The sequence below is a fragment of the Pelobates fuscus genome, chromosome 8 (genome assembly GCF_036172605.1).
Source record: "Pelobates fuscus isolate aPelFus1 chromosome 8, aPelFus1.pri, whole genome shotgun sequence".
NCBI lineage: Eukaryota > Metazoa > Chordata > Amphibia > Anura > Pelobatidae > Pelobates > Pelobates fuscus.
In genome coordinates, this window is record NC_086324.1 from 2,641,216 (window position 1) to 2,785,394 (window position 144,179).

The following is a 144,179-nucleotide window of genomic DNA, read 5'->3' on the forward strand; positions in this document are numbered from 1 at the left end:
CCTTGCCCCCTCTCAACCATCCGCCCCTCCGTCTCTCGCCTTGAGCAGTTCCTGCTCATCTGCCCACAGTCAGGTGTCTGTCAAGGACATGTTTGAGTGTAAGAAGCCAATGTCACAAAGTCACCCCCTTGCCCGGCGTCTGACAGCTGGCTTGACTGAACTCTTAACCCGCCAGCTTTTACCATACAAGCTGGTGGAGTCTGAGGCGTTCAAAACATTTGTAGCTATAGGGACACCGCAGTGGAAGGTACCCGACCGAAATTTCTTTGCACAAAAGGCAATCCCCAACCTGTACTTGATTGTGCAAAAGGAAGTAATGGCATGTCTGGCACACAGTGTTGGGGCAAGGGTCCATCTGACCACTGATACCTTGTCTGCAAAGCATGGTCAGGGCAGGTATATCACCTACACTGCGCATTGGGTAAACCTGCTGACGGCTGCCAAGCATGGAATGCGTGGCTCTGCAGAGGAGTTGGTGACACCGCCACGACTTGCAGGCAGGCCTGCTGCCACCTCCTCTACTCCTCCTACTCCATCCTCTTCCATAACCTCCTCGGCTGAGTCCTCTTCTGCTGCTGCGTCTTGCTCCACATCAATGGCACCCCCACAGCTCCACAGGTACTGTTCCACATCCCGGATACGACAGTGTCACGCCGTCTTGGGGTTGACTTGCCTGAAAGCAGAGAGTCACACCGGACCAGCACTCCTGTCCGCCCTGAACGCACAGGTGGATCAGTGGCTGACTCCGCACCAACTGGAGATCGGCAAAGTGGTTTGTGACAACGGAAGAAATTTGTTGGCGGCATTGCATTTGGGCAAGTTGACACATGTGCCGTGCATGGCACATGTGTGTAATCTGATCGTACAACGCTTTGTGCATAAGTACCCAGGCTTACAGGACGTCCTTAAGCAGGCCAGGAAGGTGTGTGGTCATTTCAGGTGTTCCTACACGGCCATGGCGCACTTTTCCAATATCCAGCGGCGAAACAACATGCCAGTGAGGCGCTTGATTTGCGACAGCCCGACACGTTGGAATTCAACACTCCTAATGTTCGACCGCCTGCTCCAACAAGAAAAAGCCGTTAACGAGTATTTGTATGACCGGGGTGCTAGGACAGCCTCTGGGGAGCTGGGAATTTTTTTGCCATGTTACTGGACGCTCATGCGCAATGCCTGTAGGCTCATGCGTCCTTTTGAGGAGGTGACAAACCTAGTCAGTCGCACCGAAGGCACCATCAGCGACATCATACCATTTGTTTTCTTCCTGGAGCGTGCCCTGCGAAGAGTGCTGGATCAGGCCGTAGATGAGCGTGAAGAGGAAGAGTTGTGGTCACCATCACCACCAGAAACAGCCTTATCAGCATCGCTTGCTGGACCTGCGGCAATGCTGGAAGAGGATTGTGAGGAAGAGGAGTCAGAGGAGGAATGTGGCTTTGAGGAGGAGGAGGAAGACCAACCACAACAGGCATCCCAGGGTGCTCGTTGTCACCTATCTGGTACCCGTGGTGTTGTACGTGGCTGGGGGGAAGAACATACCTTCAGAGAGATCACTGAGGACGAGGAACAGGACATGAGTAGCTTTGCATCCAACCTTGTGCAAATGGGGTCTTTCATGCTGTCGTGCCTGTTGAGGGACCCTCGTATAAAAAGGCTGAAGGAGAACGACCTGTACTGGGTGTCCACGCTACTAGACCCCCGGTATAAGCAGAAAGTGCCTGAAATGTTACCGAATTGCGGCAAGTCGGAAAGGATGCAGCAGTTCCAAAATCAATTGCTTTACACAGCGTATAAGGGTGATGTCACAGCACAACGGGAATCTAACAGGGGAAGAGGTGAAAGTAATCCTCCTCCTCCCACGACCACGCCGGCAAGGACAGGACACTTTACAGATGTGTTGTTGATGGAGGACATGCAGAGCTTTTTAAGTCCTACGCATCGCTACAGCCCTTTGGGGTCCACCCTCAGAGAACGACTCGACCGACAGGTAGCAGACTACCTCGCCTTAACTGCAGATATCGACACTCTGAGGAGCGATGAACCCCTTGACTACTGGGTGTGCAGGCTTGACCTGTGGCCTGAGCTATCCCAATTTGCGATAGAACTTCTGGCCTGCCCCGCTTCAAGTGTCCTGTCAGAAAGGACCTTCAGTGCAACAGAGAAGTCGCCTAGGTCCAAAAAGTCTCGATTACCTCACCTTTATTAAGATGAATGAGGGATGGATGCCGAAGGGACTGACAGTGGGCGATACATTTGACTAAAAAAGGCCTGATGAGGGGGACTACTTAACACACCACTCCTATCTGGTGGCACATTAGAGTGCACGCGCAGTGCCCCAAATTTGAAGTAGGAGGACCGACCAAGCATGTTTTTCCATCTCCCACTTCCTAAAATCGATCCTTATATACATGTCCCCTGATAGGGAGTTCCAGTTTGTGAAGGATTCGGTGGAGAAAGTCCTTGTCAGGACTAGAGTTCTGCTACATGTTAAAAACTTTGTATATTAAAAATAAATAAGGAAAAACAATATGCTCTCTAGAAAACTCCTGATGGTGAGATCTCACCATTTCTGTAGGGCCCAAAATCGTCCATAAAGTCCTTTGATATGAATCTTGTAGTTTGTGGGAAATGTCTGTGGGCTTGCCGCTGTGGTTGCACTCTGCTGCGGTATCCCCCAGATGAGTGGTTCTGTGGCTGGTTCAGTTTAGGCAATGCTGGGGTTGTGCTCTCGGGACCTCTGCCATCCTTTCCTTCCAAAGCCATCCTGAATATTACAATGTAACAGTTGTGAAAACTTTGTATTTGGCGTTCAGTTCGTAATCACAGGGAGCAAATGGAAAGATTTGCAGATGTTTCCAAATGAAATATGTGATTTTCTTGCTGTCTTCCAACGCTGGACGATCAGGCAGCTTCATGAAACTCCATGGGAGAACAAACGTGTCCCAGCATCCTTTGCAAGCTAGGCTGGAATGCTCGCACATTGATTGAGGCATTGAATGACATTTGGGCAAAATAAAGATTATTATATTTTAAAATATTGCGTTATATTAACCAGAGTAGAAAAAGAGAATTTAAAATGTGTCTAACCCAGCGCGGTTTGGCTGCTCTGACATATCATTTGAATTCTGACAGATGTCACGTTAGTAAATAACTCTGTGTGAGTTTGTATACTGGGAGCGTTTAACATTGCAGGTCACTTAGCAACGCCGTCTGTAACTGATTTCCAACCCAATAATAGGAATCAAATATCCACAAACACAGAGAAAGGTTATTAAAAGGAGGAACAAGACAATTTCATTCACAGTCTCAGATGTTGAATAATTGCGTGATTTGTGGTAAATAATATGAAGCATGTGTTGTGAATATTTTAATATTTCATCATTTTATTCTATTTTAATGTGTTGCTTTTATCCCACAAGATGTATATTGCTGATAAATCATTTCTAACCACCAGGCATCCTTGTTCTGTTGAGAAATTAAAATATAATCTGATGTTACAATAAATTTTGCATGTATTTTTTAATTGAACCATTATATCTGTTTGCTGAAACAACATTTGAATCTTTATTTAATATGCTAATTATTGTTTTAATAATTCCTAGAAGTCAAGTCGCCTTTCCTCTATTTGGTTGGATTGTTCTAAGGTTGACCTACGTCAAGTTAAGAGTTATCGCATAATCCCTCCTGTTAAACATTTTCACCATACGCAGATTCCATTCAAAAGTTATAGAAATCCGTGGTATCTAACATTTAGAATTCAGCTAAATCTATTATTCCTGACCCTCGTAGTGACAATAGGTTCAAGCAGTACAAGACTTTGGACAGATTGGTAGAGGGTCAGATGGTGAATCGTGAGCATAAAGGGAGACTTTATCCCCTATATGTAGTCAAATACAAGCGTTACACGACTTGCCAGAAAGTAAGCAGTTTCCATTATAGCTCCTGAGAATTCTGACGTGCGCACACTCTATTTAATTTGATGGATATAAAAGAAATACAATATTTTTTTTCTTCTGGAGTTTCCTACACTTTAATTAGATTTAGAGCCACTCTTCTCAAAAGAGAAAGATCAAAAATGGTGATACAAGGCCCTAGCTGGCATTTCACTATTTACCAGCAGAAGCTTTTAAATGATTTCATATTGTGAGAAATGCTTTTATGTTGTCATTTTTTTTAAATATTGATTTTTATACATTGTATATATATATATATATTTTATAAATTAATATGTTGGAAAAAAATATTTGAAAATATTGGGGGCACGTTGAGATTCCAAATTCCGAGAATGGTAATTTTACCAGCAAAGATCAGATGAAACCAAAACATCTTATTGGTGTCTGAAATGCTGTGACGAGACATGTAATAGCGCCATTTCAGCCCTAGGAACGGGGGTACAGGATAACATGTTCCGTGCGTGTCCTTCCACCAATCTGGTGACGACTGCTACCATACGCCATCCGAGGGAGAGACTCTGCTCAGAATTCCTATTCCTGTACCATTATATCCGCACTGCCATTCTTCCTTTGTGAAGAACTACATTATTTTTCCAAATTAAACATATTGTTACATTTCCGTCCTCCGTAGTCAGTGACTAAGGATAAGCAACGGTGTGACATGGTATAACCCTACAGTAAATATGATACGAAATACCATCCAATAGAACTTAAAAAGGTGGAAATTCTACATTCTGGAGAGTTGTCAGATTTTTAGGAAATCTCTTCCCAGACCCTCTTTGGTGCCATACATGATATTAGAAACTCAGTATAACCAATGGCTATTGCTGAACATGGACATGCAGGACTCAGGCTGTCCGTAAAGGAGCGTTGGATAGTAAGGACAAACAGAGGCGTAACTAGCAACCACAGGACCCCGGTGCGAAAATTGCCCTTGCCCCCCCACCCCCATATTTATACATCCACTGACACACATGCAGATACACACATACATACAGAGACACATACACAAACCCACAGACACACACAAACAAACGCATAAACACATTGTAGCGGATTGGTACCGGCTGTCCTACAACATGTATGGGGATAATTGTATTTGGTCATATTGCTAGTTTAATGTGTGTGAACATGCATAGAAATCATTGTATCCGGGTATATTGGCAGTTGAATGTGTGTAAAGTACTGTATTCCTCTGGTTGTTCGGTAGAATCATTCGAATGAAACAAGGGAATGAAACTACCGAACAACCAGACCACCCTGTGTAAAGTGTGCCTTCAATTACCGTTTGCAACAATGTTGCAAACGGGTAATTACCTATTCATGCAGTGTGGTCTTTGTCCTCTGGGTGGCCGCCATTCGGGATACGAACACGTGGTGGCGGCCATCTTAAACTACCGAACAGCGGTGTTTTGCCGTCGAGTGTCTGGAACTAAAATCGGACACTTGACTAGGCAAACACCGCTGAGACCTCCATACTTCCAGAAATTCGTATAGAAACTACCGAATGACCCGCCGTTCGGTAGAAAGAAACTCACGAACTAGGGGATTCATGCGAATTCCCCTTAGTCTCTATAACCCAGGCAATTCGTCTGTTTCATTCCCTTTTCTGTGACCGACCGCAGGGCCAAAATGCATGGAACTGTTTTCGGATACTTTACCCATGCGGTCGGTCAAATCTTTGGAACCCCATATCTTACGAACCGTTTATCCGAATGGGCTGATTTTAAAATATGTTGTTCCTCCAGACTAGGGCTATCTGGAGATATTGGATTTGTGGATGTACCCCAAGTATTTAGGGTACATCCAAAACTTGGGTAAAACTATGTACATGATAAGGGGATTATGATGCTAGAGGAGGGGAGGAGATCTGTGGGAGGTTACTACTTAGAGATTGGATAATGTCTTAAGTGATAGAACCTCCTCCCTTGCATGGGAGAGGGCTTTATAAGGAACTGTGGAATAAAGCTTGTCAGTTCTACTCCTGAAACTGTGTGTCGTCCAGTTATTGGGATTGCGATGGGGATATTGCTGTATTACTCTACCTGCTAGAAACCTTGCCTGTGGACTTATCATCACCTTGTTCCTGAGCCTCACTGGGATCTCTAGTGGAGAATAGCTGTGAAAGATCGGCTCTCCACTACACACATACATATAGACACACATACATATATACAGACACACACACACATACATACAGACCCACATAATACACAAAATCCCTCCCCGCACCCTGATTCCTCTCCAGAAACTGTCATCAAAACAAAACACTAAGCCCTCAATGAACACTATCCTAGCACCCTACTTTTCTAGCCTACCCTTACCTTTTGTGTCTCTATACCCCCACTCCCTCTAGCAGAGGCTGCTCTCTAATTAGGCAATTTAGGCAGCTGCTTGCTGGGGCCTCACAGTCGCCTAAATCGCCTCAGGGCAGACTGAACTGTTGGATCTTCAGTCCATGACCAAGGACCCGTCAGTGAGAGGGGGCCCGGCGGCTTGCCCAATATGCCGCTGGGTGCGGGACCCCTCCACATGGTCTGCCCATAGAGAGAGCCGAGGATCCGATCTCCAGCTCCACTGAGTGCAGAGCTGCAGATCACGTAATGTGGTTCTCGCGACCTCACAGAGCAGGTTACCACTACAACACTCTGCCGCAGGTTACCACGACAACACTCTGACAAGAGCTAGCGAGAATGAGGTCTGCAGCTCTCGCAGGGGTGGGGGAGGAGCTGCACACACTCTGCCCCGACACTGTCACACACATTGCCCCTCCCACACTGACTCCCATACACCCTTCCCCCCACTCTGACTCCCACACACTCTGTCCCAATCATTGCCCCCCTACACTGTCTCCCACAAAATGCCCCCCCACTGTCACACACCCTGCTCCCCCACACTCTGCCCCTCCTCAGGAAGACCAAAGCCAGTGGTCGAAACGCGTTGTGCTTATCCAGTTTTTATTTTCAATAAAATATTTATTTATATTTTATTTTGGTTCCTGATTTTATCCAGACAGAATTTGATTCCTGTTCCTGGGGGACCATTCCAACTACAGTATCGTTGGTGGAGTATTCTACATGCTTCTACAGTAGTGAGCCAACTTATATGGCTCTCTAAAGTGTGAGTGCTCCCAATTATTTTTATACTAGACATTAGTTTTATGCATATTGCCCTATGATAGTTGTTTATATTACAGATTATCTAATCAGCTATCCATTGGGTGCGCAAACCACCTCTTGTATCCAATTGTTCCCATGTAAGGGTGACTAAAACACTGGTTTGGTTTGAGACACACTGGTATTTATAAATTTTTTCATATTCATATACTGTTTAGCGCCACTTACCCAATTATTTGTGCTTATAAAATGTTTTGTCACCCTTCTGTTTCCAACCTTTTAGGTAAAGGAGAGTGACTTTCCCTGGGTTCAGTGGCTGGCTCCAGCTGATTGGAGTCAGAGTTCCCACTCTGACTCCCTCTGTAACAGCTTACCTAAGGTGGGAGTCCAGTAGGCAGAGATATATGCTCACCCTTGCAATTAAACACAGGCCAAGGTGGTCAGGTAAGAATTCACCTGGCCTGTGAGTCTGTGCAGGTTAATGCTCCAAGTCGCAGTACAGGTAAGGACACAAGCAGGAGAATCGTCGAGGGTAAGCCAGAAGTCAGTATACACAAGGGTAAGCCAAAGTCAGAGGATGCCAGAAGTCAGCATACACGAGGGTAAGCCAAAGTCAGAGGATGCCAGAAGTCAGCATACACGAGGGTAAGCCAAAGTCAGAGGATGCCAGAAGTCAGCATACACGAGGGTAAGCCAAAGTCAGAGGATGCCAGAAGTCAGCATACACGATAAAAAAGCCAAGGTCAGGAACCAACTGGAGAACACTGGATCTCGAATACAAACACAGGAACCAGAGTCAATGAGCTGACAAATTTCCCAGAGCGAGGCACTGTTTATATACTAAGCTGATTAACATCTGCCTCAGGTGGGCTAGATAGACCGGAGCAGCCATGGGTAAAGTCCAGCCCCCAGTGCTGGAGACAAGGCGAGGATAAACATAGGCCGAAAAAAAGAACTGGAGAGAGGCTCCGAGGCAAGATAGCAGGATATGGCACTTCAGTCGTGTATTTGTGTGAAGTGTTACTTTGTTTGTGAATGTAGTCATGTATTTGTGTGGAGTATCACTTTGTGTGTGAATGTAGTTATGAATTTGTGTGTAGTATCACTTTGCGTGTGAGTGTAGACGTGTATTTGTGTGGAGTATAACTTTGTGTGTGAATGTAGTGGTGCCTGGGTTAATATTGAATATGTGTGTGCATGCGCATGCTTGCATGTAAATGTGAATTTGTGTCAAAGTGTATGTATGTGCACATGAATGTAGTTGTATTAGTGTGCAGTATTGGTGTAAGTGGTTGTTGGTACTTTCCTAAATCACAACTCCTTCAAAGCCCTTTTGCAAACTCCACATTTGATTTATTCTCTTAAAGTGGTACATACCACTAAGTTATCTGCAGTTGAGTTCCCATTTATATTGGAAAATGATTATTACAGTTATTAATGCAAGCATGTACATGTGAAGTATCTGTATGTGTGTAATTGTGTGGGTGTTTTGTGTGTATATATATATATGCAGAACTTTAAATACATCACATATCCACTTATTGCTGCCTCTTTGCATGTCACTTTCTCTCCCCCATGTGCTCGTAACCAAGTTTTCCGACCTCTGCCCAATAAATATCACATTTGTCTCTCTAGTCAACTACTTTCATTTCACTTCTCTTGCCTTCCAAATGGTACAACTGGTTCCTTCCCTCCCCAACAATACCTCCAGCTCCCCATCCATAGCTCCAGCTCCTGTCCCTCCCCAACCAAACATCCAGGTCCCCAGCAATACCTTCAGCTCCCCAGCCATACACCCAGCTCTTGTCTCTCCCCAGCCATACCTACAGTTTTCTAGTTATACCTCCACCTCCCCAGCCATACCTCCAGCTCCCTAACCTAACATCCAGCTCCCCAGCCAAACCTCCAGCTCCCCAGCCATACCTCAAACTCCCCAGCCATGCCTCCAGCTCCCCAGCCATACCCCCAGCTCCTGCCTCTCCCCAGCCATACATCCAGTTTTCCAGCCATACCTCAAACTCCCCAGCCATGCCTCCAGCTCCCCAGCCATACCTCCAGCTCCCTAGCCATGCCACCAGCTCCCATTTTACCCAGTCATACCTCCAGCTTCCCAGCCATCCCTTAAACTCCCCAGCCATCCCTCTATCTCCTCGGCCAAACCTCCAGCTCCCCAGCCATACCTCCAGCTCCTCAGCTAAACCTCTAGCTCTCTAGCATATCTCCAGCTCCTAAGTCATTCCTCCAGCTCCCCAGTCATACCTCCAGCTCCTGTCCCTCCCCAGCCATACCTCCAGCTCTCCAGCTATATCTCCAGCTCCCCAGCCATACATCCAGCTCTACAGCCAAATCTTCAGCTCCCCAACCCAAGCTCCAACTCCCCAGCCATAGCTCCAGCTCCCTAGCCGAACCTCCAGCTCCTGTCCCTCCCTAGCCATACCTCCAGCTCCCCAGCTATACGTTCAACTCCCCAGTCATACATCCAGCTCCCCAGCCATACCAACCGGCTCCCATCTTCTCCAGCCATACATCCAGCTTCTCAACCATACCTCCAGCTCCTGTCCCTCCCAAGCCATACCTCCAGTTCTTCAGCCATACCACCGGCTTCCACCTTCCCCAGCCATACATCCAGCTCCCCAGCTATTCCACCAGCTCCCCAACCAATGCTTCAGCACCCTAACCAAACCTCCAGCTCTCCAGCCATACCTCTAGCTCCTGTCCCTCCCAAGTTATACCTCCAGTTTCCCAGCCATACCACTAGCTACCCAGCGATACCTCCAGCTCTTGTCCCTCCCCTGCCACACCTCCAGCTACCCAGTCATACCTCCAGCTCTATAGCCAAATCTTCAGTTCCCCAACCCCAGCTCCAACTCCCCAGCCATACATCCAGGTCCCCAGCCATACCTCTAGCTCCTGTCCCTCCCAAGTAATACCTCCAGTTCCCCAGCCATACCACCAGCTACCCAGCGATACCTCCAGCTCTTGTCCCTTCAGAGCCACACCTCCAGCTATACCTCCAGCTCTACAGCCAAATCTTCAGCTCCCCAACCCAAGCTCCAACTTCCAAGCCATACATCCAGCTCCACAGCCATGACTCTAGCTCCTGTCCCTCCGAAGCCATACGTCCAGTTCCCCGGTCATACATGCAGCTCCCCAGCCATACCTCCAGTTCGTGTTCCACCCAAGCCATACCTGCAGTTCCCCAGCCATACCATGGCTTCCATCTTCCCCAGCCATACATCCAGCTCCCCAGCCAAACCCCCAGCTCCTGTCCCTCCCAAGCCATACCTCCAGCTCCTGTCCCTTCTAAGCCATACCTCCAAGTTCCCCAGCCATACCACCAGCTTACATCTTCCCCAGCCATACCTCCAGCTCCCGTCCCACACCATCAATACCTCTGGCTCATGTCCCTCCACAGCCATACCTCCAGATCTTAAGCTTTAAATTTTATAAGACTACATCAAATGACCTGTTTCAGCAAACAAATATGGGGAATCAGTTCCACCATATGACCATATTGTGTTATGTCCACTACTATGTCACAGTACCCCAATATTAGTGTGGTTAATATACTAATTCCAATGTTGGAGAGAAAAAAAAGTGCTAGTGGTGAATGAGCATCTGTTGTAAGAGCATTGTTAGTATATAATGCAAAATGAATGTGATGAAAAACACAATACAAAAAAATGATGTGTCAAAGCTAAACAATTAAAGTCATAGTGCTTTGATGTGTGTGTGGCAGAATTACCGTCAGTGCAGCCGGTGCGGCCGCACCAGGTCCCACATACTTTGGGGGCCCATTGGGTTGCCCATGCACTTAGAACCTACAGGTCCTAAGTTGCTGAACAGGGGCCCGGTCGGATGACGCATCCCCTTAATAGCGCGACCAGCAGTATTGGCGATGCTGGGAAGAAGTGAAAGCAGGTCACCTCCTCCCAGCTTCATACAGAGAGCGCCTCAAGGGAGGGAGGAGGCGGAGTCACAGGTAGCAGGGCAGGAGAAGAGGGAGATAGCTGCTACAGTGTGTATCTCTGTGTCAGTGTGTGTGTGTGTGTGTCACAGTGTGTATCTCTGTGTGTATCTCTGTGTCAGTGTGTGTGTGTGTGTCACATTGTGTATCTCTGTGTCAGTGTGTGTGTGTGTGTCACATTGTGTATCTCTGTGTCAGTGTGTGTGTGTGTATCCATCACAGTGTGTATCTCTGTGTCAATATGTGTGTATGTGTCTATGCATGTCAATGTGTGTATCTGTGTGTCACAGTGTGTATCTCTGTGTCAGTGTGTGTGTGTGTGTGCATCACAGTGTGTATCTCTGTGTCAGTGTGTGTGTGTTTGTATCACAGTGTGTATCTCTGTGTCAGTGTGTGTGTGTGTGTGTGTATCCATCACAGTGTGTATCTCTGTGTCAATATGTGTGTATGTGTCTATGCATGTCAATGTGTGTATCTGTGTGTCACAGTGTGTATCTCTGTGTCAGTGTGTGTGTGTGTGTATCACAGTGTGTATCTCTGTGTCAGTGTGTGTGTGTTTGTATCACAGTGTGTATCTCTGTGTCAGTGTGTGTGTGTGTATCACAGTGTGTATCTCTGTATCAGTGTGTGTGTGTGTGTGTGTGTGTGTGTGTATCTATCACAGTGTGTATCTCTGTGTCAGTATGTGTGTATGTGTCTATGCATGTCAATGTGTGTATCTGTGTGTCACAGTGTGTATCTCTGTGTCAGTGTGTGTGTGTTTCGGCTGTATATAAAATTTGATTTGTGCGTATGTGTCAGTGTCTTTATATGTGTGTATCTGTGTGTTAATGTCTATGTATATCTTTGTAAGTATATATGTTGGAGTTGTATGACAGATGAGGATCTATCTTTTGTCCTTTACTATCTAAAAACATCCTCAGATTTATACTTTCCTGTGGTCAACTCCAAAGGGGCATGTGAAGCTGGGGGCAAGGAGCTCAACTCAAAAGGAATGTGGTCTGGATTCCAAATATACATAGTAAAGAAGAAAAAGGAATTGGGGGCACACCAGGAACATGCATTTCTTAGCAATGGTGCGGCCGTAGAGAGCAACATTTATACAAAATACAGATTAAGGAATATGAAGAATCAGTTCCATCATATGGCCATATTATATTGGGTTACTGTGACGTAGCGTGGGCTTAACACGATATGGCCGTATTGGAGAACATAGCATTGTGGGAACTATTCTGCTTACATACATTAGAGCCCTAATCCTAGCTCTGACACTTAACCATTTCAATATCAATGACATATACAGTTTAATCAACATTACTTAATGTCCATTGACAATCAAGTTTATTTTTAAAATTGACAGGCTTTGTTTACAATGAACAAATCAAACAAAAGCAATTGAAATAGCTCAACACAACGAATGCTTCAAGTGGTTTCCCCTAATTCATCTGAAAATGTAACTTTAAATTCAATGACTTCTCTAGTCTCAAAATGATTCAACCCCCTGAATAGAATCCCTCACAACAGCACAAATATGCAAAACGGGTGTTCTCTCAAGCACACCTGATGCAAGTAATCAAGGACATCATTAGTTGCACCAGCTGTGTTTGAGCTGGAACACATGAAATACCTGAAGGGGTTTGTTGAGTGTCACGTTTGACTGCATGTTAGGAATATGGCTACGTCAAATGAATAACCCACAAAGTTAAGAGAAGAGATCATCACTCTTCACAAACAAGGAACAGAATACAAAAAAGATAGTGAAAGCACTGACTGTTATATAGTTTGCAAGCTCAAAGTTTAAGGAACAGTGGTTACACTACCTGGACGTGGCAGAAAAAAAAAAAGCTATTAATGACTGCAGCCAGCTTACTGAGAAGGCAGGTTGTGAAAAATCCCTGCAGCAAGACTTGGTGGCAACAGGCACTGAGGTTTCAGTGAACCCAGTAAGGCACGTACTAAACGCCATGTTTATGCCAGAACTCCAAGACATACACCACTACAGACCCAAAAGCACAAGAAATGTCAGCTCCAATATACTCAAAATCATTTAAATAAGTAAATACGTTTTGGGATTCTGTTCTGTGGAGCAATGAAAGAAAATTGGAACGTTTTGGCCAAATGGATCAGCGATATGTCTGGAGGAAGAAGAATGAAGCAGATGCTGAAAAGAAACGCTTTGCCTACAGTTAAGCATGGTGGTGGCTTGTTGGGGCTGCTTTGCATCCTCTGGCACTGGGAACATGCAGCGTGTGGAAGGCAAGATGGATTCATTGAAGTATAAGGAAATCCTAGGAGAAAACGACATGCTGTCTGAGGTAGCTGAAGCTTGGGCGTCATTGGACCTTTCAAGAAGACAATGATCCCAAGCATACCTCAAATTCTACCAAGGCTTGGTTGCAGGAGAAGTCCTGTAAAGTTCTACAGTGGCCATCACAGTCACCTGACTTGACATTGAAAATCTCTGGTGGGATATTAAGAAGGTAGTTACAGGACGCAAACCCAAGAATATTACTGAACTGGAGGCCATTGTACATGAGCAGTGGGCTAAGATTCCTCAGAATGCTGCCAGAAGCTGGTGTCTGGCAATGCATCTCAATTGCAGCAGGTCATAACAGCAAAAGGGTGCTCTACTAAGTAGTAAAGATGCTTGCCATGAATGGGGTTGAATCATTTTGAGACTGGAGAAGTCGTCATAAGTTGCATTTTCAGTTAAATTTGGGGAAACCACTTGAAGCATTTGTTGCGTTGAGCTATTTCAATAGTTTTTGATTGATTTGTTCATTGCAATCAGCTGGAAGTCTATACATTTTGACAATAAACCTAATTTTTAATGGGTGTTGAATCATTTTGATTACAGCTGTATACACCAACAGAGATCTTCATACTCCAATAGTGAATACACAATGGCCATCCTTGTATAAGAAATGAGTTTGTTAAAATTGTAGCTCTGTTCACAAAATATACCCTTCCAATGCATGGCTGAGCCGCACACTGCGCCCCCTCAGAACAATCACAACGGCACCAGCCGGCTCCATGGATTCCGCTTCATTATTGTCTATCTTCAAGTTTACTTTTTTTTATTTGCAATAATTTCATGTTGACATAATTCATTGTATTCATTGTAAGTAAACTATTGTGTGCATACTGAGTAATATAAATGTTTAACCCTTTCCTTTGCAATGTGCAGGTGATATGTCTGGCCCGCAAAGGGTTAAACATAGATATTATAAATAAAATAATTTAGCTGAAATGTGTTATCTCCCTATTGTATCTTAGAGCTATGGTAGGGGCTGTGAGAAGTGTTAGCTGTAACCTCCTTGTTCAATGTTTTCAGCAATACGTTGCATTATTTGTTTTTGTTACACTTTGCACAGTCATTGTGTTTACATTGTGTTACATTTTTTGTCTTTGTAAACTATGCTCGTCTTAGGAAGATGTGTAGCTGCTTCACACAATCAATCATACACCAGGCAGCACAACATTAAGAGTTTAATTAATATCTTTCCACAGCTGTCACGCGGTGTGCTGTATTGCTCTTTGTAATAACCCACTGGGTGTACTCAACACAGAGTGAGGTGAATTAACCGAGAATTTAACCCGAATTGCAAAGGCAGCAATGCTGAGCTCGACAGTTTTTATTTCCTCTTGTTAAATTCTCCACAACCCCCAGTGCAGTAAATAAACCTCCTTACCCTCCCCCAATCCCAAATCGCACCCCTTAATAACAGGCAGAGAAGAATGTGATCAATATTGGTATTTTATTATAAAATAACTTATAGACAGTCTGTGTCCTGACAGCAGCCCACACTATATTGGGGTACACATTCCTCTACATAATAAAATCTTTGGCTTGAAAGGACAGCTCAGTACCTCTGTTTGCAAAAGGGAATTTGGGGGTGCTCTGAAACATGGGTGGCACATCCACACTAAAAGTTATACAGACGGATGGACAGCCCCCTGAAATAAACCAAGGTACAAACACCTGTGTCCTTACCTGATAGCAAGTCTATATAGGGACAGGGTCTGGCTGTATATATAGATATCTGGGTTGTCCACACACTAAGTCGCCCCAGTCCATCACTGATAACCTTTCCACCTAATTGTGGGGTCCAAGAAGAGGATGCACCAGACCCCCAGGCAGCCCCCACATTCACTCTCATCTTTGTCCTGAACACCACTAGTTGAGTGGTTGCACAGTCATCAGGAGTGGGCCCCTAGGCAGCCCCTCATTCACTCTCATCCATATCCTGCACAGCAGTAATTGAGTGGTTGTAGAGTCTCTGGAACAGGACCCCCCGCTTGCCCCTCACTCTTGTCCTTGTTCTGCACAGTAGTAGTTGAGTGGTTACAAAGTCTCTGGGAGACAAACCCCAACTTGCCCCTCACTCACTCTCTTCCTTGTCCTGTATAGTAGTGGTGGAGTGGTTATAGAGTCCTTGGGCCATAAGATGTAAGGCCAGTCCATTCTTTAAACCCGAGGCTTTCTTTATCTTTGCCCTTTTGTTCTGAAACCAGATCTTGATTTGAGACTCATTGAGGTTGAGTTCTTGTGCCAGACTTTGCCGCCTTTGCTCAGTGATATAACGGTTCGCCTGGAACTCATTCTTCAGTCTTTGCAGCTGCTCCGCAGTGAACGCAGTGCGGGGTCTCTTGTCTTCCTTTTCATTCTTCTTCTTCTTCAGCTTCCTTGTCCGGGGTCCTGGTGAAAAGAAACACAGGAATTACTGAGTGACTATATAGGAAACACATAGTTAGTGTATTTCATGTGGAAATGTTATTTTGTTTTAGCTATTTTTATAGAGTCAACACATTAACCAGCTCTTAACAGTTTTAATGTGGAATTACCATATCCCCAACAATCCCTCGCTAACAAACCTAATAAACGTACCCCTTTATCTCAACCCCTGAGTCTCTTCTCCTCTTTATCTCCTACTCGCTCCTCCACTACCTCCTGAACCACTACTACTCCTTTATCTCCTACTCTCTCCTCCACTACCCCTGAATCACTACTACTCCTTTATCTCCTACTCGCTCCTCCACTACCCACTGAACCACTACTACTCCTTTATCTCCTACTCGCTCCTCCACTACCCACTGAACCACTACTACTCCTTTATCTCCTACTCTCTCCTCCACTACCCCTGAACCACTACTACTCCTTTATCTCCTACTCGCTCCTCCACTACCCACTGAACCACTACTACTCCTTTATCTCCTACTCTCTCCTCCACTACCCCTGAACCACTACTACTCCTTTATCTCCTACTCGCTCCTCCACTACCCACTGAACCACTACTACTCCTTTATCTCCTACTCTCTCCTCCACTACCCCTGAACCACTACTACTCCTTTATCTCCTACTCGCTCCTCCACTACCCCTGAACCACTACTACTCCTTTATCTCCTACTCGCTCCTCCACTACCCCTGAACCACTACTACTCCTTTATCTCCTACTCTCTCCTCCACTACCCCTGAACCACTACTACTCCTTTATCTCCTACTCGCTCCTCCACTACCCCTGAACCACTACTAATACTTTATCTCCTACTTGCTCCTCCACTACCCTTGAACCACTACTAATACTTTATCTCCTACTCGCTCCTCCACTACCCTTGAACCACTACTACTCCTTTATCTCCTACTCGCTCCTCCACTACCCCCTGAACTACTACTACTCCTTTATCTCCTACTCGCTCCTCCACTACCTCCTGAACCACTACTAATACATTATCTCCTACTTTCTCCTCCACTACGCCCTGAACCACTACTACTCCTTTATCTCCTACTCACTCCTCCACTACCCCGTGAACCACTACTACTCCTTTATCTCCTACTCACTCCTCCACTACCCCCTGAACCACTACTAATCCTTTATCTTCTACTTTCTCCTCCACTACCCCTGAACCACTACTACTCCTTTATCTCCTACTCTCTCCTCCAATACCCCTGAACCACTACTACTCCTTTACTTCCTACTCACTCCTCCACTACCTCCTGAACCAATCCTTTATCGCCTACCCGCTCCTCCACTACCCCCTGAACCACTACTACTACTTTATCTCCCACTCGCTCCTCCACTACCCACTGAACCACTACTACTCCTTTATCTCCTACTCTCTCCTCCACTACCTCCTGAACCACTACTACTCCTTTATCTCCTACCTGCTCCTCCACTACCCCCTGAACCACTACTACTACTTTATCTCCCACTCGCTCCTCCACTACCCCTGAACCACTACTACTCCTTTATCTCCTACCTGCTCCTCCACTACCCCCTGAACCACTACTATTACTTTATCTCCTACTCGCTCCTCCACTACCCCCTGAATCACTACTACTCCTTTATCTCCTACTCGCTCCTCCACTACCTCCTGAACCACTACTACTCCTTTATCTCCTACCTGCTCCTCCACTACCCCTGAACCACTACTACTCCTTTATCTCCTACTCGCTCCTCCACTACCCCTGAACCACTACTACTCCTTTATCTCCTACTCGCTCCTCCACTACCCCCTAAACCACTACTACTCCTTTATCTCCTACTCACTCCTCCACTACCCCTGAACCACTACTTCTCCTTTATCTCCTACCTGCTCCTCCACTACCCCCTGAACCACTACTACTACTTTATCTCCCACTCGCTCCTCCACTACCCTGAACCACTACTTCTCCTTTATCTCCTACCTGCTCCTCCACTACCCCCTGAACCGATACTACTCCTTTATCTCCTACTCTCTCCTCCACTACCCCTGAACCACTACTACTCCTTTATCTCCTACCGGCTCCTCCACTACCCCCTAAACCACTACTACTCCTTTATCTCCTACTCTCTCCTCCACTACCCCCTGAACCACTACTACTCCTTTATCTCCTACTCACTCCTCCACTACCCCTGAACCACTACTACTCCTTTATCTCCTACTCTCTCCTCTACTACCCCCTGAACCACTACTACTCCTTTATCTCCTACTCGCTCCTCCACTACCCCTGAACCACTACTACTCCTTTATCTCCTACCCGCTCCTCCACTACCCCCTAAACCACTACTACTCCTTTATCTCCTACTCTCTCCTCCACTACCCCCTGAACCACTACTACTCCTTTATCTCCTACTCACTCCTCCACTACCCCCTGAACCACTACTACTCCTTTATCTCCTACCCGCTCCTCCACTACCCCCTAAACCACTACTACTCCTTTATCTCCTACTCTCTCCTCCACTACCCCCTGAACCACTACTACTCCTTTATCTCCTACTCTCTCCTCCACTACCCCCTGAACCACTACTACTCCTTTATCTCCTACTCTCTCCTCCACTACCCCTGAACCACTACTACTCCTTTATCTCCTACCGGCTCCTCCACTACCCCCTAAACCACTACTACTCCTTTATCTCCTACTCTCTCCTCCACTACCCCCTGAACCACTACTACTCCTTTATCTCCTACTCACTCCTCCACTACCCCTGAACCACTACTACTCCTTTATCTCCTACTCTCTCCTCTACTACCCCCTGAACCACTACTACTCCTTTATCTCCTACTCGCTCCTCCACTACCCCTGAACCACTACTACTCCTTTATCTCCAACCCGCTCCTCCACTACCCCCTAAACCACTACTACTCCTTTATCTCCTACTCACTCCTCCACTACCCCTGAACCACTACTTCTCCTTTATCTCCTACCTGCTCCTCCACTACCCCCTGAACCACTACTACTACTTTATCTCCCACTCGCTCCTCCACTACCCACTGAACCACTACTACTCCTTTATCTCCTACTCTCTCCTCCACTACCCCTGAATCACTACTACTCCTTTATCTCCTACTCGCTCCTCCACTACCCCTGAACCACTACTACTCCTTTATCTCCTACTCGCTCCTCCACTACCCCCTAAACCACTACTACTCCTTTATCTCCTACTCGCTCCTCCACTACCCTGAACCACTACTTCTCCTTTATCTCCTACCTGCTCCTCCACTACCCCCTGAACCGATACTACTCCTTTATCTCCTACTCTCTCCTCCATTACCCCTGAACCACTACTACTCCTTTATCTCCTACCGGCTCCTCCACTACCCCCTAAACCACTACTACTCCTTTATCTCCTACTCTCTCCTCCACTACCCCCTGAACCACTACTACTCCTTTATCTCCTACTCACTCCTCCACTACCCCTGAACCACTACTACTCCTTTATCTCCTACTCTCTCCTCTACTACCCCCTGAACCACTACTACTCCTTTATCTCCTACTCGCTCCTCCACTACCCCTGAACCACTACTACTCCTTTATCTCCTACCCGCTCCTCCACTACCCCCTAAACCACTACTACTCCTTTATCTCCTACTCTCTCCTCCACTACCCCCTGAACCACTACTACTCCTTTATCTCCTACTCACTCCTCCACTACCCCCTGAACCACTACTACTCCTTTATCTCCTACCCGCTCCTCCACTACCCCCTAAACCACTACTACTCCTTTATCTCCTACTCTCTCCTCCACTACCCCCTGAACCACTACTACTCCTTTATCTCCTACTCTCTCCTCCACTACCCCCTGAACCACTACTACTCCTTTATCTCCTACTCTCTCCTCCACTACCCCTGAACCACTACTACTCCTTTATCTCCTACCGGCTCCTCCACTACCCCCTAAACCACTACTACTCCTTTATCTCCTACTCTCTCCTCCACTACCCCCTGAACCACTACTACTCCTTTATCTCCTACTCACTCCTCCACTACCCCTGAACCACTACTACTCCTTTATCTCCTACTCTCTCCTCTACTACCCCCTGAACCACTACTACTCCTTTATCTCCTACTCGCTCCTCCACTACCCCTGAACAACTACTACTCCTTTATCTCCTACCCGCTCCTCCACTATCCCCTAAACCACTACTACTCCTTTATCTCCTACTCTCTCCTCCACTACCCCCTGAACCACTACTACTCCTTTATCTCCTACTCACTCCTCCACTACCCCCTGAACCACTACTACTCCTTTATCTCCTACCTGCTCCTCCACTACCCCTGAACCACTACTACTCCTTTATCTCCTACCCGCTCCTCCACTACCCCCTGAACTACTACTTCTCTTTTATTTCTCTTTTATTTCCTGCACTCTCCTTCACTACCGAGACCCTTCTCGTACTTTTTCTTTTGTAGTAGAGACATACTGGATATGGCATTCACCAAATAACCCAGGTACTCCCTTCCAAGAAATGCAGAATAATTAATTGTTCAGGCACTCCGGAATAACAGAAATAACAGCTTTATTGGGGCAAAAGCAGCAACATTTTGACCCTAAAGGGTTTTATCAAACTGAGCTTCACAAAGACCCAGTAGGGTCAAAACTTTGCTGTTTTTGCCCCATTAAAGCTGTTATTTCTGTTATTCTGGAGTGCCTGAACCGTTATTTATTCTTACTTTATCTTCTGACACGCTTCTCCCACAACTAAGTGAACCCCTCCTTCTTCATTCCTACTCCTCATCCACTATCCCATGAGCCCCTCCTTCTTCATTTCCTACTCCTCATCCACTATCCCATGAGCCCCTCCTTCTTCATTTCCTACTCCTCATCCACTATCCCATGAGCCCCTTCTTCTTCATTTCCTATTTCTCATCCACAATCCCCTGAGCCCCTCCTTCTTCATTGTCTCCTTTTCATCCACTATCCCATAAACCTCCACTATCCCCTGAGCCCCTCCTTCTTCATTTCCTACTCCTGTGAGAGAATTTACTTTGATTCCAAGGTTCAAGCTTATAGGTGTCATGTTAGATAGCCTATATTAAAATTGGCTAACTTGGACTCAGAAAATGCTTGATGCTTAAAACGACACTTAAGGCCATATATGTCTAGTTCCGGGAGCAGAGAGCCCCCACCTGAGCTGTCTCTCCTAAATCAGTCTGTTTCTTCTCTTTCCTGGAACTTATCTGTTATATGTACATGACGTTCATCCCTATGTCTTACCTGTACTGCTTTCACCCTTTCATTCCCTTCCTACTACTGTCCTATGAGTACGTACGTACACACGTAAGCACTTATAAAAACACAACTGACAAAATAAAGGTCAGAGGCTTATTTTGATTACCAACACGTGTCTGGTATCTGAATTCACGCTCCTCAAAATGCACTTGAAATAATTTGGGCTCCCTTGAATATAACAAATATCACATTGGATCTATATCACTCCTCATCGACTATCCCATGAGCTCCTCCCTCTTCATTTCCTACTCCTCAATCACTATTCTATGAGCCTCTGCTCCTAACCCACTACCCAACAGTATTATGAAAGGCTGTCTTGGAGAATATTTGGTATTGGGTTATTCGCTTGCAATTTGCAGCTCCCTATGATATATAGCTTGGTATAAATCTTTTTCACCTTTCTACAATTACAGTTCAGGCCCTGGGAGTTAGCGCAGCAAAGCGAACAAGGGCACATGTATGAGTGTGGGGATAGATGCATGGGATTGGCTGTATGTGTAGGGGAGTGGTTATGGGTTTGGGAGTGGTGTAGGGATCATCTTACCTCAGTGTCTCTTGGGAGTCGGGCCAGCAAACAACTTCCCTCCGACCCACCCTCTGTTCTATTTGTTATTGTCTATGTCACAGCTAGCGGGGGGCGTGTTCTTGCCAGTAGGTTTTGGGGGCTATTACATGGAGATATGGCCAAGGTTGGGTCTCAACCTCCCTGCTCTGTAGGGTAAACTTTTCAGTTACCGACTTGGACGTGCTCACCGAGCCCAAAGCCGACTGGTGGTAAGCATTGAAAGGAGAAGGGAATTTGGTTTGGACGAGGGGGGAGTCGAGTACCCTGTGGAAAGTTGGTGCATAGGCACGTGGTCTCTTCATTGGCAAGGCCGTTTATGTAAGTGAAGGCTGTAGGGCACTAGGTGTTAATTTATATGTAAAGTTATGGATTATTTATGTATTAATTTATGGTTATAATTGAATGATAAAGTTTTGTGGCCTGTTCCATCCAAATTCGCTTTCTGTCATTATTGGGGGGTACAAGTACAAACTGGAACCTTTCTATAGAATGTGTGTATGTTTATATATATATATATACACGTCAGAAACATATAACGTATATAATGTTGCACTACCCAAGAAAGTTATGGTGGGGGGAATGGTATGTGAAATGGGAGGTTCTATTCTCACCCAGAGCAGCTCTGTCTTTGGGGCAAGAACTTTTCACACCTTCTGACATGGCACAGGTTAATCATTTCAAATTTATAATGTCTACACCTAGCTGAACATATATATATATTTTTTCTGCCCCTACATTGTCCATATTCTGCAATCGGCTGCCATCCAGTAAAAGGGTTTACCCTGCCATTTTCTATAACTATGACTTAGCTGCTGTTAAGACCCCTCTGGCATAAAGGAGTGAAACCGCCGTTTAGTTAAGCTTCCCCTTTCGAAATAATGCAAACTCCATTCGTATACTCCAACCGTACGAACTGCAACCAGGGGAATGCACCAATCTCCCGACCGGGACCCGTACGGATCCCAAACTCACGAATAATAAATATACGAATCGCGGCTAACAGCCGAGCAAATATAACATCCAAGCGGCTTACGCTTCCAGTAATCAGTCGCTAACCGTGTAGTAAATCTCCCCTCCAATAACGAGATCAAGCTCCGCATTGAGGGTAAAACAAGAACTGCCTTTACTGTGGGCTACCCGCCGTATTTATGCAGGTCTCCCACTTGGTGGACACTCCCCTAGGGGACCAAATGGGAGACTGTAATGACAGACAGACATATGGCACTTTCAGACATACAGGCACAAAATATTCCCACAATGCATCCCGGTTTCCTCCCCTCTGCCCTGGAGATAATCGAGAAGTAATTCAATTATCTCCAGGACAGAGGCAAATCGCCATTTTAAATTAAACACAAAAAACACAAAAAACATGTAAAAATAAGTATACAAATACCGAACATATTACATTCGTGCAACGTATCCCCAGATAGCCTGAATCTGAGTGCAAATTCCTAGCGAATAGCGCTCAGATCCCATACGCACAGTTCAATCGCCATGGAGTCAAAGTCTCTTACAGTCTTTCGGTATGCGATTGACACCATGGGACGGCTATCTGGGTTAAGTCCATTCGTGTAATCCAAACTCCCGAACGGCCGGTGGTCGCATGCCTTGTCGACTGAGAAGGACAGACAGTAATTTCAGCGGTGTTCGGCAGAAAGAGTGTCCGTTTTTAGTTCCATAGAATCTGCGCCGAACACTGCTGGTCTTTCGCATGGAGTAAAATGGCTGCCGCCTCGTGGTCAGCATACGAACGACAACCACCCTGAATACGGTTACAATGGAGAGGTGTCTGCGGTTAACCACAACGTTCTAATTGGGGCCAAGAGGTTAACCAGCAGCACACTTCTCTCCCGGGTGGCCGTCTGTTCGGTAGTTTTAATTGGTTATTTCATGAAACAAACAAACAGGGGTATACGGACAGGCAAATAGACGAAAAGGGGGCAAACAGACAAACCAGCAATCTTAGTCTATACAGATGGGTCTGTCACAGCTGCATTGGCCACAATTCTGAGGATTCAAAGTTAAACCATAAATGCTTAAAGTGGTGAAGAGGTGTTTCTAAACGAAGTGTGCGGATAAGCTGCTGATAAATACAAATTGGACGTGTATTGACAGAAAATGGCCCATTGGGCAGGTTTATTTTACTTTTCCTCCCAGTTTAAGGATGTCACATGAGTAAAACATTAAAGAGAAATGGTACAATCTGGAATGAGATTTTTCTTTTTACGGTTTGTTTTAACTGAAAAAAAGCCAACTGGAAATCACTAAATAAATCACTGGAAAGAAAATCCCTGGCACTCTGCAGTTGCCTTATCGGTTATGCCTGTAAATTACTATTGCAATGCGGTACATGCATCGGGAAATGAAAACAGGGATTGCTTCACTTTCAGTCCGTTTTCGTTTTCCATACATGCTCGGGTCCCATTGTGTGCTTTAAAGTGGGGTATGCCTGTACTTAGTTAAACACAGATCTGCACACCAGTCAAGCCACAAGACTTGATTTCCCACAGAATCTCCCATTTGCAGTGCTGTTACTATTATAATGGATTCTTGGTAGGCACATGCAATAAGTTCAACAAAGAACCACCTTTTATAATGTAACATATACAACACATGTAATGTATATAACATATAACACATGTAACATATACAACACATGTAATGTATATAACATATAACACATGTAACATATACAACACATGTAAAGTATATAACGTATAACACATGTAACATATACAACACATGTAATGTATATAACATATAACACATGTAACATATACAACACATGTAATGTATATAACCTATAACGCATGTAACATATACAACACATGTAATGTATATAACATATAACACGTAACATATACAACACATGTAAAGTATATAACATATAACACATGTAACATATACAACACATGTAATGTATATAACATATAACACGTAACATATACAACACATGTAATGTATATAACATATAACACATGTAACATATACAACACATGTAATGTATATAAACTATAACGCATGTAACATATACAACACATGTAATGTATATAACATATAACGCATGTAACATATACAACACATGTAACATATATAACACGTAATGTATATAACATATAACACATGTAACATATATAACACATAATGTATATAACATATAACACATGTAACATATACAACACATGTAATGTATATAAACTATAACGCATGTAACATATACAACACATGTAATGTATATAACATATAACACATGTAACATATATAACACGTAATGTATATAACATATAACACATGTAACATATACAACACATGTAATGTATATAACATAACACATGTAACATATACAACACATGTAATGTATATAACATATAACACATGTAACATATACAACACATGTAATGTATATAACATATAACACATGTAACATATACAACACATGTAATGTATATAACATATAACACATGTAACATATACAACACATGTAATGTATATAACATATAACACATGTAACATATACAACACATGTAAAGTATATAACATATAACGCATGTAACATATACAACACATGTAATGTATATAACCTATAACACATGTAACATATTGTAGCGGAATGCAGTGAGCCTGTCCTGCAAAATGCCTGTGTGACTATGTTTGTATATGTTTTCCCTATGTTGAAATTGCTATTCGTGTGTGTATTATGTGAATTGTATGGTATTCGGTAGTTTCCATCCGTACTATATACTTATGGAAACTACCGAACGGAGGGACCACCCCAGAGAGAAGTGTGCCGGCTATTAAAGTTCACATTCCTTCCAACCGCAAGTTAACCGGCTCATTAGCATTGTATCTGGGTGGCCGCCATTCGGCATGCGTACACGTGGCGGCGGCCATCTTACGCATGAAAATCCCAGCGGTGTTTGGTCGTCGAGTGCCTGGAACTCCAATCGGACACTCAAACAACCAAACACCGCTGAGACCTCCAGAGCTCCGTAACTGCCGAACGGAGAAACATAACGAATCCCCATTCGGTAGTAATAAAGTACCGAATGAGGGAATCACTATCTAGGTGAATGTAAATGTGGATGGCAATTATAAATGCCTGTTTTAACTGCCGAACGGAGACCGACCGCAGGGCCCATTCTCGTGGAACCCTTTTCGGATACCAACTCGTGTGCGGTCGGTCAAACTTCCCCTGCCTGTAACTACCGAACCCCTGGTCCGATCTGGGTGAATTTTGGATATTATATTCACCCAGATCAGGGCTACCTAGCGGTACCCTGATATTAAGGATATGTGATGGTTTAGGGGTACATCCAAGTTTGGGGTAAAGTACTGTACAACTTACGGGGATTATGACTCACTCTGAGGGGAGGAGATGTGTGGGAGGTAACAAGAATGGTATTGGTTACTGTCATAATTACTGTAGTTCCCTCCCTTGCATGGGAGCAGGCTTTATAAGAAACCTTGGAATAAACGATTGTCAGTTCTACTCCTGAAACTGTGTGTCGTCCAGTTATTGGGAGTGCTGTGGGGATTTCGCTGAACCTTTTTACCTGCTGGAAACTCTGCTGTGGATTTACTAAGGACTTGTTCCTGAGCCTCCCTTGGATCTAAAGTGGAGAATAGCTGCGAGAAATCAGCTCTCCGCTACATTGGTTGGCAGCGGTGGGATCCAGACTCACAGAGGAACAAGGATTAATGGAGATTGACCTTTCTACGCTAAAAAGAACCACATTGAAAGACCTTCTGGAAGCGAAAGGTGTTTCTGCCAGCAGCAAATCCAAAGCAACGCTTATCACCGAAGTAATGGCAGAATACAGAGCAGAGGAGGTCCAGGCCACGGAACAAAGACCTGAAACAGAACAGGAGGAGTTCCAAAGGCAGTTACAATACAGACTGGCCTTTTATGGGGAAAACCCACCCACAGAGATCATCTCTAAAACCATGACAGAGGTGCAGGAGTTTGTGAAGGGAAAAGCAGGAGACCTTTTCTAATGTACCTGGATACACCCCTCTGGCCACCCACCGAGTAGACACCCCCGGTCAACTTCCCATGCGCCAGACCCCATACCGCATCCCTGAAGCGGTCCGGGAGAATATGCGCAAAGAGATTGAGGAGATGATACAGTTAGGAGTGATTGAGCCCTCAGATAGTCCCTGGGCATCTCCAGTGGTCCTCGTACCAAAGCGGGACGGCACGACCCGCTTTTGCGTGGACTACAGGAGACTGAATGAGAAGACCGTATCCGACGCATACCCGATGCCTAGGATCGATGAATTACTAGACCGGATGGCCAGGGGACAATACCTTACCACGATTGATCTGTGCAAAGGGTATTGGCAGATTCCCTTAGCCCCGGAAGCCATCCCTAAGTCCGCCTTTGTCACCCCATTCGGCCTGTACCAATTTAAGGTCATGCCGTTTGGGATGAAAAACGCGCCGGCTACCTTCCAGCGGATGGTGGACCGCCTCCTAGATGGGTTCCAAGACTATACCTGCGCATATCTCGATGATATTGCCATATTTAGCGATACCTGGCAGGAACACTTGGCCCATATAGGAGCGGTTCTAGACAGGATCCGGGAGGCTGGTTTGACCCTAAAACCAGCTAAATGTAGTATTGGGATGGCCGAGGTACAGTACCTGGGCCACAGAGTGGGCTGTGGTAAGCAGAAGCCGGAACCCGCCAAAGTAGAGGCAGTATCACAGTGGCCTACCCCGACAACTAAAACCCAGGTGTTAGCCTTCCTAGGGACAGCAGGGTATTACCGGAAATTTGTCCCCAATTATAGTGCCCTGGCCAAACCCCTCACGGACCTGACACGTAAAAACCTTCCCCGCCAAGTAACCTGGACCCCGGAGTGTGAGCAGGCATTCCAACACTTGAAAGATGCACTTGTTAATGCCCCTGTCTTGGCCGCTCCCAATCCAACTAAACGTTTTCTTGTTCACACAGACGCTTCTATGTTTGGATTGGGGGCAGTATTGAGCCAAGTCGGGGCCGATGGCGGAGAACATCCCGTGGCTTACATCAGTCGCAAACTTTTACCCCGGGAAGTAAGCTACGCCGCCATCGAGAAGGAATGCCTGGCTGTGGTGTGGGCCTTGAAGAAATTGCAACCCTACTTGTACGGACAGGCTTTTTCGCTGCTCACGGATCACAACCCGTTAGTCTGGCTGAACCGGGTGGCTGGGGACAATGCCAGGCTGCTGCGCTGGAGTTTGGCGCTGCAGCCTTTTGACTTTAACATTCAATACCGCCCGGGTAAGCAAAATGGAAACGCCGACGGGTTGTCGCGACAAACTGATCTGGAGAAATGATCCGTGAGCACCCCGGTCATCCCCAAGCCGATCCGTGTGGGATCAGACTGTGTATGCCGGCTTGTGGGCAAGGGGGAGCAGTGTAGCGGAATGCAGTGAGCCTGTCCTGCAAAATGCCTGTGTGACTATGTTTGTATATGTTTTCCCTATGTTGAAATTGCTATTCGTGTGTGTATTATGTGAATTGTATGGTATTCGGTAGTTTCCATCCGTACTATATACTTATGGAAACTACCGAACGGAGGGACCACCCCAGAGAGAAGTGTGCCGGCTATTAAAGTTCACATTCCTTCCAACCGCAAGTTAACCGGCTCATTAGCATTGTATCTGGGTGGCCGCCATTCGGCATGCGTACACGTGGCGGCGGCCATCTTACGCATGAAAATCCCAGCGGTGTTTGGTCGTCGAGTGCCTGGAACTCCAATCGGACACTCAAACAACCAAACACCGCTGAGACCTCCAGAGCTCCGTAACTGCCGAACGGAGAAACATAACGAATCCCCATTCGGTAGTAATAAAGTACCGAATGAGGGAATCACTATCTAGGTGAATGTAAATGTGGATGGCAATTATAAATGCCTGTTTTAACTGCCGAACGGAGACCGACCGCAGGGCCCATTCTCGTGGAACCCTTTTCGGATACCAACTCGTGTGCGGTCGGTCAAACTTCCCCTGCCTGTAACTACCGAACCCCTGGTCCGATCTGGGTGAATTTTGGATATTATATTCACCCAGATCAGGGCTACCTAGCGGTACCCTGATATTAAGGATATGTGATGGTTTAGGGGTACATCCAAGTTTGGGGTAAAGTACTGTACAACTTACGGGGATTATGACTCACTCTGAGGGGAGGAGATGTGTGGGAGGTAACAAGAATGGTATTGGTTACTGTCATAATTACTGTAGTTCCCTCCCTTGCATGGGAGCAGGCTTTATAAGAAACCTTGGAATAAACGATTGTCAGTTCTACTCCTGAAACTGTGTGTCGTCCAGTTATTGGGAGTGCTGTGGGGATTTCGCTGAACCTTTTTACCTGCTGGAAACTCTGCTGTGGATTTACTAAGGACTTGTTCCTGAGCCTCCCTTGGATCTAAAGTGGAGAATAGCTGCGAGAAATCAGCTCTCCGCTACACATATACAACACATGTAATGTATATAATATAAAAACACACTAAAGAACATTGTTACATTATCCTCCCATAGCCAGTAACCTGTGTTTATTATACATTATCCTCCCATAGCCAGTAACCTGTGTTTATTATACATTATCCCTCCATAGCCAGTAACCTGTGTTTATTATACATTATCCCTCCATAGCCAGTAACCTGTGTTTATTATACATTATCCTCCCATAGCCAGTAACCTGTGTTTATTATACATTATCCCTCCATAGCCAGTAACCTGTGTTTATTATACATTATCCCTCCATAGCCAGTAACCTGTGTTTATTATACATTATCCCCCCACAACCAGTAACCTGTGTTTATTATACATTATGCCCCCACAACCAGTAACCTGTGTTTATTATACATTATCCCTCCCATAGCCAGTAACCTGTGTTTATTATACATTATCCTACCATAGCCAGTAACCTGTGTTTATTATACATTATCCCCCCACAACCAGTAACCTGTGTTTATTATACATTATACCCCCACAACCAGTAACCTGTGTTTATTATACATTATCCCTCCCATAGCCAGTAACCTGTGTTTATTATACATTATCCTACCATAGCCAGTAACCTGTGTTTATTATACATTATCCCCCATAGCCAGTAACCTGTGTTTATTATACATTATACCCCCACAACCAGTAACCTGTGTTTATTATACATTATCCCTCCCATAGCCAGTAACCTGTGTTTATTATACATTATCCCCATAGCCAGTAACCTGTGTTTATTATACATTATCCCCCCATAGCCAGTAACCTGTGTTTATTATACATTATCCTCCCATAGCCAGTAACCTGTTTTTATTATACATTATCCCCCATAGCCAGTAACCTGTGTTTATTATACATTATCCCCCATAGCCAGTAACCTGTGTTTATTATACATTATCCTCCCATAGCCAGTAACCTGTGTTTATTATACATTATCCCCCATAGCCAGTAACCTGTGTTTATTATACATTATCCTCCCATAGCCAGTAACCTGTGTTTATTATACATTATCCTCCCATAGCCAGTAACCTGTGTTTATTATACATTATCCTCCCATAGCCAGTAACCTGTGTTTATTATACATTATCCCCCCATAGCCAGTAACCTGTGTTTATTATACATTATCCTCCCATAGCCAATAACCTGTGCTTATTATACATTATCCTCCCATAGCCAGTAACCTGTGTTTATTATACATTATCCTCCATAGCCAGTAACCTGTGTTTATTATACATTATCCTCCCATAGCCAGTAACCTGTGTTTATTATACATTATCCCCCATAGCCAGTAACCTGTGTTTATTATACATTATCCTCCCATAGCCAGTAACCTGTGTTTATTATACATTATCCCCCATAGCCAGTAACCTGTGTTTATTATACATTATCCTCCCATAGCCAGTAACCTGTGTTTATTATACATTATCCTCCCATAGCCAGTAACCTGTGTTTATTATACATTATCCTCCCATAGCCAGTAACCTGTGCTTATTATACATTATCCTCCCATAGCCAGTAACCTGTGTTTATTATACATTACCCTCCCATAGCCAGTAACCTGTGTTTATTATACATTATCCTCCCATAGCCAGTAACCTGTGTTTATTATACATTATCCTCCCATAGCCAGTAACCTGTGCTTATTATACATTATCCTCCCATAGCCAGTAACCTGTGTTTATTATACATTATCCCCCCATAGCCAGTAACCTGTGTTTATTATACATTATCCCCCCATAGCCAGTAACCTGTGTTTATTATACATTATCCTCCCATAGCCAGTAACCTGTGTTTATTATACATTATCCTCCCATAGCCAGTAACCTGTGTTTATTATACATTATCCCCCATAGCCAGTAACCTGTGTTTATTATACATTATCCCCCCATAGCCAGTAACCTGTGTTTATTATACATTATCCCTCCCATAGCCAGTAACCTGTGTTTATTATACATTATCCCTCCCATAGCCAGTAACCTGTGTTTATTATACATTATCCCCCATAGTTATTTATCGTTGGACCTAGGCAGCATGATGTCTTAGGCCGGCCCAGAGAGTGAGTGAGTGAGTGAATAATATAATATATATGTTCAGAAACATATTAGTAATATATGTAAATCGGGTTCATGCAAAGAGGGTGAAAAGGTATTAAAGCAAAACACACTTATTGCATCAAATTTACAAAGCCAAACTTTTAAAAGCTTTCCTCATTTCTTTCTCGGGATGAGGAATATATCGGTTGTAGACTGAGGATTTCCATCTGCCCAATCTTTTAATAATATGCACTGGAGTGTCAGTGTTGAAGGAGACCGAAGCTGCCCCTATTCTAAATGAAAGACCCGAGACATGGATACAACCCAATCTTAGGAGTAGTGTTCTGACGTAGAAGATGAATTTAGCCGTAGTCAGAGGGATTCAGTGAGAGTAGTGGTGAAATGTGTGTGGCATGACTGAGTGTGGGTAAGTAAGAGTCAAGTATTTTAACTGGGCACTGGCTGATATCAGTGGATCTCATACTTCCATATTCCGATAGCTCTTCATCACCAGAGATTCCTCAAATTCAGCATAGACGAACAACATTTCCAGTTTCAAGCAAAGCCATATGGGGTCAAGGACATTCTCAAAGGTACTGGTAACTGTTATTGCGCTACTCAGAAAGAAGGGAGAGGCAATATTTAATCATCTGGACGATATTCTGATAGTTGCTCCAGAGTACGAGATTCTACTAAGACATCGCGTAATAGTACTACAGACTCTAGAATGTTTTGACTGGTTGATCAACTACCAGAAAAGTCAGCTTCTTCCTTCCAGTAAATTTGTCTTTTTAGGAGCCAACTTCAACACCATCAGCAGTGGTTTCTCTGGCTCATAAGAGAAAATGTAATCTTCTCTCAAGCATCCGAAAAATCCAAGCAAAATTATCGGCCACAGCAAGGAAGTTTGTGAGGATCATAGGCTCCCTTTCATTCACGATAGACCTAGTCAGATAGGCTCAGTGGAACCTCCACCCTCTGCAGAAGTACTTCCAAGAGAAGTTCGAAGCCAGCTCTCAGGAATGGGAGAAGAGGATTTTCATTCCAGAGTATATAAAGAGATTCCTCAAAATGGTGGCTTTCATGGAAGAACCTTTCCAGGGGATTCCCTCTAAGGTAGATAGACTGGATAATAATTACTACGGACGCCAGTCAAGACGGATGGGGAGCACATCTGGAAGACCACTTTGTTCAAGCATTGTGTCCCCTTCACACCTGTCATCTTCCATCAAATATAAGAGAATCGAAAGAAACCTTTCTGGCTCTCCTAAACTTCCAACCTCTTATTCAGGAACAATGGGTAAAATTAAGGATAGACAACAAGGCAGCAATGGAGTTCATCAGCCATCAGGGAGGTACCAGGAGTTGTGCTCTGATGAAGGAGGTACAACCAATCATGAATTGGGCACAGAAGAATATAGCAGGCCTTTGTGCTATATACCTACCGGGGAAGGAGAACACAGTCGACAAATTCCTGAGCAGACATCAGGTTAAGGAGACAAAATGGCAACTCTCCAAACAAGTCTTTCAGCAATTGGTCCAGAAGTGGGGGCTTCCACAAGTGGATCTAATGGCCACGGCTCAGAATTATCATCTTCCATGCTTCATGTCAAGGAGATTTCATCAGCAGGCATTAGCACAAGATGTCCTCTCAGAGAAATAGCCATTTCATCAGTTGTATATATTTCCACCAATTCCACTCATACATGCACTTCTGAGGAGAATCTCCAAAGAATGGTGCAAGATAATAGCCATCATTCCATTCTGGCCCTATCGCCCATAGTTTCCCCTCTTAAAGTCCCTAATGATAGACAATCGATGGGAAATTCCAGTGTCCAGGAACCTTCTGTCTCAAGGACCTCTAGTTCACCCAGAGCACCACAAACTGCATCTTCAAAGGCTCTTGAAAGGCAATCCTTAAGGGAACAGGGATTTCCAGAGGAAGTGGTTTCCACCTTACTGTGCTCCAGAAAGACTTCTACTTCCTCCACGTATTACAAGATATGGAAGGCCTTTGCTAGATAGCTTCAAGTGGATGTTAAGGATCTAAAATCACCTTCCATTTACCAGGTATTGGGATTTTTACAGGCGCGTTTGGATAGAGACTTAAGTCTAAACACCCTTAAGGTTCATTGTTCCACTATCGCTGCAATTTCAGGCATCAGATAGAGAGAAAACCCCATGGTGATCCGCTTTATGAAAGCAGTCATCAGGATTAGACCACCGATACGGGCCTTAACATGTCCCTGGGATTTGCCTTTGGTTTTACAGGCCTTGATGGTACATGCATACGAACCACTGGAAGAAATGTCTATGTTATCCCTGACACAGAAGACTCTACTTCTTCTAGCTTTAGGATCAGCTAGAAGGATGGCAGACATAAGGGGACTTTCAGTGGAAGAACCTTATAACACATTCTATCATGACAAGGTCATGATCCCACGCCGGCAATCGCGGTATGGGGACTTACCTGGGAGCCCCAGGAGTCCCCCTCCTTCCTCTTCGGCCCCCCTGGGCCATGCGATAGCCGTCCATGTCAGTGCCAGCAGGGGGAGTGCTTGTAATGACAGGTACTCCCCCTGCTGCCTGAAAAAAATTATAAACATTTTAAACAGTGTAAAATTAAATAATATATACTCAGATCACATATATATATATATATATATATATATTTATTATATATATGATCTAAGTATATATATATATATATATACACATATACACACATAAATAAACATACACTAAGTGTATTTTAACATTAATATATATATATAATTATATATATATTAATATCAAAGTACACGTACAATGATATTGATTAAATATATATATATAATTATTATTATATATTTGTATATAAAATAAATATATATGTAAATACGTACAAAAATTAAATTAAAAAAATAATAAAAAATATATATATATGTGTAATTTCGTTCTAACTGTATTTTAAAATTAATATATATATTGATATCAAAATACATGTAGAGCGAAATAATATACATATCTATATACATAAGTATACTTTGGCTAGTGTTTGTGACCAAGTGGCTACTAAAAAAGACTGAACATACCCCATTTGCAATACCTTAGGTTGTCTACTTTTGCAAATGGCATGCCATCATGGGGGTATTTCTCATTCCTGGGCTACCATCCGGTCTTAAATGCAACGTAACCAATCTGGCGAATTTCAATGTGAAAAAACAGAAACATTTAACATGCTATATTTGACCCTGTTACTTTCCAAAACACCATAAAAACTGTACATAGGGGGTACTGTTTTACACGTGAGACATTGCTGAATACAAACATGTGTATTTTATTGCAGTACAAGCAAACAGTATTATGACATTCACAGTTAGAATGTCACGTAGAACTAAACATTTTTTTAAATCTTTTTTCCTTCCTTTTTTTATATTTTATTCATATTAAATTATGTTTTATACCTAAATATTTGATGTTAAATGAAAGCCCTGTTTCCCCTGAATAAAATGATATATAATAAGTGTGGGTGCACTGTAACCAACCCTGAAGTGGTAGCTAGGGGTTCGTCAGTTTTAACCCGAACGGCAGAGAGCAAGAGTGATTATAGCTCGCCATTCGGTTCTCCGTTCGTCTAATAATCCAGAGTGAATGAAGTGCTCAAGCTGAATTCTCTTATAGCAGTAATCAGGTACCCAAACATCAGTCGAAACATGATGAAGGGTAAAACAGGAATGACATTTTATTGTGCCACACTGGCTTTTAAGCAAGTTTTCAGGTCAGGGGAATACCCCCCTGGACCTTGTGGAAAATAGGGACACAACTTAGTTTAACCAATAAAAATACAGAGCAAGGCAGTGACACTCCCAGTACAAACAGTAAATCCCCTCCTCTCTGCCTGGAGATAATTGGGGAGATAAAGTGATAAATTAATTATTTCTGGTCAGAGGGGACACAATTTCCACAATATCTGAAAAACACCCCAAAACTCACAGGATCCCCACAAATGTCACCTCCCCTGATAGCCCCAATCTGGGTGACCAACATATTCAAAAATCACCCAGATCGGTTCAGGGGTTTTCATGGAAGTCCCAATTGACCGACCGCACACGAGGCTCCTGCCCAAAATAGTTCCATGATTTAAGGCTGTGAGGTCGGTCTATTTTGTTAAGTCGTAAAAACCGAACCAATGCACGAATGGATCCCTCTGGCTCATAGCAGCGATTGTTCCCCTGGTTCGTGGGAACCAAACTACCAAACAGCGCTCTCCTAGCTGTTCGGGAAAAGGAAGCAGGCGTTCGTCAGTTTGACCGGTGTTTCGGGACATCGAGTGTCTCATTTTAGTTTCAGACACTCGACGACCAAGTCCTGCTGCCTCCTTTCGTGCAAACAAGATGGCCGCCGTTTTCTCTGCCATGTGGCGTTCGGTTATACGAATGACGACCACACATAGAGAGCGCTTATTTGAACAGTTCCTTTAGTAATAATGAGTTCGAGGGGTGGTCGGTCATTTGGTAGTTTGAAACTACGGAACAAATAAACGAAAGGAAACAAATTATCCAAAATAATGTACAAATAAGGTTAGAAAAAGCTGTTTTTCTCACATGCACATAATATGAAAGAGGTGAATTACACCTGAACAGACATATAGCGCAATTTCAAGTTTTTGTTTACGTTTTGTTTTGATCACAACGTGTACATTTGGCTAAGTCCTTAAGGGGTTAAGTTAACATCCATATTTATTTTTTGCATTTTTCACACACACTGCACTTTCACTATTTTGAAACACTCATATTTGTGTTCGGCGAAATCTCCCTAGTACAAAAGTAACCCCCATGTTTTGGAAAGTTACAAGGTTAAATATAGTGATAGCAAATTTAATCCTCTGGACTTTCTGCCTGGGTTGTCAGACAGGTCCCTCAAATTGTAATTATTAAACACACACGATTATGTAAGCAAATTATATAAATATTCACGTAAAATTAAAATATATATATGTGAGTGTGTGTGTGTTTTATATATATATATATATATTATTGTTTTGTAATTTCATTCTAAGTGTATTTTGATATCAATATATATAATGATATCAAAATACATTTAGAATGAAATTACCGGTACACACAGAAAAAGCTGCTTTAGAAGTTTTTTTCTTCTGCTCTGTAAATTGAACTTTAATTACATACAGTAGGCACCTGCAGGTTCTAGCAAGCTATTAACAGAGCAGAAGATAAGAAATTCTAAATGTAACGGACCGTTTCATCAGACAAGGGGTTAAAATCCGTTTAGGCGATATGCCCCTTTCTGAGAGACAGGCACAGCTACTGCAGAACACCAAAACTCCCGAACTGGATACAAAATAGCACTCCAAACTGGAACCTCACGAATAGCTGCTAGCAGACGAACAAGAAAAGAATACATCAGCTTACACTCCTGGCAATCAGTCTCCAACAGCATACAGTGAATCCCCCCCAAGAACGAGACAAGGCTCCGTGCTGAGGGTCAAGCAGTGGTCTGAGGTGCTGGCACACTCAGCCTGGTTTTTATTACAAGTGAACACATACAGGCCACACCCAGGGGGAGGCATAAAATAACCAATAGTATCACGGGTGCAACCCACACATCCCCTCCCCTGAGTGTGACACATAATCCCATTATACATACAGTTAAAACATACTTTTTACCCAACTTTCATAACTCTAAAACCATACATCACATTCACAGAAAAATCCATATCCACAATCAATCCATTCAGGGGAACAACATATTAAAAATTGGCATGAATCAGACCAGGGGTTCAAAAGTTAGTAAAGTATCTTTTAAAACCCCTGGCAGCATGACAAAAAAACATCCCCACAATGCATCCTGGTTTCATCCCTTCTGCCCTGGAGATAATTGGAGAAGTAATCCAATTATCCAGGACTAGAGGCAGACTCCATTAACCACATGGTTGCAAAACAACATAAAACACTTTAAAATACATAAAGTCACATTTTACACATAACACACAGACATTTCACATATCCCCAGATAGCTCAGGTCTGAGTGCACATTATTAGGTGAATGGCACTCAGACCAACCGAATACAGTTTAATCGCCATAGAGCCAAAGTCTTTAATCACACGAATAGGCTCCATGGCATAGCTATCTGGGTTACCACAGCTCACACAGGGCAAGTACCAAATGACCCCACTGTATTTAAAGGGCCCAATCTCCCAGGGCCATAGTCCAAAGGCAGCAGGCGGGCAGCCAGGCTTCTCCAATGCAATGTGGCGAGATTGCTCTCGTCACATCTCTCCCCTTTTCCAAACAGACTAACAGGGTATCTGACCTCCTGCCGGTCAGTGCCCTTGTTAGTCCAGCAGCCCACCCACAAAACAGAAACAGCAGTACAGCCCACCCACAATAACTGGTTACTACACCTGGGTAGAGGAGAAATTTGTCCATGTCCAGGTGCCTCACCATGGCTGTGTGGGGGACTGGTAGTCTGCCTTGGTGGGTTGCTGAGTGGGCAGAGACCAGCGGTACTCTGCCCTGATGCCAGCACTACCACGGGAGTAGTCTGGTTGAAGCCTGGTTGCTGGAGACCGACTGTCTCCCCTTTAGCTGCACTGCTCTGCTGCTGGAGACCGACTGTCTCCCCTTTAGTTACACAGCTCTGCTGCTGGAGACCGACTGTCTCCCCTTTGGCTAAACAGCTCTGTCGTGGGGGGGCAGGACCGACCATCCCTACCCCCTGTGTGGTAAGTGCAGAGACCACGGTCCCATCTGCACCGGTGGGGGGCTTACAGTCTCCCCCTGGTACCTTAAGCTGCCGCTGGGGAGAGGGGGTAACAGGCTCCTCTCCCAATAGAGCACTCTGCCGCTGGGGAATGGAGACTGGGCTCTCTATTCCCTGCACATTACGGATCCGCCGCTGGGGAGAGGTGGTAGCAAGCTCCTCTCCCATACATACTTTCCGCCTTTGTGGAGGGAGACCGACTGTCTCTCCTCCCAATACAGTGTCCTGCTGCTGGGGAAAGGAGACTGGGCTCTCTATTCCCTGCTCATCAATGATCCGCCGCTGGGGAGAGGTGGTAGCAAACTCCTCTCCCATACATACTTCCATCCTTTGTGGAGGGAGACCGACTGTCTCTTCTCCCAATACAGTGTCCTGCTGCTGGGGAAAGGAGACTGGGCTCTCTATTCCCAAAAAATCACGCTGCTGCTGGGGGGTAGGACCAACTACCTCTGCCCCCTGTAACTCAGCCTGCCGCTGGGGAATGGAGACTGGGCTCCCAATTCCCAGCAGGACCGGTGGAGAGACCTCGGTCCCATCTCTACCGGCCACCTGGGGTTCTTCCCAGTAAATCTCCACAATATCTTCCCAGTGGAATGGGTCTGGATCTGGGTCTGTCACTTTACTGTCCTGCTGAGCCTTCCCAATGGAGTGGAAGAGATTTCGGTAGTCCTGCTCCAGTTCCCACTCCATGGTTGCTAGGTGAAGCAGGTCTTGCCCTACCTCATGGGGGTCATCCCAGTCATGCCCAGCCTCCCTTGTGTAGAAAATATCCTGCAGTCTGGTTTGCGCAGGGCTCCCGAAGTCCGTCTCTGCAAAGGACTCCCATAACAAGCCAGGACCATCAAACTCCTCTCCCTCTGGCTTGTCATGCTCGGCTGTCCAGGGTATATACTGTGCCATATACCACCAGAGTGCCTGGTAGGCATCTTCCAGCCAAATCTCCTGTCATACTCGGAGCTCCAATTCCTTCACCCATTCCTCCAGGGGCTGCTCTCCCAGGAAGGGCATCCGCAGGGCCACTTGCTTCTGCAACCGCTGCTCTTCACTGGGGAGACTCTCACCCCGCTGGTATTGTACATCCAGGGCCTGGTACCAGATGCTTTTCCTTAATGCATCCCGGCGATTCAGGTCCTCCTCCTCGTATAACACTGCTGGTTCCATTCTGTTGCTTTTAGAGTCGCTGTACTGGGACATGCGTTGCCCCCACTTGTAAATCCAAAGAAATTCCTGTAGCTGTCCTTCTGGCTGTAGGAACGATCCCGCCGCTTGCCACCAATTGTAACGGACCGTTTCAGCAGACAAGGGGTTAAAATCCGTTTAGGCGATATGCCCCTTTCTGAGAGACAGGCACAGCTACTGCAGAACACCAAACTCCAGAACTGGATACAAAATAGCACTCCAAACTGGAACCTCACGAATAGCTGCTAGCAGACGAACAGGAAAAGCAGACATCAGCTTACACTCCTAGCAATCGATCTCCAACAGCATACAGTGAATCCCCCCAAGAACGAGACAAGGCTCCGTGTTGAGGGTCAAGCAGTGGTCTCAGGTGCTGGCACACCCAGCCTGGTTTTTATTACAAGTGAACACATACAGGCCACACCCAAGGGGAGGCATAAAATAACCAATAGTATCACGGGTGCAACCCACACATCCCCTCCCCTTAGTGTGACACATAATCCCATTATACATACAGTTAAAACATACTTTTTACCCAACTTTCATAACTCTAAAACCATACATCACATTCACATACAAATCCATATCCACAATCAATCCATTCAGGGGAACAACATATTAAAAATTGGCATGAATCAGACCAGGGGTTCAAAAGTTAGTAAAGTATCTTTTAAAACCCCTGGCAGCATGGCAAAAAAACATCCCCACAATGCATCCTGGCTTCCTCCCTTCTGCCCTGGAGATAATTGGAGAAGTAATCCAATTATCCAGGACTAGAGGCAGACTCCATTAACCACATGGCTGCAAAACAACATAAAACACTTTAAAATACATAAAGTCACATTCTACACATAACACACAGACATTTCACATATCCCCAGTTAGCTCAGGTCTGAGTGCACATTATTAGGTGAATGGCACTCAGACCAACCGAATACAGTTTAATCGCCATAGAGCCAAAGTCTTTAATCACACGAATAGGCTCCATGGCATAGCTATCTGGGTTACCACAGCTCACACAGGGCAAGTACCAAATGACCCCACTGTATTTAAAGGGCCAGAATGAGTGACATACACTCTGGTATGGCCGAATACTGTTTTTAAAGGGCCCAATCTCCCAGGGCCATAGTCCAAAGGCAGCAGGCGGGCAGCCAGGCTTCTCCAATGCAATGTGGCGAGATTGCTCTCGTCACAGGTATATCTCTAATAATGTGTAATACAGAGAGGGTATGTCTCTAATAATGTGTAATACAGAGAGGGTATAACTCTAATAATGTGTAATACAGAGAGGGTATATCTCTAATAATGTGTAATACAGAGAGGGAATATCTCTAATAATGTGTAATACAGAGAGGGTATATCTCTAATAATGTGTAATACAGAGAGGGTATATCTCTAATAATGTGTAATACAGAGAGGGTATATCTCTAATAATGTGTAATACAGAGAGGGTATAACTCTAATAATGTGTAATACAGAGAGGGTATAACTCTAATAATGTGTAATACAGAGAGGGTATATCTCTAATAATGTGTAATACAGAGAGGGTATATCTCTAATAATGTGTAATACAGAGAGGGTATATCTCTAATAATGTGTAATACAGAGAGGGTATAACTCTAATAATGTGTAATACAGAGAGGGTATAACTCTAATAATGTGTAATACAGAGAGGGTATAACTCTAATAATGTGTAATACAGAGAGGGTATAACTCTAATAATGTGTAATACAGAGAGGATATATCTCTAATAATGTGTAATACAGAGAGGGTATATCTCTAATAATGTGTAATACAGAGAGGGTATATCTCTAATAATGTGTAATACAGAGATGGTATATCTCTAATAATGTGTAATACAGAGAGGGTATATCTCTAATAATGTGTAATACAGAGAGGGTATATCTCTAATAATGTGTAATACAGAGAGGGTATATCTCTAATAATGTGTAATACAGAGAGGGTATAACTCTAATAATGTGTAATACAGAGAGGGTATATCTCTAACTAGAAAAGCTACAATTTCTGGGGAAATTGTGTGAAGTGTTCTTGCCTCCACCAGTAGTATACAACTGGAGTGGGCGGAGTAACTGTTATTATTTATTTATATAGCACATTTAATTGCAACGTTGTTGCACAGTTACATTAAAACATACAGTTATAAAAACATTAGCAGGTGCAAATGGCCCTGTCTATGACATCACTTGCTGCTGCAGCCTTGCACAGGTCAGAGTATTTTTGCGGTTGCCATCTTCAAACGGTCGTATTTTAAAAACTATAAATCCTACAGTGAAGAGCTTTATATTGTGAGAATCACAAGACCCAGACCTACATTTTGATGTATAGTATGTCTCTGAGATATTAACAAGGAAGGCACAGTCGCAGTTTAGAAATTGCCCTTCAAATGTGAGCTTTGCAGAGTGGCGTTTCAATGAATGTCAATGGACTGCGTGAGTTGCAAACAAATGGTCATATTGCGAAAACAATCAGGACTATGGCTTAGCCGTGGACATTTTTAGTGGCAGCAGGGATAGCTGAACGTTTTGATATAAGATTTGTGTAGGTGGGCTTGAAAATGAGGGAGTAGTGGCAGTTTAGAAATCATGTCCTGATTTTTCAGCTTTTGCCAGCTCCCACTCTAGCTTTGCCATTCATTCCTATGGGACAAATTTCGCCACAAGAACGACGATATTCCGAGAACCATTCAGCGAAACGTTCCACAAAGTAATAGCAACGCGATCGGGAACAATCTGCACGTTTTGGTAAATTTTTGTCTATGTAGTGTAAAAACTGTGGGAGGAGTTAGGGTGGCAAATTTGGCTATAATAAGAATAATAATAACTAGAAAAGCTACAATTTCTGGGGAAATTGTGTGAAGTGTTCTTGCCTCCACCAGTAGTCTACAACTGGAGTGGGCGCAGTAACTGTTATCATTTATATAGCACATTTAATTGCATCTTTGTTGCACAGTTACATTAAACCATACATTTATAAAAACTCTAGCAGGTGTACAAAAGGCTTTGTCTATGACATCACTTGCTGCTGCAGCCTTGCACAGGTCAGAGTATTTTTGCGGTTGCCATCTTCAAACGGTCGTATTTTAAAAACTATAAATGCTACAGTGAAGAGCTTTATATTGTGAGAATCACAAGACCCAGACCTACATTTTGATGCATAGTATGTCTCTGAGATATTAACAATGAAGGCACAGTCGCAGTTTAGAAATTGCCCTTCAAATGTGAGCTTTGCAGAGTAGAGTTTCAATGAATGTCAATGGACTGCATGAGTTGCAAACAAATGGTCATATTGTGAAAACTATCAGGACTATGGCTTAGCCGTTGACATTTTTAGTGGCAGCAGGGATAGCTGAACGTTTTGATATAAGATTTGTGTAGGTGGGCCTGAAAATGAGGGAGTAGTGGCAGTTTAGAAATCATGTCCTGATTTTTCAGCTTTTGCCAGCTCCCACTCTAGCTTTGCCATTCATTCCTATGGGACAAATTTCGCCAGAAGAACGACGATATTCCGTGAACCATTCGGCGAAACGTTCCACAAAGTAATAGCAATCCGATCGGGAACAATCTGCACGTTTTGGTATATTTTTGTCTATGTAGTGTAAAAACTGTGGGAGGAGTTAGGGTGGCAAATTTGGCTATAATAAGAATAATAATAACTAGAAAAGCTACAATTTCTGGGGAAATTGTGTGAAGTGTTCTTGCCTCCACCAGTAGTCTACAACTGGAGTGGGCGCAGTAACTGTTATCATTTATATAGCACATTTAATTGCATCTTTGTTGCACAGTTACATTAAACCATACATTTATAAAAACTCTAGCAGGTGTACAAAAGGCTTTGTCTATGACATCACTTGCTGCTGCAGCCTTGCACAGGTCAGAGTATTTTTGCGGTTGCCATCTTCAAACGGTCGTATTTTAAAAACTATAAATGCTACAGTGAAGAGCTTTATATTGTGAGAATCACAAGACCCAGACCTACATTTTGATGCATAGTATGTCTCTGAGATATTAACAATGAAGGCACAGTCGCAGTTTAGAAATTGCCCTTCAAATGTGAGCTTTGCAGAGTAGAGTTTCAATGAATGTCAATGGACTGCATGAGTTGCAAACAAATGGCCATATTGTGAAAACTATCAGGACTATGGCTTAGCCGTGGACATTTCTAGTGGCAGCAGGGATAGCTGAACGTTTTGATATAAGATTTGTGTAGGTGGGCCTGAAAATGAGGGAGTAGTGGCAGTTTAGAAATCATGTCCTGATTTTTCAGCTTTTGCCAGCTCCCACTCTAGCTTTGCCATTCATTCCTATGGGACAAATTTCGCCAGAAGAACGACGATATTCCGTGAACCATTCGGCGAAACGTTCCACAAAGTAATAGCAATCCGATCGGGAACAATCTGCACGTTTTGGTATATTTTTGTCTATGTAGTGTAAAAACTGTGGGAGGAGTTAGGGTGGCAAATTTGGCTATAATAAGAATAATAAGAATAATAATAATAATATATATGTGAGATAACATTAAGTGGTCTTGCTATGCAAGAACACTTAATAATGTGTAATACAGAGAGGGTATAACTCTAATAATGTGTAATACAGAGAGGGTATAACTCTAATAATGTGTAATACAGAGAGGGTATATCTCTAATAATGTGTAATACAGAGAGGGTATAACTCTAATAATGTGTAATACAGAGAGGGTATAACTATAATAATGTGTAATACAGAGAGGGTATATCTCTAATAATGTGTAATACAGAGAGGGTATATCTCTAATAATGTGTAATACAGAGAGGGTATATCTCTAATAATGTGTAATACAGAGAGGGTATAACTCTAATAATGTGTAATACAGAGAGGGTATAACTCTAATAATGTGTAATACAGAGAGGGTATAACTCTAATAATGTGTAATACAGAGAGGGTATATCTCTAATAATGTGTAATACAGAGATGGTATATCTCTAATAATGTGTAATACAGAGAGGGTATATCTCTAATAATGTGTAATACAGAGAGGGTATATCTCTAATAATGTGTAATACAGAGAGGGTATAACTCTAATAATGTGTAATACAGAGAGGGTATAACTCTAATAATGTGTAATACAGAGAGGGTATATCTCTAATAATGTGTAATACAGAGAGGGTATAACTCTAATAATGTGTAATACAGAGAGGGTATAACTCTAATAATGTGTAATACAGAGAGGGTATATCTCTAATAATGTGTAATACAGAGAGGGTATAACTCTAATAATGTGTAATACAGAGAGGGTATATCTCTAATAATGTGTAATACAGAGAGGGTATAACTCTAATAATGTGTAATACAGAGAGGGTATAACTATAATAATGTGTAATACAGAGAGGGTATATCTCTAATAATGTGTAATACAGAGAGGGTATATCTCTAATAATGTGTAATACAGAGAGGGTATATCTCTAATAATGTGTAATACAGAGAGGGAATATCTCTAATAATGTGTAATACAGAGAGGGTATATCTCTAATAATGTGTAATACAGAGAGGGTATAACTCTAATAATGTGTAATACAGAGAGGGTATAACTCTAATAATGTGTAATACAGAGAGGGTATATCTCTAATAATGTGTAATACAGAGAGGTTATATCTCTAATAATGTGTAATACAGAGAGGGTATATCTCTAATAATGTGTAATACAGAGAGGGTATAACTCTAATAATGTGTAATACAGAGAGGGTATAACTCTAATAATGTGTAATACAGAGAGGGTATAACTCTAATAATGTGTAATACAGAGAGGGTATATCTCTAATAATGTGTAATACAGAGAGGGTATATCTCTAATAATGTGTAATACAGAGAGGGTATATCTCTAATAATGTGTAATACAGAGAGGGTATATCTCTAATAATGTGTAATACAGAGAGGGTATAACTCTAATAATGTGTAATACAGAGAGGGTATATCTCTAATAATGTGTAATACAGAGAGGGTATATCTCTAATAATGTGTAATACAGAGAGGGTATAACTCTAATAATGTGTAATACAGAGAGGGTATAACTCTAATAATGTGTAATACAGAGAGGGTATAACTCTAATAATGTGTAATACAGAGAGGGTATATCTCTAATAATGTGTAATACAGAGAGGGTATATCTCTAATAATGTGTAATACAGAGAGGGTATATCTCTAATAATGTGTAATACAGAGAGGGTATATCTCTAATAATGTGTAATACAGAGAGGGTATAACTCTAATAATGTGTAATACAGAGAGGGTATATCTCTAATAATGTGTAATACAGAGAGGGTATATCTCTAATAATGTGTAATACAGAGAGGGTATATCTCTAATAATGTGTAATACAGAGAGGGTATAACTCTAATAATGTGTAATACAGAGAGGGTATAACTCTAATAATGTGTAATACAGAGAGGGTATATCTCTAATAATGTGTAATACAGAGAGGGTATATCTCTAATAATGTGTAATACAGAGAGGGTATAACTCTAATAATGTGTAATACAGAGAGGGTATATCTCTAATAATGTGTAATACAGAGAGGGTATAACTCTAATAATGTGTAATACAGAGAGGGTATATCTCTAATAATGTGTAATACAGAGAGGTTATATCTCTAATAATGTGTAATACAGAGAGGGAATATCTCTAATAATGTGTAATACAGAGAGGGTATATCTCTAATAATGTGTAATACAGTGAGGGTATATCTCTAATAATGTGTAATACAGAGATGGTATATCTCTAATAATGTGTAATACAGAGAGGGTATATCTCTAATAATGTGTAATACAGAGAGGGTATATCTCTAATAATGTGTAATACAGAGAGGGTATATCTCTAATAATGTGTAATACAGAGAGGGTATAACTAATAATGTGTAATACAGAGAGGGTATAACTCTAATAATGTGTAATACAGAGAGGGTATAACTCTAATAATGTGTAATACAGAGAGGGTATATCTATAATAATGTGTAATACAGAGAGGGTATAACTCTAATAATGTGTAATACAGAGAGGGTATATCTCTAATAATGTGTAATACAGAGAGGGTATATCTCTAATAATGTGTAATACAGAGAGGGTATATCTATAATAATGTGTAATACAGAGAGGGTATATCTCTAATAATGTGTAATACAGAGAGGGTATATCTCTAATAATGTGTAATACATAGAGGGTATAACTCTAATAATGTGTAATACAGAGAGGGTATAACTCTAATAATGTGTAATACAGAGAGGGTATATCTCTAATAATGTGTAATACAGAGAGGGAATATCTCTAATAATGTGTAATACAGAGAGGGTATATCTCTAATAATGTGTAATACAGAGAGGGTATATCTCTAATAATGTGTAATACAGAGAGGGTATATCTCTAATAATGTGTAATACAGAGAGGGTATAACTCTAATAATGTGTAATACAGAGAGGGTATAACTCTAATAATGTGTAATACAGAGAGGGTATATCTCTAATAATGTGTAATACAGAGAGGGTATATCTCTAATAATGTGTAATACAGAGAGGGTATATCTCTAATAATGTGTAATACAGAGAGGGTATAACTCTAATAATGTGTAATACAGAGAGGGTATAACTCTAATAATGTGTAATACAGAGAGGGTATAACTCTAATAATGTGTAATACAGAGAGGGTATAACTCTAATAATGTGTAATACAGAGAGGGTATTTCTCTAATAATGTGTAATACAGAGAGGGTATATCTCTAATAATGTGTAATACAGAGAGGGTATATCTCTAATAATGTGTAATACAGAGAGGGTATATCTCTAATAATGTGTAATACAGAGAGGGTATAACTCTAATAATGTGTAATACAGAGAGGGTATATCTCTAATAATGCGTAATACAGAGAGGGTATAACTCTAATAATGTGTAATACAGAGAGGGTATATCTCTAATAATGCGTAATACAGAGAGGGTATAACTCTAATAATGCGTAATACAGAGAGGGTATAACTCTAATAATGTGTAATACAGAGAGGGTATATCTCTAATAATGTGTAATACAGAGAGGGTATAACTCTAATAATGTGTAATACAGAGAGGGTATAACTATAATAATGTGTAATACAGAGAGGGTATATCTCTAATAATGTGTAATACAGAGAGGGTATATCTCTAATAATGTGTAATACAGAGAGGGTATATCTCTAATAATGTGTAATACAGAGAGGGTATAACTCTAATAATGTGTAATACAGAGAGGGTATAACTCTAATAATGTGTAATACAGAGAGGGTATAACTCTAATAATGTGTAATACAGAGAGGGTATATCTCTAATAATGTGTAATACAGAGATGGTATATCTCTAATAATGTGTAATACAGAGAGGGTATATCTCTAATAATGTGTAATACAGAGAGGGTATATCTCTAATAATGTGTAATACAGAGAGGGTATAACTCTAATAATGTGTAATACAGAGAGGGTATAACTCTAATAATGTGTAATACAGAGAGGGTATATCTCTAATAATGTGTAATACAGAGAGGGTATATCTCTAATAATGTGTAATACAGAGAGGGTATAACTCTAATAATGTGTAATACAGAGAGGGTATATCTCTAATAATGTGTAATACAGAGAGGGTATAACTCTAATAATGTGTAATACAGAGAGGGTATATCTCTAATAATGTGTAATACAGAGAGGGTATAACTCTAATAATGTGTAATACAGAGAGGGTATAACTATAATAATGTGTAATACAGAGAGGGTATATCTCTAATAATGTGTAATACAGAGAGGGTATATCTCTAATAATGTGTAATACAGAGAGGGTATATCTCTAATAATGTGTAATACAGAGAAGGAAATATCTCTAATAATGTGTAATACAGAGAGGGTATATCTCTAATAATGTGTAATACAGAGAGGGTATAACTCTAATAATGTGTAATACAGAGAGGGTATAACTCTAATAATGTGTAATACAGAGAGGGTATATCTCTAATAATGTGTAATACAGAGAGGTTATATCTCTAATAATGTGTAATACAGAGAGGGTATATCTCTAATAATGTGTAATACAGAGAGGGTATAACTCTAATAATGTGTAATACAGAGAGGGTATAACTCTAATAATGTGTAATACAGAGAGGGTATAACTCTAATAATGTGTAATACAGAGAGGGTATATCTCTAATAATGTGTAATACAGAGAGGGTAATGTGTAATACAGAGAGGGTATATCTCTAATAATGTGTAATACAGAGAGGGTATATCTCTAATAATGTGTAATACAGAGAGGGTATAACTCTAATAATGTGTAATACAGAGAGGGTATATCTCTAATAATGTGTAATACAGAGAGGGTATATCTCTAATAATGTGTAATACAGAGAGGGTATAACTCTAATAATGTGTAATACAGAGAGGGTATAACTCTAATAATGTGTAATACAGAGAGGGTATAACTCTAATAATGTGTAATACAGAGAGGGTATATCTCTAATAATGTGTAATACAGAGAGGGTATATCTCTAATAATGTGTAATACAGAGAGGGTATATCTCTAATAATGTGTAATACAGAGAGGGTATATCTCTAATAATGTGTAATACAGAGAGGGTATAACTCTAATAATGTGTAATACAGAGAGGGTATATCTCTAATAATGTGTAATACAGAGAGGGTATATCTCTAATAATGTGTAATACAGAGAGGGTATAACTCTAATATGTAATACGTGGAATAACATTTTATATATATCGGTGTATACCCGTAATAACATCATTTATATATCGGTGTATGCCTGTAATAACATTCTCTATCTATCGGTGTATACCTGTAATAACATTCTCTATATATCGGTGTATACCTGTAATAACATTCTCTATATATCGGTGTATACCAGTAATAATATTCTCGATCTATCGGTGTATGCCTGTAATAACATTCTCGATCTATCGGTGTATACCTGTAATAACATTCTCTATCTATCGGTGTATACCTGTTGTGACGAACCCTGCTACATAGACCTGTATTGCTGGTTCGTCTGTTTGCATTGGATTCGTGGATTTCCTGCCCGTATGCTTTTGTTCGTACGTTTCCTAAAGTACCGATTGAAACTACCGAACATCGGCCACCCAGGAGAGGAGTGTGCGGCTCATTAACACCTTGACCACAAATTAGAACGTTGTGGTTAACCGCAAACACCTCTCCATTCCATTCGTACGGGTGGTCGTCGTTCGTATGCCGAACACGAGGCGGCGGCCATTTTGGACACGAGGCGAATCAGCGGTGTTCGGTGCAAAACCCATGGATCTAAAAACGGACTCTTTATCTACCGAACACCGCTGGAGACGGCCGTCTCCCCTTCTATTCCCTTGGAGGCATACGAACACTGGTCCGTTCGGGAGTTTCTTTCATTCGTATGGACTTACCCAGATAGCCGGCCCATGGAGTCATTCGTATACCGAAGGACTTATGAGAGACTTTGACTCCATGGCGATTGGACTGTGTACATCGGACCTGAGCTCTATTCGGTAGGAATATGCCCTCAGATCCAGGCTATCTGGGGATACGTTGCACGAATACTATATATTCGGTACTTCTGATTTTATGTATTTTATTGCATTTCTTGTATTTGATTTTAAAATGGCGATGGTTCCTATCCTCGGAGTTAATTAGGTTTCTCCCTAATTATCTCCGGGATAGGAAAAGATGTATTATGGGTAAAATGGGAAGGGCTTGTGTTATAGCCACTGTGATTGGCTACTGTCTAAAATGTTTTACAGTCTTCCACCAGGTCCCCTAGGGGAGTGTCTACCTGGTGGAGACCTGCATAAATACTGGGCAGGTAGCCCCCATTAAACACATTACTGCTTGACCTTCAAAACGGAGCTTTGTCTCGTTTGTGGAGGGATTGACTATTGGGACAGCGCTTTCGTTTATTTCTAGCTGTGGAAGGATTTCGGATGGATTGCTGATCGGGAGTTACCGCATTCGTATGCTCCGTTCGGGAGTTTTATGATCGGTTATACTGAAATTGCATTTCTGGAGAAAGGGGATTATCGACTAAACGGCGGCTTCATTCCCCAGGCGGTGAGTGTCTTAACACCTGTAATAATATTCTCTATATATCGGTGTATACCAGTAATAATATTCTCGATCTATCGGTGTATGCCTGTAATAACATTCTCGATCTATCGGTTTATACTATTAATAACATTCTCTATCTATCGGTGTATACCTGTAATAACATTCTCTATATATCGGTGTATACCTGTAATAATATTCTCTATCTATCGGTGTATACCTGTAATAATATTCTCTATATATCGGTGTATGCCTCTAATAAGATGCTCTATATAGCGGTGTATAATATACGTGTACTATACAACAGTGTATTATATATAATATGTGTGTGACATATCGGTGTATAATATATGTATGTTTTATAGATCTGTGCATAATATAGATGTACTGTAGATTAGTGTATAAAGTATGATATCTAGTATAAAACGGTGTATATAATATGTATTATGGAATAGTGTATAATATGTACTATATATCAGTCTTCAATAAACATTTAGTATTTTTATAATATATATATAAAATGTATAAAGTGTACTAAAGAACGGTATATAATATATAATATGTACTGTAGAACAGTGTATAATATATACAACAAATCAGTGTATAATAAATAGCATGTACTATAGAACGGTATGGAGTTTTAATAACATGTACATAATAAATAATAAGTAACAGAGGTAGCTTTATAATATATAATACGTAACAGATGTATGGCATTAATAATATGTGTGTATCGGTGTATAATATGTATAACATAACATCGATCGATGTACATTTATAAAGTATAAACTATGATATGTATTATAAATTGGTGTATAATGTATACTGCAATGAAATATAGATCGAAGTGTGCATTTTAAATACATGATATCCAATGAAATGTATTATGTAGTATACATCATTATGCACATACAATGTACAGGTACGTACAATATGTATAATAATGTGTAATATAAAATACATCGATGTGTAATATGCAATACATGCACTTTGCAATGTATAAGTATATATAAAATACAATGTAGATCCAATCATACATCCATAGTGTTTACTATTGTTATAGATCGATGTATGTAAATAAAAATAAGCATAATAAATTGAAGCATATCTCTAATGGTAATAACTAATAGAACGAGGTTTATTATAATATGGAATATAGATCGGTGTATAGCTGTAATAATATGTCACACAGAGCGGTGTATAGCTATAATATACGATACAGAGCGGTGTATAGCTATAATAATATGTGATACAGAGCGGTGTATAGCTATAATATACGATACAGAGCGGTGTATAGCTATAATAATATGTCACACAGAGCGGAGTATAGCTATAATAATATTTAATACAGAGCGGTGTATAGCTATAATAATATGTCACACAGAGCGGTGTATAGCTATAATATACGATACAGAGCGGTGTATAGCTATAATAATATGTGATACAGAGCGGTGTATAGCTATAATAATATTTAATACAGAGCGGTGTATAGCTATAATAATATGTGATACAGAGCGGTGTATAGCTGTAATAATATGTCACACAGAGCGGTGTATAGCTATAATATACGATACAGAGCGGTGTATAGCTATAATAATATGTGATACAGAGCGGTGTATAGCTATAATAATATTTAATACAGAGCGGTGTATAGCTATAATAATATGTGATACAGAGCGGTGTATAGCTATAATAATATGTAATGCAGAGCGGAGTATAGCTATAATATGTAATACAGACCAGTTTATATCTATAATAATATGTGATACAGAGCGGTTTATAGCGATAATATATAATACAGAGCGGTTTATAGCAAAAAATAATATGTGAGACAGACCGGTTTATAGCTATAATGATATGTGTTACTGAGCGGTTTATAGATAAATGTGTATCAATGACACAATGTAGCTCGCTCAGGCGATTTATAAACATGCAAAAATCACAGGTTGAACTTCACTACCACAATACTCCCATTCACTACCCCCACCCCTTCACTACCCTAATACTCACATTCACTACCCCCACCCCTTCACTACCCCAATACTCCCATTCACTATACCACCCCTTCACTACCCCAATACTCCCATTCACTAACCCACCCCTTCACTACCCCAATACTCCCATTCACTACCCCCACCCATTCACTACCCCAATACTCCCATTCACTACCCCCACCCATTCACTACCCTAATACTCCCATTCACTAGCCCCACCCATTCACTACCCTAATTCATTACCCCCACCCCTTCACTACCCCAATACTCCCATTCACTATCCCACCCCTTCACTACCCCAATACTCCCATTCACTAACCCCACCCCTTCACTACCACAATACTCCCATTCACTAACCCCACCCATTCACTACCCCAATTATCCCATTCACTACCCCAATACTCCCATTCACTACCCCCACCCCTTCACTACCCCAATACTCCCATTCAAGACCTCCACCCCTTCACTACCCCAATACTTCCATTCACTATCCCTACCCCTTCACTACCCCAATAGTTCCATTCACTACCCTCACCCCTTCACTACCCCAATACTCCCATTCAATACCCTCACCCCTTCACTACCCCAATACTTCCATACACTATCCCACCCCTTCACTACCCCAATACTTCAATTCACTACCCCCACCCCTCCACTACCCCAATACTCCCATTGACTACCCCAACCCCTTCACTATCCCAATACTCCCATTCACTACCCCAACCCTTCACTACCCCACCCTTTCACTACCTCAATATTCCCATTCAATACCCCCACCCTTCACTACTCCAAAATATTATTCACTACCTAACCCCTTCACAAGCCCAATAGTCTCATTCACTACCCCACACATTCACTATCCCAATTCTCTCAATTTATCCCCCAAACCAACCACCTCCGCATCCCAAGATTCATTCCCCCAAACCACAAAGCCAGCACCTCAAGATGCAACCAGCATACCTCACCTGCATAAAACCAAATATTTTACTATAAGTACACCCTCTGTGTCTATGAATCCCAAAACTCTGGCCATGAATCCCCAGAACCAATATCAGACATCCTGAGTCCATCCCAGACTAATTCTCCCCATATAACCCCAGATCTGTATGTCCCCAGCTCACACTGACATATCCCACATCCATCAATATGATATGAACTGATTATTACATATCGCACAGTACTGTATGTCCCCAGCTCACACTGACATATCCCACATCCATCAATATGATATCAACTGATTATTACATATCGCACAGTACTGTATGTCCCCAGCTCACACTGACATATCCCACATCCATCAATATGATATCAACTGATTATTATATATTGCATAGTACTGTATGTCCCCAGCTCACATTGACATATCCCACATCCATCAATATGATATCTACTGATTATTACATATCGCATATTACTGTATGTCCCCAGCTCACACTGACATATCCCACATTCATCAATAGGATATCAACTGATTATTACATATCAGATATTACTGTATGTCCCCAGCTCACACTGACATATGCCACATCCATCAATATGATATCAACTGATTATTACATATCGGATATTACTGTATGTCCCCAACTCACACTGACATATCCTACATCCATCAAATATGATATCAACTGATTATTATATATCGGATATTACTGTATGTCCCTAACTCACACTGACATATCCCACATCCATCAATATGATATCAACTGATTATTAGATATCGGATATTACTGTATGTCCCCAACTCACACTGACATATCCTACATCCATCAAATATGATATCAACTGATTATTACATATCGGATATTACTGTATGTCCCCAACTCACACTGACATATCCCACATCCATCAATATGATATCAAATGTTTATTACATATCGCACAGTACTGTATGTCCCCAGCTCACACTGACATATCCCACATCCATCAGTATGATATCAACTGATTATTACATATCGCATAGTACTGTATGTCCCCAGCTCACAATGACATATCCCACATCCATCAAATATGATATCAACTGATTATTACATATCGGATATTACTGTATGTCCCTGGCTCACACTGACATATCCCACATCCATCAATATGATATGAACTGATTATTGCATATCGGATATAACTGTATGTCCCCAACTCACACTGACATATCCCACATCCATCAATAAGATATCAACTGATTATTACATATCGGTTATAACTGTATGTCCCTAACTCACACTGACATATCCCTCATCCATCAATATGATATCAACTGATTATTACATATCGCACAGTACTGTATGTCCCCAGCTCACACTGACATATCCCACATCCATCAATATGATATCAACTGATTATTACATATTGGATATAACTGTATGTCCCCAGCTCACACTGACATATGCCACATCCATCAATATGATATCAAATTATTATTACATATCGGATATTACTGTATGTCCCCAGCTCACACTGACATATCCCACATCCATCAATATGATATCAAATTATTATTACATATCGGATATTACTGTATGTCCCCAGCTCACACTGACATATCCCACATCCATCAATATGATATCAAATTATTATTACATATCGGTTATAACTGTATGTCCCCAGCTCACACTGACATATGCCACATCCATCAATATGATATCAAATTATTATTACATATCGGATATTACTGTATGTCCCCAGCTCACACTGACATATCCCACATCCATCAATATGATATCAACTGATTATTACATATCGGTTATAACTGTATGTCCCCAGCTCACACTGACATATGCCACATCCATCAATATGATATCAAATTATTATTACATATCGGATATTACTGTATGTCCCCAGCTCACACTGACATATCCCACATCCATCAATATGATATCAAATTATTATTACATATCGCACAGTACTGTATGTCCCCAGCTCACACTGACATATCCCACATCCATCAATATGATATCAACTGATTATTACATATCGGATATTACTGTATGTCCCCAGCTCACACTGACATATCCCACATCCATCAATATGATATCAAATTATTATTACATATCGGATATTACTGTACGTCCACAGCTCACACTGACATATCCCACATCCATCAATATAATATCAACTGATTATTACATATTGGATATTACTGTATGTCCCCAACTCACACTGACATATCCCACATCCATCAATATAATATCAACTGATTATTACATATTGGATATTACTGTATGTCCCCAGCTCACACTGACATATCCCACATCCATCAATAGGATATCAACTGATTATTACATATCGGATATTACTGTATGTCCCCAGCTCACACTGACATATCCCACATCCATCAATATGATTATTACATATTGTTACACAATACTGACAATTACACCGCTTTCGAGAGAGGGTAAGATGTAATGTGAGGTGAGAATTATCCAGCAATACTATAATGGGATACATTTTTACTAATCACCCAGGACAGTCTGTGTCTATTCACTAAACATGGACCTGACCTGAGTTTACACTGACTTATCCTCAAAAACACCTAAACAAAACAAACTGAGATCGAATTCCTTCCAGTTGAGATTTTAATTTTATATTCGGCCTAAACGTTGCCAGTGATTTCAGCTCACAGTTTGGTAAATATACTCTAACACATAGCAGCTCGATATATGAATGAATTCACCTCTCTATACAGTGCTCTCATTCACTGAGCTGGGAAGAGATCTATCTATTAAACCACTAACGTGTTACATTGTATATAATATCATGCGGTATCAGTATATATTGTATATAATATCATGCGGTATCAGTATACACTGTATATAATATCATACGGTATCAGTATACATTGTATATAATATTATACAGTGTCAGTATACATTGTATATAATATCATACGGTATCAGTATACATTGTATATAATATTATACGGTGTCAGTATACATTGTATATAATATTATACCGTATCAGTATACATTGTATAGAACATTATACCGTATCAGTATACATTGTATATAATGTTATACGATATCAGCATACATTGTATATAATATCATACGGTATCAGTATACATTGTATATAATATCATGCGGTATCAGTATACATTGTATATAATATCATACGGTATCAGTATACATTGTATATAATGTTATACGATATCAGCATACATTGTATATAATATCATACGGTATCAGTATACATTGTGTAGAACATTATACCGTATCTGTATACATTGTATATAATATTATACGGTATCAGTATACATTGCATATAATATTATACGGTATCAGTATACATTGTATATAATATCATGCGGTATCAGTATACATTGTATATAATATCATGCGGTATCAGTATACATTGCATATAATATCATACGGTATCAGTATACATCGTATATAATATCATACGGTTTCAGTATACATTGTATATAATATTATACGGTGTCAGTATACATTGTATATAATATTATACGATATCAGTAAACATTGTATATGATATCATACGGTGTCAGTATACATTGTATATAATGTTATACGATATCAGCATACATTGTTTATAATATCATGCGGTATCAGTATACATTGTTTATAATATCATACGGTGTCAGTATACATTGTATATAATATTATACGGTATCAGTATACATTGTATATAATATCATACGGTATCAGTAAACATTGTATAGAATATTATACGGTATCAGTATACATTGTATATAATATCATACGGTATCAGTATACATTGTATATAATATTATACATTATCAGTGTACATTGTATATAATATTATACCGTATCAGTATACATTGTTTATAATATTATACAATATCAGCATACATTGTATATAATATCATTCGGTATCAGCATACATTGTATATAATATCATACGGTATCAGTATACATTGTATATAATATCATACGGTATCAGCATACATTGTATATAATATCATACGGTATCAGTATACATTGTATATAATATTATACGGTATCAGTATACATTGTATATAATATCATACGGTATCAGTATACATTGCATATAATATTATACGGTATCAGTATACATTGTATATAATATCATACGGTATCAGTATACATTGTATATAATATTATACGGTGTCAGTATACATTGTATATAATATCATACGGTATCAGTATACATTGTTTATAATATAATTCGGTATCAGTAAACATTGTATATAATATCATTCAGTATCAGTATACATTGTATATAATATCATTCGGTGTCAGTATACATTGTTTATAATATCATTCGGTATCAGTAAACATTGTATATAATATCATTCGGTATCAGTATACATTGTATATAATATCATACGGTATCAGTATACATTGTATATAATATCATGCGGTATCAGTATACATTGTATATAATATCATACGGTATCAGTATACATTGCATATAATATTATACGGTATCAGTATACATTGTATATAATATTATACGGTATCAGTATACATTGTATATAATATTATACGGTATCAGTATACATTGTATATAATATTATACGGTGTCAGTATACATTGTATATAATATCATACGGTATCAGTATACATTGTATATAATACTATACGGTATCAGTATACATTGTATATAATATCATGCGGTATCAGTATACATTGTATATAATATCATTCGGTGTCAGTATACATTGTATATAATATTATACGGTGTCAGTATACATTGTATATAATATCATACGGTATCAGTATACATTGTTTATAATATCATTCGGTATCAGTAAACATTGTATATAATATCATTCGGTATCAGTAAACATTGTATATAATATCATACGGTATCAGTATACATTGTTTATAATATCATTCGGTATCAGTAAACATTGTATATATTATCATTCAGTATCAGTATACATTGTATATAATATCATGCGGTATCAGTATACATTGTATATAATATCATACGGTATCAGTATACATTGCATATAATATTTTACGGTATCAGTATACATTGTATATAATATCATACGGTATCAGTATACATTGTTTATAATATTATACGGTATCAGTATACATTGTATATAATATCATACGGTATCAGTATACATTGTATATAATATCATTCGGTATCAGTATACATTGTATATAATATCATACGGTATCAGTATACATTGTTTATAATATTATACGGTATCAGTATACATTGTATATAATATCATACGGTATCAGTATACATTGTTTATAATATTATACGATATCAGTATACATTGTATATAATATCATACGGTATGGAGAACAAACCTCATCCTTCCGAATACAGCAACATAATATCACCCACAATTGTAATGTATACTAGATATACAGTGAAATATAGTATACCACATTATTGTGAATATACCATAATATATAAACTGTTTTATTATCATATACATACCATTATCGATCATTATATATAAATGATAAATATATCATATATAGTGTTAGGATATTATACATAAACCGATATTATTAGTTGTGAAATATTTTATATAAAGTGATATTATAGTGTATAGAATATTATAAATAAAGTAATATTATAGTGTATATAATTTCCCAGTTTACCCTTCCTTTCCCTTCCCTAATATATTGTTCTTTATTATTTGTAAATTCTGCAAAATTTTTCAATAAAAAAATATTTGAAAAGAATATTATATAGAAAGTGATATTATGGTGTATATAATATTATATAGAAAGTGATATTATGATGTATAGAATATTATATAGAAAGTGATATTATGGTGCATAGAATATTATATAGAAAGTGATATTATGGTGTATAGAATATTATATAGAAAGTGATATTATGGTGTATATAATATTATATAGAAAGTGATATTATGATGTATAGAATATTATATAGAAAGTGATATTATGGTGTATATAATATTATATAGAAAGTGATATTATGATGTATAGAATATTATATAGAAAGTGATATTATGGTGCATAGAATATTATATAGAAAGTGATATTATGGTGCTTAGAATATTATATAGAAAGTTATAGTATAGTGTATAGAATATTATATAGAAAGTGATATTATGGTGCATAGAATATTATATAGAAAGTGATATTATGGTGCATAGAATATTATATAGAAAGTGATATTATGGTGCATAGAATATTATATAGAAAGTGATATTATGGTGCATAGAATATTATATAGAAAGTGATATTATGGTGTATAGAATATTATATAGAAAGTGATATTATGGTGCATAGAATATTATATAGAAAGTGATATTATGGTGTATAGAATATTATATAGAAAGTGATATTATGGTGCTTAGAATATTATATAGAAAGTGATATTATAGTGCATAGAATATTATATAGAAAGTGATATTATGGTGCATAGAATATTATATAGAAAGTGATATTATGGTGCATAGAATATTATATAGAAAGTGATATTATGGTGCATAGAATATTATATAGAAAGTGATATTATGGTGCATAGAATATTATATAGAAAGTGATATTATGGTGTATAGGATATTATATAGAAAGTGATATTCTGGTGTATAGAATATTATATAGAAAGTGATATTATGGTGTATAGAATATTATATAGAAAGTGATATTATGGTGTATAGAATATTATATAGAAAGTGATATTATGATGTATATAATATTATATAGAAAGTGATATTATGATGTATATAATATTATATAGAAAGTGATATTATGGTGTATAGAATATTATATAGAAAGTGATATAGTGTATAGAATATTATATAGAAAGTGATATTATGGTGCATAGAATATTATATAGAAAGTGATATCATGGTGCAAAGAATATTATATAGAAAGTGATATTATGATGTATAGAATATTATATAGAAAGTGATATTATGATGTATAGAATATTATATAGAAAGTGATATTATGGTGTATATAATATTATATAGAAAGTGATATTATGATGTATAGAATATTATATAGAAAGTGATATTATGGTGCTTAGAATATTATATAGAAAGTTATAGTATAGTGTATAGAATATTATATAGAAAGTGATATTATGGTGCATAGAATATTATATAGAAAGTGATATTATGGTGCTTAGAATATTATATAGAAAGTTATAGTATAGTGTATAGAATATTATATAGAAAGTGATATTATGGTGCATAGAATATTATATAGAAAGTGATATTATGGTGCATAGAATATTATATAGAAAGTGATATTATGGTGCATAGAATATTATATAGAAAGTGATATTATGGTGCATAGAATATTATATAGAAAGTGATATTATGGTGTATAGAATATTATATAGAAAGTGATATTATGGTGCATAGAATATTATATAGAAAGTGATATTATGGTGTATAGAATATTATATAGAAAGTGATATTATGGTGCTTAGAATATTATATAGAAAGTGATATTATAGTGCATAGAATATTATATAGAAAGTGATATTATGGTGCATAGAATATTATATAGAAAGTGATATTATGGTGCATAGAATATTATATAGAAAGTGATATTATGGTGCATAGAATATTATATAGAAAGTGATATTATGGTGCTTAGAATATTATATAGAAAGTGATATTATGGTGCATAGAATATTATATAGAAAGTGATATTATGGTGCATAGAATATTATATAGAAAGTGATATTATGGTGTATAGGATATTATATAGAAAGTTATATTATGGTGTATAGGATATTATATAGAAAGTGATATTATGGTGTATAGGATATTATATAGAAAGTGATATTATGGTGTATATAATATTATATAGAAAGTGATATTATGATGTATATAATATTATATAGAAAGTGATATTATGGTGTATAGAATATTATATAGAAAGTGATATTATGGTGCATAGAATATTATATAGAAAGTGATATTATGGTGCATAGAATGTTATATAGAAAGTGATATTATGGTGTATAGAATATTATATAGAAAGTGATATAGTGTATAGAATATTATATAGAAAGTGATATTATGGTGTATAGAATATTATATAGAAAGTGATATTATGGAGCATAGAATATTATATAGAAAGTGATATTATGGTGCATAGAATATTATATAGAAAGTTATAGTATAGTGTATAGAATATTATATAGAAAGTGATATTATGGTGTATAGAATATTATATAGAAAGTGATATTATGGTGCATAGAATATTATATAGAAAGTGATATTATGGTGCATAGAATATTATATAGAAAGTGATATTATGATGTATAGAATATTATATAGAAAGTGATATTATGGTGCATAGAATATTATATGGAAAGTGATATTATGGAGCATAGAATATTATATAGAAAGTGATATTATGGTGCATAGAATATTATATAGAAAGTGATATTATGGTGTATAGAATATTATATAGAAAGTGATATTATAGTGCTTAGAATATTATATAGAAAGTGATATTATGGTGCATAGAATATTATATAGAAAGTGATATTATGGTGTATAGAATATTATATAGAAAGTGATATTATGGTGCTTAGAATATTATATACAAAGTGATATTATAGTGCATAGAATATTATATAGAAAGTGATATTATGGTGCATAGAATATTATATAGAAAGTGATATTATGGTGCATAGAATATTATATAGAAAGTGATATTATGGTGCTTAGAATATTATATAGAAAGTGATATTATGGTGCATAGAATATTATATAGAAAGTGATATTATGCTGCATAGAATATTATATAGAAAGTGATATTATGGTGTATAGGATATTATATAGAAAGTGATATTATGGTGTATAGAATATTATATAGAAAGTGATATCATGGTGCATAGAATATTATATAGAAAGTGATATTATGGTGCTTAGAATATTATATAGAAAGTGATATTATGGTGCATAGAATATTATATAGAAAGTGATATTATGGTGCATAGAATATTATATAGACAGTGATATTATGGTGTATAGGATATTATATAGAAAGTGATAATATGGTGTATAGAATATTATATAGAAAGTGATATTATGGTGCATAGACTATTATATAGAAAGTGATATTATGGTGTATAGGATATTATATAGAAAGTGATATTATGGTGTATAGGATATTATATAGAAAGTGATATTATGGTGTATAGAATATTATATAGAAAGTGATATTATGGTGTATAGAATATTATATAGAAAGTTATAGTATAGTGTATAGAATATTATATAGAAAGTGATATTATGGTGCATAGAATATTATATAGAAAGTGATATTATGGTGCATAGAATATTATATAGAAAGTGATATTATGGTGCATAGAATATTATATAGAAAGTGATATTATGGTGTATAGAATATTATATAGAAAGTGATATTATGGTGCATAGAATATTATATAGAAAGTGATATTATGGTGCATAGAATATTATATAGAAAGTGATATTATGGTGCTTAGAATATTATATAGAAAGTGATATTATGGTGCATGGAATATTATATAGAAAGTGATATTATGATGTATAGAATATTATATAGAAAGTGATATTATGATGTATAGAATATTATATAGAAAGTGATATTATGATGTATAGAATATTATATAGAAAGTGATATTATGGTGCATAGAATATTATATAGAAAGTGATATTATGGTGCATAGAATATTATATAGAAAGTGATATTATGGTGCTTAGAATATTATATAGAAAGTGATATTATGGTGCATAGAATATTATATAGAAAGTGATATCATGGTGCAAAGAATATTATATAGAAAGTGATATTATGGTGTATAGGATATTATATAGAAAGTGATAATATGGTGTATAGAATATTATATAGAAAGTTATAGTATAGTGTATAGAATATTATATAGAAAGTGATATTATGATGTATAGAATATTATATAGAAAGTGATATTATGATGTATAGAATATTATATAGAAAGTGATATTATGGTGCATAGAATATTATATAGAAAGTGATATTATTGTGCATAGAATATTATATAGAAAGTGATATTATGGTGCTAAGAATATTATATAGAACGTGATATTATGGTGCATAGAATATTATATAGAAAGTGATATTATGGTGTATAGGATATTATATAGAAAGTGATAATATGGTGTATAGAATATTATATAGAAAGTGATATTATGGTGCATAGAATATTATATAGAAAGTGATATTATGGTGCATAGAATATTATATAGAAAGTGATATTATGGTGTATAGGATATTATATAGAAAGTGATATTATGGTGTATAGAATATTATATAGAAAGTGATATTATGGTGTATAGAATATTATATAGAAAGTTATAGTATAGTGTATAGAATATTATATAGAAAGTGATATTATGGTGTATAGAATATTATATAGAAAGTGATATTATGGTGCATAGAATATTATATAGAAAGTGATATTATGGTTTATAGAATATTATATAGAAAGTTATAGTATAGTGTATAGAATATTATATAGAAAGTGATATTATGGTGCATAGAATATTATATAGAAAGTGATATTATGGTGCATAGAATATTATATAGAAAGTGATATTATGGTGCATAGAATATTATATAGAAAGTGATATTATGGTGCATAGAATATTATATAGAAAGTGATATTATGATGTATAGAATATTATATAGAAAGTGATATTATGATGTATAGAATATTATATAGAAAGTGATATTATGGTGTATAGAATATTATATAGAAAGTGATATTATGGTGCATAGAATATTATATAGAAAGTGATATTATGGTGTATAGGATATTATATAGAAAGTTATATTCTGGTGCTTAGAATATTATATAGAAAGTGATATTATGGTGCATAGAATATTATATAGAAAGTGATATTATGGTGCATAGAATATTATATAGAAAGTGATATTATGGTGCTTAGAATATTATATAGAAAGTTATAGTATAGTGTATAGAATATTATATAGAAAGTGATATTATGGTGTATAGGATATTATATAGAAAGTGATAATATGGTGTATAGAATATTATATAGAAAGTGATATTATGGTGCATAGACTATTATATAGAAAGTGATATTATGGTGTATAGGATATTATATAGAAAGTGATATTATGGTGTATAGGATATTATATAGAAAGTGATATTATGGTGTATAGAATATTATATAGAAAGTGATATTATGGTGTATAGAATATTATATAGAAAGTTATAGTATAGTGTATAGAATATTATATAGAAAGTGATATTATGGTGCATAGAATATTATATAGAAAGTGATATTATGGTGCATAGAATATTATATAGAAAGTGATATTATGGTGTATAGAATATTATATAGAAAGTGATATTATGGTGCATAGAATATTATATAGAAAGTTATATTATGGTGTATAGGATATTATATAGAAAGTGATATTATGGTGTATAGGATATTATATAGAAAGTGATATTATGGTGTATAGAATATTATATAGAAAGTGATATTATGGTGCATAGAATATTATATGGAAAGTGATATTATGGTGTATAGAATATTATATAGAAAGTGATATTATGATGTATAGAATATTATATAGAAAGTGATATTATGGTGTATAGAATATTATATAGAAAGTGATATTATGGTGCTTAGAATATTATATAGAAAGTGATATTATGGTGTATAGAATATTATATAGAAAGTGATATTATGGTGCTTAGAATATTATATAGAAAGTGATATTATGGTGCTTAGAATATTATATAGAAAGTGATATTATGGTGCATAGAATATTATATAGAAAGTGATATTATGGTGTATAGAATATTATATAGAAAGTGATATTATGGTGCATAGAATATTATATAGAAAGTGATATTATGGTGCATAGAATATTATATAGAAAGTGATATTATGGTGTATAGGATATTATATAGAAAGTGATATTATGGTGTATAGAATATTATATAGAAAGTGATATCATGGTGCATAGAATATTATATAGAAAGTGATATTATGGTGCTTAGAATATTATATAGAAAGTGATATTATGGTGCATAGAATATTATATAGAAAGTGATATTATGGTGCATAGAATATTATATAGACAGTGATATTATGGTGCATAGAATATTATATAGAAAGTGATATTATGGTGCTTAGAATATTATATAGAAAGTGATATTATGGTGCTTAGAATATTATATAGAAAGTGATATTATGGTGCATAGAATATTATATAGAAAGTGATATTATGGTGTATAAACTGATAATAAATAATGTATCCCACTATAGCGGTTTATTTAATGAATAGCGATTTGGTATTTGACTAGACAGAGAATTATAGGCAGGAAATCAGAGAGAATCTAGACGGTTAACGCCAGGCAGGCTGAGCTAATTCGGAATAACACTGAGCTTTGTGAATTCCTGATTCACTGACATCATTGGGATAATGTGCAGAATATTCCACTGGATATAAAGTAACGTTTATTAACAGTTTAACCCTGTAACACCCCAAACACAGTGTCTGATTCTGTAATACATTCAGACACTTTATATACTACATCTGTTATTATTATTATTATACACGGTTTGCACCCTGATATAACGTATTACAGACACGGTGCAGCAAGCGATAGACATACAATATCCTATGTATTAAATATCGTGTTATGTTATCGCTGCTATAATGGAATATCACCCGAATTAATGTGGAATTATCAGGAATAGAATAAATATCTTCTAATATCATTCGCTGTTTACATAGTATTCTGTATATGACAATTTATTTCATGGATTTTATCCTGTAACTCTATTTTCCTTAATATTATCTGTATATAACAATTTATTTAATATTTAATGGATTTAATTCTGTAACCCTATTTTCATTAATATTATCTGTATATAACAATTTATTTAATATTTAATGGATTTTATCCTGTAACCCTATTTTCATTAATATTATCTGTATATAACAATTTATTTAATATTTAATGGATTTTATCCTGTAACCCTATTTTCCTTAATATTATCTGTATATAACAATTTATTTAATATTTAATGGATTTAATCCTGTAACCCTATTCTCCTTAATATTATCTGTATATAACAATTAATTTAATATTTAATGGATTTTATCCTGTAACCCTATTTTCCTTAATATTATCTGTATATAACAATTTATTTAACATTTAATGGATTTTATCCTGTAACCCTATTCTCCTTAATATTATCTGTATATAACAATTTATTTAATATTTAATGGATTTTATCCTGTAACCCTAGTTTCATTAATATTATCTGTATATAACAATTTATTTAATATTTAATGGATTTAATCCTGTAACCCCATTTTCCTTAATATTATCTGTATATAACAATTTATTTAATATTTAATGGATTTTATCCTGTAACCCTATTTTCCTTAATATTATCTGTATATAACAATTTATTTAATATTTAATGGATTTAATTCTGTAACCCTATTTTCATTAATATTATCTGTATATAACAATTTATTTAATATTTAATGGATTTAATCCTGTAACTCTATTTTCATTAATATTATCTGTATATAACAATTTATTTAATATTTAATGGATTTTATCCTGTAACTCTATTTTCATTAATATTATCTGTATATAAAAATTTATTTAATATTTAATGGATTTTATCCTGTAACTCTATTTTCATTAATATTATCTGTATATAACAATTTATTTAATATTTAATGGATTTTATCCTGTAACCCTATTCTCCTTAATATTATCTGTATATAACAATTTATTTAATATTTAATGGATTTTATCCTGTAACCCTATTTTCATTAATATTATCTGTATATAACAATTTATTTAACATTTAATGGATTTAATCCTGTAACTCTATTTTCATTAATATTATCTGTATATAACAATTTATTTAATATTTAATGGATTTTATCCTGTAACCCTATTCTCCTTAATATTATCTGTATATAACAATTTATTTAATATTTAATGGATTTTATCCTGTAACCCTATTTTCCTTAATATTATCTGTATATAACAATTTATTTAATATTTAATGGATTTAATCCTGTAACTCTATTTTCATTAATATTATCTGTATATAACAATTTATTTAATATTTAATGGATTTTATCCTGTAACTCTATTTTCATTAATATTATCTGTATATAACAATTTATTTAATATTTAATGGATTTTATCCTGTAACCCTATTCTCCTTAATATTATCTGTATATAACAATTTATTTAATATTTAATGGATTTTATCCTGTAACCCTATTTTCATTAATATTATCTGTATATAACAATTTATTTAACATTTAATGGATTTAATCCTGTAACTCTATTTTCATTAATATTATCTGTATATAACAATTTATTTAATATTTAATGGATTTAATCCTGTAACTCTATTTTCATTAATATTATCTGTATATAACAATTTATTTAATATTTAATGGATTTTATTCTGTAACCCTATTTTCATCAATATTATCTGTATATAACAATTTATTTAATATTTAATGGATTTTATCCTGTAACCCTATTTTCATTAATATTATCTGTATATAACACTTTATTTAATATTTAATGGATTTTATCCTGTAACCGTATTTTCATTAATATTATCTGTATATAACAATTTATTTAACATTTAATGGATTTAATCCTGTAACTCTATTTTCATTAATATTATCTGTATATAACAATTTATTTAATATTTAATGGATTTAATCCTGTAACTCTATTTTCATTAATATTATCTGTATATAACAATTTATTTAATATTTAATGGATTTTATTCTGTAACCCTATTTTCATCAATATTATCTGTATATAACAATTTATTTAATATTTAATGGATTTTATCCTGTAACCCTATTTTCATTAATATTATCTGTATATAACAATTTATTTAATATTTAATGGATTTAATTCTGTAACCCTGTTTTCATTAATATTATCTGTATATAACAATTTATTTAATATTTAATGGATTTAATTCTGTAACCCTATTTTCATTAATATTATCTGTATATAACAATCTGATCATTTTCTGTAATTAACACTCCAGTTAATTTAATATTAATTTATATTTAACACTGTATTCATTAGATATCACCATATTTTAATTATATTTAAACATCCTGCATATGAAACTATGGCTTCGAATTAATATTTTTGTATAAACTTTTTGAAATGATTTTATATTATTATAATATTTGATGTAGTTATATAACAGATTTTTTGATGATTTATTCATTTATTTTTAATCATTTGAAAAAGCTTATGAAACAATATTAAATGGAGGCCTTAATCCGGATTATAAACCGTTAACACTGACCTCATAGCTCCAGGTGCCGACAAATAAACGGATTGTATTCATCTTTTATTAATAACTGGTAAATAACGAATTAGATGAATCAAAAGCCAGTATAATAAATAGCGCGATATGTTTCCGCTTCACATTTAGCGATCTATCTGATCTATTTCCTGACATCGAGGCGGTGGAGCTCTATATTAGGCGGTGGAGCTCTGTATTAGGCGGTGGAGCTCTGTATTAGGCGGTGGAGCTCTGTATTAGGCGGTGGAGCTCTGTATGTGGCTGTGGAGCTCTGTAAGGGGATGCACGGTTCTGTATGTGGCGGTGGAGCTCTGTATGTGGCTGTGGAGCTCTGTAGGGGGATGCACGGTTCTGTATTAGGCGGTGGAGCTCTGTATAGGGCTGTGGAGCTCTGTAGGGGGATGCACGGTTCTGTATTAGGCGGTGGAGCTCTGTATGTGGCTGTGGAGCTCTGTAGGGGGATGCACGGTTCTGTATTAGGCGGTGGAGCTCTGTATGTGGCTGTGGAGCTCTGTAGGGGGATGCACGGTTCTGTATTAGGCGGTGGAGCTCTGTATTAGGCGGTGGAGCTCTGTATGTGGCTGTGGAGCTCTGTAAGGGGATGCAAGGTTCTGTATTAGGCGGTGGAGCTCTGTATTAGGCGGTGGAGCTCTGTATAGGGCTGTGGAGCTCTGTAGGGGGATGCACGGTTCTGTATTAGGCGGTGGAGCTCTGTATTAGGCGGTGGAGCTCTGTATGTGGCTGTGGAGCTCTGTAAGGGGATGCAAGGTTCTGTATTAGGCGGTGGAGCTCTGTATTAGGCGGTGGAGCTCTGTATAGGGCTGTGGAGCTCTGTAGGGGGATGCACGGTTCTGTATTAGGCGGCGGAGTTCTGTATTAGGCGGTGGAGCTCTGTATGTGGCTGTGGAGCTCTGTAAGGGGATGCAAGGTTCTGTATTAGGCGGCGGAGTTCTGTATTAGGCGGTGGAGCTCTGTATAGGGCTGTGGAGCTCTGTAGGGGGATGCACGGTTCTGTATTAGGCGGTGGAGCTCTGTATAGGGCTGTGGAGCTCTGTAAGGGGATGCACGGTTCTGTATTAGGCGGTGGAGCTCTGTATTAGGCGGTGGAGCTCTGTATTAGGCGGTGGAGCTCTGTAATAACAACCCTAGCCCTGATCATCTTTCTGACACGCAGTCATAGAGTTATTCACTAAACGGCGATCTACCGTTTTTATTGCTTGATGAAAAGTGTATCTAACACAATGATACAACGATATACCGCTCTAACACAATGATACAACGATATACCGCTCTAACAGAATGATACAACGATATACCGCTCTAACAGAACAATATATCGCTCTAACACAATGATACAACGATATACCGCTCTAACAGAACAATATATCGCTCTAACACAATGATACAACGATATACCGCTCTAACAGAACAATATATCGCTCTAACACAATGATACAACGATATACCGCTCTAACAGAACGATATACCGCTCTAACACAATGATACAACGATATACCGCTCTAACAGAATGATACAACGATATACCGCTCTAACAGAATGATACAACGATATACCGCTCTAACACAATGATACAACGATATACCGCTCTAACAGAATGATACAACGATATACCGCTCTAACACAATGATACAACGATATACCGCTCTAACAGAACAATATATCGCTCTAACACAATGATACAACGATATACCGCTCTAACAGAACAATATATCGCTCTAACACAATGATACAACGATATACCGCTCTAACAGAACAATATATCGCTCTAACACAATGATACAACGATATACCGCTCTAACAGAACGATATACCGCTCTAACACAATGATACAACGATATACCGCTCTAACAGAACAATATATCGCTCTAACACAATGATACAACGATATACCGCTCTAACAGAACGATATACCGCTCTAACACAATGATACAACGATATACCGCTCTAACAGAATGATACAACGATATACCGCTCTAACACAATGATACAACGATATACCGCTATAACAGAACAATATATCGCTCTAACACAATGATACAACGATATACCGCTCTAACAGAATGATACAACGATATACCGCTCTAACACAATGATACAACGATATACCGCTCTAACAGAACAATATATCGCTCTAACACAATGATACAACGATATACCGCTCTAACAGAACAATATATCGCTCTAACACAATGATACAACGATATACCGCTCTAACAGAACAATATATCGCTCTAACACAATGATACAACGATATACCGCTCTAACAGAACAATATATCGCTCTAACACAATGATACAACGATATACCGCTCTAACAGAACAATATATCACTCTAACACAATCATACAACGATATACCGCTCTAACAGAAAAATATATCGCTCTAACACAATGATACAACGATATTATACATCGCTCCATGCCAAGTTCAGAATAACGCTATGTCTGGGACAGGGTCTCACAGGCTATGGGAAGGGGGGGGGGGGGGGGGAGCGGTGTATGGGAGCAATTATTGGGAATAAACCCATTGAAGAAAGCAAAAGATATAAGGGGTATATGAAGTTATTAGACACACGGAGAGCGGTATATGGTGTTATTATACCCGGAGAGATTACTAAATAGGTATAAACATGCAAACATGCGTTATATGAGGTTATTATACACTGGGAGAATACTATATACGGGTACATATTCAGAGAGCGGTATATGAGTTTATTATAGACGAAGAGAGGGTTATATGGGGTTATTATACACGGGGAGAGCAGTACATGGGGTTATTATACACGGGCAGAGCAGTACATGGGGTTATTATACACGGAGAGAGCGTTATATGGGGTTATTATACACGGAGAGAGCGTTATATGGGGTTATTATACACGGGGAGAGCAGTATATGGGGTTATTATACATGGAGAGAGCGGTATATAGGGTTATTATACACCCTGAAGGCGGTATAAGGGGGTGCACACGCAGAGAGCGGTATATAAGGTTATTATACACCCTGAGGGCGGTATATGGGGGTACACACGCAGAGAGCGGTATATAAGGTTATTATACACCCTGAGGGCGGTATATGGGGGTACACACGCAGAGAGCGGTATATAAGGTTATTATACACCCTGAGGGCGGTATATGGGGGTACACACGCAGAGAGCGGTATATAAGGTTATTATACACCCTGAGGGCAGTATATGGGGGTACACACGCAGAGAGCGGTATATAAGGTTATTATACACCCTGAGGGCGGTATATGGGGGTATACACGCAGAGAGCGGTATATAAGGTTATTATACACCCTGAGGGCGGTATATGGGGGTACACACGCAGATAGCGGTATATAAGGTTATTATACACCCTGAGGGCAGTATATGGGGGTACACACGCAGAGAGCGGTATATAAGGTTATTATACACCCTGAGGGCGGTATATGGGGGTACACACGCAGAGAGCGGTATATAAGGTTTATTATACACCCTGAGGGCGGTATATGGGGGTACACACGCAGAGAGCGGTATATAAGGTTATTATACACCCTGAGGGCGGTATATGGGGGTACACACGCAGAGAGCGGTATATAAGGTTATTATACACCCTGAGGGCGGTATATGGGGGTACACACGCAGAGAGCGGTATATAGGGTGCCCTGGGGTCACTCACCTGAGGAGGGTCGGTCGGAGTAGCGGGTACAGTAAACCCAGGCTGGCCACACCAGGGGGTCATTCTTGAGAGCTGGGGCCCCCGGGGACCCCACTAGGAGTAGGGCCGGGTTGGGGTCGCTACTTTTGGAGCTGTCTGAAGGGGTATCTGAGTCCTGGCTGGAAGTGGGGTGCAGGGGGTTGACATTCTCCCTCCCGGGGGGCTCCTTTCGGCACCCGAAGTCCGGCCGCAGGATGTTGTCAATGAAAAAATTGGTGGTCCGGTGTGGGGGGGCCCCGGGGTGCAGGGGGGGAGGGGACACCCCTGGATCGGAATCACTGGGGGCCCCTGGGCTGTGCTCAGTCTGATCCTCCATCACGGGCCCCTGGAGCCCACCTGCTCCTGGGCTGAGTGAGGCTGAGTGAAGCTTCGAGCTCCCTCTGAGAGCTCCCTCTCTCTCTGACTCACTCCCAGCTCTGTCTCCTCTCTACCTTCCCAGGACAGGACGCTCTGAGCCAGGGCCACGTGTGGACAGCCAATCACAGGCCAGGACTGTGCCTCCCCTGCCAAGGGCTGGCCAATGGCAGCGAAAGCTGGGGGGTACAGAGTGAGGGGCCCTAATCATAATATTAACATTAGATCAGTTCATAGATATCTCAATAGTAACATTGTATCAATGTATCACACAGTGTATCACAGTAACAACACAACAGCACACACAGCTTAATAATATTATTATAACACCACATACACCTTAATAATATTATTATAACACTACATACAGCTTAATAATATTATTATATCACACAGTGTATCACAATAACAACACAACAGCACACACAGCTTAATAATATTATTATAACACTACATACAGCTTAATAATATTATTATAACACTACATACAGCTTAATAATATTATTATATCACACAGTGTATCACAAGAACAACACAACAGCACACACAGCTTAATAATATTATTATAACACCACATACAGCTAATAATATTATTATAACACCACATACAGCTAATAATATTATTATAACAGCACATACAGCTAATAATATTATTATAACACCACATACAGCTAATAATATTATTATAACACCACATACAGCTAATAATATTATTATAACACCACATACAGCTAATAATATTATTATAACACCACATACAGCTTAATAATATTATTATAACACCACATACAGCTAATAATATTATTATAACACCACATACAGCTAATAATATTATTATAACACCACATACAGCTTAATAATATTATTATAACACCACATACAGCTAATAATATTATTATAACACCACATACAGCTAATAATATTATTATAACACTACATACAGCTTAATAATATTATTATATCACACAGTGTATCACAAGAACAACACAACAGCACACACAGCTTAATAATATTATTATAACAGCACATACAGCTTAATAATATTATTATAACACCACATACAGCTAATAATATTATTATAACACCACATACAGATTAATAATATTATTATAACACCACATACAGCTAATAATATTATTATAGCACCACATACAGCTAATAATATTATTATAACACCACATACAGCTAATAATATTATTATAACACCACATACAGCTTAATAATATTATTATAACACCACATACAGCTTAATAATATTATTATATCACACAGTGTATCACAAGAACAACACAACAGCACACACAGATTAATAATATTATTATAACACCACATACAGCTAATAATATTATTATAACACCACATACAGCTAATAATATTATTATAACACTACATACAGCTAATAATATTATTATAACACCACATACAGCCTAATAATATTATTATAACACCACATACAGCTAATAATATTATTATAACACTACATACAGCTAATAATATTATTATAACACTACATACAGCTTAATAATATTATTATAACACCACATACAGCTAATAATATTATTATAACACCACATACAGCTTAATAATATTATTATAACACCACATACAGCTAATAATATTATTATAACACCACATACAGCTTAATAATATTATAAAAGCACATACAGTTTAATAATAATAATAATAATAATATTATAACACTACATACAGTTTAATAATAATATTATAACCGCACATACAGTTTAATAATAATATTATAACACCACATACAGCTAATAATATTAATATAACACCACACACAGCTAATAATATTATTATAACACCACATACAGCTTAATAATATTATTATAACACCACATACAGCTTAATAATATTATAAAAGCACATACAGTTTAATAATAATAATAATAATAATATTATAACACTACATACAGTTTAATAATAATATTATAACCGCACATACAGTTTAATAATAATATCATAACACCACATACAGCTTAATAATATTATTATAACACCACACACAGCTAATAATATTATTATAACACCACATACAGATTAATAATATTATTATAACACCACATACTGCTTACTAATAACATTGTATTATTATAGTAATATTGTATCAAGATAATAACATTTCGCACAGTAACACTATCACAACACCAACATTGTATCACAGTAAGGACGGATCATTGTATTCACCTCAACAGCAACACTGGAAGAAAATACCAGTTTCCTCCACTAACAAGCACAACGTAAAATGATATCACAGTATAGCAAGCACGATATTATAGGAGCGATAAACTATCGCAATGTACTAACCGATAACATAGCATCACAAACGATATGGCAATTAGAATAGATCATACCACTCTCCCAGTATTTACACAATAATAACATTATATTCACATAGCATAATATTGTAATGATAAATAACCCCATTCTATGACAATAATACCTTATTATTTATCCCCTGTGACTGTAATAACACATTCATATGATATATTAGCATTAACATTACTAGATTTATTATTTACTAATAGCGTTATAGGGTGGTGATATACAGATCACTGTATCACCCAATATAACATATCATATAACTTATTATATATTTATAATATAGCACAATAATAAAAAGATATAGAAACATACTCAGATACACAGATATTTCCACATACACATGCAGACTCTCTCAGACACACAGACACAATGATCCTCATAAACACAGACACATGCACATACATAAATGCACACAGACCCCCACTTACACAGACACACATATCATCACACAGACACAAAGATCCTCACAAAACCCTAGGTTAAACAGGGAAAACATCACGCTGACAACATAACCCGCACACAGAGGCAAATAAACCTCACCAAGAGGCACACAGACATACCCTCACACGGACAGACAGACCCTTACACAGACAGACATGCCCTCACACGTACAGACAGACACTCACACGGGCAGAGAGACCGTCACACAGACAGACATACCTTCACACAGACAGACCGTCACACAGACAGACAGACCTTCACACAGACAGACAGACCTTCACACAGACAGACAGACCTTCACACAGACAGACTTTCACGCAGACAAACAGACCGTCACACAGACAGACCTTCACACACACACACAGACAGACAGATAGACAGTCACACAGACACACAGACAGACCTTCACACAGACAGACCGTCACACAGACAGACCTTCACACAGACAGACAGACCTTCACACAGACAGACAGACAGACCTTCACACAGACAGACAGACCTTCACACAGACAGACAGACCTTCACACAGACAGACAGACCTTCACACAGACAGACAGACAGTCACACAGACCTTCACACAGACAGACAGACCTTCACACAGACAGACCTTCACACAGACAGACCTTCACACAGACAGTCACACAGACCTTCACAAAGACAGACAGACCGTCACACAGACAGACAGACAGACAGACCTTCACACAGACAGACCTTGGTATCTCTATTTACCCTGTAATGATTCCATACCCTTTTTGGGTTTGGATCAATCCCGATAAGTCGCTCAGTAATGACTTCGCCCCAAACACACTTTATCCCAATATATCGCTGTATATCGCTCAATAAACAATTAGTTCTATAACCAGCACTTTATCCTGATATAGCGCTCAGTATTTAATCAGGTCTATCCCGAAAACAAGCAATCCCGGTATAGCGCTCAGTAATGAATTATAGTTATATCATTATATCACATTCATTATCTGACCCAATATACAGAATCCTGATTAATTGCTCACTAATTAGAGATTTGGGACAATACTCACTAGATGGATAAATCCAATATAACGCTCTCAGTATGTACATACCGTCATGATATAAATAGATTATTTCACTGAAACATCGACAGGAACAGACAACAAATTCTGTCCTAAGAATGCTCTATCGCGATATATGATCTATAAATTGTAACTATCCCTATTCAATGTGAATAGCCTAAAACAATGACACAATATCCCGATATAACGCTCTGTAATATAGCTCCCAGGGGGTTTAATAAACACTATCCCGATATAACGCTCTGTAATATAGCTCCCAGGGGGTATAATAAACACTATCCCGATACAAAGCTCTGTAATATAGCTCCCAGGGGGTTTAATAAACACCATCACGATATAACGCTCTGTAATATAGCTCCCAGGGGGTTTAATAAACGCTATCCCGATATAACGCTCTGTAATACAGCTCCCAGGGGGTTTAATAAACACTTTCCCGATATAACGCTCTGTAATATAGCTCCCAGGGGGTTTAATAAACAATATCCCGATATAACGCTCTGTAATATAGCTCACAGGGGGTTTAATAAACAATATCCCGATATAACGCTCTGTAATATAGCTCCCAGGGGGTTTAATAAACAATATCCCAATATAACGCTCTGTAATACAGCTCCCAGGGGGTTTAATAAATATTATCCCGATATATCGCTCTGTAATATAGCTCACAGGGGGTTTAATAAACATCACGATATAATGCTCTGTAATATAGCTCAGAGGGGGTTTAATAAACAATATCCCAATATAACGCTCTGTAATATAGCTCACAGGGGGTTTAATAAACATCACGATATAACGCTCTGTAATATAGCTCACAGGAGGTTTAATAAACAATGTCCCGATATATCGCTCTGTAATATAGCTCACAGGGGGGTTTAATAAACATCACGATATAACGCTCTGTAATATAGCTCACAGGGGGTTTAATGAAAATCACGATATAAGACTCTGTAATATAACTCCCAGGGGGTTTAATAAACAATATCCCGATATAACACTCTGTAATATAGCTCACAGGGGGTTTAATAAACAATGTCCCAATATAACGCTCTGTAATATAGCTCACAGGGGGTTTAATGAAAATCACGATATAAGACTCTGTAATATAACTCCCAGGGGGTTTAATAAACAATATCCCGATATAACGCTCTGTAATATAGCTCACAGGAGGTTTAATAAACAATGTCCCAATATAACGCTCTGTAATATAGCTCACAGGGGGTTTAATGAAAATCACGATATAAGACTCTGTAATATAACTCCCAGGGGGTTTAATAAACAATATCCCGATATAACACTCTGTAATATAGCTCCCAGGGGGTTTAATAAACAATATCCCGATATAACGCTCTGTAATATAGCTCACAGGGGGTTTAATAAACAATGTCCCGATATAACGCTCTGTAATATAGCTCACAGCGGATTTAAAAAACACTATCCCGATATAACGCTCTGTAATATAGCTCACTGGTTGTTTAATAAACAATATCCCCATATAACGCTCTGTAATACAGCTCCCAGGGGGTTTAATAAACAATACCCGATACAAAGCTCTGTAATATAGCTCCCAGGGGGTGTAATAAACATCATAATATAACGCTCTGTAATATAGCTCACAGGGGGGTTTAATAAACAATATCCCGATATAACGCTCTGTAATATAGCTCACAGGGGGGTTTAATAAACAATATCCCGATATAACACTCTGTAATATAGCTCCCAGGGGGTTTAATAAACAATATCCCGATATAACGCTCTGTAATAGAGCTCACAGGGGGTTTAATAAACAATATCCCGATATAACGCTATGTAATATAGCTCATAGGGGGTTTAATAAACAATATCCTGATATAACGCTCTGTAATACAGTTCATAGGGGTTTAATAAACATCCTGATATAACGCTCTGTAATATAGCTCACAGGGGGTTTAATAAACAATATCCCGATATAACGTTCTGTAATATATCTCACAGGGGGTTTAATAAACAATATCTCAATATAACGCTCTGTAATACAGCTCCCAGGGGGTTTAATAAATATTATCCCGATATATCGCTATGTAATATAGCTCACAGGGGGTTTAATAAACATCACGATATAATGCTCTGTAATATAGCTCAGAGGGGGTTTAATAAACAATATCCCAATATAACGCTCTGTAATATAGCACACAGGGGGTTTAATAAACATCACGATATAACGCTCTGTAATATAGCTCACAGGAGGTTTAATAAACAATGTCCCGATATATCGCTCTGTAATATAGCTCACAGGGGGGTTTAATAAACATCACGATATAACGCTCTGTAATATAGCTCACAGGGGGTTTAATAAACAATATCCCGATATAACGCTCTGTAATACAGCTCCCAGGGGGTTTAATAAATATTATCCCGATATATCGCTATGTAATATAGCTCACAGGGGGTTTAATAAACATCACGATATAATGCTCTGTAATATAGCTCAGAGGGGGTTTAATAAACAATATCCCAATATAACGCTCTGTAATATAGCACACAGGGGGTTTAATAAACATCACGATATAACGCTCTGTAATATAGCTCACAGGAGGTTTAATAAACAATGTCCCGATATATCGCTCTGTAATATAGCTCACAGGGGGGTTTAATAAACATCACGATATAACGCTCTGTAATATAGCTCACAGGGGGGTTTAATAAACATCACGATATAACGCTCTGTAATATAGCTCACAGGGGGGTTTAATAAACATCACGATATAACGCTCTGTAATATAGCTCACAGGGGGTTTAATAAACAATATTACGATAGAACGCTCTGTAAACATCTTGGAACTTATTGTTGCACACATACAGTAACACACATATACACTGCACACATTATATGATACATTGTATATATTACAAATACACATACCTGACACTTTCCACACTAAACACAGGATAGTCTAAGGAGATATAATGCATAATAGGTCTGTGTATAACTGTATGGTAACAATGTAATATCTATACTTACGCTACCTAGCTCTATTGTAACCTAACAGCTATATAAATATAATATACATACACTGTATACCTACTGCACTTACTGTACCTCCCTCTACTGTAATGTAACCTGTAAAGTGCTGAGTACACCTGTTAGCGCTATATAAATATAATATACATACACTGTATACCTACTGCACTTACTGTACCTCCCCCTACTGTAATGTAACCTGTAAAGCGCAGAGTACACCTGTTAGCGCTATATAAATATAATATACATACACTGTATTCCTACTGCACTTACTGTACCTCCCTCTACTGTAATGTAACATGTAAAGTGCTGAGTACACCTGTTCACACTATCTAAATAACATATACATACACTGTATACCTACTGCACTTACTGTACCTCCCTCTACTGTAATGTAACCTGTAAAGTGCCGAGTACACCTGATAGCACTATATAAATAAAATATACATACACTGTATACCTACTGCACTTACTGTACCTCCCTCTACTGAAATGTAACCTGTAAAGTGCTGAGTACACCTGTTAGCACTATATAAATAAAATATACATACACTGTATACCTACTGCACTTACTGTACCTCCCTCTACTGTAATGTAACCTGTAAAGTGCTGAGTACAACTGTTAGCGCTATATAAATATAATATACATACACTGTATTCCTACTGCACTTACTGTACCTCCCTCTACTGTAATGTAACATGTAAAGTGCTGAGTACACCTGTTCGCACTATCTAAATAACATATACATACACTGTATACCTACTGCACTTACTGTACCTCCCTCTACTGTAATGTAACCTGTAAAGTGCTGAGTACACCTGTTAGCGCTATATAAATATAATATACATACACTGTATACCTACTGCACTTACTGTACCTCCCTCTACTGTAATGTAACCTGTAAAGTGCTGAGTACACCTGTTAGTGCTATATAAATAAAATATACATACACTGTATACCTACTGCACTTACTGTATCTCCCTCTACTGTAATGTAACCTGTAAAGTGCTGAGTACACCTGTTAGCGCTATATAAATATAATATACATACACTGTATACCTACTGCACTTACTGTACCTCCCTCTACTGTAATGTAACCTGTAAAGCGCTGAGTACACCTGTTAGTGCTATATAAATATAATATACATACACTGTATACCTACTGCGCTTACTGTACCTCCCTCTACTGTAATGTAACCTGTAAAGGGCTGAGTACACCTGTTAGCGCTATATAAATATAATATACATACACTGTATACCTACTGCACTTACTGTACCTCCCTCTACTGTAATGTAACCTGTAAAGTGCTGAGTACACCTGTTAGTGCTATATAAATAAAATATACATACAGTGTATACCTACTGTACTTACTGTACCTCCCTCTACTGTAATGTAACCTGTAAAGTGCTGAGTACACCTGTTAGCGCTATATAAATACTATATACATACACTGTATACCTACTGCACTGACTGTACCTCCCTCTACTGTAATGTAACCTGTAAAGTGCTGAGTACACCTGTTAGTGCTATATAAATATAATATACATACACTGTATACCTACTGCGCTTACTGTACCTCCCTCTACTGTAATGTAACCTGTAAAGGGCTGAGTATACCTGTTAGTGCTATATAAATAAAATATACATACAGTGTATACCTACTGTACTTACTGTACCTCCCTCTACTGTAATGTAACCTGTAAAGTGCTGAGTACACCTGTTAGCGCTATATAAATACTATATACATACACTGTATACCTACTGCACTGACTGTACCTCCCTCTACTGTAATGTAACCTGTAAAGTGCTGAGTACACCTGTTAGCGCTATATAAATAAAATATACATACACTGTATACCTACTGCACTTACTGTACCTCCCTCTACTGTAATGTAACCTGTAAAGCGCTGAGTACACCTGTTAGTGCTATATAAATATAATATACATACACTGTATACCTACTGCGCTTACTGTACCTCCCTCTACTGTAATGTAACCTGTAAAGGGCTGAGTACACCTGTTAGCACTATATAAATATAATATACATACACTGTATACCTACTGCACTTACTGTACCTCCCTCTACTGTAATGTAACCTGTAAAGTGCTGAGTACACCTGTTAGCGCTATATAAATAAAATATACATACACTGTATACCTACTGCACTTACTGTACCTCCCTCTACTGTAATGTAACCTGTAAAGTGCTGAGTACACCTGTTAGCGCTATATAAATATAATATACATACACTGTATACCTACTGCATTTACTGTACCACCCTCTACTGTAATGTAACCTGTAAAGTGCTGAGTACACCTGTTAGTGCTATATAAATATAATATACATACACTGTATACCTACTGCACTTACTGTACCTCCCTCTACTGTAATGTAACCTGTAAAGTGCTGAGTACACCTGTTAGTGCTATATAAATAAAATATACATACACTGTATACCTACTGCACTTACTGTATCTCCCTCTACTGTAATGTAACCTGTAAAGTGCTGAGTACACCTGTTAGCGCTATATAAATATAATATACATACACTGTATACCTACTGCACTTACTGTACCTCCCTCTACTGTAATGTAACCTGTAAAGCGCTGAGTACACCTGTTAGTGCTATATAAATATAATATACATACACTGTATACCTACTGCGCTTACTGTACCTCCCTCTACTGTAATGTAACCTGTAAAGGGCTGAGTACACCTGTTAGCGCTATATAAATATAATATACATACACTGTATACCTACTGCACTTACTGTACCTCCCTCTACTGTAATGTAACCTGTAAAGTGCTGAGTACACCTGTTAGTGCTATATAAATAAAATATACATACAGTGTATACCTACTGTACTTACTGTACCTCCCTCTACTGTAATGTAACCTGTAAAGTGCTGAGTACACCTGTTAGCGCTATATAAATACTATATACATACACTGTATACCTACTGCACTGACTGTACCTCCCTCTACTGTAATGTAACCTGTAAAGTGCTGAGTACACCTGTTAGTGCTATATAAATATAATATACATACACTGTATACCTACTGCGCTTACTGTACCTCCCTCTACTGTAATGTAACCTGTAAAGGGCTGAGTACACCTGTCAGTGCTATATAAATAAAATATACATACAGTGTATACCTACTGTACTTACTGTACCTCCGTCTACTGAAATGTAACCTGTAAAGTGCTGAGTACACCTGTTAGCACTATATAAATAAAATATACATACACTGTATACCTACTGCACTTACTGTACCTCCCTCTACTGTAATGTAACCTGTAAAGTGCTGAGTACAACTGTTAGCGCTATATAAATATAATATACATACACTGTATTCCTACTGCACTTACTGTACCTCCCTCTACTGTAATGTAACATGTAAAGTGCTGAGTACACCTGTTCGCACTATCTAAATAACATATACATACACTGTATACCTACTGCACTTACTGTACCTCCCTCTACTGTAATGTAACCTGTAAAGTGCTGAGTACACCTGTTAGCGCTATATAAATATAATATACATACACTGTATACCTGCTGCACTTACTGTACCTCCCTCTACTGTAATGTAACCTGTAAAGTGCTGAGTACACCTGTTAGTGCTATATAAATAAAATATACATACACTGTATACCTACTGCACTTACTGTATCTCCCTCTACTGTAATGTAACCTGTAAAGTGCTGAGTACACCTGTTAGCGCTATATAAATATAATATACATACACTGTATACCTACTGCACTTACTGTACCTCCCTCTACTGTAATGTAACCTGTAAAGCGCTGAGTACACCTGTTAGTGCTATATAAATATAATATACATACACTGTATACCTACTGCGCTTACTGTACCTCCCTCTACTGTAATGTAACCTGTAAAGGGCTGAGTACACCTGTTAGCGCTATATAAATATAATATACATACACTGTATACCTACTGCACTTACTGTACCTCCCTCTACTGTAATGTAACCTGTAAAGTGCTGAGTACACCTGTTAGTGCTATATAAATAAAATATACATACAGTGTATACCTACTGTACTTACTGTACCTCCCTCTACTGTAATGTAACCTGTAAAGTGCTGAGTACACCTGTTAGCGCTATATAAATACTATATACATACACTGTATACCTACTGCACTGACTGTACCTCCCTCTACTGTAATGTAACCTGTAAAGTGCTGAGTACACCTGTTAGTGCTATATAAATATAATATACATACACTGTATACCTACTGCGCTTACTGTACCTCCCTCTACTGTAATGTAACCTGTAAAGGGCTGAGTATACCTGTTAGTGCTATATAAATAAAATATACATACAGTGTATACCTACTGTACTTACTGTACCTCCCTCTACTGTAATGTAACCTGTAAAGTGCTGAGTACACCTGTTAGCGCTATATAAATACTATATACATACACTGTATACCTACTGCACTGACTGTACCTCCCTCTACTGTAATGTAACCTGTAAAGTGCTGAGTACACCTGTTAGCGCTATATAAATAAAATATACATACACTGTATACCTACTGCACTTACTGTACCTCCCTCTACTGTAATGTAACCTGTAAAGCGCTGAGTACACCTGTTAGTGCTATATAAATATAATATACATACACTGTATACCTACTGCGCTTACTGTACCTCCCTCTACTGTAATGTAACCTGTAAAGGGCTGAGTACACCTGTTAGCACTATATAAATATAATATACATACACTGTATACCTACTGCACTTACTGTACCTCCCTCTACTGTAATGTAACCTGTAAAGTGCTGAGTACACCTGTTAGCGCTATATAAATAAAATATACATACACTGTATACCTACTGCACTTACTGTACCTCCCTCTACTGTAATGTAACCTGTAAAGTGCTGAGTACACCTGTTAGCGCTATATAAATATAATTTACATACACTGTATACCTACTGCATTTACTGTACCTCCCTCTACTGTAATGTAACCTGTAAAGTGCTGAGTACACCTGTTAGTGCTATATAAATATAATATACATACACTGTATACCTACTGCACTTACTGTACCTCCCTCTACTGTAATGTAACCTGTAAAGTGCTGAGTACACCTGTTAGTGCTATATAAATAAAATATACATACACTGTATACCTACTGCACTTACTGTATCTCCCTCTACTGTAATGTAACCTGTAAAGTGCTGAGTACACCTGTTAGCGCTATATAAATATAATATACATACACTGTATACCTACTGCACTTACTGTACCTCCCTCTACTGTAATGTAACCTGTAAAGCGCTGAGTACACCTGTTAGTGCTATATAAATATAATATACCTACACTGTATACCTACTGCGCTTACTGTACCTCCCTCTACTGTAATGTAACCTGTAAAGGGCTGAGTACACCTGTTAGCGCTATATAAATATAATATACATACACTGTATACCTACTGCACTTACTGTACCTCCCTCTACTGTAATGTAACCTGTAAAGTGCTGAGTACACCTGTTAGTGCTATATAAATAAAATATACATACAGTGTATACCTACTGTACTTACTGTACCTCCCTCTACTGTAATGTAACCTGTAAAGTGCTGAGTACACCTGTTAGCGCTATATAAATACTATATACATACACTGTATACCTACTGCACTGACTGTACCTCCCTCTACTGTAATGTAACCTGTAAAGTGCTGAGTACACCTGTTAGTGCTATATAAATATAATATACATACACTGTATACCTACTGCGCTTACTGTACCTCCCTCTACTGTAATGTAACCTGTAAAGGGCTGAGTACACCTGTCAGTGCTATATAAATAAAATATACATACAGTGTATACCTACTGTACTTACTGTACCTCCGTCTACTGTAATGTAACCTGTAAAGTGCTGAGTACACCTGTTAGCGCTATATAAATAAAATATACATACACTGTATACCTACTGCACTTACTGTACCTCCGTCTACTGTAATGTAACCTGTAAAGTGCTGAGTACACCTGTTAGCGCTATATAAATAAAATATACATACACTGTATACCTACTGCACTTACTGTACCTCCCTCTACTGTAATGTAACCTGTAAAGTGCTGAGTACACCTGTTAGCGCTATATAAATATAATATACATACACTGTATACCTACTGCACTTACTGTACCTCCCTCTACTGTAATGTAACCTGTAAAGTGCTGAGTACACCTGTTAGCGCTATATAAATATAATATACATACACTGTATACCTACTGCACTTACTGTACCTCCCTCTACTGTAATGTAACCTGTAAAGTGCTGAGTACACCTGTTAGTGCTATATAAATAAAATATACATACACTGTATACCTACTGCACTTACTGTATCTCCCTCTACTGTAATGTAACCTGTAAAGTGCTGAGTACACCTGTTAGCGCTATATAAATATAATATACATACACTGTATACCTACTGCACTTACTGTACCTCCCTCTACTGTAATGTAACCTGTAAAGCGCTGAGTACACCTGTTAGTGCTATATAAATATAATATACATACACTGTATACCTACTGCGCTTACTGTACCTCCCTCTACTGTAATGTAACCTGTAAAGGGCTGAGTACACCTGTTAGCGCTATATAAATATAATATACATACACTGTATACCTACTGCACTTACTGTACCTCCCTCTACTGTAATGTATCCTGTAAAGTGCTGAGTACACCTGTTAGCGCTATATAAATACAATATACATACACTGTATACCTACTGCACTTACTGTACCTCCCTCTACTGTAATGTAACCTGTAAAGTGCTGAGTACACCTGTTAGCGCTATATAAATACTATATACATACACTGTATACCTACTGCACTGACTGTACCTCCCTCTACTGTAATGTAACCTGTAAAGTGCTGAGTACACCTGTTAGTGCTATATAAATATAATATACATACACTGTATACCTACTGCGCTTACTGTACCTCCCTCTACTGTAATGTAACCTGTAAAGGGCTGAGTACACCTGTTAGTGCTATATAAATAAAATATACATACAGTGTATACCTACTGTACTTACTGTACCTCCCTCTACTGTAATGTAACCTGTAAAGTGCTGAGTACACCTGTTAGCGCTATATAAATACTATATACATACACTGTATACCTACTGCACTGACTGTACCTCCCTCTACTGTAATGTAACCTGTAAAGTGCTGAGTACACCTGTTAGCGCTATATAAATAAAATATACATACACTGTATACCTACTGCACTTACTGTACCTCCCTCTACTGTAATGTAACCTGTAAAGCGCTGAGTACACCTGTTAGTGCTATATAAATATAATATACATACACTGTATACCTACTGCGCTTACTGTACCTCCCTCTACTGTAATGTAACCTGTAAAGGGCTGAGTACACCTGTTAGCACTATATAAATATAATATACATACACTGTATACCTACTGCACTTACTGTACCTCCCTCTACTGTAATGTAACCTGTAAAGTGCTGAGTACACCTGTTAGCGCTATATAAATAAAATATACATACACTGTATACCTACTGCACTTACTGTACCTCCCTCTACTGTAATGTAACCTGTAAAGTGCTGAGTACACCTGTTAGCGCTTTATAAATATAATTTACATACACTGTATACCTACTGCATTTACTGTACCTCCCTCTACTGTAATGTAACCTGTAAAGTGCTGAGTACACCTGTTAGTGCTATATAAATATAATATACATACACTGTATACCTACTGCACTTACTGTACCTCCCTCTACTGTAATGTAACCTGTAAAGTGCTGAGTACACCTGTTAGTGCTATATAAATAAAATATACATACACTGTATACCTACTGCACTTACTGTATCTCCCTCTACTGTAATGTAACCTGTAAAGTGCTGAGTACACCTGTTAGCGCTATATAAATATAATATACATACACTGTATACCTACTGCACTTACTGTACCTCCCTCTACTGTAATGTAACCTGTAAAGCGCTGAGTACACCTGTTAGTGCTATATAAATATAATATACCTACACTGTATACCTACTGCGCTTACTGTACCTCCCTCTACTGTAATGTAACCTGTAAAGGGCTGAGTACACCTGTTAGCGCTATATAAATATAATATACATACACTGTATACCTACTGCACTTACTGTACCTCCCTCTACTGTAATGTAACCTGTAAAGTGCTGAGTACACCTGTTAGTGCTATATAAATAAAATATACATACAGTGTATACCTACTGTACTTACTGTACCTCCCTCTACTGTAATGTAACCTGTAAAGTGCTGAGTACACCTGTTAGCGCTATATAAATACTATATACATACACTGTATACCTACTGCACTGACTGTACCTCCCTCTACTGTAATGTAACCTGTAAAGTGCTGAGTACACCTGTTAGTGCTATATAAATATAATATACATACACTGTATACCTACTGCGCTTACTGTACCTCCCTCTACTGTAATGTAACCTGTAAAGGGCTGAGTACACCTGTCAGTGCTATATAAATAAAATATACATACAGTGTATACCTACTGTACTTACTGTACCTCCGTCTACTGTAATGTAACCTGTAAAGTGCTGAGTACACCTGTTAGCGCTATATAAATGAAATATACATACACTGTATACCTACTGCACTTACTGTACCTCCGTCTACTGTAATGTAACCTGTAAAGTGCTGAGTACACCTGTTAGCGCTATATAAATAAAATATACATACACTGTATACCTACTGCACTTACTGTACCTCCCTCTACTGTAATGTAACCTGTAAAGTGCTGAGTACACCTGTTAGCGCTATATAAATATAATATACATACACTGTATACCTACTGCACTTACTGTACCTCCCTCTACTGTAATGTAACCTGTAAAGTGCTGAGTACACCTGTTAGCGCTATATAAATATAATATACATACACTGTATACCTACTGCACTTACTGTACCTCCCTCTACTGTAATGTAACCTGTAAAGTGCTGAGTACACCTGTTAGCGCTATATAAATAAAATATACATACACTGTATACCTACTGCACTTACTGTACCTCCCTCTACTGTAATGTAACCTGTAAAGTGCTGAGTACACCTGTTAGCGCTATATAAATATAATATACATACATTGTATACCTACTGCACTTACTGTACCTCCCTCTACTGTAATGTAACCTGTAAAGTGCTGAGTACACCTGTTAGTGCTATATAAATAAAATATACATACACTGTATACCTACTGCACTTACTGTATCTCCCTCTACTGTAATGTAACCTGTAAAGTGCTGAGTACACCTGTTAGCGCTATATAAATATAATATACATACACTGTATACCTACTGCACTTACTGTACCTCCCTCTACTGTAATGTAACCTGTAAAGCGCTGAGTACACCTGTTAGTGCTATATAAATATAATATACATACACTGTATACCTACTGCGCTTACTGTACCTCCCTCTACTGTAATGTAACCTGTAAAGGGCTGAGTACACCTGTTAGCGCTATATAAATATAATATACATACACTGTATACCTACTGCACTTACTGTACCTCCCTCTACTGTAATGTAACCTGTAAAGTGCTGAGTACACCTATTAGTGCTATATAAATAAAATATACATACAGTGTATACCTACTGTACTTACTGTACCTCCCTCTACTGTAATGTAACCTGTAAAGTGCTGAGTACACCTGTTAGCGCTATATAAATACTATATACATACACTGTATACCTACTGCACTGACTGTACCTCCCTCTACTGTAATGTAACCTGTAAAGTGCTGAGTACACCTGTTAGTGCTATATAAATATAATATACATACACTGTATACCTACTGCGCTTACTGTACCTCCCTCTACTGTAATGTAACCTGTAAAGGGCTGAGTACACCTGTTAGTGCTATATAAATAAAATATACATACAGTGTATACCTACTGTACTTACTGTACCTCCCTCTACTGTAATGTAACCTGTAAAGTGCTGAGTACACCTGTTAGCGCTATATAAATACTATATACATACACTGTATACCTACTGCACTGACTGTACCTCCCTCTACTGTAATGTAACCTGTAAAGTGCTGAGTACACCTGTTAGCGCTATATAAATAAAATATACATACACTGTATACCTACTGCACTTACTGTACCTCCCTCTACTGTAATGTATCCTGTAAAGTGCTGAGTACACCTGTTAGCGCTATATAAATACAATATACATACACTGTATACCTACTGCACTTACTGTACCTCCCTCTACTGTAATGTAACCTGTAAAGTGCTGAGTACACCTGTTAGCGCTATATAAATATAATATACATACACTGTATACCTACTGCACTTACTGTACCTCCCTCTACTGTAATGTAACCTGTAAAGTGCTGAGTACACCTGTTAGCACTATATAAATACAATATACATACACTGTATACCTACTGCACTTACTGTACCTCCCTCTACTGTAATGTAACCTGTAAAGTGCTGAGTACACCTGTTAGCGCTATATAAATATATTATACATACACTGTATACCTACTGAACTTACTGTACCTCCCTCTACTGTAATGTAACCTGTAAAGTGCTGAGTACACCTGTTAGCGCTATATAAATATAATATACATACACTGTATACCTACTGCACTTACAGTACCTCCCTCTACTGTAATGTAACCTGTAAAGTGCTGAGTACACCTGTTAGCGTTATATAAATAAAATATACATACACTGTATACCTACTGCACTTACTGTACCTCCCTCTACTGTAATGTAACCTGTAAAGTGCTGAGTACACCTGTTAGCGCTATATAAATATAATATACATACACTGTATTCCTACTGCACTTACTGTACCTCCCTCTACTGTAATGTAACCTGTAAAGTGCTGAGTACACCTCTTAGCGCTATATAAATAAAATATACATACACTGTATACCTACTGCACTTACTGTACCTCCCTCTACTGTAATGTAACCTGTAAAGTGCTGAGTACACCTGTTAGCGCTATATAAATAAAATATACATACACTGTATACCTACTGCACTTACTGTACCTCCCTCTACTGTAATGTAACCTGTAAAGTGCTGAGTACACCTGTTAGCGCTATATAAATAAAATATACATACACTGTATACCTACTGGACTTACTGTACCTCCCTCTACTGTAATGTAACCTGTAAAGTGCTGAGTACACCTGTTAGCGCTATATAAATAAAATATACATACACTGTATACCTACTGCACTTACTGTATCTCCCTCTACTGTAATGTAACCTGTAAAGTGCTGAGTACACCTGTTAGCACTATATAAATATAATATACATACACTGTATACCTACTGCACTTACTGTACCTCCCTCTACTGTAATGTAACCTGTAAAGTGCTGAATACACCTGTTAGCGCTATATAAATATAATATACATACACTGTATACCTACTGCACTTACTGTACCTCCCTCTACTGTAATGTAACCTGTAAAGTGCTGAGTACACCTGTTAGCGCTATATAAATAAAATATACACACACTGTATACCTACTGCACTTACTGTACCTCCCTCTACTGTAATGTAACCTGCAAAGTGCTGAGTACACCTGGTAGCGCTATATAAATAAAATATACATACACTGTATACCTACTGCACTTACTGTACCTCCCTCTACTGTAATGTAACCTGTAAAGTGCTGAGTACACCTGTTAGCGCTTTATAAATAAAATATACACACACTGTATACCTACTGCACTTACTGTACCTCCTTCTACTGTAATGTAAACTGTAAAGTGCTGGGTACACCTGTGACGGAACCATCCGTCTGTCTGGTGCTTTAGTGGATTCGACTATTTTAGGCCATCCGTCTAAAGGACTGATTTGTGAAGTTATGAAGCATGTTTTTACCGTTCCAGCCTGTTTTCCAGCCGTTCACCTCATTTCGCACGAACTCCATGTCTAACATATGGGTGGCCGCCATTTTGGGACTTTTGCACGTGTTCGCGGCCATCTTGCGTGCGAACAGCAGTGTTTGCCTGTGAACGCGTGGAACTAAAAACGGATACCCAAACAGGCGAACACCGCTGAGACCTCCATACACCCAGAAGTTCGTGTTGGAACTACCGAACGACGAGCCATTCGGTAGTTACTTGTAATCAGCTATGGGGAATCCAGCGAACTCGGAGATAGTTGTGGATGATAAGGATTTCGTATGATTTTAACCGGCGAACGGAGACCGACTGCAGGGCCAAAACTTATGGAACTCTTTTCGGCTAGAAGATCCGTGCAGTCGGTCAAAACTTCAATCATCCATAACTCCCGAACCCCTTAACCGAATGGGCTGGGATTTGGACAGAGTGTTCCCCTAACCAAGACCTTTCAAGCAGTGCTGGACTTAAAGGTGTACCCCCTGGTTTTGGGGTACATCCATAACTGGGGTAAATTATTGTACAGTATAATTGTGTTATGTGTTTATCTGAGGAGAGGAGAGGTGGGGGTGTTACCCTGTGTATAATTGGTTGTTTTCATCCTCCCCCTGGGAGTGCCCTGTGTATGCCTTTTCCTAATAAAAAGCAGGCTGGATGTTCCAGTCCTCAGATCTTGTTTTGACCCTCAACACGGAGCTTCAGTCTCGTTATTGGGGGGATTCTTATTTACACTTAAGGAATATTATTGGGAACTTATGCCGTTTGGTGGATATCGTTATTCGAGAGATTACTGCTTCCCCTGGTTATGGTTCATGGATTATACAGTATACGAACAAGGACTTGATACGGTGAGAGGGGAAGGTGGACTAAACGGTGATTTACTTATTAAGACAAAAGGTGTCTTAACAATTGGTGGCAAGCGACGGGATGAATCCCACAACACAGAAGGAAAGAAATGCAGTATGAACAGTTAAGACGTGCTACTCTTAAGGACATAATAGAACGCCGAGGTCGATCAGCAAGCAATTTAAAGAAACGGGAAATTATTGCTTTGCTAAGGGAAATGGATGCAACACAGGGAACGGAGAGCGCTAATGTGCCCAGCAGTTTGGATTTAACACCCGAGGAAATACAATTTAACCGGGCAGTGCAAATAAGGCTGGCACACTTTGGCCCCAACCCCTCAGCAGACATTGTGGAACGTGTGCAAGCCGCAGTAGCAGCACACCAAGCGCTCCAAGGAAGAGGAGCTGCAGCAGCAGAGGTACCCAATAACGATTCCGGAAGGAAAAAGGTACCATTTGCTACATTTAAAAATTTTATTGAAAATGAAGGAGAGATCGATGGGTTCCTGGCCGATTTTGAGAGGCAGTGTGCCCTCCATCAGGTACCCACAGACCAATGGGTTACCATCCTCTCTGGGAAATTATCCGGCCGGGCTAGTGACGCATTTCGGGCCATCCCAGAGGAGGAGATCACCAGCTACCGGGCAGTGAAGGATGCGCTCCTAGCCAGGTATGCGGTGACCCCAGAAGTTTACAGACGGCGCTTCAGGGAAACCAACAAGCAAAGTGGCGATTCTTATGTGGAATGGGCCTGCAGAGTTCACCGTACTGCAGCCCACTGGATGGCAGGATGCCAAGCAGTATCGGGGGAAGAGGTGCTGCAGGTATTCTTACTGGAACACTGCTTCGAGAAATTGCCTACCGGGGTCCGGGAGTGGGTCAGAGATAGAAAACCCTCTACCCTACCCGAGGCGGCCCGGTTGGCAGACGAATATACTGATGCTCGCAAACTGGACAATACCGTTGTTAAAGTTCTGACCAGAGTGGAATACCGACCAGCAGCCCCTCAGATTCCAACAACATACCAACCCCCAGTGCATCGCAACCCAGTAGTACCACCGACCAATACTTATGTGCAGCCATCCAAATTTAATGCCAGGGATTATTCCCAACCCATCCGGTGCTTTCTGTGCAAACAGTTGGGACACAAGCGCCCGGAGTGTCCACTGAACCACGCTAACCAAGCTCAGTCCTGGAGGAGATCAGCCAACCCGAATCAGCGACCACCACAGCCTGCTGCTCACTGTGTAGAGCAGGAGGAATTCTGGGGCATCTTGCACGAAGCCGACCCGGTGCAAGCCGCCCATCAGGACAATCGCCAGCAACACCGGCAGACTGTGAAACTAAATGGCCGAGTGGTAAATGGACTTAGAGACACAGGAGCCACCATGACACTGCTCCAAAAGAACTTGGTCTCAGAACACCAGCACACCGGAGACACAGTGGCCGTGAGGGTAGCAGGGGGAGCCGTATTCCGGTTACCTGTTGCCCGTGTTCACCTGGACTGGGGAGTGGGCGCTAGACACGTGGATGTTGGGGTTATGAAAGACTTGCCCGCTGATGTGCTTCTTGGGAATGATTTGGCCCCTTTGGTTTCGGCCTATGCTCCAATGGGCCCCTTGGACGTTAACCCAGTGACTACTCGCTCTCAGACCCGTGCCTCTGGAACCAGCCCACCTGCCGAGGAGGCCCAGGTAAGACCCTGTGGCGAAACCGACCTCGCCACGTGTCCTTGGAGGGGGCTGATTGCCCGCCTCTTGCCTTTGGACTATGGACCAGACTTTATGGGAATGTGATACCCCAGATAGCCATACCATGGAGCCTATTCATATAATGAAAGACTATGGGAAAGACTTTAGCTCCATGGCAATTGTACTGTGTGAGTAGGATCTGCGCGCTATTCGGTAGTTTTGTGCGTGCAGATCCCAGCTATCTGGGGATAGGTGAAATGTCTGTGTGTTATGTGTAAATGTGACTTTATGTATTTTAAAGTGTTTTATGTTGTTTTGCAACCATGTGGTTAATGGAGTCTGCCTTTAGTCCTGGGTAATTGGATTACTTCTCCAATTAACTCCAGGGCAGAAGGGAGGAAACCAGGGTGCATTGTGGGGATGTTTTTCTGCCAGCCAGAAAGGAACAAAAGATACTTTTAGTAACTTTTGAACCCCTGGTCGGATTCATGCCATTTTTTAATATGTTGTTCCCCTGAATGGATTGATTGTGGATATGTATTTTTATGTGAATGTGATGTATGGTTTTAAAGTTATGAAAGTTGTGTAAAAGTATATTTTACACTGTATGCATAATGGGATTATGTGTCACACTAAGGGGAGGGGATGTGTGGGAGGTAACATCTATGTCATTGGTTCTTTTATGCCTCCCCCTGGGTGTGGCCTGTATGTGTGAGTGGAAATAAAAGCCAGGCTGGATGAGCCAGTCCAGAGTTCCTGTTTTACCCTCAAAGTGATGTGTCGTCTCATTATTGGGGGGAAGGATTTATTGCATGCTGTTCCAGTTGACTGCTAGGAGTACAAGCTGTCACGACAGTGACCCCTTCACGCAGAGTGCAACCTAACTATAGAACGTATACCGGACCTTAGAATGGCCGGGCTCACGTTAGAGTAGTCAAATGGGATAGCCAGAGGTCAAGGGATAACAGAAGACGGAATAACGATTAACAAGCCAAAGTACAGGGAACCAGAGAGTAGAATAGTCAAATAGAGTAGCCAGAAGTCAAATACCAGGAGAGAATACCAATAAACATAAAGAGCACTATGGGAACTAGCAAGAACCACACTAGGGCGTCTTACTGCTGTCAAGACAGCCCTTTTATAGTGTGGTGTGTTTTGCTTTAAAACCACGCCCCCAAAAGGTCCGGGTGCGTGGTTGCGTCATGATTCTGTCGGCTTCCAGCCGACGGCAGTGGCGCGCATGCGCCGAAGTTAGAAATTCCGCTCTGAGTGAGCGGCCGGCGTCAGAGGTGCCGTGCCGCTCAGTGAAGGAGGATGCTGTACTGCGTGGGTCCGAGGATGACAGGTAAGGTATCGTGACAGTACCCCCCCCACAAGGACCGCCCCCAGGGCGGTTAGAACGCCTCCTTTCAAATAAACGAATCAGGCGGGGGGCGTGCACATCAGAAGCGTCCACCCACGAACGATCCTCAGGTCCATAACCCTTCCAGTCTAAAAGGTATTGAAGTTTACCCCTAGAAAAACGAGAATCCAAAATAGACCTCACCTCATATTAGTTTTGTCCCTCCACAACTTCAGGAAGAGGAGGAGGGGTATTACGAGTAAACCGATTACAAATTAATGGTTTGAGAAGTGAGACATGGAACGAATTCGGTATTTTCATATTAGAGGGCAAACGAAGACTGTAACAAACAGGGTTGATACGCTTGAGAACCTGAAATGGACCAATGAATCTGGGAGCGAATTTCATAGATGGGACCTTAAGTCTAATGTTACGGGTACTTAACCACACTTTATCCCCGATCATGAACGTGGGAGCAGGTTTCCGATGCCTATCCGCATTGGCTTTGTACACACTAGCCCTTTGAGTCAATATTTGTTTAACCCCTAACCAAGTCTCCCTCATGTTCCTAACGGTGTCATCTACACTTGGCACTCCGGTAGAATGAAAGGAACTCGGTAAAGTTGTAGGATTAAACCCATAATTAATAAAAAACGGGCTGTGTAAAGTGGATTCATGGATATGATGATTGTGAGCAAATTCTGCCCATGGTAACAGGTCCGCCCAGTCATCTTGATGAACCGAAGTGAAACAACGGATGTATTGTTCCAGGCATTGGTTCATCCTTTCTGTAACCCCATTAGATTGGGGATGATAAGAAGAGGAAAGGTTAAGGTTGATACCTAACTGTCCACAAAATGATTTCCAGAAACGAGAAATAAATTGAGGCCCTCTATCAGAGACAATATCTTGGGGTACCCCATGTAAACGGACCACTTCTTTTATAAATATATACGCCAGTTCAGATGATGTAGGTAATTTATAAAGAGGAACCAAATGAGACATCTTGGAGAATCTGTCAATTATCGTTAATACGACAGTGTAGTTCTTAGAAGGGGGTAGGTCTACTACGAAATCCATAGCAATACTTGACCATGGAGTCTCTGGAACAGGTAAGGGCATAAGGAGTCCTATAGGACGACCCTTAGGTGATTTTGTAGTGGAACAAATATTACAAGCAAGGACAAACTCACGCACATCCTTTTTGTAGGAAGGCCACCAGAATCGTTCTGCCAGCAATGATGTGGTTTTATGTATCCCTTGATGCCCTGCCATTTTGGAGTCATGCATGAGGGATAATACTTTATTCCGATAGGTTAATGGCACATATAGTTTTCCTTGAGGAACAGTCAAGGTAGTACGATCTTGGAATGTAGAGATCTCCTCTATTAATCCCGATGAGACTTTAGCAAAGACAGTTGCTACAATACGATTATGAGGGATTAAAGAGGACATAACTTCATTGGAGGAAGTAACAGGTTCATATTGGCGGGATAGAGCATCCGCCTTAGTATTTTTTGACCCTGGCCTGTATGTAACAACATAATTGAAACGATTGAGGTATAAAGACCAACGTATTTGTCTGTCAGACATTTTCTTGGCTTCACTGAAGTAAGAGAGGTTTTTATGATCTGTAAAAATGGTAACAGGGATGGGTGACCCTTCAAGCAAGTATCGCCATTCTTTAAGGGCAGAAATAATTGCCAACAACTCTCTCTCCCCTATATCGTATCTCTTCTCAGTTTCCGTTAATTTTTTTGAAAAAAACCCACAAGGATGCAATGGTTGATCATCCGAAGGTCTTTGAGATAGTATTGCTCCTATCCCTGACTCGGATGCATCTACTTCCAGTATGAAAGGACGAGAAGGATCAGGGTGTCTTAATACTGGTGCTGAGGAAAAGGCTTCTTTCAATAAATCAAAAGCTCTTTTAGCTTCAGTACACCATTCCCTGTGATTTCTTCCCTTCTTAGTCATAGCAGTAATAGGGGCTGTTATTGAAGAGAATCCTTTTATGAATTTTCTATAGTAATTGGCAAACCCCAGGAAGCGTTGGATTGCTTTGAGTCCAACTGGTAAGGGCCATTGCTGAATGGCTTCTAACTTTTTCGGCTCCATTTGGAAACCCGTACTAGAAATGATATATCCCAGGAAATGCACTTCTTCCTTGTGGAACAAACATTTCTCCAATTTACAATAGAGACCATTCTCTAATAACCTTGAAAAAACCAATCTGACATGTTCATAGTGTTCGTTTATGTTTTTAGAATAAATCAGGATATCATCCAAATATACGATCACAAACATTTGTAAAAAGTCTCGCAACACATCATTGATGAAGTCCTGAAAGACTGCTGGAGCGTTGCATAATCCGAAGGGCATAACTCGATACTCATAATGACCATAACGAGTATTAAAAGCAGTCTTCCATTCATGCCCTTCTTTTATTCTGATTAAATTATATGCTCCCCGCAAATCTAGTTTAGAAAAGACAGTAGCTCCTTTTAACCTGTCAAATAGTTCAGTCACTAAGGGAATAGGATAAGCATTACGGATAGTAATCTTATTCAACCCTCTGTAATCAATACAGGGTCTTAAATCCCCTTCTTTCTTAGATACAAAGAAAAACCCCGCACCCGCGGGCGATGAGGATTTAGTGATAAACCCTTTCTTTAAATTCTCGGCAATGTACTCCTCTAATACTTTATTCTCGGCTATCGACAGGGGATAAACCGTGCCTCTTGGAGGCATAGTACCAGGCAACAATTCAATAGGACAATCATAGGGACGATGGGGAGGTAACTTTTCTGCCTCTTTAGGTTCAAAGACATCTTTAAGGTCAATATATTGGTTGGGTATTTGGGTAGTCAATGGTTCCATAGTAGGTATATTGATTAAGCCTACTGGTTTAATCGGAGTAATGCATTTACTGTGACAAGAATCTCCCCACTTAATGATCTCCTTCTTTTCCCAGTCAATCGACGGATTATGCTGGACTAACCAAGGAAACCCAAGTATTACAGGAAAAATAGGAGATGTTATCTGTTGCAGAATGATAACCTCCCTATGAAGAAGACCTGTAGATAATACTAGAGGAATGGTCTCCTGGGTAATAAGAGGTATCGATAATGGTCTACCATCTATGGCCTCAACGGCCAAGGGTGCCGATCTTTTTTGGAATGGAAGGGTATTTTTCTGCCCGAATGAGAGATCTACAAAATTCTCAGCAGCCCCAGAATCAATTAAAGCAAGGGTGGATATTTTCTTTCCCTCCCATTCTAAAGTAATAGGTAGAAGAAGCCGGAGATCTTTTTTATCATTGAAGGAGGACATACACATAACACCCAAGGCCTGTCCCCCTTGTGAACTTAGGTGCGAGAGTTTTCCGGCCGGTTAGGACAATTCACTCGTGTATGTCCCTTCCTGCCACAATACAAACATAAACCTTCCCTCCTACGGTATTGTCTCTCTGTCTCAGACAATCTTGTAGCCCCTAATTGCATGGGTTCTGGAGGGGTTTCGGACGAGGGATAGGTTAGAGCAAGACGTTCCGGTACTCTCCTAGGTCTCTCTCTGGTGTTCTGCCTGTACCTAAGACGTTCATCAATATGAGCTAAATATGTTATTAGCTCCTCTAGAGTATCTGGTAAATCTCTTGTGGCCACTTCATCTAGGATTCTATCAGATACTCCATTCAGGAACACATCTACGAATGCTTGTTCGTTCCATCTGACTTCTGCAGCTAAAGTACGGAATTCCAAGGCATAATCTACTAGAGAACGGGTATTTTGTCTTAAACGCAATAAGGATTTGGCAGCGTTAGTCTTTCTGCCTGGGGTATCAAAAGTTCTCCTGAAAGCTGCAACAAAGTTAGTGTAATTAAAGACTATGGGGTTGTCATTCTCCCACAAGGGATTAGCCCAGGTTAAAGCCTTATCTACTAACAGGGTTATAATATACCCAATCTTAGCTCTATCGGTAGGGTAAGCTCTAGGATGGAGTTCAAAATATATGCTTATCTGATTTAGGAACCCCCTGCATCCGTTAGGATCACCCCCATACCTGAGAGGTGCTGTAGCCTGATTGGAAGTACCTGTAGGTAGTACTTCCATGGGATGTTCTTGGGGTCTCAGACTAGGAGTCTGCTCCTCCGGCTGGAGATAAGCAGTGCGGTTAATTAAGGTCTGTACGGCGAGAGCGATCTGGTCCATACGATGGTCCAGCTCCTCAAACCTATTGTCCGCACCAAGCCCAAGAGGGTTAACACCTGCAGGGTCCATGGCCCTAGTGTAATGTCACGACAGTGACCCCTTCACGCAGAGTGCAACCTAACTATAGAACGTATACCGGACCTTAGAATGGCCGGGCTCACGTTAGAGTAGTCAAATGGGATAGCCAGAGGTCAAGGGATAACAGAAGACGGAATAACGATTAACAAGCCAAAGTACAGGGAACCAGAGAGTAGAATAGTCAAATAGAGTAGCCAGAAGTCAAATACCAGGAGAGAATACCAATAAACATAAAGAGCACTATGGGAACTAGCAAGAACCACACTAGGGCGTCTTACTGCTGTCAAGACAGCCCTTTTATAGTGTGGTGTGTTTTGCTTTAAAACCACGCCCCCAAAAGGTCCGGGTGCGTGGTTGCGTCATGATTCTGTCGGCTTCCAGCCGACGGCAGTGGCGCGCATGCGCCGAAGTTAGAAATTCCGCTCTGAGTGAGCGGCCGGCGTCAGAGGTGCCGTGCCGCTCAGTGAAGGAGGATGCTGTACTGCGTGGGTCCGAGGATGACAGGTAAGGTATCGTGACACAAGCCTATTCGTATGGTTCCTATTCAATGGTCTACAGCATTCATATGCTTGGGAGAATTTAAAAGGTTTCTCGGTGATTGTGGTGTCTGCCAGAGTGCTTGGAGTCCTCAGGAAGCACTAGGAGCATCCATTAACGGAGGTACCAAGTCGGGGTGCCAGGTGATCCGTTACATTGGTGGCAAGCGGTGGGATGGCGTCCTAGTGCGAGGAGAAGCAGCTCAGAGACACTGGTAACGTTTGGAATTACAAATTGAGGGCAACGCTAGTATCCGTACAGCGCCCCTGGCTACAGCAGGATGGAATCAGCTAGTTTTTGGACAGCGTTCCATGATGAGGAGGAGGAGGCGGCTGCGGACTACAGGGATGCAGACAGAAAGGAAGTCTGGTATGATGCCCTGGAAGACGCCCAGTGGCGGCGAGGTGAGAGTCTCCCCAGTGATGAGCAGCGGCTACAGAAGCGTGTGGCGATGCGCATGTATCTATTGGGAGAGCAGCCCCTGGATGAGTGGGTGACAAGACTAGAGACCCTGGTATGGCGAGAGATCTGGCTAGACAACGCATACCAGGCCCTCTGGTGGCATACCATTCGACTTACCCCCTGGACGGCCGAGCACGACTTACCGGAGGGGGATGATTATGATGGCCCGGGTTTATTATGGGATGCCTTGGAGGACGACATTGATCTTGGCAGCACGGAGGGGTCTAGGTTTTGGGACATCTACGACTACCGGATGGGCATGTATGTCTGGGCTGACGAATGCGAGGTGAGCAAAGACATGACCCACCTGGTAACAAGGGAGTGGGAGCTGGAGCAGGACTACCAACACCTGCTCAGCTTCGTGCAGCTCCAACCTACCCGACAAGCAGAACCAGACCTCATAGACTGGTCCTGGAGAGACCCACAGATGGCAGGTGGAGATGGGATCGAGGTCTCTCTACTGGCCCTACAGGGATGCTGGGCAGTCGGCCCAGATCCCCAGCGGCAGGTTACAGTTCAGAGAGAGGAGCTTGTTACACCCTCTCTCCAGCGGCAGCCTAACCCACCAAGGGGAGACCGTAAGCCCCACACCAGCGCAGATGGGACCGTGGTCTCTGCGCCCAAGTTACAGGGAGCTGAAGGAGCCGTCCTCCCTCCCCAGCGGCAGTGTGATTTGTTGGGAATTGGGAGCCCGGTCTCCATTCCCCAGCGGCAGAGTATCCAGCAGGGAATAGAGAGCCCATCCCCCTTTCCCCCACAGCAGGACTCTGTGCTGGGAGGAGAGACAGTCGGTCTCCCTCAGCAGAGACGGGAAGTATGCATGGGAGAGGAGATTGTTACCACCTCTCCCCAGCGGCGGATCATTAATGTACAGGGAATAGAGAGCCCAGTCTCCATTCCCCAGCGGCAGAGTGTTCTAATGGGAGAGGAGCTGGTTACCACCTCTCCCCAGTGGCAGCTTAATGTACCAGGGGGAGACTGTAAGCCCCACACCTGTGCAGATGGGACCGTGGTCTCTGCACTTCCAGCACAGGGGGTAGGGACGGTCGGTCCTGCGTCTCCAGCAGCAGAGCTGTGTAACTAAAGGGGAGACAGTCGGTCTCCAGCAGCAGAGTTGTGTAACTCAAGGGGAGACAGTCGGTCTCCAGCAGCAGAGCGGTGTAACTCAAGGGGAGACAGTCGGTCTCCAGCAGCAGAGCGGTGTATTTAAAGGGGAGACAGTCTGTCTCCAGCAGCAGAGCTGTGTAACTAAAGGGGAGACAGTCGGTCTCCAGCAGCAGAGCTGTGTAACTCAAGGGGAGACAGTCGGTCTCCAGCAGCAGAGCGGTGTAACTCAAGGGGAGACAGTCGGTCTCCAGCAGCAGAGCGGTGTATTTAAAGGGGAGACAGTCGGTCTCCAGCAACCAGGCTCCAACCAGACTACTCCCGTGGTAGTGCTGGCAACAGGACAGAGTACCGCTGGTCTCTGCCCCCTCAGCAACCTACCAAGGCAGCCTACCAGTCCCCCACACAGCCGTGGTGAGGCACCTGAACCTGGACAAGATTCTCCCTCACCCAGGTGTAGTAACTGTTTATTGTGGGTGGGCTGCTCTGCTGTTTCTGTCTTGTGGGTGGGCTGCTGGACTAACAAGGGCACTGACCGGCAGGAGGTCAAGTACCCTGTTAGTCTGGGGGGTAAAGGGGAGAAGTGTGGCGAAACCGACCTCGCCACGTGTCCTTGGAGGGGGCTGATTGCCCGCCTCTTGCCTTTGGACTATGGACCAGACTTTATGGGAATGTGATACCCCAGATAGCCATACCATGGAGCCTATTCATATAATGAAAGACTATGGGAAAGACTTTAGCTCCATGGCAATTGTACTGTGTGAGTAGGATCTGCGCGCTATTCGGTAGTTTTGTGCGTGCAGATCCCAGCTATCTGGGGATAGGTGAAATGTCTGTGTGTTATGTGTAAATGTGACTTTATGTATTTTAAAGTGTTTTATGTTGTTTTGCAACCATGTGGTTAATGGAGTCTGCCTTTAGTCCTGGGTAATTGGATTACTTCTCCAATTAACTCCAGGGCAGAAGGGAGGAAACCAGGGTGCATTGTGGGGATGTTTTTCTGCCAGCCAGAAAGGAACAAAAGATACTTTTAGTAACTTTTGAACCCCTGGTCGGATTCATGCCATTTTTTAATATGTTGTTCCCCTGAATGGATTGATTGTGGATATGTATTTTTATGTGAATGTGATGTATGGTTTTAAAGTTATGAAAGTTGTGTAAAAGTATATTTTACACTGTATGCATAATGGGATTATGTGTCACACTAAGGGGAGGGGATGTGTGGGAGGTAACATCTATGTCATTGGTTCTTTTATGCCTCCCCCTGGGTGTGGCCTGTATGTGTGAGTGGAAATAAAAGCCAGGCTGGATGAGCCAGTCCAGAGTTCCTGTTTTACCCTCAAAGTGATGTGTCGTCTCATTATTGGGGGGAAGGATTTATTGCATGCTGTTCCAGTTGACTGCTAGGAGTACAAGCCTATTCGTATGGTTCCTATTCAATGGTCTACAGCATTCATATGCTTGGGAGAATTTAAAAGGTTTCTCGGATTCGGTGATTGTGGTGTCTGCCAGAGTGCTTGGAGTCCTCAGGAAGCACTAGGAGCATCCATTAACGGAGGTACCAAGTCGGGGTGCCAGGTGATCCGTTACAGACCCTTTTCCCCGACTGACACCTTAGCTCAGACCCCCTTACGTTGGGATTCCCCAGAGGAGTTTGGGAGGGAAACCCGGGCAGATCCTACCTTACAAAAGTACAGGGACCGAGCAGATGCTGGAGAGGAAGGGATAGACGGGGAGCGGTATAAGTGGGTGGGGGACAGGCTATACAGAATCCCGAAACCTTCCCAGAAGAAGATAGCCCCTCCGCAGAATCACCAGCTGGTGGTGCCCGCGAAATACCGGCAGGAGCTTCTGCGGATAGGGCACGATGTCCCTTTAGCAGGACATCTAGGGTCTCGTCTCACAGCCTATAGGATCTCCCAGAATTTCTTTTGGCCCAACTTCAACCAGGCTGTGCGGATATATTGCAGTACTTGTGACACATGTCAACGGGTAGGAAAGCGGGGGGACCACCCTAAGGCTAAACTATCAGCGATGCCTATTATAGGGGGGCCCTTTTCCCGCATAGCTGTTGACATTGTGGGTCCACTGGCCAGGGCTAGTCCATCAGGCAAGAAGTATATTCTTACTGTAGTGGACTATGCCACTCGCTATCCAGAGGCAGTAGCGCTGTCTAACATAGAGGCAGAGACGATTGCTGATGCCCTGGTTAGGATTTTTACCAGGGTTGGGTTCCCTAAAGAGATCCTCTCCGACCAGGGAACCCAATTTACTGCGGTGCTCACCCAGCAGCTGTGGAAAGTATGTGGCATTAAACCCTTGCTTAGCTCGCCTTACCATCCACAGACTAACGGTCTCTGCGAGCGTTTTAACGGTACCCTCAAACAGATGCTGAGGACCTTTACGGACACTTGCAGGGACTGGGAGAGATTCTTGCCGCACCTTCTGTTTTCATACCGGGAGGTGCCCCAGGAATCTACTGGGTTCTCCCCTTTTGAGTTACTGTATGGGAGACGGGTCCGCGGACCCCTAGATCTCATCCGGGGACACTGGGAAGGGGAGACTGAGCAAGAAGGGACCCCCATAGTGCCATATGTTCTGGAACTTCGGGACCGCATGGAGAAACTGTCCCTGATGGTAAGGGAGAATCTCCGGGCGGCCCAGGGGAAACAGAAGAGATGGTACGATCAGGGTGCCCGACAGCGAGCCTTCCAGGTGGGGCAAAAAGTATTAGTGCTCAAACCTGTGAAGGCCAACAAGATGCAAGCCTCTTGGCAAGGCCCGTACAGAATAGTGGCGCAGATCTGCGATACTACCTATTTGATAGCCAGCTGTTCAGACGAAAGGGTCCAGAGATCCTTTCATGTGAACATGCTGAAAGAGTATCAAGAACGACCTGAGAACATTGCAGCCGTATGTGCCCCAGCTACAGATGACCCTGAGAATTTGCCTCTCCCTGATCTATTAGAAAGGGACCCCCAGACTGACCTCACCTCCCTCGTACAGTTAGGAGACAGGTTAAACCCCACAGAAAGGATCCAAGCGAAACAGTTGTTATGGGAGAAGCAAGCAACTTTCTCCCAGGAGCCAGGTTACACCCACCTCGCTATACACAAGGTAGAGACCCCTGGACAGACCCCCTTACAACAGCAGCCTTACCGTATCCCTGAAGCAGTCCGAGATGGAATGCGGAAGGAGATACAGGAGATGACCCAGCTTGGGGTCATCGAACCCTCTGACAGCCCTTGGGCTTCGCCTGTAGTCCTAGTACCTAAGAAAGATGGGACCACCCGGTTCTGTGTGGACTACAGGCGACTCAACGAGCGGACTACCACTGACGCCTACCCAATGCCCCGGGTAGACGAATTATTGGATCGTATTGCCAGGGGACGTTATCTGACCACCATAGACCTGTGTAAGGGCTACTGGCAGATTCCCCTGGCCGAGGATGCTATCCCCAAGTCGGCCTTCGTCACCCCATTTGGCCTGTACCAATTTAGGGTCATGCCTTTTGGGATGAAGAATGCCCCGGCTACTTTCCAACGGATGGTGGATAGACTCCTGGATGGCTTCCAAGAATTTGCCTGTGCATACTTGGACGACATAGCGATCTATAGTGGGTCCTGGGAGGAACACCTGGTACACATAGGGGTAGTACTGGATAAGATCCGGGCCGCTGGCCTGACATTGAAGCCAGAAAAGTGCCATGTAGGTATGGCAGAAGTACAGTACCTGGGTCACCGAGTGGGATGTGGGAACCAGAGACCAGAGCCCGCCAAAGTAGAAGCGGTGGCTAACTGGCCCACGCCCACTACTAAGACCCAGGTATTGGCCTTCTTAGGGACAGCAGGGTACTACCGACGTTTCGTTCCTGACTACAGCTCTATTGCTAAGCCCCTGACAGATCTGACGAAAAAGAATTTGCCTAAGCAGGTCCTGTGGTCCCCGGCTTGTGAAGCTGCGTTCCAGGCACTGAAACAAGCTCTCGTGAATGCCCCTATCTTGGCTGCCCCAGTCCCTAACAAACGCTTTCTCGTTCACACAGATGCTTCCATGTATGGACTGGGGGCTGTGTTAAGCCAAGTTGGGGAAGATGGAGGAGAGCATCCTGTCGCATACCTCAGCCGAAAATTACTACCCCGAGAAGTGAGTTATGCGGCAGTTGAGAAAGAATGTTTAGCCCTAGTCTGGGCATTGAAAAAGTTAAGTCCCTACTTGTATGGGCAAGAATTTTCCCTTGTAACAGATCATAACCCCCTCGTTTGGCTTAACCGGGTCTCAGGCGACAATGGGAGACTGCTGAGATGGAGCTTGGCATTACAACCTTACAACTTTACTATTAGCTACAGACCCGGTAAGCTGAACGGAAATGCGGATGGCTTATCACGGCAAACCGACATATCCACCACCTCTTAGTCCGGACATCCCCAAGTTGACCCGCCACAGGGTCAAGCCGGGTCTGCCGGAGTGTTCCACAAGGGGGGAGCCGTGTGACGGAACCATCCGTCTGTCTGGTGCTTTAGTGGATTCGACTATTTTAGGCCATCCGTCTAAAGGACTGATTTGTGATGTTATGAAGCATGTTTTTACCGTTCCAGCCTGTTTTCCAGCCGTTCACCTCATTTCGCACGAACTCCATGTCTAACATATGGGTGGCCGCCATTTTGGGACTTTTGCACGTGTTCGCGGCCATCTTGCGTGCGAACAGCAGTGTTTGCCTGTGAACGCGTGGAACTAAAAACGGATACCCAAACAGGCGAACACCGCTGAGACCTCCATACACCCAGAAGTTCGTGTTGGAACTACCGAACGACGAGCCATTCGGTAGTTACTTGTAATCAGCTATGGGGAATCCAGCGAACTCGGAGATAGTTGTGGATGATGAGGATTTCGTATGATTTTAACCGGCGAACGGAGACCGACTGCAGGGCCAAAACTTATGGAACTCTTTTCGGCTAGAAGATCCGTGCAGTCGGTCAAAACTTCAATCATCCATAACTCCCGAACCCCTTAACCGAATGGGCTGGGATTTGGACAGAGTGTTCCCCTAACCAAGACCTTTCAAGCGGTGCTGGACTTAAAGGTGTACCCCCTGGTTTTGGGGTACATCCATAACTGGGGTAAATTATTGTACAGTATAATTGTGTTATGTGGTTATCTGAGGAGAGGAGAGGTGGGGGTGTTACCCTGTGTATAATTGGTTGTTTTCATCCTCCCCCTGGGAGTGCCCTGTGTGTGCCTTTTCCTAATAAAAAGCAGGCTGGATGTTCCAGTCCTCAGATCTTGTTTTGACCCTCAACACGGAGCTTCAGTCTCGTTATTGGGGGGATTCTTATTTACGCTTAAGGAATATTATTGGGAACTTATGCCGTTTGGTGGATATCGTTATTCGAGAGATTACTGCTTCCCCTGGTTATGGTTCATGGATTATACAGTATACGAACAAGGACTTGATACGGTGAGAGGGGAAGGTGGACTAAACGGTGATTTACTTATTAAGACAAAAGGTGTCTTAACAACACCTGTTAGCGCTATATAAATAAAATATACATACACAGTATACCTACTGCACTTACTGTACCTCCCTCTACTGTAATGTAACCTGTAAAGTGCTGAGTACACCTGTTAGCGCTATATAAATAAAATATACATACACAGTATACCTACTGCACTTCCTGTACCTCCCTCTACTGTAATGTAACCTGTAAAGGGCTGACTACACCTGTTAGCGCTATATAAATATAATATACATACACTGTATACCTACTGCACTTACTGTACCTCCCTCTACTGTAATGTAACCTGTAAAGTGCTGAGTACACCTGTTAGCGCTATATAAATAAAATATACATACACTGTATACCTACTGCACTTACTGTACCTCCCTCTACTGTAATGTAACCTGTAAAGTGCTGAGTACACCTGTTAGCGCTATATAAATAAAATATACATACACTGTATACCTACTGCACTTACTGTACCTCCCTCTACTGTAATGTAACCTGTAAAGTGCTGAGTACACCTGTTAGCGCTATATAAATATAATATACATACACTGTATACCTACTGCACTTACTGTACCTCCCTCTACTGTAATATAACCTGTAAAGTGCTGAGTACACCTGTTAGTGCTATATAAATATAATATACATGCACTGTATACCTACTGCACTTACTGTACCTCCCTCTACTGTAATGTAACCAGTAAAGTGCTGAGTACACCTGTTAGCGCTATGTAAATAATATACACATACACAGTATACCTACTGCACTTACTGTACCTCCCTCTACTGTAATGTAACCTATAAAGTGCTGAGTACACCTGTTAGCGCTATATAAATAAAATATACATACACTGTATACCTACTGCACTTACTGTACCTCCCTCTACTGTAATATAACCTGTAAAGTGCTGAGTACACCTGTTAGCGCTATATAAATATAATATACATACACTGTATACCTACTGCACTTACTGTACCTCCCTCTACTGTAATATAACCAGTAAAGTGCTGAGTACACCTGTTAGCGCTATATAAATAAAATACACATACACTGTATACCTACTGCACTTACTGTACCTCCCTCTACTGTAATGTAACCTGTAAAGTGCTGAGTACACCTGTTAGCGCTATATAAATATAATATACATACACTGTATACCTACTGCACTTACTGTACCTCCCTCTACTGTAATATAACCTGTAAAGTGCTGAGTACACCTGTTAGCGCTATATAAATAAAATACACATACACTGTATACCTACTGCACTTACTGTACCTCCCTCTACTGTAATATAACCTGTAAAGTGCTGAGTACACCTGTTAGCGCTATATAAATAAAATATACATACACTGTATACCTACTGCACTTACTGTACCTCCCTCTACTGTAATGTAACCTGTAAAGTAATGAGTACACCTGTTAGCGCTATATAAATAAAATATACATACACTGTATACCTACTGCACTTACTGTACCTCCCTCTACTGTAATGTAACCTGTAAAGTGCTGAGTACACCTGTTAGCGCTATATAAATATAATATACATACACTGTATTCCTACTGCACTTACTGTACCTCCCTCTACTGTAATGTAACCTGTAAAGTGCTGAGTACACCTGTTAGCACTATATAAATAAAATATACATACACTGTATACCTACTGCACTTACTGTCCCTCCCTCTACTGTAATGTAACCTGTAAAGTGCTGAGTACACCTGTTAGCGCTATATAAATAAAATATACACACACTGTATACCTACTGCACTTACTGTCCCTCCCTCTACTGTAATGTAACCTGTAAAGTGCTAAGTACACCTGTTAGCGCTATAAAAATAAAATATACATACACTGTATACCTACTGCACTTACTGTACCTCCCTCTACTGTAATGTAACCTGTAAAGTGCTAAGTACACCTGTTAGCGCTATATAAATATAATATACATACACTGTATTCCTACTGCACTTACTGTACCTCCCTCTACTGTAATGTAACCTGTAAAGTGCTAAGTACACCTGTTAGCGCTATATAAATAAAATATACATACACTGTATACCTACTGCACTTACTGTACCTCCCTCTACTGTAATGTAACCTGTAAAGTGCTAAGTACACCTGTTAGCGCTATATAAATATAATATACATACACTGTATTCCTACTGCACTTACTGTATCTCCCTCTACTGTAATGTAACCTGTAAAGTGCTGAGTACACCTGTTAGCGCTATATAAATAAAATATACATACACTGTATACCTACTGCACTTACTGTACCTCCCTCTACTGTAATGTAACCTGTAACGTGCTGAGTACACCTGTTAGCGCTATATAAATAAAATATACATACACTGCATACCTACTGCACTTACTGTACCTCCCTCTACTGTAATGTAACCTGTAACACGCTGAGTACACCTGTTAGCGCTATATAAATAAAATATACATACACTGCATACCTACTGCACTTACTGTACCTCCCTCTACTGTAATGTAACCTGTAACACGCTGAGTACACCTGTTAGCGCTATATAAATAAAATATACATACACTGCATACCTACTGCACTTACTGTACCTCCCTCTACTGTAATGTAACCTGTAAAGTGCTGAGTACACCTGTTAGCGCTATATAAATATAATATACATACACTGTATACCTACTGCACTTACTGTACCTCCCTCTACTGTAATGTAACCTGTAAAGTGCTGAGTACACCTGTTAGCGCCATATAAATATAATATACATACACTGTATACCTACTGCACTTACTATACCTCCCTCTACTGTAATGTAACCTGTAAAGTGCTGAATACACCTGTTAGCGCTATATAAATATAATATACATACACTGTATACCTACTGCACTTACTGTACCTCCCCCTACTGTAATGTAACCTGTAAAGTGCTGAGTACACCTGTTAGCACTATATAAATATAATATACATACACTGTATACCTACTGCACTTACAGTACCTTCCTCTACTGTAATGTAACCTGTAAAGTGCAGAGTATACCTGTTAGCACTATATAAATATAATATAAATACAGTGTATACCTACTGCACTTACTGCACCTCCCTCTACTGTAATGTAACCTGTAAAGTGCTGAGTACACCTGCTAGAGCTATATAAATAAAATATACATACACTGTATACCTACTGCACTTACTGTACCTCCCTCTACTGTAATGTAACCTGTAAAGTGCTGAGTACACCTGTTAGCGCTATATAAATAAAATATACATACACTGTATACCTACTGCACTTACTGTCCCTCCCTCTACTGTAATGTAACCTGTAAAGTGCTGAGTACACCTGTTAGCGCTATATAAATAAAATATACATACACTGTATACCTACAGCGCTTACTATACCTCCCTCTACTGTAATGTAACCTGTAAAGTGCTGAGTACACCTGTTAGCGCTATATAAATAAAATATACATACACTGTATACCTACTGCACTTACTGTACCTCCCTCTACTGTAATGTAACCTGTAAAGTGCTGAGTACACCTGTTAGCGCTATATAAATATAATATACATACACTGTATACCTACTGCACTTACTGTACCTCCCTCTACTGTAGTGTAACCTGTAAAGTGCTGAGTACACCTGTTAGAGCTATATAAATAAAATATACATACACTGTATACCTACTACACTTACTGTACCTCCCTCTACTGTAATGTAACATGTAAATTGCTGAGTACACCTGTTAGCGCTATATGAATAAAATATACATACACTGTATACCTACTGCACTTACTGCACCTCCCTCTACTGTAATGTAACCTGTAAAGTGCTGAGTACACCTGCTAGAGCTATATAAATAAAATATACATACGCTGTATACCTACTGCACTTACTGTACCTCCCTCTACTGTAATGTAACCTGTAAAGTGCTGAGTACACCTGTTAGCGCTATATAAATAAAATATACATACACTGTATACCTACTGCACTTACTGTACCTCCCTCTACTGTAATGTAACCTGTAAAGTGCTGAGTACACCTGTTAGCGCTATATAAATAAAATATACATACACTGTATACCTACAGCGCTTACTATACCTCCCTCTACTGTAATGTAACCTGTAAAGTGCTGAGTACACCTGTTAGCGCTATATAAATAAAATATACATACACTGTATACCTACTGCACTTACTGTACCTCCCTCTACTGTAATGTAACCTGTAAAGTGCTGAGTTCACCTGTTAGCGCTATATAAATATAATATACATACACTGTATACCTACTGCACTTACTGTACCTCCCTCTACTGTATTGTAACCTGTAAAGTGCTGAGTACACCTGTTAGCGCTATATAAATAAAATATACATACGCTGTATACCTACTGCACTTACTGTACCTCCCTCTACTGTAGTGTAACCTGTAAAGTGCTGAGTACACCTGTTAGAGCTATATAAATAAAATATACATACACTGTATACCTACTACACTTACTGTACCTCCCTCTACTGTAATGTAACATGTAAATTGCTGAGTACACCTGTTAGCGCTATATAAATAAAATATACATACACTGTATACCTACTGCACTTACTGTACCTCCCTCTACTGTAATGTAACCTGTAAAGTACTGAGTACACCTGTTAGAGCTATATAAATAAAATATACATACACTGTATACCCAATGCACCTACTGTCTAGTTATGGGGGGTTGCCCACTGTATTATGAGGCAGGTATGGGTGGCGGGATGCCCCCTGTATTATGAGGCAGGTGTGAGGGGAATGCCCCTGTATTATGAGACAGGTATGGGGCGGGTATTAAGGTATGGGGGGATGCCCCCTGTATTATGAGGCAGGCATGGGGGGCAGGGTGCCCCCTGTATTATGAGGCAGTTAGGGGGGGAGGGAATGCCACCTGTATTATGAAACAGGAATATTTCACCCCTAATCTGCTTTAATCAATTGTAGCCCAGGGAGGCTGACTGAAATTTTAGTTTTTCTTTTTTATATTGAAATCTTTCTTTTATGGGGGGGGGGGGGGGGGGGGGGTGGTTAATGAAATTATAGTTAGCGCCCCCTCCCGGCCATATTGTAGGAGGGCTCTTATCTCCTGTGCAAGAGCCGCCTGAAGCAGATAATTTATAGGATTTAATTAGCCTGCAGCTAGGAATAAAAGCTTTGAGTGGCTCTGTCAGTGTCCCAGGCAAGGTGTTTAATCACTGCCCCCCTTCCCACACCGACACCCCATCTCCACTAATGGCTTTATTGACGGCTGAACGTGGCTCATTCATTCCCTGCACCCAGGAAGATGATGATAAATCCAGAATGCAAACTACCTTAACCTTGTGTGTGCTGTGATGCTGGCTGCTGGAAACAGGCAGACAGAGACAAAGGGAGACATACTGACAGACAGAGACATAGTGAGACATAGTGACAGACAGAGACAAAGTGAGACAGACAGACAGAGACAAAGTGAGACCGACGTACTGACAGGCAGAGACAAAGTGAGACAGACAGAGACAAACAGAAAGAGACAAAGTTAGACAGACAGACAGTGACAAAGTGAGACAGTCATACAGAAAGAAAGACAATGTGGCGAAAGTAACCTCACCACTGGTACATGGAGGGGCCTGCATGCCAGCCTCTTGCCCCAGGATTATGGCCCATGCATCAGACCTGGATTCAGGACTGTGGGAAGGCTTTGTTTGTGCCTTTTCCTTTTTACGATTCAGTATATGGGGCTACCGAATGGATTATGTTTATGGTGTTTGTTTACCGAACAGACAACCGAACAGTCAGACCACACGCAAGTGGAGTGTGCATTTACCTCCCAGGCTGGTAGTTAACCGCAGCCAAATTGAGGAAGAGCTGGGTGGTCGTCGTTCGTATAGTCGAACACATGGTGGCGGCCATCTTTTTTAGTCGACCGTGTTCAGCTGTATTTTGTCATCAACTTCATGGAACTCAAATCGGACACTAGACGGGACGAACACTGCTGGGACTTCCACCACCAGTTAGGTTCGACTAGAACTGCACGTACGGAGCGCTGTTTGGTAGAAATATTCTATCGAACCAGATACACTCACTGACTCTGTGCACGAACGGCTCTGTTCGACTATTTGAACATACTTCGACTGTTTGAAATAGCCGGCCGCACAGCCTAATTCTCTGGAACTGTTTTGGGCATGAAACCATGCGTGCGGTCGGTCAAAAAGAGACTTTGTCTGCCTATTCAAATAACACATATAGAATTGCCTATTCAACAAACACATACAGACCTACCTATAGAAACAACACGTATAGACCTACCTATAGAACCAACACATATAGACCTGTCTGTATAAAACTGAATATTGAACCAACACACACCTACTTATATAGCCAACACATACCGACCTACCTATAGAACCAACACACACAAACATACTTATAGAACCAGAACCATACAGAACTAATACATAGAGGCCTTCCTATAGATCCAACACATACAGACCAAACTGTAGTGTACTCCGGGTAACCTGACTAGTTAGCTCTGCTATTTTTTCTCTCAACCAGACTGGAACCTTGTGTGATTATAACTCGTATTCCCCCAGTAACTAGACGAGACCTAGTTCTGGGAGTCATTTGGTTTATTCAGGCAAGGCACTCTCAATTCATAAACAGACCCCCAGCATGGGGTCTCCATACAAAAATATAAAAACCATACAAAAACCAGCCACTCCCTGTTGTCCCTGTGTTTTGGAGATAATTGAGTCAATGAACTGTAACTCAGTTATCGCTCAGTTACAGGGAAACATGCAAAACATATTCATAATCTCCCACAAGTACCTCAAATATTCACAGGAACCCCACATGTATTATATCCTCAGCGAGCCCTGATCTGAGAGCCCAAGTTGTCCAAATAGTGCTCAGATCAGTTCAGTAGAAGATAATTGCCACCGCGGTAGGGTTCTAACCGGCCTGCCACGAGGTTGAAGCCCAAAAGAGTTCTATAGAAAATGAGGCAGTGGCCAATCTATGTTCGGGAGTTCCTGTACGAACACTGGTGAAGGCTTCCCCTGGCTTTTAAGAAACAAATGCTCCGTCTGGTTGATGTTATCTTTCTCCTGAAGAGCGCTCTCCTAGGTGGTCTGGAATCAGAGCTGGTAGCAGTAGAGTTTCTCCGATGTTTGCAAGGTCTTATATCCAAAAAGGGTTCCAGACGCTCGACAACCATGTCCCGCTAGCTGTGTTCAGGAGCCGAACCAGGTGGGTTCGGGTAGGGTAGCTCCCGAACGTAATAAAGTTTCTAACAGTCAAAAAATGGTACGCTTCGCCACACAACCTATCCAATCAACACATAGAGACATAACAACAAACCCAAACCTACTTATCCAACCAACATCAATACTGATGTTAAGGGTATATAAATAAAAATATAGATATTTCTGATTTATTTAAGAAACTCTGCTCTTTAATACAACAGACACAATTTACGTACCAGAAACACTTTTGAACAAAGACTCGATGGCACCATCTAGTGGTGTTAGAGCACAAATTATTTCAGCCAACCTAGAAATTACTCGTAAACATCTTAAAACAACATTCTTTTGAGATCAATGTGATAATTTAGTGTGCACAACTAGAACTAGCAGGGATATTTTGCTTGGCACTGACTGTGATATATTTCCTATGGTTTTAATATCGCTACTAATAACTTCAAATGCATTGCATTCATGTTTCTGAAGATGGCAGTGCAAATTAACTCATGTGTGGAGTGGGATAAATGACCCATACAAGTGTCAGCATGCTTTACATCAGTAAAGTCCAGTCCACTGGCGGCATGCTTTACATCACACAGAGTCCAGTGACGGCGTGCTTTACATCACACAGAGTCCAGTGACGGCGTGCTTTACATCACACAGAGTCCAGTGACGGCGTGCTTTACATCACACAGAGTCCAGTGACGGCGTGCTTTACATCACACAGAGTCCAGTGACGGCGTGCTTTACATCACACAGAGTCCAGTGACGGCGTGCTTTACATCACACAGAGTCCAGTGACGGCGTGCTTTACATCACACAGAGTCCAGTGACGGCATGCTTTACATCACTCAGAGTCCAGTGACGGCGTGCTTTACATCACTCAGAGTCCAGTGACGGCGTGCTTTACATCACACAGAGTCCAGTGACGGCGTGCTTTACATCACTCAGAGTCCAGTGACAGCATGCAGAATGCTTGGTTGTATAGGGAGAGGTATTAGCAGTAGAAAGAGGGAAGTGCTCATGCCATTGTACAGAACACTGGTGAGACCTCACTTGGAGTACTGTACACAGTACTGGAGACCGTATCTTCAGAAGGATATTGATACTTGGGAGTCCCAGCGCGGGAAAGCTTCCCGCCTCTTAACTGCCCAGCTACAGAAAGACCCCCAAACCGCCATTGTACCCAAAGAGTGTCCCCACCAATCTCAGGGACCCCCAGAACGGTAACCGCCAGGAACACCCTCTGTTCGCAGGGTCCCTGGGTGGAACCAGGCAAGAAAAGCGTCTTCTTTCGGGACACTAATGCTCCCCCTGCTCGCCGCTCATCTATGCGAACGGCGGCCACCCAGGGAAGTACTCATTAATTACTTCCCTTGTGGTCTCACACTTATGTTGCAAGTTGCCAACATTCTAATTGATTGGTGTGAACATTCCAAGGGGCACTGGAGAGGTCCTCGTTCGGGAACCGAACAAAGTGGGAAGCAATCCACGAATGCTCCCATCGGATGGCGTTCGTCTAACGAACAGGCCGCCACCCAGGGTAGGCACGCGGCGAGGCTTCTCTTGCGGTTTGTTGTTTTGACACCTCATTACGAGGTGTGAACGTTCTAAGATAACATTCTAATTGGGGTTTTGCGGTGGTCCCCGTTCAGGAGGTGAATGGATTCCCTTCGTGGCGGCACCTCACGAATGGGGAACAGGCAGTTTTAGGCGAACACACATAACAAACTAATGCAGCAAGATAGGGAAAATACCGAAACGGGAGGGAGACCACAGTCCAAAACAGTACACACACGACAGGGAAACCAGGGCAATGCACAGTTTAGCAGCAGTCCCGCTACAACCAGCATTTGTTTGTGGAGGTTCAATGTGCTGTATTTTATGAACCAATAGCTGAGGCAGAAACGCCTGAACTTGGTAACTTTTGGCCATATAGTATATCTTCCTAAATACACTGTTATTGCATAATAATTAGCAATTAAATATTGTTAAAATATTTAGCTACACTCATGTATCTTCATATTTCACACCAATTAGGAACATTGTCTCCAAAGGGTCTCAATGAGAAACGTTCTTTATAGCATTCCTATGAGATAAATATCTAATTACTCACCACTTTGGTCTTTGGTTACAATTATTATTGGCAAAATAGTCCCAATTTAAATCTAGGATAGCCATTTATGATTTTTTGATTTTTATTTTAATATTTTCACTTTTTTAATATATAGTTTTTTCATACAGTTTGCTATTATACATGGGACAATATAATGATTTATTGTAATTGTCGCATACATTTATTCGTCTCTTTATGCCATAATAATTTATATTGCTTACATACCTTTAATAGAATATCTCTTTATTCATCACATTCACCATATTAATCAAAATGATAGGACTTATCCCCCCTTAATGTAATATTATTTTTCACTCTAATTACGTTTTTACCTATTTTTGTTACACTTATTTTTTTCACATTCAGACACAATATTTTAGTATATTTTATTCATTATTGAATACACTAGCTTCACATTTCTAGTATGATTCATCATTCCTGTTTCAGGACCTTTTTTGAGATGTGTTAAATCATACTTTATTGTGCACTTCATATATATTATTTTTTGTTTTTGGATATCTGTATGCAATATTATATTTTTTATTTAAGCAATTATGGGCAATATTATAACTGTATTATACATGTATATTCCCTGTACAGGGACTGCTCACTTCCGTGCGGCCAGGGTTTACTATGCCGTTAAACTTATTCAACTCCCGCTTGAAATGCGGTTAGAATAGTATAGACTAGGGGCGTGTCCAACTTCCGGCACGATCGGTCGCATGGAGTAGGAGCTCCGTATCAACCCGGGCCTAACAAGCGACTAATCGATACTTCACTGACACACTCAGATCCAAAATTGAGTGGGGACATTTGGAGAGACACCATGTCGCCCTCTAAACAAACAAAGCTAACAGACGCGGTCCGGCCACACAAAAAAGACCGACAGAAGCAGGCCCAAGATGGCGCCGCAAGCAGAGCCCAGTCCCCTGAGACTGACAATAACTCCGAGGCGCCCCTGCAAAAAGCAACAGACGATGATCACATAACTAAAGACTACTTGAAACATATGCTTATGGACCTGAGGGCTACCATTAAAGAAGACTTTACAACCGTTATTTCTGGCATTCACCAGGAACTGGAGGAACTGGGAGACCGCACAGATCAAGTCGAGAGAAAGACTGACGATCTATGCTCAGCCCACAACACATTAGCTGACAAAATGCAGAAATTGGAGGAGGAGAACACTAAACTATGGCAGAAGATGGCAGATATGGAAGACCGTTCCCGCCGGAACAATGTGAGATTCCGAGGGGTCCCAGAGGCCATCACACCTGATCAGATACCTACCTATATTAAAAATCTATGCTCTACACTAGTTCCCGACCTACAAGGTACTACTTGGGAACTTGACAGAGCCCACCGCATCCCAAAGCCGCCCAGATTCGCGGCAGAAGTACCGCGAGATATTATAGCTCGCTTCCATTATTTCCGAGCTAAAGATGCACTACTCAAGGCGGCCAGATCAAAACCGACGCTGCCGGAACCGTTCACCCACATCTCGATATTCGCCGACCTATCGGCACTAACGATGGCGAGGAGAAAGGAATTCTCCACCATAACTAAAACCTTACGAAACCACGACCAGGCATACAGATGGGGATTCCCCACCAAACTCATGGTGTGGAGGAATAACAAGCTCCATATTATAGAAGATCCGATAGGAGGACTGGCCACGCTCACAACATGGGGCCTCTTTAAAGCACAAGGCCATGCCTCTAGCCCTGCAGCTATAACACCCTCACCGTCGACGATCCGCCCGGACTGGCAGATGGTGGGTCCTCCACCCCGCTAGAGAAGATATGGGGACAACGGCCTTCTGAATTCGTTATCACCACCAAAACTCACAATATCACAAGTTACCTACCCAACTGACCGAGACTGTATATGGCCGAATCTTCATATGGACTCCCATAAACTGTTTCCTGCTGTTCTTTGCTCCTTCTACATTCTTTCTCTGCTGCGGTGGAAGCAACCGACAACTGCAAGCGACTGGATTGGTATTTATATACGGGTATTGACGCAGCAGATTAAGCACCAAAAAAAAACAAACAAAAAAAAATATATATATATAATCTCCACTTACAAAAACAAAAACAAAAAAAAAATCGCACTTTGCTTATTTTAGAGTTAAACAGTTACATATCTTTAAGTCCATTGTTAGAAATTACCGTGTGATGGTCATATGCCTTGTGTTAATTGATGCCACGTTTAAATTGTAATCGCAATCCTACAATAAGGGTCCCAAGCATACTTGCACCTACCTAAATAACAGCCGTGACATCATAGAGATATTGGGGACTAACCAATTATGCTTGCCATAGTTCATTCATGTTACTATATTCTGGTTTCGGTTGCTACAATATGCTCTTAACCGTTACATGATCCCTCCCGAAACAGCAGAACGCAGGCAGACTAAAATTAAAACATGTATACAATCTCCAATGACAAATCTAAAACATGTATATAATCTTCAATTACAAACCCCCCCCCCCCCAAAAACAAAAAACAAAAAAAAAACCACTTTATTATTTCTAGAGTCAAGCAATTACACATGTTTAAGTCCGTTGGTAGCAGTTACCATGTGATTGTCATATTCTCTGTGCTTAATGATGCCGCGTTTATACAGTAACCACAAAACTACAATAAGGGTCTCAAGCATATTTGCACCTACCTAATTGTTTGGATTCCATCGAAAGAGAGATGTCTCCCTAATGTTCACTGCTGATTGCTACTAGATAATAATCACGACATCACGAGGATGCTGGGGTCCAACCAATTATGCTTGCCAAAGTCTACTCATGCTACCATTCTCTGATTTAGGCTGCTACAATATGTTCTTAATCATTACATGACCCCTCCCGTATCAGCAGAACACAGGCAAATTAAAACAAATATAAAAAAAAGAAAAAAAAAAGAAAAATATCACACTTAGTAGACTTAGAGTTAAGAATTTGCATATACTTAATTCAATGTTTGTAATTACCATGTGACTGTACTACCCTCAGCACTAAGCTATGTCGCGATTGGACTGTTAATAATGTCTACAAGGTTATACTTAGTGTTAATGTCACGTTCAAATCTACCTGTTTAAATTGAAATCTACTCAATTGATTCGCTGCACCAGGGATGTACCCTTCGCTCATTATGTCAATGACAATAAGGTATAGCCTAGAACCATCTGTTCCGCTTGTTTGTGAACTACTATCCACGTTCGCCACATCCATTCATGCTACCACTCCAGTTCAGGTTCAGGTTGTTGATCGCATAGCTGTGAATATCACAAGCCCCTTCCCGAAACGACAGAGCGCAGAGTGAAGAAAGAATAAAAAAATAATATTTTTTTTTAAATTAGCATAAAATAAAAACAACAAAAAATAATAATAATTAAAAATAAAAGAAAAAAAAACATTATTACCCAACAACACCTAGATATTCAACTGAATACACTATATTACCAAATATCCAAGGTTCCTTGTGTGAAACTTTTTCGATACCCAGTTCATGGCCCATATTGTGAAAACGCAGGCTATCAGACGGCTGCTGCCCGCAAGTGCGCCCCCCCCGACAGAAAATATCGATACGCAGACTAACAACAACCATATGGCCCGGGTGCGGACCCGCTCCGCACGACCCCCAGACGGGATCTTCAATGGACGAGTTGGAAGTCTCCCCATTGTATCCCTTGTTCCTCTCTCGGGCTCGAGAGATATTGTATATACTTATTTTTATTCTTTTTTTTGTTCTCCCCCTGTTCGTCCCCCATTCCCAACCCCTACCTCGATAGCAGCAATCTCCTGTATAACTATAGGAACCTGCAGGGCACCACTCCACCATCAACTATCTAGGGCCTGGTTATACCTCCGGAAGACTGCATCCCCGATTGGTTGCAGACCTACCTATAATAAGCATCCCAACCCAAATACACACCACTAATGGCAGGCCAGTTTAAATGCTTATCTCTGAATGTAAACGGCTTAAATAGTCCATACAAAAGAAGTGCAGTGATAAAAGATTTACATAAATCTAAGGCAGCAATAGTATGTCTCCAAGAAACGCATATGTGTATAAAAAAGCCTCCTACCTTCCTACCCTCCAAATATCCCCAAGTGTACCATGCTCTCTCGCCTAACAAAACCAAAGGCGTAGCCATATTATTTCACACTGACTGGGTTTTCCAACTAAATACCACTTGCGCAGACACGCAAGGCAGGCTCCTCATCGTGGTAGGCACACTGAACGGCATGCAACTCACGATTGCTTCCATTTACGCACCCAACAATTCCCCAACCTCTTTTATAAATAAATCGCTAAACAAGATAAATAAATTGCGGGTGGGCCACACTATCATTTGTGGGGACTTCAACTGCACATTAGATCCAGACTTAGACATCAAAAGAATAGCAGATAAGCGCCCACTTCAACAGGCCATTACTCTGAGCCACAATCTTAGTACACTATTACACAAGAATGATATATACGATACTTGGCGCACTCTATATCCGGAGGAGAAAAATTACACTTATTTCTCACAGGTACATCACACGTACTCACGTATAGATATGTGTTGGGTAGACAAGAGATCCCTCACGAATCTTGCAGCAGTGCACATAGGAGAGAGAACTTGGTCTGATCACGCCCCAATAATTGTCACGTTCAGGGCCATGTACCCGGCCCGAGGTCGGGGTACATGGAGCCTGAACGAATCCCTCATAGCTGATGGCGATATCGCCGCCAACCTTCGCAAATACATCACAATGTTCCATGAAAACCACGTAAATGACCCCTCGCGCATTGATACTAAATGGGTGGCTCTTAAAGCTGTAGTGCGAGGTCTCCTAATCCAAGCGGGATCTATAAAAAAGCGAAGGATATACACCGACCATGAAAAACTACTTACACGTCTCAAAACACGAGACAGAGATAACAAAATCAGGCCAACCAAACTGCTCTCTCGACAAATTGAAAGAACAAGAGAAGAGCTACATGCATTGTCGTTACTGACCCTAGAACGACATTTACGAAAACTGAAACTCTCCTATTATATGCAGGGGAACAAAGCAGGCAAAATGCTTGCAAGACGCCTAAAATCCCAATACATCCAATCCAAACTCCCATATATGACATCAACTACAGGTACGAAACTATTTAACCCACAAGACATAGTAGATGAACTAGCTACCTTTTATAATAAGCTATATAATCTCACATTGGACGATACCCTTCACCAGCCACTAGAGACAGAAATAGATGTCTACTTAAAAGAGGCTAACCTTCCACACCTGACTGCACACCACAGCTCCAAGTTGACGGCCATTTTCACTGAAGACGAGGTGCGAAACGCAATCCGCAAGCTACCCAAACATAAAGCCCCTGGCACAGATGGATTCCCCAACTGCTTTTACACTACATTCGAACCCCTTCTGACGCCGTACCTCACAAATCTTTTCAATTTTTTTCGGGAATCAGGATCCATACCGGAGGAGATGCTGCTAGCTCACATTGTTACGCTCCCTAAACCTGGAAAACCTCCTACCGAATGTGCCAACCTAAGACCGATCTCGCTACTTAATGCAGACTTAAAATTATACGCCAAATTGTTAGCCATGCGCCTACAGCCCATCCTACAAGATTTGGTCTCTCCTGAACAAGCAGGGTTTGTCCCCAATAGGCAACCAGGAGACAACACACGCCACGTCTTAAACTTAATCTCCTGGGCCCATTCTACCAACCAAAAGGGCATACTTCTAGCGTTGGATGCTGAAAAAGCATTCGATCGCTTAAATTGGACGTATATGCAGGCGGTGCTGCTGCACATGGGTATTCCCACGGAATTCCTGAAATGTATTATGGTTCTATATTCTAAACCTGCAGCTAAAATATTTAATTCTGGCTGCCTGTCACGCTCTTTTCAAATTACGATTGGCGCCAGGCAAGGATGCCCACTATCCCCCTTAATATTTATCTTATGTATGTAACCCCTGATTAGACATATAAAGAATACATTTGCAATCAGAGGACTAGATACGCCGATAGGGATCCAAAAGATAGCCCTTTTTGCGGACGACGTCCTCCTATTTCTAACACACCTGGAAACTACGTTACCGACCCTACTAACATTACTAGACAGGTATGGAAAGATGTCCTACTATAAAAACAATGCTAAAAAGACACAGGCACTAGCGGTGGGGATTCCATCCTCCACCCTCAATCAATTGAAAACGATATATCATTTTGATTGGCGAGCAACCTCCATTTCATATCTGGGCATTAAGTTGCCAACCTCACACTCAGCGATAATTAGAGAAAACCATTTACCGCTTGCCAACAGACTAGAGCAACAACTTAAACAGTGGGGAGATAAAGAGATCTCATGGCTGGGGCGAATTCACACTATTAAAATGATGATATTACCACACATATTATACCTCTTCCGCACCCTCCCTATCACAATCCCCAACCCTATCTTACAGAAATTTCAGGCCGTAATGAACGCGCACATCTGGAAACGAAAACCACCGAGGATAGCACAAAAGTCGATGTGGCGCTCATACACGAAGGGCGGACTGGGCATACCCAACGTAAAATTATACTACAAAGCATCCATATTGGCACAGGGCGTTGCGGTCCTTGAGCGAGCATCTCCTCCGGTGTGGCTGGCTCTGGAAAATGCGTGTATGCCCAATAGCACGATCCCGCTTACCCTTTGGACGGGAGCTCGGCTCTCCGGACCAAAGCCCCCCCTACCGACCACAGAGTCGTTGCTCCGCACATGGAAGCAAACTACCCCACTATTCCTACAACAAAACGACTTACTCATGGCGGCGCCACTGCGGGCTCTAACGGCCCGAACAACTGACCTCCAAGTGGATACGTGGCTACGACAGGGGATTAAATCTGTGCGCTCCCTACTGACCCCCCAAGGTATCAAACCATTCCCTGACTTAGCAAAGGAATACCACCTCCCTTTTCTTTTTCCTTTCTGTACCCCTCCGCCATTGCGGATGTTACGTATTTCTCATGTATGAAAAATGATAAATAAAATACATTGAAAAAAAAGAATAGTATAGACTAAAGTTGTCTACTTCTGGACACCGTAGAAATAAGCTTCAACCAATTGGACGTTGGCGTCCTTGGTAGCTTAGCATCTACGTACTCTGTCCAATCCGAATGTGCGCGGCGGTCAGGTGACCAACCCGGAAATGAGTACGGTCGTGACACCCATGGCGGCAAACGGTAATGAGCAGCCCCTGATTGCCAGCTGTATGTAAGTACCTCATTTATTTATTCATTTACCCCCTATATAAGAGTGTTTTTCATTTTGTGATTTCATGTGTCCTGATGAAACAGTAAAAAACTTTCATCAAATTCCTTGAGTGCCGGTTTCCTTCTATTCTCTACATTTGAGCTACCAGAGCACCAGGTATATTTTTTCTTATTTGGAGTGCAGGGGTTTACTATTTTTTTGTGTCCATATTTCTATGACCATAGAGTTACGATAAATTGATAATTACTGCTAACTCACATTGATTGTATGGATGCTGCAGGGGATTCAGGCTATCCACATCTATACTACAACTAGTGGTTCTGTGGAGAAAAAACAATGTAATTATCAGGAGGACCAAATGCATCAATGAGAGATATTTTGAGTCTTGAAGAGCATTATAATGTTAGTGGCCAATATTGTGACTATATATTATTTACCTTTACTATATCTGCCTATATGACTTCACAATTCTTAAACCTCAACATCTCCAAGACTTAACTTCTTGTCTTTCCTCTCTCTGAAGCTACGTCTGTGCCCGTTTACCTTAAGGTCAACGGAGCGATCATCATCTTTACACTGCAGGTGCATTTTCTTGCTCTGCTTTTTGACTCCGACCTTTCCTTCAACCCTTACATAAAATCAATCACCAAATCCTGTCGCTTTCACCTTTACAACATTTCTTGTGTTTGCCCCTTTGAAACTCAAAATGTGACTTAAATGCTTGTCCATGCACTTGTTTCCCACCACTTGTCCATGCACTTGTTTCCCACCACTTGTCCATGCACTTGTTTCCCACCACTTGTCCATGCACTTGTTTCCCACCACTTGTCCATGCACTTGTTTCCCACCACTTGTCCATGCACTTGTTTCCCACCATGTATATTGTAACCCTCTGCTTGTCAACCTGAAAAGTATCCATTTTGTCCCTCTACAAGTCTGCAATGAACGTCAGCCAGACTAATCTATCTTATTATTTATATAGCACCAACAAATTCCGCAGCGCTATACAATCTTATGCCCAGCAACTCGCACACCTCACCCATCTGTCAGTTTATACACTGGCTTCCTCATTAATTTAGGATTCAATTCAAAGACCTTATGCCCACTTAGAAAGCTCTCCATAACTCTGTCTCTGCTTACATCTCGCACATTAGAAGATATTGCTCCTCCAACAATCTTATACTGTCCAGTTCTTCAACCCGCACCCCAGACTCTTATCTGCAGGACTACCACAAGGAGACAACCTGTCTCCTCGTTTTGGACTCACAATTTCCAAGGCTGTGCAGTCCTAAGAAAAAATCACTAAAGTCTCATTTCATTACAAAAGCCCCTTAATTCTTAAACCTTAAAAGCTTGCCCGAGAACTCCTCATCCCTTACAAACTCTTTTCTCTCTATTGTGCTCCCTCATCCCGAACACCCCTCCAATCTTTGGGAACATTTAAAATCATTTGATTTCCTTACTTCCCTTTGTGTACTTGTCCCTCAACCCTTTAGATTGTGAACTAGTTTGGGCAGGGCCATCGTCACATACTGTTTCCGTATGTCATACCCTCTTGTTAGAATTCAATATTTGAATATGTTGGCACTATACAAATAATTGTAATTGCCCCTATATAGGCTTCCAAATTGTAATATTAACACTATGTAATGGGTAAAAGCCTGTAATGGAATACTTGGTACTTGGAGAGGTCTGCAAGTCAGCCTCCTTCCCACAGACGATAGGCCCTGGCCTAGAATGCGGTTCTGTTTTGGGGAGGCAGGAAAATGGGGGCAAATCGGACTGCTTTCCCCCCGGGTTTGGTTTTGCCATTGTTGCAAGGTTGGGATTCCCTTGTTTTAAAAGATTTTTATTTTCAGACATGTGATTTCACTCCATTGCCATCTGTTGGTGAAACTGGAACATGCATTGTTTGCATAATCATAATATGAAAATTAGGATATTGCAAAAAACTGACCAGTTGCATCTATATATTTTGTAAAGTTGTGATTGTGTTATATATTTGAGGCATTCTTTTATTGCTTGTTCTTTACATTATGTTTGTTGGTTTATAATTTTATAGTTTTCGCCACATGCTTAAGGACAAGTTGGCAAAGGCTAGTGTTTGCTCAAAAATAAAGTATAGTATGTCAGTTCCTTTTGGAACTGTGTGTCCTGTGTGGATTTGTTCAGGTATCCCAGTAACAGAGTTGTCGTACCTGCTGGCTGACTGCTTGATCCCTGGATCTCATGTGAAAAGAGCTAGGCCTGAGAGCCACAAGTGCCTTTATAAAGGCAGTGGTTGATCGCAGTCTAAGCAGAAGAGTGGATATCTACCAAGAAAAGGAGTTGAAGAGGAAAAGACAGAGGGGACTGTACCTGCCTGGAAGAAGAGAACTACAGCCAGTCAAGCTTAGTGCTTTACAGTCCCCTGAGGCAGTGAGGAAGCGGACTTGGCAGAGTTGCTGGGTCGGAGTACGGGACTCCGTCACAGAGGCTATCTGTCCATGGAGAACATGGCAGTCTGTTATAAGCAAGAGGTTGCAGGGATTCCAACGTTCTGTTGACAATACTCTTTGCCTCCTATCAGTCTGAGCCATCCATGAGAGGTAATTGTAAGGGTAACCCCAGTGTGATTGGTCCCTGTCTTGGGTTTCAGACCTAAACTGATACACTGTTCATCCTTTCTCAGTCTGAAGAACCCTGAGGAGCGGAAACCACCAACAACACTACCTGAAAAGCAGTATCAGAAATTGCTGTACTCAAAAGCATAGCTTTTCTCAGCCATCACCAGAGATTTGATGGAGTGGAAAGGAATATAGCTTTATTAGGAAGATTTAGGGTATTTATACACATTTTATGTTTAAAGAGTAGATACACAACAACCAATAAGGCACATCCCTCAGTTGTCCTCTGTGACGAAGTGCCCTTCACGACTTGGTCCTGGAGAGGCTTGCTTGTCAGCCTCCTGCCCTGCGACTATGGCCCTGGGGTGTATGGCCCTTTAAAACCATTACTTGGTCTTATGGACTTTTATTTGGACTAGTGCTGGCCCTTTAAAAATAGTGTATGGACATATTGAAACTTTTGGGACACTTTTTCTGCCCCTTTGAATCCATGGGAAGGTGTGCCTCTTCCCCTCCCCCGGTCCCATTGTTCTCCAGCAGGGCGTTGTCCCAGGGACACTGCCAAACCAGTTGGAACTGGCTGCTTTATCCCTCCTCGGTCCAAATATGATTTCCACCTATTTCCTGAACCACTTAACCAATTCAAGTGAATTTTGGATATGTTTGTCCCCAAATTATGCTGGGTATAAAAATATAAGTTTTATTGATATCGCATGTAAAGTTACAAAGTTACAAAAATGTGCTTGCGGTCGGTCATAAAAGACTTCCAGTTAACTTTTGATCTACTGGACGGATTTTTATGATTTTTGAATATATTTACATTTAAAGGATGCTGACTTCAAATATGTAACCTTTAATATTGCATGCATACTTTTAAAGTTATAAGAATTGTGTAAAAACTGTATATTTTCTGCCTGTGATAATTAAGTTAGTCTATTGTCTTGAGATAATTGTATCACAGGCAGAGGTGAGGATTTCTGCTGGGAGTGGTTTACTTTATTGTATGTGTTATAATGTTTTTATTGGTTGTTCTGAAAAACCTTGTGTATCTGTAAAACCTGCATAAAAGAAGGCCCTTTGGTGCCAAGTAAAACAGATCTTCTTGACCCTCAACACGTAGTCTTTTCTTGTGATTGGAGGGGACAGCTATATTCACACTGGGGATTGTTATGCGCTGCATACTCCCTTAAGCTTTAATCACTTAGCTCTTTTAAGAGCTTGTTCCTGATACGCTCTCCTGGAGGAGAGGTCTTCCCCACACGGTCCTGGAGGACAGAAGCTGATCCAGGGTGGACAGAAGACGGCGAGACTCCAGTTAAGCTACGGCGGTTGTGGAGTCTGTGGTGGTTGTGGTGTTTGGTGCGGTGCTTGTGGTCCTCGGTGCAAGCTAGGAAGCGTCCATCAACAGAAGGTACTCGGTCGGAGGACGGAGAGTTCCGTTACATCCTCTAGTGTTCTCAGAGTGAGCCATTTAATAGTTCATTGTGTGTAGTTGGTGCATTCTAACTGGCTCTTCCAGCATCATGTTTAATGTTGTTATGTCTTATGGGTAAAGACAAATAAAGTGACAAGTAACAGATGGTGCTTTAAATAATGTCCAGATAGTTATTTATACAATGTGCAAATTGTGCAAAAAAGCAGCACCTATAGTGAAAATAGCCCCTATGTGTATACTCCAATAAAATAAAAAACAAATATAGATGTGCTGTGTCTTTAAATACAATTAAGAATTAGTGTAAGCACACCTACTTATTTAAAAAAAAACATCAAGGTGTACATAAATCACTAAAGTGATCTTGTGCAAACCTTTTTTGGACCCAATATTGTGCAATGCCTGTGCCAAAGTCCATATGGTGGAAAGTAAAACACTTACAATCAGTTACTGTAGGCACATATGTATCCTCCACTTCAGCTAGAAAACAAAAAGACAGAGAGAGATCTGAGATACATAGTGTAAATCTGCGTATAAAAACAGTGAATACGGAAAGGCTATGATGGAACACTCACAAACAAAGAGCAGACGAGCCTGCTCTGACTGATCAGCTTGATTGGGTCCCTTAATGGGTAAACGATGCAGGAAAGGATGCCAGCAATAGGTATATTACAAATACTTTATTGCATCTGGGTGTCCGGGCATTTTCTTTAATAACTGGGCAGTTAACTTAAATGGGTACACGTTATTTAGGAAGGATAGGAAAAACAGGAAGAGTGGTGGGGTATGTTTGTATGTCAGCCATGAGTTAAAGTCAAATCTTAGGCATGTGGAGTGTGACGAGGAAAATGTGGAGGCTTTATGGGTAGATATCTGCTTGGGGCAAACAAAGGGAAATACGTTATTGGTTGGGATATGTTATAAACCACCAAATGTAAATATTAATGAGGAAGAACTGCTGTTAGAGCAAATTGGGAAAGCTGCAAATCGGGGTAACACGTTAATTATTGGAGATTTTAGTTACCCGGACATAAATTGGGATAGAGGGACTAGTACTTCAGCAAGGGGAATCGGGTTTTTGAATGTTTTAAATTACACCTTTATGTCACAACTGGTACAAGGACCAACTAGAAAGGATGCTTGTCTGGATCTCGTTATAACAAACAATGTTAATCTTTTAACCAACATTCAAGTAGGGGAGTGTGACGAAAGTAACCTTGTCGCTGGCTTCTGGATGGGCCTGTTTGCCAGCCTCCTGCCTCAGGACTATGGGCCCGGCAATATACCTTGCCCAATGCACTTTAAAAGGCTCTGTTCATGTGAAGTATGTACTTTGTACTCCAGACAGAGAGACCAACTGTTAGCCCTAATTCTCTGGAACTGTTTTGGGCATGGGACCATGTGCACGGTCGGTCAAATAAATGACTTCCAGGAAATTCCTGAACCCCTGAACTGATCTGGGTGATTTTTGGATATGTTGGTCACCCATATCAGGGCTATCATGGGGTGTAAATGGGGGTTTTATGTATTTTTAGGGTACCTTTAAAAAAGTGTGTTTTTTCCGTGCTTGGAGATAATTGGATTAGAATTAGTACAGTTACTGATCCAATTATCTCCCAAGCAGGGAGGAGGGATTGTATGTTGGTTATGGGAGTGTCTGGCATTTAATCACTGTTCTTATTGGTCTGTGTCTTTATTTTGGGGTCCCCAACAAGGTCCATGTGGGCGTACCCCTTGCATGGTGATTGTTATAAATGGCCAAGTGTGGCTCCCATTAAATTGAGATTCGTTTACTCTCTTGCTATATCACTACTAAGCTCTTGTAAGAGCATGTTCCTGTCTTGCTCACTGAAAGAGCTTACGCTGGTTATGGTGTCGGCTGGAGGAAGCACTAGGAGCATCCTTCAATGGAAGGTACCCGGTTGGGGTGCCAGGCGGTTCCGTTACATTGGTGGCAGTGGTGGGATGGCGTCCTAGTGCAAGGTAAAGCAGCTCGGAGACACCATTCATGGATTTACAAATTGAGGGCGACGCGTTCCGGTCTACAGAATGATTTGGGGAAATGGGGTTTGTTGACCCCTGGGCAACACACATACCTGAGGAAGAGAGTGAATTGGAATGGAGAGATATCGCCCGGAAAGAACTATGGTACGATGCCCTGGAGGAAGTTCAGTATCAACGGCAGGAACGCCTTCCTGGTGTCACATACCAGTTGGAGGAACAAATGGCCTGGCGGATGCCACTTCTTGGAGACAACTTGAGTACCTCGTGGAGAGGGAACTGAGCTGGACGCCTCATACCGGGCACTTTGGTGGTGCACCGTCCAGCCAGAGACGTGGAGGGCAGAGGGCATCCAGCCGGAGGGAGAGAACTACACTAGCCCTGGTCTGTTGTGGAAGGCCTTAGTGGAAGACGATGACTTCGGCAGTCCAGCAGAGTCACGGTACTGGGCTATCCATCATTACCGGGGAGAGATGTGACAGGGCCCGAGATCTATTGGACTGGGAGTAGACCTCTGCCGTTTCGTTGCCATGGAGCGAGAACTAGAAATGGACTATGTGGAACTGCTAAACTCGGTTCGGCCGCAGAGCATGGACGCAGAACAGGAAAGCTGGGTGGCAGACCCAAACCAAGCTTGTAAGAGCTTGTTCCTATCTTGCTCTATGAAGGAGTCTACGGTGGTTATTGTGTCTGCTGGAGTGCTTGGAGCCCTCAGAAAGCGCTAGGAGCATCCTTCAATGGAGGTACCCAGTCGGGGTGCCAGGTGATCCGTTACACGTAACGTTGTGCGTCATGACGTTACATTGCTAAGCAACAATCAACAAACATCAGAAGATGCATTGACAAAGGGATTACCCCAAAACGTTTGTTATTTCTCCTCCAAATAAATGTCAGTTCAACCTTGGTTTGTGCACACAGCAACTATTTGGGCAGCCTCTATTTTATTTTGCACTGTGGATTTTCACTGCCTGAGCAACAGTGGGGGGCTTAATGCAGCATAGTGAGTACTATTTTGCTTTGAAATTCTGTGTACTTTTTCCAGTTCCTCATATTTTTTTCTTGTCATGAGAATATAAAGAAGTTTAGAATTTCATCTGATATTAGTAAAATATAGACTTATTTCCAGTTTGTGTGCTCGGAGCATAATATTCCCAGCATGATACTTTATTTTTTTAAAGGATGGATATATTTATAAATAACACTAAATTCCAGCTGCCTGATCATCTGCCAAATTCACAAAGTCTATGGAAAACTGAAAATGAAACAAGATTATTAAAATAAATGGTGTAAAACGTGCCAGATTAGCCTTGGTAAATAGGAGATGACTTGTGCAATTCTGTGCAAAGGGCTCCCCCCACTGGCTCCAAAATGATAGTACATTGTCTCACAGTTTCCTTTCTATTTTATTTGTTAAACACTGTCACTAAAGTGGGAATTGTCAAAAATTTAATTTTAACCAAAAGAGACATACTGGAAAAAGTATAAAAATCAGCTATTTTTAGTTTGTATATTTTGGTATAAAATTTGAAAATCAAGTTGCATTCCTGACAATCCACACTAAAAGGTACATATAGCTTGCAATAGTGGTTATGGTGCCTAAAGTGCCATTTTCTATTGGTTTGACTACTTACTTAAGGTCCGCTAGACCTCTTCCCTTCCGGTACTAAAGCATGCGATAAGCTTCTGCAAGCTCTCCAGCTCACTGGCTGAGAATGTCCTCTGACTATCTCAGTAAATGAGCTAATCTCTGTACTGGAAGACTCTTAGACTAGAGAGGCAGTAAACGGCGGCCCATGGAAAGGTGAGAAGTCAAACTGTTTGACTACTTACATTGGGAGGACACTCCTGACACTATAACCACAACATTGAGCTGTAATGGTTAAGGTGCTTGCAGAGTTCTGTGACAAACTCACTATTATCACGTTCTAAGGATAGCTCCCTCCTAGTTCGTGTTATACATTTCCCCGAACACAAATAAGTTTCCTCAGTTCGAAAGCTGCAATCTACTGAACACCGACCACCCCCTGGCTCATTAACTACAAACTAACCATGAACTTAAGTGGTCTCTCTGTGTCTCACAAACGCAGATAGTGGCACTTGGTTGTCGAGCGTTTGGAACGCAAAGTCGGATACATACATACACGTGCAAACCTCGGTGATCTTGCGTCGATGCCTGCTTCTGTTCCCGACAAGACAGGAGATCGCTGTTCGGTAGGATTGTTCGCACGACCAGGTTTCGAAAAAAGCTATGTATTTTATTCACCCAGTTACTTTTCCAGCATTCGGTAGATGGATCTACCGAACACCGACCACCCCCCTGGCTCAATAACGTCAAATAAACCACAAACTTAAGTGCTCTCTCTGTCTGGCCGTCTTTGGTATAACCAAACAACACCCGGCTTGATACTTTTCCCCATGCAAGGGGTGGATCACACATAAAGACAATGTCCCCTCCCAGGGGTTGTATAACGGCTTCCGTACGCAGGGTATCCAGGTGAAATCAGGCAAGGAAGGCATCTCCATTACGAACGGTGGCCACCCAAGGAAGCAGGGCTGCCATCAGAAATTTTGGGGCCCCTGACACAGCTCAAGGTCTGGGCCCCCCGGCGCCTGCACCCGAGTCCCCCCCCACCGAGTCCGCCCACAGGGATGCAGTGTCTGCAGGGCCGGTGCAAGGATTTTTGCCGCCCTAGGCAAAAGTAAAGTTTGCCGCCCCCCCATGTGACATCACAGTGCCCCACCCATATGATCTGCCATGTTAACTAACACAGTGCTGCAGGGTCCGCCGTGTTTACAATAAAAGGCCTGCAGGGACAGGCTATAGACACCAGAACCACTACATTAAGCTGCAGTGGTTCTGGGGACTATAGTGTCCCTTTAATGTGAGGTAAATTAAAGATTAGTGCCACGAATAATATACTAGATTGCCTACTTACAACCAGATGAGGATGATGATGGGCTTCAGCTGCCGTCTGGCTCCACTGGTCTGGTGTAGAACAGGCTCTCTGGAGGCGGTTTGTAACTGTGGTCACAAAAATCAATGTTCTGGGAGAACGAGAAGCAGCTCCATTTTTTGAGGGCCCTTTACACAGCTCAAGGTCTGGGTCCCAGGGTCCACCTTCATGTTCCACCAATGAGTTTGTTCACAGGGGTGTGTGTGTGTGTGGGAGGGGGGGGGGGGGGGGATGTTCTGATGTGTGTAAGGAATGCATTGTGTGAATCTGTGTTTGTATGTGTAAGGGCTGCAAGGTGAGTTTGTGTATGTATGGGATGCAGTGTGTGTGTCTGTAAGGGATGCACTGAGTGTGCGGAAGGGGTGCATTGTGTGTTGCTGTGTGTAAGGGATGCATTGCTTGTGTATGTGTGTCTGTGTGTAATGCATTGTGTGTTTTTCTGTGTGCAAGGGGTGCATTGTGTGTGTGTGTGTGATGGATGTCAATCTCTCCCCCTACCCCCGTCAATTTCCTTCTTCTCCCCCCCTCCAATTTCCTTCTTCTCCCCCCTCCCTCTCATTTCCTTCTTCTCCCCCTCCCTCTCATTTCCTTCTTCTCCCCCTCCCTCTCATTTCCTTCTTCTCCCCCTCCCTCTCATTTCCTTCTTCTCACCCTCCCTCTCATTTCCTTCTTCTCCCCCTCCCTCTCATTTCCTTCTCCCCCTCCCTCTCATTGCCTTCTCCCCCTCCCTCTCATTGCCTTCTCCCCCCTCCAATTTCCTTCCTTCTCCCCCCTCCAATTTCCTTCCTTCTCCCCCTCCAATTTCCTTCCTTCTCCCCCTCCACTTTCCTTCCTTCTCCCCCCCCTCCAATTTCCTTCCTTCTCCCCCCCTCCAATTTCCTTCCTTCTCCCCCTCCAATTTCCTTCCTTCTCCCCCCTCCAATTTCCTTCCTCTCCCCCCTCCAATTTCCTTCCTCTCCCCCCCTCCAATTTCCTTCCTCCCTCCCCCCTCAAATTTCCTTCCTCTCTCCCCCCTCAAATTTCCTTCCTCCATCCCCTCTCAAATTTCCTTCCTCTCCCCCCTCAAATTTCCTTCCTCTCCCCCCTCCCTCAAATTTCCTTCCTCTCCCCCTCCCTCAAATTTCCTTCCTCTCCCCCTCCCTCAAATTTCCTTCCTCCCCACCTCAAATTTCCTCCCTTCCTCTCCCCCCCTCAAATGTCCTCCCTTCCTCTCCCCCCTCAAATGTCCTCCCTTCCTCTCCCCCTCCCTCAAATCTCCTCCCTTCCTCTCCCCCCTCAAATGTCCTCCCTTCCTCTTCCCCTCCCTCAAATTTCCTCCCTTCCTCTCCCCTTCCCTCAAATTTCCTCCCTTCCTCTCCCCCCTCAAATTTCCTTCCTCCCCCCTCAAATTTCCTCCCTTCCTCTCCCCCCTCAAATGTCCTCCCTTCCTCTCCCCCCTCAAATGGCCTCCCTTCCTCTCCCCCTCCCTCAAATGTCCTCCCTTCCTCTCCCCCCCTCAAATGTCCTCCCTTCCTCTCCCCCTCCCTCAAATTTCCTCCCTTCCTCTCCCCCTCCCTCAAATTTCCTCCCTTCCTCTCCCCCCTCCCTCAAATTTCCTCCCTTCCTCTCCCCCCTCAAATTCCTCCCTTCCTCTCCCCCCTCAAATTCCTATCTCTCCCTCCCCTCCCTCAAATTTCCTTCCTCTCCCCCCCAAATTTCCTTCCTCTCCCCCCCAAATTTCCTTCCTCTCCCCCCATCAAATTTCCTCCCTTCCTCTCCCCCCCAAATTTCCTCCCTCCCTCTCCCCCCACTCCTCAAATTTCCTCCCTTCCCTCCCTCTCCCCCCACTCATTCAAATTTCCTCCCTTTCCCCCCCACTCCCTCAAATTTCCTCCCTTCCCTCCCTCTCCCCCCCTCATTCATATTTCCTCCCTCCCCCCCTCTCCCCCCCACTCATTCATATTTCCTCCCTCCCCCCCTCCCTCAAATTTCCTGCCTTCCCTCTCCCCCCCAGTCATTCAAATTCCCCCCCCCCCACCCACTCAAATTTCCTGACACCCGGTGACCCGGCGGGCGCGCGAGGGAGCACTCTCCTCTGACACCCGGCGGGCGCGCGAGGGAGCACTCTCCTCTGAGTGCTTCCTCTTCAGCTCCCTCGCGCGCCGCGTACTGATGCCGGAGCCGGAAGATGACGTCATCTTCCGGCTCCGGCATCAGTACGGTGCGCGAGGGAGCTGAAGAGGAAGCACTCAGAGGAGAGTGCTCCCTCGCGCGCCCGCCGGGTGTCAGCAGGGCCAGCCTCTGGGGGGCCCTGAGGTAACCGGCTGCTGGGCCCCCCAGGAGAAGAGGCTGCCCAGTGGGAACATACCGGGGTTGCAGGGCCCCCTGCGACCCGGTATGTTCCCACTGAATGTGGGGCCCGGACGACCTGAGCAGTCCGGGCCCCCCAGGACCGCCGGGCCCATGACAACCGTTGCGGTTGTCATGCCCTGATGGCGGCCCTGCAAGGAAGCACTCATTAATTACTTCCCTTGCGGTTTCACACTTATGTTGCCAATGTTCTAATTGATTGGTACGAACACTCCAAGGGGCACAAGGAAGGTCCTCGTTGGGAACCGAATGAAGTGTGAAACAATCCACAAATGCTCCCCCTGGATGGTGTCCGTCTAATGAACGGGCTGCCCCTCCAGGGGAGGCATGTGCCAAGGCTTCCCTTGCGGTTTTGTCACCTTCCGTTCGGGAGGTAAATGGATTCCCTTCGTGACGGCCCTCCCGAACGGAGAGCAGGCAGTTTTGACAAACACACAGAGTAAGCTACAGGAGCACAATAGGGAAAATACACGAAAGGGAGGGAGAACCACTGCCCCCAAGACAGTAAACACACACAACAGGGAAACCAGGGAAATTAACAGTTTAGCAGCAGTCCCGCTACACAGCTCCCCCTTAACCACTAGCCAGCATCCGCAGGCAGGTCCCAACGGATCAACCTGTGGATGTCCGGGGAAAGCACCCGATCATTTGTCCAGAGCGGTCTGCTTGGGCAGCCCGTCAGCATTGCCGTTCTGCTTGCCGTGTCTGTAATGGATGGTAAAGTCAGATGGTTGTAGGGCTAGGCTCCACCTTAACAACCTGGCATTGTCCCCAGAGACCTGGTTAAGCCATACCAACGGGTTGTGGTCTGTGAGCAGGGTAAATGGCTGTCCATACACATAGGGCTGTAGCTTTTTGAGGGCCCACACCACTGCCAGGCACTCCTTTTCGATGGAGGCTAGCTTACGTCCCTGGGTAATAGCTTCCTGCTAAGGTACCACAAGGTGTTCTCCGCCATGGTCCCGACCTGGCTCAGTACTGCTCCCAATCCGAACATAGAGGTATCTGTGTGGACGAGAAAAAGCACAGGGGCATTTACCAGGGCGTCCTGGAGGGCTTGGAACGCCTGCTCACACTCTAGGGTCAAGGCCACCTGCTGGGGTAGGTTCTTGCGGGTCAGGTCAGTGAGGGGTTTAGCTATGGCGCTATAGTTTGGGACAAACTTTCTGTAGTACCCTGCAGTCCCCAGGAAGGCCAGCACTTAAGTCTTGATTCGGGACGGGCCAACTGGCTACTGCCTCTACCTTGGCTGGTCGGCTTTCTGTTCCCCTATACCCAACCCGGTGTCCTAGGTACTGCACCTCGCCATCCTAATGTGACATTTGCTCGGTTTTAGGGTAAACCCTGTCTCTCTAATCCGGTCAAGCACAGCTCCTACATGGGCCAGGTGTTCCTCCCAGGTATTGCTATATATAGTGATGTCATCCAGCTAGACACAGGCATAATCCTGAAGGCCCTTCAGTAGCTGGTCCACCATCCTCTGGAAAATGACTGGGTCGTTTTTCAGTCTAAATGGCATTACTCTAAATTGGTATAGGCCAAATGGGTGATGAAGACTGACTTGGGAATTGCCTCTGCAGCTAGGTTTATTTGCCAATACCCCTTGCACAGATCTATGGTGGTGATGTACCTGCCCTGGGCCCTCCTATCTAACAGCTCCTCAATGAGTGGCATGGGATAGGCATCCGAGACCATCTTGTCATTGAGCCTCCGGTAGTCCAAACAGAAATGGGTGGTCCCATTTCGCTTGGGGAACAGCACTACCAAGGAGGCCCAAGGACTATTGGACGGTTCAATGACCCCTAAGTGGAGCATCTCTTGGATCTCCTGCCTCATGCTCTCCCGTACTGCATTGGGAATTCTGTACAGGCTTTGCAGCAGGGGTTGCTGTTTTGGGGTCTCCACCCAGTGGATGGCCAGGGTGGTAACCACAGGAAGGTTGGAGAATGTCTTCCTCCTGGCAGCCAGCATCCGCTGCGCTTGGCTGCGTTCCTCCTGGGTTAGCCGGTTGACCTCCTCTATGGGCCCTGTCTGAGCTCTATCCTCCAGGAGGTCAGGCAGGGGAAGATTATTGTAATCTTCCGAGGCTGGAGCGCATATAGTGGCCACATCCTCTGTCCGCTCATGGTAGAGTTTTGGCATGTTAACATGTGTGACGGACCCTCCGTCAATCGATGCTCCTAGCCCTTGCCAAGGACCATCAGCACCGCACCAGACACCATAAGCACGAGACCACGAACCGCCGCAGCTTGGTTGGAGTCTCGCCATCTCCTACCCACCCTGGACCTACGACAAGGCTCCAGTGGGTGACCCTCTCTTCCTTCAGAGAGCAAAGCAGGAACAACTCTTAGAAGAGCTAGTGATAAGAACCCAGGGGAGTATACAGAGTATAGCAATCCCCAGTGTGATATAGCATAACGAGGCTGCGAGTTGAGGGTAAGAAGGTCTGAAGGTTTATTGAACAGCATGCATTTTTATACAGTTTTTCAGGCCAGAGGCATACCCCCTGGACCTGAAGGAAAACAGGGACACAAGGGACATAAACCAATGGGAGCAATAATTATTACTGTAACACTCCCACATCAAGTCAGCAATCCCTCACCTCTGCCTATGATATAATTAAGGTGGATAATGAACTAACTCAATTATCCACAGGCATAAAGTACCCATTTCTACCCAAACACCCCAAAACTCCAACATATCCCTATAAATCGGTTTGCGGTTTGATATTTATGTTACGAGGTGAGAACATTCTAACCTAACATTCTAAATAAAATATCGGGGTGGTCCCCATTCGGGAGTGGAATGGATTACCTTCGTGGAAGCACTCCCGAACGGGGAGTGGGCAGAATACACGAAAACATAGGAAATACACATAATATGAAAAGGAATCCACAAACAGGCAGAGGTTCTGCCACAATAGTCTCCTCCTTTACGGTGTTGATTGCCTTTATGTATTTAAATGTTTCTATCATATCTACGTGTCTCGTCTTTCCTCCAAGCTATGCATGTTAACATTCTTTAACCTTTCCTTGTATGTTTTATCCTGCAATCCATGAATCCATTTTGTAGCCTGTGGCAAACTCCCTTTTTTACCTGAGTTTGCCACGAGCTCCTGGAGAAGCCTGCTTGCCAGCCTCCTGCCCACAGACTATGGACCCTGTGAAAAATAATGTAAAAGATTATATGGTTCGTTTACCGAACAACCGCTGGAACAGAGACCACCCTGGAGCTTGTAAACACCTATTAACAACTTGGAACTAGTGATGTCCCGAACGGTTCACTGGCGAATAGTTCCTGGCGAACAAAGCTTGTTCGCGTTCGCCACGGATGGCGAACATATGTGATGTTCGGTCCGCCCCCTATTCGTCATCATTGAGTAAACTTTGACCCTGTACCTCACAGTCAGCAGACACATTCCAGCCAATCAGCAGCAGACCCTCCCTCCCAGACCCTCCCACCTCCTAGACAGCATACAATTTAGATTAATTCTGAAGAATTTTTTTGTGTTTGTGTTTATTATACATTATCCTCCATAGCCAGTAACCTGTGTTTATTATACATTATCCCCCATAGCCAGTAAACTGTGTTTATTATACATTATCCCCCCATAGCCAGTAACCTGTGTTTATTATACATTATCCCCCAATAGCCAGTAACCTGTGTTTATTATACATTATCCCCCAATAGCCAGTAACCTGTGTTTATTATACATTATCCCCCCATGGCCAGTAACCTGTGTTTATTATACATTATGCTCCATAGCCAGTAGCCTGTGTTTATTATACATTATCCTCCATAGCCAGTAGCCTGTGTTTATTATACATTATCCCCCCATAGCCAGTAACCTGTGTTTATTATACATTATCCTCCCATAGCCAGTAACCTGTGTTTATTATACATTATCCTCCATAGCCAGTAGCCTGTGTTTATTATACATTATCCCCCCATAGCCAGTAGGCAGCAGGCAGGCAACCAGGCTCCTCCAATACAATGTGGCGAGATTGGTTTCGTCACACCTGTGTTTATTATACATTATCCTACCCATAGCCAGTAACCTGTGTTTATTATACATTATCCCCCCATAGCCAGTAACCTGTGTTTATTATACATTATCCTCCATAGCCAGTAGCCTGTGTTTATTATACATTATCCCCCATAGCCAGTAACCTGTGTTTATTATACATTATCCCCCCATAGCCAGTAACCTGTGTTTATTATACATTATCCTCCCCATAGCCAGTAACCTGTGTTTATTATACATTATCCTCCTATAGCCAGTAACCTGTGTTTATTATACATTATCCCCCCATAGCCAGTAACCTGTGTTTATTATACATTATCCTCCCCATAGCCAGTAACCTGTGTTTATTATACATTATCCTCCCATAGCCAGTAACCTGTGTTTATTATACATTATCCCTCCCATAGCCAGTAACCTGTGTTTATTATACATTATCCCCCCATAGCCAGTAACCTGTGTTTATTATACATTATCCCCCCATAGCCAGTAACCTGTGTTTATTATACATTATCCCCCATAGCCAGTAACCTGTGTTTATTATACATTATCCCCCCATAGCCAGTAACCTGTGTTTATTATACATTATCCTCCATAGCCAGTAACCTGTGTTTATTATACATTATCCCTCCCATAGCCAGTAACCTGTGTTTATTATACATTATCCTCCCATAGCCAGTAACCTGTGTTTATTATACATTATCCTCCCATAGCCAGTAACCTGTGTTCATTATACATTATCCCCCCATAGCCAGTAACCTGTGTTTATTATACATTATCCTCCCCATAGCCAGTAACCTGTGTTTATTATACATTATCCTCCCATAGCCAGTAACCTGTGTTTATTATACATTATCCCTCCCATAGCCAGTAACCTGTGTTTATTATACATTATCCCCCCATAGCCAGTAACCTGTGTTTATTATACATTATCCCCCCATAGCCAGTAACCTGTGTTTATTATACATTATCCCCCATAGCCAGTAACCTGTGTTTATTATACATTATCCCCCCATAGCCAGTAACCTGTGTTTATTATACATTATCCTCCATAGCCAGTAACCTGTGTTTATTATACATTATCCCTCCCATAGCCAGTAACCTGTGTTTATTATACATTATCCTCCCATAGCCAGTAACCTGTGTTTATTATACATTATCCTCCCATAGCCAGTAACCTGTGTTCATTATACATTATCCCCCCATAGCCAGTAACCTGTGTTTATTATACATTATCCCCCCATAGCCAGTAACCTGTGTTTATTATACAGTATCCTCCCATAGCCAGTAACCTGTGTTTATTATACATTATCCCCCCCATAGCCAGTAACCTGTGTTTATTATACATTATCCCTCCATAGCCAGTAACCTGTGTTTATTATACATTATCCCTCCATAACCAGTAACCTGTGTTTATTATACATTATCCGCCATAGCCAGTAACCTGTGTTTATTATACATTATCCCCCATAGCCAGTAACCTGTGTTTATTATACATTATCCCCCCATAGCCAGTAACCTGTGCTTATTATACATTATCCCCCATAGCCAGTAATCTGTGTTTATATACATTTTCCCCTCCATAGCCAGTAACCAGTGTTTATTATACATTATCCCCCCATAGCCAGTAACCTGTGTTTATTATACATTATCCCCTCCCATAGCCAGTAACCTGTGTTTATTATACAGTATCCTCCCATAGCCAGTAACCTGTGTTTATTATACATTATCCCCCCCATAGCCAGTAACCTGTGTTTATTATACATTATCCCTCCATAGCCAGTAACCTGTGTTTATTATACATTATCCCCCATAGCCAGTAACCTGTGTTTATTATACATTATCCCTCCCATAGCCAGTAACCTGTGTTTATTATACATTATCCCTCCATAGCCAGTAACCTGTGTTTATTATACATTATCCTCCATAGCCAGTAACCTGTGTTTATTATACATTATCCTCCCATAGCCAGTAACCTGTGTTTATTATACATTATCCCCCATAGCCAGTAACCTGTGTTTATTATACATTATCCCTCCCATAGCCAGTAACCTGTGTTTATTATACATTACCCCCATAGCCAGTAACCTGTGTTTATTATACATTATCCCTCCCATGGCCAGTAACCTGTGTTTATTATACATTATCCTCCCATAGCCAGTAACCTGTGTTCATTATACATTATCCCCCCATAGCCAGTAACCTGTGTTTATTATACATTATCCCCCCATAGCCAGTAACCTGTGTTTATTATACAGTATCCTCCCATAGCCAGTAACCTGTGTTTATTATACATTATCCCCCCCATAGCCAGTAACCTGTGTTTATTATACATTATCCCTCCATAGCCAGTAACCTGTGTTTATTATACATTATCCCTCCATAACCAGTAACCTGTGTTTATTATACATTATCCCCCATAGCCAGTAACCTGTGTTTATTATACATTATCCCCCATAGCCAGTAACCTGTGTTTATTATACATTATCCCCCCATAGCCAGTAACCTGTGCTTATTATACATTATCCCCCATAGCCAGTAATCTGTGTTTATATACATTTTCCCCTCCATAGCCAGTAACCAGTGTTTATTATACATTATCCCCCCATAGCCAGTAACCTGTGTTTATTATACATTATCCCCTCCCATAGCCAGTAACCTGTGTTTATTATACAGTATCCTCCCATAGCCAGTAACCTGTGTTTATTATACATTATCCCCCCCATAGCCAGTAACCTGTGTTTATTATACATTATCCCTCCATAGCCAGTAACCTGTGTTTATTATACATTATCCCCCATAGCCAGTAACCTGTGTTTATTATACATTATCCCTCCCATAGCCAGTAACCTGTGTTTATTATACATTATCCCCCCATAGCCAGTAACTTGTGTTTATTATACATTATCCCCCCCATAGCCAGTAACCTGTGTTTATTATACATTATCCCCCCATAGCCAGTAACCTGTGTTTATTATACATTATCCCCCATAGCCAGTAACCTGTGTTTATTATACATTATCCCTCCCATAGCCAGTAACCTGTGTTTATTATACATTATCCCCCCATAGCCAGTAACTTGTGTTTATTATACATTATCCCGCCCATAGCCAGTAACCTGTGTTTATTATACATTATCCCCCCATAGCCAGTAACCTGTGTTTATTATACATTATCCCCCAATAGCCAGTAACCTGTGTTTATTATACATTATCCCCCCATGGCCAGTAACCTGTGTTTATTATACATTATCCCCCATAGCCAGTAACCTGTGTTTATTATACATTATCCCCCCATAGCCAGTAACCTGTGTTTATTATACATTATCCTCCATAGCCAGTAACCTGTGTTTATTATACATTATCCCTCCCATAGCCAGTAACCTGTGTTTATTATACATTATCCCCTCCCATAGCCAGTAACCTGTGTTTATTATACAGTATCCTCCCATAGCCAGTAACCTGTGTTTATTATACATTATCCCCCCCATAGCCAGTAACCTGTGTTTATTATACATTATCCCTCCATAGCCAGTAACCTGTGTTTATTATACATTATCCCCCCATAGCCAGTAACTTGTGTTTATTATACATTATCCCCCCCATAGCCAGTAACCTGTGTTTATTATACATTATCCCCCCATAGCCAGTAACCTGTGTTTATTATACATTATCCCCCATAGCCAGTAACCTGTGTTTATTATACATTATCCCCCCATAGCCAGTAACCTGTGCTTATTATACATTATCCCCCATAGCCAGTAACCTGTGTTTATTATACATTATCCCCCATAGCCAGTAACCTGTGTTTATTATACATTATCCCCCCATAGCCAGTAACCTGTGCTTATTATACATTATCCCCCATAGCCAGTAATCTGTGTTTATATACATTTTCCCCTCCATAGCCAGTAACCAGTGTTTATTATACATTATCCCCCCATAGCCAGTAACCTGTGTTTATTATACATTATCCCCTCCCATAGCCAGTAACCTGTGTTTATTATACAGTATCCTCCCATAGCCAGTAACCTGTGTTTATTATACATTATCCCCCCCATAGCCAGTAACCTGTGTTTATTATACATTATCCCTCCATAGCCAGTAACCTGTGTTTATTATACATTATCCCCCATAGCCAGTAACCTGTGTTTATTATACATTATCCCTCCCATAGCCAGTAACCTGTGTTTATTATACATTATCCCCCCATAGCCAGTAACTTGTGTTTATTATACATTATCCCCCCCATAGCCAGTAACCTGTGTTTATTATACATTATCCCCCCATAGCCAGTAACCTGTGTTTATTATACATTATCCCCCATAGCCAGTAACCTGTGTTTATTATACATTATCCCTCCCATAGCCAGTAACCTGTGTTTATTATACATTATCCCCCCATAGCCAGTAACTTGTGTTTATTATACATTATCCCGCCCATAGCCAGTAACCTGTGTTTATTATACATTATCCCCCCATAGCCAGTAACCTGTGTTTATTATACATTATCCCCCAATAGCCAGTAACCTGTGTTTATTATACATTATCCCCCCATGGCCAGTAACCTGTGTTTATTATACATTATCCCCCATAGCCAGTAACCTGTGTTTATTATACATTATCCCCCCATAGCCAGTAACCTGTGTTTATTATACATTATCCTCCATAGCCAGTAACCTGTGTTTATTATACATTATCCCTCCCATAGCCAGTAACCTGTGTTTATTATACATTATCCCCTCCCATAGCCAGTAACCTGTGTTTATTATACAGTATCCTCCCATAGCCAGTAACCTGTGTTTATTATACATTATCCCCCCCATAGCCAGTAACCTGTGTTTATTATACATTATCCCTCCATAGCCAGTAACCTGTGTTTATTATACATTATCCCCCCATAGCCAGTAACTTGTGTTTATTATACATTATCCCCCCCATAGCCAGTAACCTGTGTTTATTATACATTATCCCCCCATAGCCAGTAACCTGTGTTTATTATACATTATCCCCCATAGCCAGTAACCTGTGTTTATTATACATTATCCCCCCATAGCCAGTAACCTGTGCTTATTATACATTATCCTCCCATAGCTAGTAACCTGTGTTTATTATACAGTATCCCCCCATAGCCAGTAACCTGTGCTTATTATACAT

At 40.9% G+C, this 144,179-nt stretch overlaps 1 protein-coding gene across 1 annotated transcript; it reads right to left on the reverse strand.

Moving 5' to 3' along the window:
- Positions 1 to 14,772: 14,772 nt before the first annotated feature.
- On the reverse strand, positions 14,773 to 72,552 carry EN1 (engrailed homeobox 1). Its single transcript, XM_063428515.1, has 2 exons — positions 72,118 to 72,552; positions 14,773 to 15,732 (listed from the first exon to the last, which is right to left on the reverse strand). Exons 1-2 carry the CDS (start codon positions 72,470 to 72,472, stop codon positions 15,416 to 15,418), a joined length of 672 nt encoding a protein of 223 aa, XP_063284585.1. The 5' UTR covers positions 72,473 to 72,552; the 3' UTR covers positions 14,773 to 15,415.
- Between the last annotated feature and the right edge of the window lie 71,627 nt (positions 72,553 to 144,179).

Excerpts from the sequence above, each read along its gene's own strand:
- EN1 (XM_063428515.1), bottom strand. The coding sequence starts at position 72,472 with ATGGAGGATCAGACTGAGCACAGCCCAGGGGCCCCCAGTGATTCCGAT. Across the intron at positions 15,733-72,117 it reads CTCCGACCGACCCTCCTCAG|GACCCCGGACAAGGAAGCTG; the intron begins GTGAGTGACCCC and ends TCTTTTCACCAG.